The following is a 140009-nucleotide window of genomic DNA, read 5'->3' on the forward strand; positions in this document are numbered from 1 at the left end:
TGCGTATCGCTCCGTGCGCCGCACACTTGAGTAAACCCTGCGTAAAATATCTCTAATAGGTGTAGCTGAGTGCAACCGCAGCTCCCAGCTCATTAGACGTGAGCTGACACGGCGCGGCGTTCGCTTCCACCGACCGCGTTGCATGTTTTTCGTCGTCGTGTGCCAAAGCAGAGATCTTTACGGCGGTCCTCGTCGTTCTGCGTCGAGCGGGGCGGCGTTTTCGCGGGCCAACGTGCGCGACATTCCGGCGTGCGTGCTGCGACTGGGCCCGCAGCTTGTTTGCCGCACCACAGCTCTGCATCTCGACACCCAAAGAGAGAGTACTGATCAGCAGTCTGCAGGCCGTTTTTTTTACCCTCGTAATTTAAAAAGGGAGGAGCTGACAGACTCCTCAAACGGCCTCTTTGTCCCATTTGAGCCGTTTTCTCCTCTTTCTATCTCCTGAGCCGCCATCCAGGAAGAAATAAGGGCAGATTCGACTCCTTTGGTTCACTGTGCAGCTCAGATTTGAGTCTCTGCCTTCTGACTCGTTTGCTCTTTGGCTCTGTTCCCTCCCTCCCTCTCTGCCCACCCTGCAAGGTATTCGCATGAAGAACATATTGAAGCCGTTACCGGCCTCACGTTTTATTCCCACTTTTCGCTGGGTAAATAGAGGGATAGACCCTGTATTAAAACATATTTTTAAAGTTATATGATAATTAAACCAATTAGAAGTTGTTTATGGGCCCGCGCTCGGGTTATAGCCTCTCTGGGCGTGCGGCTGAACAATGTGGATCTTGTTTGGCTGATGTCTGAAGCGAGCTGTTGGCTGCTGGACGGCCCTCTTAGCCGAGAGCTTTGAGCAGCTGCGTCTTTTGAAGCCCTGTTGTGAGCTCTGCGCTCCGCCGGATCCCAAAGCTCCTGGAAACCCGAGGGACACATTATCAAATTATACATAAAAACACACATTCTGTTTTATATTCCGTCGACCATAACCTGCCCTGCGTATTAAGACACTGAACCCCTTTTTTTTTCCAACCAGCACCACCCTCTGTACCTCCATGCCCATTTTGCTAGTCTGTCCTATTAAAATTCCTGAAATTTCCTGCAAAGGTCAACTGTGTTATTTATGTTGATGAATCAAAATGACACGCTTTCTGAAAATATTATTATTCCAATGAGACTCCAGCATCAAAATAAGTTTTATATGCTCGTTTACTCAAGTTTAGCTGTTGCGATATGATGGAAAACTTGACTTGATTCCTAAGAATTTGATCAGACTGGCCGGCCTGAGTCGGGACTGACAAGAAACCATCCATCAACGCTGTTTCCCCCTGCCTATTGCAGAGAAGGCTTTCACAAACCACTGGTAAAAATGTTTGTCTCAAGTTAATGGTCCTTTCCTCACACTTGAGACCAAACAGAACAAACAAAAAGCACTTATGTCAAACAGCATCCTTCATTACATAGGAAAGAGAAGGTTTTAATAACTCTGAATAAGCCCCACACCTATCGTAAACACCTATATTACAGTAATGTTATCATTAAACGAGTGAGAGAAAGCCTCTCAGCCTGATAAACAGCAAACAGCTCTCCATTTGCCCGAGACTAAAGGGGCTTAATGGCCATATTGAATCAGGGAAATTAAGTTGTTGTCTCAGTCCCAATGTATAAGCAGGCCGAGCCAATGGGAACCAGCTCTGGCTGAATATGACTTCTGAGAATATTTGCAGCCGTTGCCGACATATTGGAGTGCAAAGTGCCCATAACTTAATTAAAACACGGATAAATAATGTACAACCCTTCAGTATGAAGTCAATTCACACCTTTTAAGAGAAAAGCGGAGATGCTTTGTGTCCTGCAGTGGCGTTCGCCCTCTGAATCACCACACCAGAGGCTTTGCGTCAAGGTCCTGCTGAGCTGTTCCTGCTCGCGGCTGGGTGGGATGTAAACACAAATACCCCCCCTGGCCCCACACACACACACACAAACACACACACACACTATTGCTGAGCTTTAACTTTCGCAAAACCCGGCCAGCGAGCTTCTCAACCAGTTACTTCCTTATAAGCGATATTAAAGTAACAAGGTCTGTGATTTATCCTGGACACAAGGCAGTGATTCATCCACGGAGGCATCCCATATGGGTTTATGAATGTACTTTTTTCATAACTTGGCAAGGCAGACAGAACGTTTCCTAAATCCTTTTAGATTTATCTCGCGAGGGGGCCCCCGTGGAAAGTCCGTCCGAGCAGCAGAGGCCGAACTCGCAGGCCGATTGGACAAACTGTTTTTATGTGACGTTCAAGCAGATGAAATACTGAGAGTCAAAACCGGCGTGATGCTTCCTGGTGACACGAGCAGTAAAAGTGAACATGTTTCACTGACTCTTGACAAGCACAAGTATAGTTACACTATTGTTGGTGTTTTTCTTTGAAGACAGACATATAATACTTTTACATTCAGTCAAAAGAATAGTTGTCCACCGAGTAAAACCATTAATTCTTATTTTTGTTAGTTTTTTAATTGCAAAAAATGTCCCCCATTCATAATTACACAGCGTCGTCCACAGTTTTTCACTGTGTTAGCTTGTAATGGGTTTGTCTCCTCTTGGTCTTGTGCTTCCCACCTCTGTTTTGTCGAAAGAATCTGATTGGTAATGGAATCCACTGCAAACTTTAAAAGCAATTGAAATGGCTTTTTCATTGGAGATGGACAAGATTCCAAAGTTCATATCTTTCCCACTCAGATGTCACGCCAGGTAAAAAGAAAAGTCAGACCACAAGTCGAGTGTCATTTACCTGAGCTCAGTCTTTTCAACATTTCTCCCTTCTTTACAAAATAAACAAGGCGTAGCAACTACAAATAAAACATGATTGGAGTTTACAGATGCATGAATCCATCCACTGCTTCTAATATTGCTGAGTGTAGACACAGAATGGCTGCAGCATCACGCTGGTGATGATGATATGGTCCTGTTTACTTTTGAGTGCCGAGCGACTTGTTTCATGGCCACAATGAAGCCGCGTCTCCTTGTGTGGGATGACTCCCAGGCCTGCACACATACCTCTGGTTAACCATCTTACATCAGGTTCGGCATGCACACCTACTTGCCTTTAGTGCAGAGGAGGTAGTGGCGAGGCAACATTTGTAGCTATATATAACAAGCGTTTAATTGTCAACTGATGACACCCTGGTCCATCCTCTTACAATCTGCTGAAAACTAAAACATGTTAAGAGATGCAAGTTTGTGACTCATATCTGTAGAATATCACCCCGCTGTGCACACTTCCACTCACGCAATATGCTGTGTGGAAATACAGTGCGTCAGTATAGAAAGATGGAGTGATTTCAAAGTTCTTTATCACTCTATCACAAAATTGCTGATTTTGATTGTATGAAACTGTTGCCACGTGTGACCAATAAACACCAATGGCAGCCTCACAAAACGGAAATGCTTCACGATAGAATTACAGCCAACCGTTTAATTTTACGAATTGCCAGAGTGTTTTGGAGTCCTTGCTTTCACTCGTAGCCTTAGAGTTTGGAGAAAGATAAAATGACATGCAGATAATCGTACCATCTTAATTAAATTGATAAAATGTTCATGGAGTGTAAACATTTACTATGTATTAGGGATGCACCGATACCGGAATCGGGTATCGGTGCCGATACCGGGGTCAATGCTCTGTTTGTACTCATAAAATACATGCCGATACCACAACACAGATACCAGTTGTATTTCAATGTATGTGACAATTTTGTCAAATTTGCTGTCACTATAATTCTATAATGTGTAATGGCCTTAATAAGTACTTGGTATCGGTGAGTGTGGAAATGCAAGTACTTGAACTCTCCTCGTGGTATCGGTGCATGCCTACTATACACCACGTCTCCCACCGAGAGTATCGATAAGCGGTATCGGCGTCGGCATCGGTCTCGATTTAAACACGGCCCAGTCGGAGGGCTCCGGCCAACTGGCTCATTCCGTCCTGGAGTATTTTTAACTGTCAGCACTAAATGCCTCATTCAGCTCCTCGCTGTCCGTCCCCCCACCCACCTCGTAACCTCAGCCAGAATACCTTCCTGGCTGTTTGCACAGCACCGCAGGCAGGCGGGCTCGCCAGCTGTTTACACGTGCGCACAAACACGCTCACATGCGCCCGGTGGGGCCCCGTACACGCGCACTCGCGGCGGCGTCGGTCGCTCTCGCGATACGCAGACGGCGCTAATGGACGCCTTGGCGGTAAACGCGCGCGACGCGCTGGGTCGGGGCCTGTCTCGCCTCGCTGCTCTTTTCTTTTTTGGAGTTGGGAGAACGGAATGCGTATGAAGCGGTGCCCGCACGTCAAAGCTGGCATCCTACGCCTTGGGGGAGGTGTGAGTGCACCGGGTGAATAGCTGAGCAGGAATGCAGACGAGAGAAGAACCCCCGCCCCGCCCCCTCCTCCCACGCCATGTCATGACTAAACAATACTCGCCGCAATTAAAACCCCGGCGCGTTCTCGTTTCTCACCTCCGAGTTCTGCCTCTGTAATCGAGGAGATGAAGGGTGGCACTGCAGACCGAGACGATGCTTATCTGGGAGAGCCCGCCGGAGGGGCCATCCATCACGCGGCGCCGACAGCTTTATGACTTTCTAATGAATTTCTCCCACGGCACCACCAACGCTGAATATTCAGACGCAGCCAAGAGAACTTCTAAGGCTGCGCTCCGAGAGCTGAAAAGGCGTTTCGTCTGCCTCCTTTCTGGGGACGACAGCCGTTGATTTCCCCACACCTATCGCCCGGAGGTGTTTCAAGCGTTGCATCACCACAAGTGTGCGGCTCCTGTGTTTTTTTTTGTTGCTGTTGTTGTTGTTTTCTTGACTCTTGTGCCAGCTCCAGGCTCTGGCCGGGGCTAATGAATGAACGTGGGGAGCAGCGGCTGAGCTCCTATGTATTTTTAGGGCTGTGCGCCTGTGGTCTATGCGGCCTGTCCCGTTCAGAGGAGCCATGTGGGGATATTTTTGGACGATGGGCTGACTTGAGTCGGGGCCCACACAGAATCGCTGACAGGCGCAGGCAATGAGGAAAGAGGGATGTTTTCCTATGGGGAGGAAACCAGGTCTGATTATGGAGGGAAGAGAAACCAAGAGAAAAGGCAGATGACTGTGCGTGTGTGTGTGTGTCCATCTCAATACTACACTTATTTTTAAAGAGGCTTAATATGCCAATTTTGCATTTAAAGTTATGACTAGAAAGGACTTTTGTCTCAATCTATCACTGTTTTCCTTCAATATTTCATCGAGTTACTATCAGCTGATGGGGTCCAAAAGGTCAAAACAACCAGAGTTTTAATGTGAACTGTCTCCTAGTTTGGTATTTTAGATTAGATTCCATTCCACTTTATTGTCATTGCACATGTCACAAGTACAATGAAATGCAGTTAGCATCCAAGCAGAAGTGCTATATACGGATACATATTGTACAAATCAATAGATAGCTGTTGCTATAAAGTGCAGGTATGAAATAAATACAATATATTGTTTCAGGTATATACAGAAATATAACAGGCTAAAAATATAAAGATGAGATTTATATGATTTACTCTGATTTTGATGATTGCGGTCTGTACGTGAGTGCAGGTAGGTATTGACAGTAGTGCAAACTAGTAGGTAAGTAGTCCAGTTCAAACCACTGGAGGTGAACTGGACCAGTGTTTTCCCCCCATATTCATAATATTTCATCTTCCCAGAGCCTTATTTATAAAGCTCTCCCGATGCTATTTCAGTTGGCTCGCTGATTGGAGCGATTTGCATGCGCCGTGTAATGTGGATACAGCTCTCAGGCTATGATTCCCCATATTAATATTTAATTGCCATCAAAGTGTGTTTTCAAAGTATTGGGTGTCGCTCCGGCCTCTCAGCCCGGTCACGACAGAGCCGATTCCGCAGCGGGGCGGGAAGCGGCGTGCGGTTCCAAGGAGACGACTCCTCGGTCATCTTATCCCTCCCCTCTCGCGCGGTACGCCACCTGTAGCGCCTCGCCGGCAACAGTAAATCACGTGACCGTTTCCTCGCCAAGAAATCCTAATCCGCTCACCAGAGATCCGCCCGGGCTGCCGCGGCACCGAGACACGTTGAAACCCGACGCGACGGCATTAAGAATTAAAAACGCTAGAAAGTGGTCCCCGCGCGCGCCTTGTTTTGTCATCACTGTTCCATTAGTGTCACTTTATTCCGCACCTCCCTCCTTCTCCTCTCGCCGCCTTCGAGTCAATATCGGGAAAAGGCCGGCCCGTTTCTGCCCAAATGGTTACAATATACCTTCTTCACGCCTGAGGAGCTGACAGAGGTTGTTTGGGCTGATCCGCGCGCTGAGGAACGGACGTGGCCGGGCGGAGAAGTCGGACCTTGTTTCAGATATGGAATGTCGAGGCCTTGGGAATTTTTGCCCGAGTGTGAGGTGACGTGGCCGTCGTTGGAGTCCCGTAAATCAGCGGTTCTCCACTGGTGGAGTCTCAGGACCCACGTTCTTTTCCTTAGAATGAAGTTGCCACCCCAAATTTATTCTACAAAAATAAAAACGCGAGCCCACGTTTGACTAATAATTATATATTTGACAGAAAATGAATCAGTTTATATGTATATAAACTGCAGTAACCTGCATAACCTTACGTAAGACAGACGTCAAGAAAGCACCGAGCGGCACCGTACCAACAACAAACAGGGAGGAGAAAGATTAGTGAGTTTTAGGACTGTAGTTGGACTGTAGTTATTATCTCAGACTGATGTGTTCTACTTTATTTGCCCAAAGGAGAGACGCTTGGGTTAATGTGGTAAATGTGTTATGTTATGTTTCATGCACTTGGCACTTGGAAGCGACATTGGCCCATTAAGGTTGTATTAGGAAGTCACAAAAATACCCAGTGATCAATCCCTTCCGATGCGCATTAGGGTGTTTATGAATGGGTTCCTTAATAAAAAGAGACAGAATTAAAAGAGAATTAAAAGTATACCCATTTCTCCAGGGACGACTACAACAGTGTTTTTCAACCACTGTGCCACTGAGTGAGTCTGTAAAAATCAAAAGACTATTTCATTTTTATAATATCTTTGGTTGTTGGTGTGGGATTATTTCAATGTCAAAAATCTGCTCTGGGTCAAAGAAGGTTAAAAAAAAGAAAGAAAATCACTGCAGTTTACCACTGGACACAAACCCTCCTGAGCTTCCACTCTCACACCCAAATGCAATCACTGGTGCACAGTTCCTCTCCACTGTAGTTACCTCTCACTTGTCTCGGTTTTGGGACTTCCTGGATAGTGGCCTCCGTGTCGGCCGGCCAGCAGGAAGTCTCGCGGACATAATACCGACGTGCGGCTCCGGCCGGCGGCCACTGTGGTGATGTTGATAACGAAGCGGAGCTGACGCGCAGCTGTTGTTTATGATGTGGCTTGCCCAGGTGGACGCGCCATGGCCACAAGTCAACCAAACCCCGAATCCACAGATCTATAGTCCCCAGTCGGCCCCAAGTCAGCTCTGTCTCAGCTGGTCTGCTATTCAAGCAGGTCCGACACCAGTACAATCAAACCACTGAAGTCTAAAGGAAATGGGGAACGTCAACTTTTTGGAGAAACGATTTAATGGTATTTTAATATTTTATACAATATTCCACAAAGATATATTTACATGTCTCCTCGCTTATATATACATGCTTGTATCAAATCATTATGCCTGTCTTGCAAAAATATTTAGTAAAATTTCCAGTTGATGTTTCCAAGCAATTAAAAGTTTATGCACTTACAACTAGTAATTACCACGCTTCCTGGAACAGGTTTTTTATTAAAACAAAGCGCTGTTGTTTCCTCCTAGTCAGTTTAATCTTCTTTGAAAACGCGGTAATTATATGACGCATATGAAAATAAAAGAAGTCCCTTTGATTGCACTGAAAAGAGACGCAATGTCTAAAAATATTTTCCTGGGGGAAAAAAAAACTGCCAGGATAGCGGGCGCATTCATGGAAAAAGTGAGGCAGAGATCTATGGTTTTATTGAGTAAAGTTTATTCAAAGGCTGTAACATCCTTCAAGAGCAAAACTTCACTTGTGAAGGTTTTTATTATAGCTCGGACTGCTGTGTAATTTTTTCAGCAAAAGCCTTTGCCTCAGCTAGCATATCGAAGCCACAAAGCAAAAGAGCGCTCGGGCTGCGTTTTGACCGTGAAACTGATAGAGAGTCGTTTCTGTGGAAGTATAATTTCTGAGAAACTTGCTTCATATTGTGACAAATATTCTCATTCACTTCCCGACTGAGAGTTGAGACAGTCTGTTCTCTAAATAGTGAAAGCATCTAGTTTTGCATGGAACGTGGAACTGACATTTTTCGTCTTGCAGAAACTGTCCTTGTGTGTACAGTACCAGTCAAAAGTGTGGAAACACCCTATGAACTGAATGCCTTTTCTTTCAATCTCATGACTATTGACGCTGCAATTTTCACAAAATAATGACTTCAAGATAAAATTAGAAATAAGAATGTACATGAGAAGGAAAGAGAATATCACCCATCGCGGTTACTGCACTGAAACAATCAATTTCAGTTATTATCAATTCAAAGCATAACCAAATTAGAAAAGAAAACTCCTTTCTTTCCTTTGATGCATGTGATGTTGGGCTGCACATGTGCACCGTCCCGGAGACACTGTTGAAACCTGATGGCTGCTCGTATGTTTGCTTGCATTGACTTGTACTGATATGCATCTACACACACACACACACCACACACACACACAGACACAAAGGCATTAACTGACCTCCCTGCTCTCTGGCCCTCCGAGTCATCTAGCTACATCAATAAATACAGCAAAATAGCATTAGCAATAACTTCAACTATATGACCAGCCTCTAATATGATAGAATTAGAATCCGTGCTTTAAGGTTTGGCCATTTAGGTGAAATTCAAAGCCGGGCAGGGAGTAATTTGGACACAGAGAGAATTGATTTTGACCATCAGCACTTTCTCATTTTCAAACAGCGCCTGCGGCTAAATGGGTTAGCCTGTTAAGCACATTACACAGGTAGCTTCTCCTTTCCTCCCCAATGATTATGTGTCCGCCTTGAGCAATTGATATTTCTTGCAAATAAGAAAATTATCATATTCCATGACTGGAAAGAGAAATTAGGGCCCTGCTTTTATGGAGTGGAGTATTAGGACTCCGAGGGGCACGTCGAGGAATATTTTTCTTCTCTTTTTTGGCTTTTGGAGGGTGGGGTGCGCGTATCAAATGTCTCAAGCTATATTGGAATTGGAGCGCTGTCATGCCTCATCAATAAAAGCGTACGCTGATAGACCGTGGAGTGGTGCAGGGTGGACCGCTGGGGCTGAAGGGACTCCGAAGGACGCCAGACTTTTCACTCTGTGCCGAGAGGCAGGAGGAGCAACTGGGGAACATACACATACAGTAGGGCGTGTCATAAAAAAACACTGTAATTTTTACTTCCAAACTGCGCAGCGCTCTCATAAATCATTGCGCCTGCCGAATTGCTTCAGGGAATTTTTTTTTTTTTTTTCGTATTTTGCTGCCGTGACTGATGAAGTCTCTTTCAATTGACGCGTTTCTCTTCGGAAGAAACGGCAACGGCTGAAATTCCACATTGCGCGACTGTCTTGTCACCTCTCAACATTTACTCAGAACTGGTTAAAAGCGGCCGTGGGGGAGTGCCCACGCTCACACTGAGGTGTGTGCCATGCTTGTCGGCCGTTCCTGGAGGCTCCCTCCCTCCCTCCCTCCCTCACCCCCACCCCCACCCCTCACACAGCCTCCTCACTGTGGCCTTCGAGGGCCGTCTGCAGACTGCATGTGGAGCCCCTGGCGGTCTAAGTGGAACCACATGGGGGAACCTGATAGTTGCCGCTTGGCCAGGAGGAGAAGTTAACCTGGAAACCCTGCAGCAGCCTGGGAGATGGATTGATGGACGGATGGATGGTCCACTCACTGCTGCAGAATACTTTCCGCCTTTGAACGGCCTTTTGAAACGCCGTTGCCTTCCCGCGCTCCCAGGCCGGACGTTTTGGCCTCGACCGCCCCACATCCACCCAACATCCTCTCCGAGGGTTTCCCGCGGTCGCAGCGGAACCGAGGAGCGGCTGACCGATGAGGAGCATTTACTGCAAAGGGGGGAGGGAGGAGAAGAGGGTGGCCGCCGTTGCAAGACAACAGCGAACACACTAATGGGAGGGGAAACAAAGCCACAGGCCACAGACATCCAGTAAACGGCGCGCCGCGGTTCCACTGCATCCTCCCCTCTGACCGCGCAGGTACACCGAGGCTCCACACCAAACTTCGGACTTCCTCAAGTCCTCTTTGTGTGTCGCCGCTCTCAGCCTGGTCGCTGGAGTGGCCCCGTACACACTTGACAAGTGCAGAGGTGGGAAGCCGCCAAGTACAAATACTTTGTTTTGGTACTAAAGTAGATTTTTCAAGTATCAGTACTTTACTTCAGTATTTTCTACTTTTTTGCACAAGTATCTGCGCTTCATCATGCTTCTTACACTGGACAAACACACTTGTACTTTTGTGTTTAAAAGATCAACTTAAAAGACAAACTCTCAATTCCTCAGCTTTGTGGTCACTCCAGTGGGCAAACCTTTTGACTCATGGGCCACCGTGGGTTCTACAATGTGACAGAGGGGCCGGAGCAGGAGCAGATGGATGGAGTGTTTTGGTGACCCACCTCATAAGAGAAAAAATATATCTGCATTTGGCCCCCCCGGCCATAGTTTGCCCATCCCTGCTGTAGTCTATTAATGCCACAAAAAAAACAATTTACTCGAGTGAAGGAGTTGCATCAGTATTTAGGTGTCCATGCTTTTACTTCAGTACAGAATGTGAATACTTTTGCCACCTCTGGACAGGTGCTGCTGTGCCATTAGGCCGGCTGGCATTTGCACCTCAACAAAGCCGGAGTATCTTAAACTGCGCCGTTCAGCCAACAGCAATAACCGCAAGCGACCTTCTGTCTCAGCGTCTCTCCGAGACTCAGCCATGTGCTTCCAGTTAGGCTGGCGCTCGGCCTCCGAGCAGAGGTTAAGTAAAACTACCTGCTCCTCTGTGTCTGGCGATTATTTGCTTTGTCCGCGGCGCTGCCAGATCATAAAACACTTGCATCCACTTTCCCTCTCCCCCGCCAACCCCCCACTACCTCCCCCCCCTCCAGCCCCCACTCCCGTGCCCTCAAAGTCCCCGAGGCTCATTATTGTTACGCCTGGACGTGTGGCGGTACAAGGCCACCTTTAGAATGTCACGCTGTGACAGCCCGTCTGGGGTGCAGGGTGGAGGGTGGAGGGGTTCCACCAGCAAACTGTCCCGCTCTTCAACCCAGCGACCCCTCCCCCTACCCCAACCCCTCCACCACCACCACCACCTCCTCCACTCCAGCACCCCCCTATCGTTGACACGATATTGATGATCGTCGGTCAGTGGGGGGGGGGGGCTGAATAATGAAAAATTAGGTTTCTGCAGGCAAATGGGACGAGACATGAAAGCCGACTGCAGTGGCGGCTCTGGTTTCATGTCTGAATAGCTGTTAATTAACGGAGCAGACGGAGGCCATCGTTCATTCTCCCGCTGACCCCCAGGACCGGGCAGCCCGCCGATCATTGGCTGTCCACGCGCAAGCTTGCACTGTTTTTGCTGTCGCATTTGTTTCACTCTAAAGATACACGCATCTATTACGGACCATTTACACAGGGACAGATTTTTTTGAAACCACTTATTTTTGAAAATGCTCTTGAAAACAAACGCGTTTACACAAAGCCGTCTTCAAAAATGTTCCCGTTTACACAGAGACGGTGGAAACGACTGATAACGATGTAGTACCTATGCCAGGCCTGGTGTGGCGCCACAAGTCTACTCCCTGAAGGCGGAAGAAGAAGAAGAACACCAAAGAAGCGCCACAGAGAACAGAAAGAAAGATCGCTGATGAAAAGACGCTGCGCGGCCGCTTCTTGCCGTGCAGCGGTTGTTTCGGCGTCTGGTCCATTTTGTGCCCCAGCAGCGGGCGAAACAGCCAGAGGACAATGAACAATTATCCAGCGCTGATGCAACGTGATCGAAAGCTTTTGCATCAGTGCTTGATATACACCGCGACTGGCGCGGTATTATGATTTAGCGCACGTTACGCTCAACGTCACCCCGTGCGGCAGGTAAAAAAAAGTGGTGTTGTCCCGGGTTTACAGATTCCACCGCATGCCGATTAGTGCGGAGCCGATCGGAGACGATTTTGACCCGGGTCGTTTGCCGGGTCGTTTGACCCGTTTTGTCGCGCGGCTCAGTGAGCAGATTCCACCGCCACCAAATGCTGATTATTTAAAAAAAAAAAACACACATTTATAGGGCAGTGGAATTGGGGCTAGAGTTGAACTTCTGCTTTGAGTTACTTTAGAACACAAAGCCTTAAAAGGTCCATGTTAAGGTTCACTGGGAGTCGTTCCAGTAAAAGTTTGCTAGTATTTTTTGTCATGTAGGTTTTCTGCCTCAACATCCCAGTCCTCTCTCTGACCCAAAAGAAAATAAAAGCCAACCCCCCTCCGCCCCCCTTCTGACAGGGAATCCGTAGCAGTGCTTCGAACGGAGATCAAACCCCTTTCGCCCCCTATCAGTTCAGCCGCTCCATCCTAAATGATTTCCAAAAACCGCGAGCAATTCGTCTCTGTCTCCTCCTCCTCGTCCTTCTCCTCCTCTCCTTCGTTCACAAGGGTCCGGCTACATCAAAAGGTTCACGCGGCTGCCTCCGAGATGAGCTCTAATCGCCCCAGAGTCCAGCACAGTTACCGAATACAGTGCGGCGGTGTGGATGTCTCTGCCACCGTGCCAGCCAAGGCAAGGAAGGGCCCACTCTTCTGGAGCTCTGCTTCCCCAGCAGCAGACGCCACTCATGTAGAAACGTTGGCGCCTCCCAGAGACTGTGATTAAAGTAAATGAAGGAAATAAGATACAAAGGGAAATTGAAATGATTAGTTTTATAGTAACCACGACGACTGGCGAGGCCCCTGCTGATTCAGAGCAGGGACGAGCGAGCCAATAAGGAGATTGCATTCAGCTGTAAACTGGGGGTTGGTGGTGGGCAAGAAGGCAGTGCAGTAAGGCAGAAATTACATTGATTATGTATTCCGACGCATGGATTTCGGTATGAAATATGGCCCATTTTCAAAGATGGTTGAATTTCAGAGGTACAGTCAGAAAGGCCCCTATACAATGTCTGGTTTTCATCAGCGGCTGACACCGATATTTCTGTCATGCATGTAACTTCCACCATAAGACTACTTTAAAAGTCAGTTGTGCTCCACTTTCTCCGGGCGGCCATGTTTCAGACACGCAACGCTTCACGTGTAGTTACCAGAGTGCAGGGGAAAATTGCACCGCTGGCTGCAAACCCATTTAAAGGTCCAGTGTGTAAAATTTGGCTGGATTTATGATTTTTATATTGGTAAAAGCTTAACATACTGCCCATAAATATATGAATAAAAGTGTATAGATGCAGGACAATAAAAGTCATTTGGTTTTCGTACCCTTGGAACGGTTCTCATATATAAGAATATACACAGAGCAATAAGGGTCTCGCTCCTAGTTAGCTGCCATCTTGCGCCGCTAGTTTTAAGGAAGCCTGCCTGACAGTGACCCAAATACGAAACATGCTTTCAGGCAGGCTTCCTTCAATACCTTTTTTTTCCACACATGGCAAATGAAACATTTTATGTACTTTCATACATTTGTTTCCAACAAATCCAGTTGTACCTTAGAAGCCAGCAGTACTCTGCCATGCCTAACCTTTTGAAAAATGCAACATAAACTTTGAGTCGATTTCTCTCCATGGTGATACACCCCAACGTTCCAGGAGCCTAATGTTTGTTTTCTGTTTAGGCTGAACCCCGGCAGGTTTTATTTAAGCTGTTTGAATCAGACGAGCAACTTAGTTTTTGCTCCGTCAGCCCCCACTTGGCCTTATTTCTTGCTTACTTTTTCCGTCGTCGCCCTCAGCCTTCCTTCAGGCGTGGGTGTCAGAGGGACTGCATTCCATGCGAGGACTTGCTAAGTCCCTCAAGAGGAAACGATCAGACCCAAAACCTCCAAATGACAAGTGTCGTCTTCCTCCCTCCTCGTCTGACCGGAGACTCTGAGCAGTTGTTGGTTTGTCCCATCGTCACCGCCGCCACGTCTGGCCCGGAGTTCCCTCCCGAGAAGAACCCGCGGCGAGGCTGCGGAGGGATGGGATAATGAGACGCTATGGGGACAACAAAGCGTTCTCTCCCCACTCTTAGTCATGTTGTTGAGCGTGTGTGTGAAATTCCCAACCAAAAATACTAACTTTGAACTGGGAATTTGGCACTGATGAGTCACGCAGTGCGTTTCCACAAAGCCTTTTAATGCTCATTAGGAGAGGATCACATGAATGAATGGAAACGGCAAAACTTCGTAATTTGTAGGATTGCTTGAGGCGATTTTAGCTGTTGTGCAAAACAAATTTCGGGAAACAGGTTTGTCGTCGTGAACACTCAGGAGCAGTTTCTGCCTTTTATCCAAAGAAGAAGAAGAAGAAGAAGAAGAAGAATTCCGACTTGCCCAATCGACAGTAATTCCCGAAATTTTCTCTGTTCTTCTCTTGCCTCACCACGTAGCGCCGTGCTGTGGTGCGACTGGTGCTTTACACAGCCCCATGAATTCACTTCCAATAACTGAAGTCATCTTTTGGTTTGAAAAACCATTTCATGGAAACGCACTAACAGATGAATTATCTTGAAAAGATGGCATATTTGATGGAGTACGTTCATACCACACGGACATAATTCAAATTTAGTGAGTCTCTAATAGGATAAACAGCCTGGATATATTTGTAGCTGTTGTGGTTGTGTCATACTGTGTTGTATCTGTAAAGGAAATGAAACACAATTACCAAATTTTAAGGAATGTGTGCCATAAATGGGCTGAGGGGCTGCTGCACCTTATGTAAACCATTTAATATAATCAGCCACTCATCAGAATCCCTTCCCCTCCCGCCGTTTGATCCCGAGCCTGCATCCACCCAGCCAACCGCCGCTGCCCTCTTTCATCCCTCACCATGTCCCACACATGAAAAGGGCTCGCCAGTGTAGCGCGATGCAGTGCGGGCCAGGCCAAATGGGCATGGTGCCACTCACTGCATACATTTCCATATTCTCTCATCGCCCGTTTCCTCTGCAGGAGCCATACATCAGCCACAACTGGGCCCGGGCCCTCACCCTGTCGAGCTGCTTTTCCGCCTGGAGGCAGGACTACAAAGCCACGGGTTAAACGTCAGGCACGGAGACACTGTGCAGCACGCTGCTAAATGAAGGGGGTGGGGGGGAGGGCGAGTAACATGGAGGTATTAAAGAGAGCGCAGAAATAAAGCCATTTTCAAAAGCCCTTTAGAGAATTAAAACGTTGAGCCACATCACTGTGGAGCCGAGGGAGGGAGGGAGACTGCGGCGGGGGAGGGGCGTCGTGGCCGCTTGCCAAGGTGGAAGCTTCGGGGCTTTTGAGTAGGGCACAAATTGTCACATGCGCCAGTGGCCAAACCCAAACCACCATGACCGAGGGTGGAAGTGACATCATTCGCTACGGTTTGGCAGGCAGGCACGATGGCATTATAATAGTGATGGCGTTGCACTTTGGTGGTGCGAGCCAAGAGTCGGTTAACCGCTGAGGAAAAGGCACGGGGGTGCAGTGAACGATGAGGAAGGAAAGAGTGGATGTGCCTGGCTTGACAGGTGAAGGTTAATTGATCGCGTTTGGTCCACATTTGAGGACTCGTCTACACTATCCTGAGTTTTGCAATTTATTGTGTTTGGTAGTAAGACTGAGGCCTTTGAGAATATCATCCCAGCAGTTTTGGCTGTGAAGCCTCTCCTCTGGGAATTAAATTTACATATGATGGATGACCCCCGAAATTACCAGTTTAAATGTTTCTCTTTTTTGGCTGTAGTACAAAACGATTAATTAACAAAGCGATTAATCTGAATTTCAAAGTTGTTTGCTGTCAAGAATGCTTGTTAAATTGTTCTCCTTGATTACTTGTAAGAAAAAAAATGTAAAAAAATTCTGCCTCCTCCTCTGGCCAATCATAACCCGTCATTTTCACTTGAAGTGAACTGGTCACGTGACCCCGTACGTCACGTCCGCTGACATGTAAATGCGAAAAAAGTGTTTCCATGACACTTTTGCGATATACTTCTATATCGATACGTCTGAAAACATTTTAGCCATATTGGAGAGCTTTTTCAAAGTTTAGGTGTTTTCGTCACCAGTTTTTTTATTACGATATTTAGGTTTTGCGCAATTCCAGGGGTGATGGAAACGCAGCTAGCGTGCTCCTCGCGGCAGTTTAGTCAGGAATTACTGTCGCGGTATGTCTTGGGGTTTTCCGTGTCACCTTCACTGCACAGCATTCTTCAGTACTGGAGGTGTGGACAGATTTATGGCTTCAGATTTAAATATTTGTATCACGCAAAAGCCAGCATTAGCCTTTGGCACTTCGGGTTCGTGCACAAAGGATAATGCACTATTTTGCTTCAACGCTGCCCTGTCGGGATGCATAGTAGTGCACCATGGTAGGTATACTAAATAAAAGTACTTTATAACAGAAGCTTGTGATTAAGAACACGCTTATTGTATGTATAGTATAAGTATGACAGCGTGCTGCTGACCTTAGCATTTAGCTCGATGTTCAGTGTCTAGCCATGCAAGTGTAAGCCTGTAAACCTTCTTAATTTATACATATTTTGACATTTTAAATGAAAAATATCTCAATACCTAAAAGAAACACTTAAAATTAGCATTCAATAGCCTTTCAACCCTGAAGACACCTCTTTTTTTCCTGGAAAACAAGACATCGGTGCCTTGGCTATCCTAACCGATGACACTCCTGAAGCATCCTGAACGTGTGTTTATAAACAAGTCTCAATATTATTGTGCCGTCTGAGCCGAATTCGATAGATTCCTCCTCTGCTAGCTGTGTTTCCGCTGCAACACGATCCAAAATTGCATTCAACGGCAACAGGAGACGATCACGGCTGTTTCTCTTTCCGTGCCACGCCACTCCCGCCGCCTCGCTAACTTCATCACGGGGGCTCGGCGGCACTCGGCAGGGGCCTCGAGAGTCTGAGAAACACCCTGGTCCATTACTCAGAGTGAAAGGCTAACCTGGAGTTAAAGTGTCTCGGCTACCTCCATCAGAGTCCCATGTCTGGCCTGCAGAGTTCCCTCAGAGACTTTTGGCTTTAATGGACTCTGCTAAACACATTCTGCCTGTATATTACCTTTAGGATTGGCCGTGTCTGGTTTCTGTGTGTTCTGTTTACACGCGGCTCCAACTCGTTCTGCCGCCGGCTCTCTTATTTCCATCCTTTTAATCTCTCCATTCGTCCAAATGATCTGTTTTACACTCATGTGCTTTTTTGTTTGCTGTGGGTCGACCGGATTTCTCTCTTTCTTTACACGTCCCCGACTACAAAAATACTCTCCCAGTCTGAAATTGTTGCTGAACATTTTCCACGTCACTCTCCCACCTCCTCCTCCTCCTCCTCCCCTCCCTCCGCCTTCTCCCCCGAGGCTCAGATTAGGGAAAACGCTTCACACACACACACACACACACACACACACACACACACACACACACACACACACACACACACACAATCAATCCTACATCGAGACGTCTCATCAACACTGAAATATTAAACTTGTTTTTTCTCTCTCTCACTCTCTCTCTCTTTTTCTCTTTCTCTCCCTCTGTTCTGGTCGCTGCTCCTACTTGTGTGTCTGGTTTTAATGATTGCGCGTCACCCACAGACACTTCGTAACCCGGTGGGCTGTGTCGCGCCGGTGCGACGCTGGAAAGTCTTAGACTGCGAAACTGCCTGCCTATTCAAACTCAGGCAATTGCTTTTGTCAATGATTGTGTTTGGGTATCATGGTTTGGTCTCGTGCCCACCGCTCTGTCCTCCCCGCTTTGCTCTCCTGCTTCTCTGGTTGTGATTTATCACGTTTGTGTACGCACGCTCCTGTCGCCTTACTTATACTTTCCATTTTTTTTTTCACACACGCTCGCCAAAAATTTTCTTCCATAAACTGAAAACATGAAGTCCAACTTCGCACGAGATGTCTCAGCGAATCTTCCAGTTAAGTGATCGGATGACAATAAGTACACAAAAAGACACCACCTGGTAGTTGAAGCGTAGAACAGAACTATTACCAGTGTCGTGCTTGTTGTCTCTACACTGTGGCAAAGTGTATAAGGCAGTGTAATGCCGCAAGAATAAAAAAAGAAGAATGAGGAAAAATCCATACGACAAGACACCGGCACTGTGTTCACAAGTGAAGAACACATATTGACTTTTGATTTAATTGGGCATTTCTTAATGAAGACTGATACAAGCTCAACTGAAAAGCCTCTTCAAGGTGCTTGCAATCAAGAATTTCTTGACGACATATTCAAAATACATGACCTCTTTGTTACAAAAGAGGTCAAATATACAAACGCGCACAACGTACACAACACAAGAGGATTTCTATTAACTTTGCTTTGAATACCCCCCCCCCCCTCAAAAAAACAAAAAAACAAAAAACAAAAAAACACTGATGTCACCAGAGTCATTTATTGTCCAGGTCCACATAAAATCTAATTGTGTGACAAAAAGACTCTCATGAAGAATTTGACATTTTAAGCCTTTTTGACTCCTCATCGTGCACAACTGCATGGATTCTCTCCAACCATTCCCAAGGGAAAACCCTCTGCACCTTGAAAATCACCAAATTGAAATTTTCCGCCTCCCAGAATAAACTGGAGAACATAAAAGGTTCTTTTAAAGCTCCCAGATAGCTCCCAACTGCAACAATCATGAAGGATAGGTTTGTTCTGACTTGGCACTCTGCAGCGGTGCGGTTGCCCAACACTAGTTTTGGATATTTCACACCAGTTCATCGTCCGAAGATTTGGAATCAGATCACCGGCGCCTTGAAGTGGAGATGAAAGGGGGCTGCTTCCTGTTCTCCCGCGCTAAGCAAATTGTTTGTTCTCGGCGCAGGGAATTAGGTGGGAATGGGTCTCACTCTCTATATATGTGTGTGCGTGTGCCTCGGGGGGGGGTTTGGGGGGGGCGTCGTCATTACATGTGAGGTTACTTTATCTGGCGTAACTGATTTTGCGTGTGAGGCGGAGGGCAGACGGGGAAGGTTGTCGGCGTTCGCAGCTGCATGTCCAGAGGCTGTTGAGCGGCCGCCTCTTATCGCAAGACCTCCACAACAGCATATTGTTTGCCCGAGTGAGAACTTCACTTTCTCATTGAGGTCACTGGGTAAAAACGCTGGGAACTCGGCAGTCGGAAATGTTTGGGCCCCGCTCGGGGGGTGAACACTTGGGTTGAACTTGCGCGTGTGGCCACTGCGGTGAGCAGACGCCCGGCAGCGGCAGAAGAACCAGGTGCTTTCTTTTCATCTGCGGCGGGAAGCTAAATCGGCTGGTTATCGTGTCTGTGGGAAAGAGAATCACAGCCACCGAAGGAAGAGCAAACATGTAAATGTGGCCTCCTGATTTAATTTCCCACCCTGACTCAACTGGCCTGGTCTTTTCTGCTGTAAACATCAGGGAAATGCTGCCCTCTTCTGGCATGTGGTCGGTAATCTCGGCTTCGCTTGGGCTCTTTTCCTTCCGAAGGATAAACATCACAGGGCTCTGTCTCTCCTGTGACTGGAGCCACTGCTGGAAGCGACTGCGAACTTTCATTCAGACTGACATCTTCTGCTCAAACCTTTCCTCAAAGGTTGTGCACAATGGAACAGTTTTCCACCTCCAATAAGGCAACGCTCGAGCTTGGCAGCCTTCAAATCCCTCTTGAAATCAAGATTCAAGGGAAAACCAGACTTGTGACCATCGGTACTGTGGGTCAGGGCTAATGGATCTACGTCTCCCATCAGCCAGCACCTAAACAAACCCTGTAGCACTTTCACTGCTTTACATCACATTCTGTATCTTCAACTGCAATCAGCACTTCAGCTCTTTGCCCTGACAAAGGTCACAATCCGCTCTTTGTGTTGCTGCAACCTCTCAGTCCACCTTTGTGTCACCCACAGTCTCCCATCTTGTACTGTGTTGTTGTACTGTTGTGTACTTCAGTTGGTGATGTTAGTTCTCGTTGTTTTTCCGTTTATCTTTTTTTTTTCTTTTTTTAAATCTATATTTTTAATTATCAAGAGACAGCGGATGTTGTCTGGTATCTATACGTTGTCTCATTAGTGAAGAACTGTTCATTAACATGCACTGTCCCTCCCATATACACTGAAAATTAAAAAAAAACAAAAACCTTCCCTCTGGTCCCACTGGGCCCCTTTTACCGGAATGGCTCCAACTTTTTTTTCTTCTCCCTTTTTATTGCATCATCTGAGTTTATATTGTTGTGGCACATTCATTTTGATCAGTAATTACGGTCCTCAGGTTTGCGGACCGGTCTGAGTTCCTTTAGATGACAACACAGGAGACATCTGCGCTGGCCACAATGTAGCTGCCCGTGGACCTGCTCTCCCTGTGGTTGCTGCTAGTGGAAAACCCATAATGGCCTTTAATTGGGACTTTAATTGTGTGCGGTGGAGCAAAAGCATTGAGTACAAGGCGAGGCGGTATTTGAGTGCATGCGCACGCCCGTTGTGTAAGTACACGCGTTGTCCCTCGCCCAGTCCTCTTCCTCTTCTCGGCCTTGCGAGCGGTTTTTACTGCCAGAGTCAAAGCAGGTCGACCCGTGTCGAATCCCGTATGTGTCATGCGATGCATGGTATCTGCATTTTGAAAGCCTACCAGCGGAAATTCGGCCCGTCAAGCTCGATAAGGGCACAAATACGCTGTCGTTTGTGCAGACACAAAGATGCTCTTGGTGTCTATACAAAAACTCCCGGCCAAATTGCTCCGTTTTCATACTATTCATATATGCCCTTTGGTTATGTCTTGGGTGGGGGGAGGATCTAATGTCAATAGGCAGCCTTTTGCACACTATGGATGGCTGTCAATGATAAGCTTTGGGCAACGTCTCAGCTGAACAATTGCTTGGTGACGTATGATCATGTGAGAGGCTGCGATTTTCCTCCAAGAGGCCACAGTGTGTGCTCGTAGGTCAGCGGCCGGCCGCGCATTTCACAATCTAGGCCTTCAATGGCGTCGCACTTGGTCCTACCTCAATCCATGCACCCCATAATAGCACCAAAACAAATAAAGTTTTCATTAGTCCAGCAAAAGAACGCTAGATGAGCTTAAAACAAACAAGTTTGTCCAAGTTTGCCAGTTTATATAAAACACTAAAGAGACGATAATGTAACAAACTATTCATTGAAAATAAAAGTAAAAAGACAATTTGCATTTGCCACATTATTTACGTTATAAATTGCAGATGATTCTGCAGTTTAACGTCTCCTCCTTCCACCGTCAGATCTCTGGGGTTAGTTAAGTTTGTCCAGCTCTCACGAGTGCTCATCTAATCACAGTTCCGCTTGAGGTGTAAGCCGGCCTTGGCATCGCAGACTCAAGATCTGATCGGCTATCGCATCTGACGGTGGTCCGATCACTAACTAGTGCACAGGAGCCTGCAGCGTCGATTCACAGGGCCTCGGGCAGATTTCATAGAACCTGATAACGCAAGCTAGCTGAAACATGATTGGATAAAAACTCTACCTTAATATACAATGGAATGAAATGGATGCAGCATAACCAAGTGGATAACAGAACATGAAGAAAACAGACTATGAAAAGTAACTTTATTGTCATATTTACGGTAATAGGGTAACTTTTCTGACTAGTTGTAGTCCGGCAGCGAAGGCCTTGCTGGCTGTGGCGAGCCGCCACTGTCCTCGGTGCACAGAGGTGTTTTGTGGGAGTCTTGTGCTCGCCCCATTGTATTTTATGCCCAATTGTGTGCCAGATGGCATCGAGCCCCGCTGTGCATGCACATGGGAGGGGAACACGGGATATTGGAAAACGGGCACGGAGGGAAAACAAAGAGGGAAAGCATGGCAGACAGGCGGTGAATCAGGATGAGGTTGATCTCGTCGCCGCTTCACAGCTGCTTCTGGGAACTTTTGGGTGAGACGGAAAACAAGGCGCCATTTTGCGATCCATTCTTGGCCTCTGTTCACCACACACACACACACACACACACACACACACACACCCACACACACGCGTGCTGGCAGGGTGAGGACGGATTTTGCGGTCGCAGTTCAGTGACAGCGGCCCGTAGCCCGGGTGGCGACACGTCGGGAGCAGCTCCTCGTGTTGGGCCGGCGTGTTTGCGTTGGCCCCGAATTAATAACTTTTCATTTGGTGCGGAAACGACAGGAATAGTAATTAAGGAAATGGAATGATTTTATTGGCCATGATGTTTATATTAAGATCCAGATGTGAACCAGCTGCTCGCTCAGCGAGGGCCCCACCCCCATCCGTCACTCCCACGTGCTACCTTGAGAGCCCTCCGCTAACGCAAAGATAACATTGTCAGCTGCGTGTGTGGCAATGCACACAAACAGTGCATGTTTTGTCCAGGATGCATCAAACAAACTCTATACTCTTTCAAACGGCCCATTTGAATGTCATACAACCCTATGTGCTCTGCCCTGTGTTTCTAAATGTGCCCCGAAAGTGCAGTTTTCCTCTGCAGGTATAATGTTACCCTGTTTCAGGCCCGATTCACCTGACTGGAAAAGTATATAAAGTACAAGTGAAATATTATTAAAGCATATTGAATCTCAACACACTCGAGATCCGCATACATCTGCAGTATAGCTTATAAAAGTCAGTGACAGCTTCGCTGAGACCCTTGCATTGCCGATTATGGATTGTGCTTTCTTGCACTTTGGTTTACAGCCTCGTCCAGGTCATCAAATATAAAGGTTTTTATTTATCTAGGAGGTATGGCATTTTACACATAAACCAAAAAATATGCACATCCATTTCCCTGAAGACATTATAAACATCCCGGTGTCAGATCACTGCGTCTTATTTCAGCAGTTTGAAGCAGAGAAAAATGAAAAATTTGATTTATCGTGGCCTGAGCACTTTTATTGTCAACAACATGTGGCACATGTGGGCTTATCCGCACTGTTTCAAGCTGCAACAAAGCAGAGCAACAATGTTCTGACAGCACCAAGGTTCATCATCGAGCAATTTAGCGACTGTTAGACTTTGCAAAAAGTTGCGCCGTGGTTGCAAATGTGATGGCACAAATCAGGTGTTGCAAAACCAGTAGAGAGGCGGAAAACAAAATAGGAATACTTGATGAAAACTCAAAGTCAGACTAGTTGCCAGGCTAATATACAAAACATTTTCAGCTGTAACCAGACATGCAGCATATCTGTTGCGCTGCCTCTATGGAAACATGATAAAAGAAACAAAAATATCCTTCCTCCCACTTCCATGATGAATCTTAACTACACCATGGTGTTGACAGACGCTGTTCTGTGAACAATTTTTTTTTGAAATGACAAGACATGAAACATCCTGTGGACCAATTAATGCCCACCGACATCTGGTCGGGGTGGCGTGCTCCTATTTCAATGGTTAATTGCTTCTCCTTTTTTTTTTTTTTTGCTCAAACAAAAGCTGCGACGCCACACTTTGGCTGCCTCAAAGCATGGCTTGGGTTGCGTCTGCGTGGCCATGGAGCACCGTCTGAGCATCTCGGCTGCACTCTGATCGCCGTCTGCGTTTGGGGAGTACTGACGAACAATTGAAAAGTAGTTGCATGTGACATCAAGAGAAAATTAGGCACCTATTAAAGAGCGAGCACAGCCTGAAGTCATGTCGTTAACTCTCACAGCCGTGTCACGATCCAATATTAGCTTGTTTTGCTGAGCGGCGCCCCAAAGGCTCCTTATGCAACTGCAGGGTCTGCACGCTGCCTTTATTCGTTTTACGGAAATAATAGGGAGGAGGGGGGACGGGGGTGGGGATTGGGGGGACTACTGAGCATCATTCTCTTTTCCACTTACTTTGCTGTTTCTCCCGAAGAGTCATTTATGATGTTTTCTTGTTTGCAGGGCACAGTAGAGCCCTGGCCATTACTGTGGCTGCTGATGTTTTGCTCTGTTGTGATGTGTTCCCATCTGGTTTCTGGTGAAAATGCATCACTCCATTAACATTGCCTGTGATCTAGAGGATGCTTTAATCTAAGACTATAAACTCCATTTAATTACTTCCTCTAAAAGAGTTCTATTAGAGTAATGCAATCAAACACGGGGAGCACATCCATTTTGGCAAGGACGGCATGTTGAAATGGCTCTTGAAAGTGTTGACTTTCATCCCCCTCATCAGATTGCCGAATCATATTTGGAGGTCTGGAACTATATTTCAATGTCCCGTTTGATACTTGTGTTTTTTGCGGGCAAATGTAAGATACATTGGTGGTAAATGTGAGATTTCATTTCCTTGCCGAATAAACAACCATAACATTTGAAATTAATGGAGTCTAAACAGTCTCTCTTTTTTTGGCACACTGCTGACTTTGTGTTTGACCTTTCATGCCTCTTGCTGTATAACCGGCCGTACTCATAATCACTGTCTGTATTCCTAGCTGCCAGTTTCCACTGATCTTGTACTTGAAGTTCTTTCCAATGAATTTAAACTACAAGGGGTTGTGAGAGGTCTTGGTTTGAAGAAATACAGCCATATAAGCGTAAAATAAACTTAATTTGCCATGAGGCCTGATTTTCCATGATGTCACAATGGAAAAACACATTAAGACAAATTTTCTATTGCTGTTGTTTGGATCTCTGGTGATGTATCTTTTTCTGCAGTAAGATTTGGTGACATCTACATTGTTGCAGCCAATCTTTTCCCAGCTCACAATTCTTTCCGTCTCTTCCTCGACATGTTGCACCACTGGCATCTTCGGTTTCATTTTTGTGCTCGCATATCGAGCCTAGGAAACAAAACAATAATTTCTTTACTTACAGAAATTCTCGGTATGAAATATCTTTAACTGCACTTTTTTGTGCGTCTGTGGAGTTTTTCCATTCTTTCCGTTTTCTTATGTATCTCCAGCTTGACACAACAATGGGTTCAGTGTAATATAGTGTTTGCCAGTTCTCCCAGCATTCCCAGCAAATTCCTCTCTTATATAAAACTGCTTTTTATCATTTTTGATTACTGCATTCACACACAATGAACATCAGCCTAAACACTACAAATAATTTTATTTTTCGTATTTTCTGTCATGTTACTGCTTACTTTTTGTTTGTTTTTGTTTTTTTATAGTCGAGTTTTTAAAATTTGAAAACGTAAAATAATGGCGTGTTTTGTTTTTTTTTTTCGCCAAAAAAAATCCCCCCAAATCGTCGTCAGTGAAGTTACTTCTTTATTAATTTATTTTTGTAATTTATTTTACCAAAAATCTTGTCGTCAGCGAAGTTACGTTAGTCGTTGTCGTCAGTTTTACGTAATATCCGGCATCGTGGCTAAACTTCCTGTTTATTCTCGGCGTTAGCACAGCGATGGCGTCGTGTAGTGAGGTTTGTATTTTCTTCATTTCAACGCCAAATTTTCTCTAATGTGTAATGTTTTTTCTGTCATTATTAATATAATCGTCTAGTCATAGTCTCGTTTATATATTTTGGCCGAGACTGCTTCGGTACAAGACGCTTTGGTTTTCATTGGTTGCTATGCTAAATTAGCGATTGCTAATATTTCGGTTGTTATTTCGTTTCGTATTGTGTGCGTTTTCCTCTTAGATATTTTAGTCTGTTTCGATGAAAGCACTTTACGCTGGGGTTTAAAAGCAGGCATTCACGTCTTAGCTTCATAACTATTGTTCAGTAATATACAATGTTTTTTTTCCCAGGATCTAGCTAACGAAGAAGTTGAAACTCCTGCATCGCAAAAAAGAGAAGACAGGCTTCGGAAGTTTAGGGAGTTGCATTTCAAACGGGTGAGTTGTTAAAATTGTTTCCTTCTGAATGTGTAAGATTAAACACTGTTAATGCAAGCTGTGGCAATATCTCTGTTTCAAACTGTCCACTCCATGGCAGTCTGTTTGTACATCAACTCAACACGTGTTGTTTCCTCTTCCAGAATGAAGCCCGGAAGCTGAACCATCAGGAGGTTGTGGAGGAGGACAAGAGGCTGAAGCTGCCTTCCAACTGGGAGGCCAAGAAGGCCAGACTGGAGTGGGAGCTGGCCGACAACGAAAAGAGAAAGGTAGGAGTGTTTCAAATAAAAAAGGTCCACTGTCTGTCTCGCATGCAGGGTTTTTGGTTTCGTTTGAACCTGCCCTTCTTTCGGTACATTACACTGCAGCATGAGTTGCATATTTGTTTATTATTTGTTGTTTATATTTATGTCCGATCTTGACCACGACTAAGAAAACTATAACCAAGTCCTGTCCATATATAACAGTCATTCTTTTCTATCATAATTTAGATTTATACCGGTCAGATGTCCACCCTCTGGAGTACATAGTTACTAAGAAGTTGTGTTACATTATGATGTAAGAATCTGTATGTCAATGTTCTTCGTTGTCCAGCAGCAGCCTTTGTAATGATTCTGCAGGCTAGACTGACGTTCCCCAAATGTTGTTGTAAACTTGATTTAAGGTGGTGCATCATATATTGCTTGTAACACTTAACTGTCCAAATGAACACACGCCTCAACAATGATTTGACGCAATGCGCAGGAGTGTGCGGCGAACGGTGAAGACTACGATCGAGTGAAAATGCTGGAAATCACTGCGGATGATGCTGAACGGTGGGAGAGGAAAAAGAAGAAGAAGAACCCAGATACTGGATTTGCAGGTTTGTGGATAGCTAACTAAAACAGCTGTTTCCGGATATAACAGATCATTGTTAGTGGGCTACATTCATCAATAATCAAGGGTTTGTTTGGTCTTAAAAAAAACCTCCTAGTTTGAGCTGTGCAGGACTTGCAAAACAAGCATTTTCCTCCCTGTCTCTCTTCCCTGCTCCCGGAGCTCTGCCAGCAGATGGCTATTGGCTCTCATTAGTGACACCATCACCCACAATAAATTGTACAGAGGCATTACTATGATAATCAGCACAATAACACTGAAAAAAAAAAAACAGCCCGAGTTGTCATTTTCTGTCAGAAAGCAGATTTGCATCCGTTCGCAACGATCACCAAGTAAATGAGGAGCTGCGGGGAAAGCACATGGTTGGGGGGGGGGGGGGGGGGCTGTGATGTGACTCAGTTGTGGCTGAATGAGCTGATTATCACATACAGCTCCTTTAATGGCTCTGTTCATCCTTAATTGCCGTAATGCTACAGGGACCTGATCCGTTTTAAGCAGGACGAAAAATCCCCTCTCACTCAACAGAACTTGGTTCTGTTGGTCTTCGCTGGGGACTTTTAATTTAATTCTTGGTTTGACGGAACAAGGCCCGCACTGTTATTCGGTTCCTTTTTTCTTCTGAGCGAAATGACAGCACGCACGGCAAAGAACAACATGGCTTGCGTCAAATCATCCCTGGGGGGGGGATTTTCTTAAAAACTGCGGCCAATTGAATGTGCTTGCTGTGGTTGATGCATTCGGCTGCTGTCTCTTGCATTTGTCAACCCTTCAGTTCAAGTTCTGAAGAACGGTGAACGTCCACCAGAGGTCCACCAGGAGGGGACGGGTGGCCGGGAGAGCTGCCCCCCCCCACCCCTGATGGCTGCACACGGTGTCGCTGAGTCCTGTGACTCTTTGGTGTTTGACCCTGTTTTTAGTGTCTGTAACGCCCCTCCGTCTCTCTCCCTGTTTTTCCCACCACACACGTGGACCGCAGGCTACGCGGAGGCCCAGTTCCGACAATACCAGAGGCTCACCAAGCAAATTAGACCAGACTTGGAATCCTATGAGAAGCAGAGGGAAGAATAGTAAGTCTGCAGCTCTGCTTCCCTTCACACGACTGTTTTCTTGTTATTTTAGTTTCTTTTATTTTTTTTGGACATTTTTTTGAGAGGGCATTCAAATGCACTGCTTGCTTTCAGATAATCTACAGTCTTGTTTTTCTGCCACTCACAATGTATTTTATTGACAACTTTGAACAAAATGTAAAAAGTCCAAGTCAAAATCTTAACACAATACGATACATAGATAAATGGATTAGATAAAAAAAAAAAAATGAAGTAAGGTGTACCAGGGTGTTATGAACAAAAATATGAATACTAAACAAACAACTTGTTAGGACCACGAGAACATTCAATAGTGGAGTATAAAAAGAAGGCGACGGGAGAAGGTAAATCCTTCCCATAAGGTGAAGGTCATTTACTATTGTGAAGGTCAGGGGGCTTCTTTACCAGCAGTTATCAAAGCACCAAGTAGACATTCATCACCTTGTCTCACCTGTTTATCCAGAAATCCTGAAGAAAAAATAATAATCATAATAATAATGTGAAACACTGTATAAGTAGATTTGCGTTAAATATAAATGGAAGTTCTGTCCAGAAGGATTTAACCACTGGATATTCCCAAAACACTTTTAAAGTTTTAATATTTTTTTTAAATCATCAGGTGCGGGAGGTTTGGGGGCGGGGGGGTCCTCTCGATCAAATCAGTGCAAATTCTTACTCGTCCGTCCACAGACGCCGGCACAAAGACGTCCCCGCCTTTTAAAACCGTAGCTGTGAAATTTCTCCTCGGCTGAAATGAATCTGGGCAGTCATCTGCCAACGTAGCCGTCACATGTTCACAAAGTATTTCCTGTAAGGAGGCGTGAGACACCCCAGTGCACACCCCCCCCCCCCCCCCCCCCCCATATCCGTTGGCCCTGGGGCCGCCTTTGACACGGCTGCACATTGAAGCATTTCTCAAGTGCGCTAAGCACGCTAAGGTCAGAGTGGCGGCTGAGCGCCCGCAGGTTTCACATCCACGAGGACCCCGACGCATTCGCAAGCGTGAAGGATGGACCGTCTCATTACGCCCCCGGTGGACGTTGTCCGCCTCATTAGGACGGCCATCATCACCACCGTGCTAATGGCGAAATGGAACAGTCGGTCCACACAGGTTTGGACACACGTGTTATCTGCGGTCGTGCATTTCTAATCCCGTTTCATATTCCCAATTCCTGCTACTCTATAGCGGCGAGGACTTCCACCCCACATCCAACACGCTGATCCACGGCACCCATGTGCCCACAAAGGAGGGCATTGACCGCATGGTGGAGGACGTGGAGAAACAGTAAGTCTGGAGAACGTCGTTACCGTCTCTGCTCGTCCCACTCGCTCTCAACCTCTGTCGTTGCCGTCAGGTGGTGCGCCACCGGCCTCAATTTTCATTGCTTTTTCTGCGGTGGAACCTGTAAGATAAGAACTGGAAATATCTGACCAAGCTAAATTAGAATAATCCAACAAAAAAAAACTGGAACGCAGCAAAACAAGGATTGGATAAGATGGGTCGTTGAGGCTCCTTGTTGGTGGATTTTCCCACTTTAACATTTCAAAATAAATGTATAAATTGCAGCGATCTCGTTCACACACAGTGCACTGGCTGTCAAAGGTTTGGACGCCTCATGCAACTTTTTTTTTTCATCTTTACGACTTTCTACACTGCAGCTAGATACTGAAGACATCAAATATATGAGCAAGATATATGGAATTATGCAGCAAAGAAAAACCCGCTAAATAACTCTAAAATATGCTTTTTATGAAAGGCGGCTATTTTTAGGGAATTTCAATGTAAAACGTGTTTGAGTTATTTGACACTTTTATCGTTTCCTACATAATTCCATGTGTGTTCATACGTAGTTTTGATGCCTTCAGTGAGACGGTGCACTGTCAACAGTCATGAGAATGAAAGAAAAGGCATTAAATTCATAGGGCGAGTCCAGACTATTGACTGCTAGTGTCTGTGTACTGGTACTGCATGTGCATCGCATCAAGGAAAACTTCAGGCTACTTTCCTCTGGTTCCTGCAGTGTAGCTTTGTAAAGCAGCGTTTCTCAACGGGTGGGTTGCAGTCCACTTTTGGTCGCGGAGCTCTTTTGATTGGTTTGTTTTTTTTTTGTTTTTTTTTTGTTTTTTAAAACATATTCATAGAGAAAACGTTGGGCTTTTTTTTTTTGCAGAAACACAATTCAATAGTTTATTTATTAGACTTGATAGAAAGTGCGCGAGTGTTTTTATTTATTTATTTATCTTTGGAACAAATGTGAGTGCTGTGGCATAGATGAGGACTTCATGATGAGGAAGAAAGAAAGGAACAGAGTAAGAATTTCATTGTATAACAGAACTCCCTGATCTAAGCCAGTGTACCGTGCATCTTCGGTCATCGGTGCAACATGACAGCATGCTAGTCAGCTGTCAACGTTGAGCTCCTGAAATTTGCCTGGCAAGCGCACGGTGGCGCAGACCACAAAATGGGCTGAATGTCCTTTAAAACCTACTTTCCAACCGGAGATGTCATCCGTGAAGAACACCCAGCACAGGCCTGCTGGCTGTGTGCATCAGGAGAAATGCCACGGCATTTGGCGAGGGCATCATTAACGTTTTTAGCATTTCGAAAAAAAGGAGAGGTGGGGTGAATGGTTCCATTGCTTTTATTTATTCCTATCCAGCAGGCGTCTCGCAAACTAGTCAGAGACACCATTTGACTCCGAGCCTGTGTCACAGTCAGCTGTTCAGCAGCGCCAGCAGCGTCAACAAGATGCCAGATTGCTCTCAGTCGGACACGCAGCATTCATCAGTTTCTATTTTGTATTCCTTTCATTCTTGTTTTTTGTTTTTTCAAATAACCAAACGCAATTTCAAGGGTTCTGACCAACATTTTTTTTCACATCGGCTCGACCGCAGATGTGATATTGTTACGGTGGGCACATATGAGGGTAATAAATTGGGCGCCACTCTTTATTTTAAGGAATGAGCAGGATTTGTAGAACCTGAAGTGTGGCACTTGTAGCCTTGTATAACAGAACATTTTACAAAAGAGGCATCTATTATCTGTCAACTATGGAGTTATTCATTTTTCAGTTTTATATACGAAGAAAACAGACAAGCAATGCAATACAAAACACCAAAGATACAACCGATATATATCGTACTAACAACCTCCATTATTTCCAGCTTTTGCATGCAATGCTTTTGCCAACTATGTCCCGGGGCATCTCTCTCACCTGTGCTCGGTCAGCGACAGCGCCACCTCCAGGCTGTCTTGTTTTTGTCCCCTCTCGAACGTGTGGGAAAACACAACCGAGCGTCGATTTTATCGTAAAGCCGAGTGTTTCTGCCATAATGGAGGGGGCTGAATGTGTTGTTACCCGGAAGGAAGTCTTGAGACTTCAGTGAAATCAGTTGTGCAGCTCTGCTGCGGTCGCAGTACACTGACGTTGGGAGAGATTTTGAAACAAATTATTCTCAGAGCCTGGAGACAAGCGGGCAGGAGACGATTTGTTCTTGAAGTCTTCCGAGAATAGCGGCACATTTATTTATACGCACAACCTCCGTCATAGTTCCACAATAGTCCTGGTCAGGAGCAGCGTCGGGTCGATGTGGCTTTGGTGATTTTGCAAAGCATCGTCACATTCCTTCAACTCTTTCCACCGACTCGTTCCATTCAATCGAGTTCTGCGTTAAAATGTGCTAATATTTGGTTGTTGTCGTCCCGCTAAGAGAAGTCACCTCCGAGCTCTGATTGGCCGGGGCTTTCCTCCGTACTTGACACAGTCGGAGGCTTGTGTTACAGATGTGACTGAGGCATTAGGCAAGGCCTCACTTTGCCAGCGTGTGACGCACAAAAATCTCTTTGACGACATCGGAGCGAACCAGACGGGGAACTTAGAAGTCGGCCGGTCGCTCCTTTCATAATGCTGCGTTTCCATTTGCCACCTTGCGTGACAAATCCAAATTCCCTTTCCCCCGAACCGCCCCGGTTTTTGTTTCATTTTTTTGGAACAAGCCGCGAGTGGCCGGGGCCGGCGCTTCTCCGACACCGCCGCTGACGCAACTCCCTTTTTGCGATTCGCAGGATAGATAAGCGGGCCAAGTACAGCCGACGCAGGGCCTACAACGACGACGCCGACATCGACTACATCAACGAGAGGAACGCCAAGTTCAACAAGAAGGCAGAGCGTTTCTACGGCAAATACACGGCCGAGATCAAACAAAACTTGGAGAGAGGCACAGCTGTGTAGTGGCTCCAGTGCCCTCGGTGGACATGGTGTGTGTCTAGTTTGGATTTATTATACACAATCCTGAAATGCATCCCTCCTGTTGCTCCAGAGGGCTTCTTCAAGCTTGTATCATGTGTGCTTATTTTTGCTCAGTTTATTTTAGGCCTTCTATTTCCTCAAATATGTGTAATTTGTCGTTTTTCTGTTTTCATTGTTGAAAGATACAACAAACTGTTTGAAGTTCTTCCCCTTATTTTTAATAAATCAAGTCAAATTCATCCACCTGGCTTCCTTTTTTCTGGTGTGTGTGTGTGTGTGTGTGTGTGTGTGTGTGTGTGTGTGTGTGTGTGTGTGTGTGTGTGTGTGTGTGTGTGTGTGTGTGTGTGTGTGTGTGTGTGTGTGTGTGTAAACTACCATCAAACCAATCAAGCAATCTCTTAGTGTCGGCACGCACGATAGTTTAGAGCCGACACACATATTTCAGTTTGACAAACTTGCCCCAAGTTAACGTGGAGACATGAACGCAGGCACCGTCCTGCCAACAAGGTGCTGTAGCTCCCCCTTCAGGCCGCACACGGACCTCTCAGTCTCTGGAGAAGTAGCAATTTTTTTTATTATTATTTTCAGTATATTGAAAATAGGTCAGTCAGGTTTATTAACCACAGAATAGATTCATGGGTCTGTATGAAGTAGTTAATAATTCTGTGATTGGAGTTCGGAGCATGTCTTTGATATCCGACTCTATTCTAAGCTCTTGGTGCGTGGGATAATTGTTCAGGTGTGTGATTCTTATCTGATCTGCCTCGGGACACCGACGGTTATCGCAAGCAAGGACACGTCATCACAAATTCACTGTTTTGTCAAGTGGTGTGTGACGCCTTTGAGGATGAACGTTCCCTTTGGTTTGTTGTTGAAGCAAAGTGAATGTGTGACAGATTAGACCGCTAACAGTGTGAAGTTCCCTAAAGACACCAAAGGCTTCCTATATCACCTGACGGTAATTCTTCGAGGAAAAACCCCACGAGGAGACAAAGAACGGTGTAACCGGTGACTTTACACGCTGTCAGTCAACTACGGAGTGCTAACCTTTCAAATGCGGGGCCTACTTCCAAAGATCATGTTCTTTAAATCCTATTATAAAAGTGATGTGTGTCAGCACTTCTTTTATAAAGTGAATACCCACAAATTATATACGTGATTCTGCACTCAAACCAGCAGAGGGCAGTCGTCTCAGGACCACTAACCGCAAGAAGAATTAAATTGAGTTGACGATCTTATCGACTGCTTTCTATAGATTCAGATTTGTTACATGGTGATATGTGTAGCATATTTGTGTCAGCTTGATTTTTTTTCCAAAAGGATTTGGAGAGACAAATGATTGATAAGTTTAGATTTGGTCCAAACTGACTCGGACGTTTTCTGCTGTTGAAACCTGAGACAATACTGACACCTTGTGGTCACCGAAGATATATTTTTTCTCTATCGACCTTCTCGATGCTCAAACTTGGCGGGTAGAGGAATTACAATATGTTCTGTTAAGGGTTATGCGAGTTATTTACTGGCAAGGATTCTTCTGGTCAACACATTTGATTTTTCTGAATGTCACTTATCTTCATTATCTTTATCAATAATTAAGAATTTAAACTTCTCCCTGGTCACACTTTCAACACCAACAGTCAGTGAGTGTCCGTCTTTATGAGGAGTGGTTGAAAAATAATGAATCAGAGTCAGGCTTTATTAAATAAATCTTTATTTTGAACTATCAACAGCAAAAAAAAGGGAGAAAAATCATCCCCACCTGAGTGAATCCTTCACTTCATCCTTATAAACTCTTTCATCTGAAAGAAAACATTTACCATGAAACAACTAAAAGAAAAAAAAATGTATATATACAAAACATTTACAGCGTCCATACTCGGCCACACTAACGTGACACAGCCAGTGTGTGTTTGCGTTTGCGGCCTGACTTGACTGGCACCCAGTGGCCGTAGGGTTTCCTGCTCTCATAGCTGTCTACCCTCGCAGTTACTCTTGCAGAGGACAGAGCAGCTGCTGTTGGTTTGGCCACAGAATTCTGAAAGGACAAGAAAGATGCGTTCAGGCTTGACAGGGAGTCAAAACGCGGCATGAGACGAGAGGGAAGAATAGAAAAAGATAGTGAGCACGTCGCTTACATTAATGCTGAAAGAGATGGTCTTCCTTTGTGCGGCAATCGTAGGGCTGGGCGTGTCTTCTGGGTCCGACTCATCACTCTGTTTGAAAGACAAGAAACGTGAACTCGTTAGCTTAAAAAAAAAATAATAATAAAAAACACAACTACATTGACTGACTGTTTAGTTTTCAGGCCGTATTCACCAAAGACTAATTTATAGTTTTAGCTTCCAACAACTGCAGCTCTCATGCACCCGCTTGTAATTCTCTCAACATGTCTGTCTCATTACATAAACTCGGCCATTTTGTGAATGTCTGAGAACAAAAGAGAATAAAAAATAATGAAAGATACAAACAAAGGATAAGGGATGTCTTCTCTCTGTCTACAGTGGCAATGATGGTGATGCAGGTTACCCCAACCCCTCGGCACACAGCTCGTTTACCAACTTATCTTTGGCACACGGCGGCAGCTCTTCATCTGTTTATAGTTCTCTTGACAGGAAAAGTCACTATAGTCCACACGCCTGTGCTCCAGCAGCGAGTGGTGGATTCTGCTAAATAACAACGACCCATTTCAACTGCAGGCACAAACACATTTTTGTATAGCATCTAAAAAATATATATGTATAGTCAATGAGGAATGTGTATTGCTTGTGGATTAACTGTAGTCAGTGTTATGCATTAGCAATATGAAGAATGTACATCATGCCTATGTGTAAGGTATGTAAAAAAAAAATTAAAATAAAAAAAAGAATCTCCAATGTTGCAAACCTCTGGTTGATAAACTTGAGCTGTGAACATTTCAAGAGTTATCAGTTTAACCTTTCCCGCAAACACATATTGACGTCACCCAAGTCACATGACAGCCCAGGTGGCGAAGAGTGACGAAGACCACTGTCATGTTATCTATGAAGACAGGAATAAATAGAGAGAATGTGCGTTTCCCCAGGGGTCCAAAGGTCAACAGCAGACAGGAAATGGCTCAATCAAGCACTTTTTTCTTCCAAATTAACTGATTCTTCTTCTTCTCGTCAGACCTACTGGTCGCCCGTTATAAGGAAATCAGACAGCATGTTTGTTTGTTTGTTTTTTTTTTTGGGGGGGGGGGCTGAATTATCACTCGCTAGATATGCGACACCGTCTGACCAGAAGGACAAGAATCAGTTCAGTACACAAACACTAATCTGTCAGGTGAATTTTGAGAGTGTAAACACTGCTTACCATTGTGACAATCTGCAACTCCAAACAGAAAAAGCCATTTGCTTAAAGTTTCATGGCACAAACGTGTTAAGCCTGAATTCTGTAACACCAACTTACAACTTAACAAGAATTTATTTCAATGAATTAAAAACTTTCATAACTCAATTTCATAACTACGTCTTTGGCCTTGTGTGAGTGAGATGTGTTTCAAGACAGTCACCGCATTTTGATGCCCACCTGTGAAGGAGTCTCCTTTGGGCCTTGTCTCACCCTTGTCTCTGGCTCCTCTACCAGCTCCCACGTGGACCTGGGCTGCTCTGGTGACAGTGGCTTCACGCTCTCTGGGAGGTTCAAGGTCTCCGAGCCCAGCATCTCCATAGCGTCGGCTTTATCGGCTTGGAGGAGTTCCTTTTTATCTGAAAAGACAGGTTTGCAGAAATTAACGCCTTGAACATAGAAAACATAGATATACTCAGAAAGTCAAGCTTTGAATCTCATCGACTTACCTTCCAAACTCGGACTGGCGGGACTTCCTGAAGACTGTGGAGACTGTGCGGGGCTTCCAGCTGTCCTTGATGGAGAAGGGGACACCTTGCGTTCTGTTGGCCTCTCTGCCCTCCTGTGTCTGCTCTCGCGTCTTGATGATCTGGAGCGGGATCTGTCATTTCTGTGGCGTGAGGACCTAGTCGGGGAAGGCGAGCAGCTGTCTGAATGAGAGCGAACCTTGTGGCGGCGCGACGGGGATCTTCTGTGGCGCCCGTTGCTTTTTCCGCTATGGGTTTCGCAGCGACAGCAGGAGAAACGTCTGTGGCAACGAGGGTGGGAGCGGGACCTGGAATTAGAGGACCTACTGCTCGACGAGGATGATCTGTACCGGCCCCTGTAGCAACCACGACCCCTGGTGGAGAGCGATGATGGGCTGCTCCCATTGCCGCTGCTGTTACTTCTGGAGCGGGAGCGGGTAGAAGCAGGGCTGCTCTGGTCAAAGATGACCTTGATGCCGTCACTCTTGCGAGCATGAGCCATTTCAGAGTGCAGGTCCTTCACCTTCGCCATATTTCTCAGAGACAAGCTGAAATGAAAACAAAGACATGCTTGTTACTACCGTGTAATTGACACTTTCTTTGCAGACCAAATACATCCATAAGTAGTTTGATGTAATCAGACAAGCTCTTTCGTACTTTCTACATTGTAGCTACATACTGAAGACATCAAAAAAATATGAGCAAGGTGTATGTACTTATGCAGCAGAGAAAAACACGTTAAATAACTCTAAATATGCTTTTATTATGAAGGTGGCCATTTTTGAGGAATTTAAACATAAAGCCGTGTTTGCGTTAAAAGACGCAGAAAATAATGTTTATTGATAAAAGGTCAAAAACATGGCAAGCTACAGACTTAAATGGAGCCTGTATGAGGTCCAAGGTCTCGCGTTGCGTAACTTGTTAGCTTAACACTGCCCCTAGCGAGAAAAACATTGCGTAACAGCAGCTGCCTGGAACAAACTGGAAATTTCCACTATGACGCATGCTAAAGCTAGCTCGCCCGGTTTACGGCCTTTTACGGGCCTGTCGAAGAACGGAGCCTTAAACTCGAGATATCGGTACGATAGAAAACCCCGAAATCAATATTTCAAACGTGAACTAAATGTTGAACTTGATAAATTTCTTTTTTTCTTTTTCTTTTTTTTACTGATTAAGGACACATTTCTTACCTCGTCGATCGCTGCTTGAAGGCCTTTGTTCCGATAGCGTCGAAATTAAGCGGAAGTTTAAAAACACAACCCCTAAAAGCTTTGGAACCCAAAGAAAACAAAGTATTAAGAACAATCTTCGAAAAGAGCAAACTGGTCAGAGATGTAAACAGCCAAAACACAGTAGCTCTTACGAGATCAACTGCCGTTCTGTTGTCACTTAAATGTAACCGTTGAAGGCGGAGCAACGGCTTTAATGTCGTTTCTATGTCACGTGGTCTTTCTTTTCTTCGAATGAAAACGCAGAACAATGCAAGACACAAAAGGGAGTAGTGCTGACCTCTAACGGTCATTTGTAGATCGCCATCAAATGATTTCAACTATCCCGTATCGTCACGAAACTATCACGTTATCTTGGGAAATTTTTCACGATATAACGGGATAGTTTTACGTTATAACGTGGTTCTGAGCACTATTTTTACATTCTAGAGCGGCTGCGATTCGGTACCGTACTAAAGCCTATTTTTTTCCTTTTCTTGTCCGATTTTTCGCGTTGTTTTGTTCTGTTGTGGTATTCACTCTTGGTTTCATCATGTTTTCAAGTTGTTTTAATTAAACAATCTTAGAAAATATGTGAAAGTCGTCTCATGTGGTTCAGTGAAACGTTCTGTAACTTTACATTTCAGACATTTCACAACACATTCTGGTATTGTTTCGATTAATCCATTGATTCACAGTTTGGGAATAATCCTTAAAGTGGGTCTGATGTTGTTCCACCCCATCAAACAAAAGGTGTTTTATGTTCATAAGGTGACACCCAACTCACAATGGGTTTCGCTGGACGGCGGGTCGTTCCTCCACCCTGCCGTCATGTGAGTCGTTAGGCTCACCTCAGCATGGGTCAATAGTGGGGCTATAACGTCTCAAGGTAGCTTTGGAGGTGACAGATAAATGATAATGTAGGCCTCTTCCTCTATTCAAAGAGGGTAGTTAAAGGTGGATATATGGCCTCTTCTGTAAACCTCTCAAACTGAAGAAGCCTTTCAGATGAGAGGCAAAACTCCTTCATTTGCAACAATCAAGTTCAGTTGTATTTCACTTGGGATGAGCTGTCATGACTGCCAATAAGCCTTTGTGACTGCAAGCTTTCACAGATATTTGTGGAAACAGTATGTCAAGGTATGCTTGTGGAACACAAAAGAAGTCTGTTTATAGTACTGTACATCATTTTTGATGCAGCAGCTGGTATTTTTATCTAAAGATGTAATTTAACCAATATATAGTAATTATATATAACCAATATGTATGTTTAATATCTATCAGAATCAGCTTTATTGATCCAGTTTGTAAATGCCAAACAAGGAATTTCGACTTGTTTTTTTTTTCTCTCTATTCTACTACTTAGGTTGAAAAAACAAACTACAGAATAAGTAAAAAGTAAGGGTAAACAAGTAATCAATGTGCAACCGGAAGTGTGTGTATATATATATATATAAAATTAGGATATACAATGTATATCTTAATTCATATAATGAAAATGTTTTTGATTAACAGATATATATAAATAGATGTTGTTTGTGGTGACGGTATTGTGTTCCGCAAAACACTTGTTGGTTTCCCTTGAAGATCATCGGGCTAAAATTGGTGCTAGGGCCCTTTAAAAATAAAGTTTCTCGTCGAGCGATCTAGATCTCGCGATATGTTACGATGTTTTATTTGTTTATCTTCTTCTTCCCGCCCCTCTGGTGGAGGAGTTTGCTGTCGAGAAATTGTACACATTCGCACACTGCAAAGTTGGTGAAAATCGTCAGCAGAAATGGCCGTTCTGAACGCGCTGCCGTCCGAATTCGGATACGTCATTTTGACGTACCTGTACAGCTGGATAATGCTGGCTTATCTTGCCACTAAAGTTGGGTCTGCGAGGAAGAAGTACAACGTGAAGGTAGCAGCGTTAAATAACGGCTAAACACTTTGCTGCGCCAAGCGTGTTTGTGGCACTTCCGGGTGATCTGTGCATTTTAACTTGTAAAAAAAAAATCATAAATAAACTTGTGTTGTCCTTCACAGTATCCCAACATGTACAGTGACAAGGAGCCGATTTACAACTGCATCCAGCGAGCTCACCAGAACACCCTGGAGATTTACCCCCAGTGGCTTGTTTTCCAGACCATTGCAGCTCTTGTCTACCCGGTTTGTGCATCTTGCTGTCATTTATTACCAAAATAATAATAATAATAATAATAAAATATATATATATATATATATATATATATATATATATATATATATATATATATATATATATATATATATATATCTTCTCACGTTTATAATTCATGCGGTAGTCTGGGCTGGAACAAGGCACGGGCAAACTACGGTCCGGCTTTTTAATCCGGTGCGCCATCCTTGAGGAAATGATATGAATAATTAATAGTCATATTTTGTTAGTGTTTTAAGAGCGATGTCAATAAAGCGCTAAATACAGTGGGACTTCAAAGACGGATATTTGACAATGAAGCTTGTGTGAACTTTGGCATAGATACTCCAGATAAGGCACTGTCACGATGATCAAGCATTTCCTCCTGACGTTGTTTTTAATGTGTTATTTCAGCTATCAGCATCTGTGCTGGGATGCATTTGGGTAACCAGCAGGTTCTCGTATGCTTGGGGCTACTACACTGGAGGTGAGTGAGCTGATATTTGAATATTCGTTCATATGTCCGATTTCCCCGCCTGCAGCGGTTGGGTCTAAGTTCAGAACGCACCTCAGGCAACTAATGAAATTAAGTCAGTGTCAAACTTTTTTTCTTCTTCTTTTTTTTTTTAAGATCTTTGGGACATTAAAACAATTAAAATATCTTTCGTTCTTGGGGCAAAAAACATCTGTGCAGAGACCAGCTTTTTGTAAAGAGGAGACTGTAAACGGTTAACCCATCTTGTTATCTATCTCTGCACTGATAGCAGTGATTTATTGTCAGTGGTGCAATCAAACATTGCACTTGACATTAGAAATGTATGTTCTTCCCAAAATCAATAACATTATTGCTTTGTATAAAGGTTGCAGTTAAGGCCACACCCAATATTTTTTTATTGTCTAATTATGTTACTGAGGCCTACATCTAAGGGATCTAACATGATAATCCAATCATGCCAATATAAAAAAAAAACTTTAAAAGAATATCTTAACTTTTTTCTAATTCATTTATTTTATCTAATTCACATTTTCTTGATCAATAATTCATTTGAAATTGTGTTATATTCCATTACAGACCCTGCCAAGAGGATGTACGGGGTTTATGGCTACATTGGATACTTGGGTGTAATCTTCCTGTCCATATCTGTGGCCTTGCAACAGCTTGGAGTCTATTGAGACAAACTGTCATCTTTTTCCATTAATGTAATGTTGTTTGTGCTGTAATTTATTTCAATCATTAAATTGCAGTGTCTGTAGTTTGCATGTATTTTTTTTACAATTAGAAAAAAAAGTAATACTGACCAATTCTTCATCTTCTGGATGCAGTTCTGTCATCTGCAGTTTCAGGCATTGCTGTTGTGAATAATGAAAGGATTAGCTCCAGGGCAAGAGGGCCTCATGTGACACACACATGATGTCTCAGTTCTCAGAGAAAATGGTTTCAAGACCCGTTTGTAATCCCAGAACATGTATTTTGTTGAATTTGTGATTAAAGCAGTTTCATCCAAAATGTCTCCTTGCCTCACCAAAAAAAAACATTTATTAAGCTTACAACATCTTATATTTTTGAGCTGAAATTGTGCATTTTTACAATTTCTCTATTGTCAATTATTTTAGTGGTATCAGAATTGAAGCATATACATAATTCCTTACAAATTGGCATTGACGAGTATTTTTTTTTTGTTTATCTTATTTAAAGATCAAGTCCATCACAATGTAGTTTCCTAGAATAAAACTTTGATAGGGACCAATTTGCCACTCTGCATTGAGACTACTGGTAAATATGTTCTAATGGTTTATCACAATTCCATGTGAAACAATCAATTGAAAGCCATAATAAGTATTTTTGTAATAGGAAAATAACTGTCCTTCTTATTTTGTTGTAAGTTTCATCATGTTAAGTAACAGTCTACCCGGGGGAAAAACGTATGCCTCAAGTCATGTTATAAAACATTGCAGACAACGTTGTAAAATCGTCCGTAGTTTCAAAGTCCCTATCCCACATTAAAGCAAGCCTATTTTAAGTAGGCCACGCACTTGAACCTTCGCGCATTCCTACTTTTCCCACGACACGTAAAGGCACCAACATCACTGGCTTCAACAGGCTCCCCCGTCAACTGGGCGTGAGGCGGACTGCGCATGTGCATCACTGAGCTCCTTTAGAAGCTAAAGTCGCTCGGAACCCAAAGGGGCCCATTTCAAACGGCAAAAAACTAAAGGTAAGAATGTCGTCGCCAGAAACATGACAGCGGGCCGATGCTTCTGGAGAGCGGTGTTTGTGTTTACGTAAGCGCCGGTGACATTCGAGTTTCGCTTTCCAACGAGTTCGTAGCCCGAGCCCTTCAAGGAAATGTTCGCTAGTGCCGACACGATGAACAAAAGAATCCGACGACACATGAACGCAAATAAAAGCGCACGTTAACCAAAAGTCGCACAGAACGGAGGGTCGAGGTTGCCGTTGTTGTTGTTGTTGTTGCTGCTGCTGCTGCGCACATGAGCTCGGGAGTTGGGGCATCATCCCAACGGCACTTGGTGTAAGATTCTCTTTGATCGGGTGTACATTTATGATACGTTGTGTTGGTGTTTGCACGTTCGACTCCAGAGTCATGTCAGGTTTCCTTGACGGGATCCGATGCGGGGACTGCGAGTGCAGTGTGGACTGGGGAGAGAGAAGGAACACCATCGCCTCCGTAGCTGCTGGTGTTTTGGTATGTCGCCGCTCTTGCCCACGTATTTTCAGACCGACGGTGACCAGACACCGGAAGTGAGAGCTGCTGCTTCCTCTGTGTGTGTGTGTGTGTGTGTGTGTGTGTGTGTGTGTGTGTGTGTGTGTGTGTGTGTGTGTGTGTGTGTGTCGCAGGAACGCTGTTTTTTTTTGTTGTTTATTTGTACTCCTCTGACGTGCATGTCTGTACTTATTGTTACAGTTCTTCACCGGCTGGTGGATCATAATAGACGCGGCAGTGAAGTATCCCGATCAGGGGGATTTCCATCACGCCTACCACACCTGTGGAGTCATCGCCACGGTGGCCTTCCTCATGTAAGACACACACACACACACACACACACACACACACACACACACACACACACACACACACACGTTGGAACAACAAAGCCCGCGTGTATCTGTCCAAATCCAGTGGCATTTCTTCAGTCGTTTGATTCGTGTAAGATAGTATTGAGCATGTGACCTAAACCCAGCCATGTGATAACAGATGTATCATGTGGTCGCCGACTTCTCATATATCTTAGGTGATGGAGTTCGCGCAGGGTTGCACTTACTGGTGAAGTGTCGTCCGAAATTTTCAATAGTCAAAACTATTCCAGACAAGAGACACTGATTGATTTCGCACACCACAATGCTAACGCCTGGCTAAAGTGTGCTGCGGTAGTTGGGGGCGCGTTAGCTAGTGTTGCCCATTGATATCTAAGGTGTTGCCAACTTCCATTCAGAAAAATAATAAAAGACGCCTCCCGCACTGGTCGGGGTCATGACCGTCACAGGCCAGTGGCTAGCCAGTAGTGGTAAATCATAACTTAAAATAGGGTTCCAAAAAAGTATGAATAGAATTAATAATAATGATGATGATGATAATAATAATAACGTCATTTGTTTTTTCGTTGTTTTGTTCCAATCAGGATAAATGCTGTTTCGAATGGCCAGGTGAGAGGTGACAGCTACAGCGAGGGCTGCATGGGACAGACGGGTATGTATCGCACACATCACATGATTGTTGATTAATCACAGTGCTCGTAGGTGCATTTTAGGATTTTTTTTTTTTTCCTTTATTGTGTCTGTCACGTTTTCCCCTGCTGCTGGGACTAAATTATGTTAATATCTAATATCTTGCCTTTAGATTTTGACTACTCTCAGTCTCTACTCTGAATTATTCCTTTCATGGTTTGTAGAACCAACTACAACGATTAACACCAAGCTAGCTTGCCAGTGAAGCAGACAAGTGGTGACCTTGGCCTGGTTTTTCAGCCAATGCCAAGTGGCGCCAAATGACTCCCGAGCTTGTGATAGCCTATGATGTGGTTACACTTCAAAATGAAAATATTTTGAATCTTTAAAAAAAAAAATCACAATCATTTAATACTGTACCAACATTTCAGATCTAGACTTTCAATCTGCACTTCTTTTTTTTCTTTTTTTTTTTTTAACAAGTTTTGACACTGTAGCGGATCCTTGTATTTATAAGTCTTTATAACGCTCGGATCCCTGCCTGCACTGACATATCGCCCTGCCCTTCATTATCTCTGTTTGCAGGCGCTCGAGTGTGGCTCTTCATCGGTTTCATGCTTGCGTTTGGCTCTCTCATTGCCTCCATGTGGATTCTGTTTGGAGGATTCGTAGTGCCTGGTAAGCCGACTTGAACTGGACTAACTGCCATTTATTAGTGTTGATTGTTCGGCATTTGTGGGGAAGCAAGCGTGAGTGTCCTACGAGACATAATAATGCCCCTTCACAAAGGCAGCCATCAAAATCCATGACATGCAAATGTGTCGTCTGTTTTCAGTGAAGCCAGTTGTGTATCCTGGGATTGCCGTTTTCTTCCAAAATGCATTCATTTTCTTTGGGTGAGTTAATAGCTGCACTGTGCTTGCGTTTATTAATCTTCCATTCGAGGGAAATTGTTTTTCTCACACCGGCTTCCTCTCTTTTCCTCAGGGGTTTGGTCTTCAAGTTTGGACGCACAGAAGATCTGTGGCAGTAACACACTCCCTGGTGTCCATCGTTTCTCCTCCCTGCTATCTATAATATGAGACCGTATGCGTTACTGACTATTCATTACAATTCTAAACACTCGTAGCCTTTCAGACTTACATACTTTAATTTATGTTTGCTGTAAAATTGCTAAATCCTAAATAAGCACAAATTCTAATAGTTAAGACTTGCTATTTTTCTCATGCGTGGCACATCTTTAAAAGTGTCTATTTGCACTCGGACTGTTGTAGCCATCCTTTTTTTTTTTTTTTGAAAGGTTTACCACATGTGTGTGAAAAGGTTTAATTTGGGAGCTTTACTTTTCTACTTTGTCCGTTTGTTTGTTTTCTTTCAGTATACTTCCACAATATTATTTTGGTTTCAACTCTCTCTGTAGAGTAAATTACATTAATCCTCACTGTTCTACTTTTCATCATTGGCCGTACTCCATAATATTCCAAACATACGTTTTACTGAATGTAACCACGTTTTCATTTTTTTTTTTAACAATAACGATGTAACTCTGAAAATTCAGGGTTGTTGTTTTGTTTTTTTTAATGATTGACATGGATGATGGTTTCTGTCCACCATGGCAGCATTAAACAGAAATGTACTGCACAGTGCGTCTAATTTGTATGAATTGTTTGACTCACACAAAACCTACAAAAATAAATCATACGCTTTAAATCTAAAAGCAGAAATAGATCCAGAGAACACAGTCCACATCTTCGTCGTCGTCCTTACTTTTTCACTGCAAGATGTGGAAACTGTGAAACATGGAAATATGCCCGTTTATGTAATGATATATTCTTAATATGGAGGAAGAGCAACAGTTACAGTACACTTGAATTGCTGTCAAGAGTTACTTTGCAAGGATCGCAGATGGCTCTCTGCGATGTGTTTAGTGAGCATGTTTGAGGAGTTGATGGCCTACCTCCCAGAAAGCCTGGTCATCAAAACACTTTCTGTCTTGGGGTGGTCTCCAGAAATTCCACTTGAGTAGGCGTCCTATGAAATGAAAATGATGTAAGGGAAGTGTACAAACTGTGGCCATGCAGTCATATACATGCAGTCATTGAATACGACCAAGCTGTGAACAATAGCATCCCTCATCTGTCCAGCCTACGTGGCTGTGAGTGAGTGCATGTATGCGATTAGAGAAAGGTTCACAGACCTGTGATTATTCCCATGGACAAACTCAGCATTGTTGTGATGAAGAGTGCACTAATGTGGAACACAGCAAATCGCGTTGCCCTTCAAAGTAAAGTTGCCATTAGGGAGAAGGCCACCACTCCTCTTTAACTCTCTCGTGACATTTGCCTGTTTTCTTACTTACGTCGCGTGATCATCAAAGGCTATAACCTGTAAGACGAGCTGCATCGCCCAGCCCACAAATCCAGACAGCCCGTGTGTGCTCAGGATGGCACAGGTGTCGTGGCACTGATATGCAAGCAGCATGTGAGCCTGGAACGTTTGAGTTGTGGGGAAAGCAATAAAGTATGTTTTAAAAAAAAAAAATCACTGGCATGAAGAGGAGTTGGAAATTGTCAGATCAATCCCCCAAAAATTACAATTTGACAGTTTAATTTGCAAATATTAAACATTTATATTTGTACATAGTGCAAGTTCATTGTAAGGAAACACACCACGGTGTATCTCCAATAGTCAAGAATGTTGAACTGCTCATGATACATTGATTTGACAAGGATGTGAGATCAAAAGACATCAGCAAAACAGTGACATACATTATTTGCCTTATCCCCTCTCACCAGTGTGTGAGAGAGTGTTTGCGCAGTGCGTTTATAGTACATTTGCAGATTGTAAACCTTGAGATGTCGGGCTCCAACAGTTGACAGGATAGCGGCGGTGAATCCGATTGTCATCGCTTCCCATGGCAGTTCGATGGCTGACATTGAAACTGCGACTGCAACGCCACCGGACAGGATGCTGGACTGCATCTGGATCTGATGGCATAAGGCAAGATGCATGCATGAATGCATGTGTGCATAACAACTGAAGTTGTTGCAGGGAGTGTTAAAAGTGCACTAAACTGTATTTATTGATCAATTGGAGAAAGCCACTTGCTTGGAACTCTTCCAGTGTCCAGAAAGGATTTTAATTGCTTAAAACAGTAAAGGTTTGTATTTATTTATTTTTTTTAAATGATATATACATACAGTGTAATGGTGATTCAATTCAATGTGCCTCCAACTGTACCAGGTTCAGTTTTCCCTTGGGACTGGAGAGCACGGACACAGCAGCTGCTGTTACGGCACTGGCAGCCAGAGCCAGGTAGGTGCTCAGCACGACTCCCAACTTCCTCCCGGGAGGGTTGTCGTCCACGAGGACGGAGTTAAAACTGGGCCAGAACATCCAGAGGAACACCGTCCCTGGAGAGCAGAGGCTTTCCTCGTTAACGCTATGCTGCGCTGTCTTAGATACATCAATTACTTATTAGCAGAACGAGGTGAACAGAAGCGACACTTGCCCAACATTGAGAACAGTCCCGTTTGTGAGTCTGCTTTCTCTTTCTCAAAGCCCTGCTCGCTTGCATCCCGATGCAGGATCCATGACAGAACCAGTCCAAAGACGGCCCCGAAGATATGAAGCAGCATGATGCTGCTGAAAGGACTGGTCTAAGAAATAAGGAAAAACACCATCGATCTGTATTATGGTGATCATTATTATAGAGAAGTTTGTAGTATGAGTGGTGTGGGTGTACATCTAGGTGTGTGGTTATACCCCGAGCAGAGTCTGAAGAAGCCATCCATTCAGGACAAACCCTGATACCTCCAGCAGGGCGATGAGGATGAGATGGACAGGGTTGGTCTTCCCCAGCACTGCTCCAATTGAAATGAGGGCAGAGGCTGCTTGCATCTCCGCAACAACCAAGCTATGATAAAAAAAAAAACATTAGTAATAAACACAGCGCATTTTGAATTAAGGAGGCTTTGGGGAAGTGGAGCGTGTGTGAAAAAAAAAAAAAATCTTGTCGAAATTCTTCCTACTTTGATTGATGACCCACCTTCTCAAGTTTATCCTGGCTGTCCCTCTGTAATAAATGGACTCGATGCCATTGAGCACAATGGCCCACTGTGTGGCCGTGACCGCCACAAGGAGATTGAATGCGGACGCGCTGAAACTGTAGCGCACCAGAAAGGTGCCCAGGAAGCCAAACCCTAGAATCACAATCACATTCACATCCTGGAACGCTGCAAGAAAGAAAAGAAAAGAAAAGAAAAGGATTTATTGCATTTATTCCACGCACCACAATGAGACACACAGGGCCACAGACATCAGCTTTAAAATAAATGCACACATGCCCCCCCCCCTTTTTTTTTTTTCAGTTGAGCTTATCAGCGTCCACCAGGAATAACTGCAGCCCCTCCCCAGAGCTCTTAATTCAAAAAATATCTTAAATGTAACATAACGCTTAAATTATAACTGTATTCGCAAACATAACAGAAATACCCACTTTTCAACTGCCTATTTCAACTGTATCTCCCCGACCCTCAGCACTCACCAGGGTAAAGGGTGTTGAAGGTAATCCCGCCTAAAGTGCCGTCTATCTCTATGTAGAAGGCATATATGATGATGAAGCCCAGCTGCAGGAATAACAGCAGAGGTGGCAGGCGGGAGCGCAGGCTCGGTGCGTACTGAGGAGCCATTTGTTGCGGCACTTGTCATCCAAGTGACTTGACTTTTCTTGGCGCAACGCGCTTCATCCCTCTTTATCAGATTGTGGGCATGAAAACGTCCGTTGAGGCAGCGCACTTCGAACGTAGAAGTACTTCTGTATGACTCGGTTGTGATTTTAAGACTATTGTCATTTGTCTGAAATGTCAGTTTTAATCCACCAATATTACATTTTTGGTTTTGTATTCAACATAGATAACACAGTGGTGCAGTGGTTCCTCAGGCTTAGGCCCTCACTGTGTGCAGTTTGCGTCTTCTCCCTGTGTCGGCGTGGGTTCTCGATCTTCCTTCCACACTCCAAAAAACATGCACGTGAGGTGAACTGGGAACTCTGAGTTGTGTGTAGGTGTGACTGCCGACTTGTCCAAGGTGTCACCCTGCCTTTGCCCTATGACAGCTGGACCCCCACAACACAACGTTCAGGAAGAAATTGAGGGTATTCAAGGTATTGACAGTGGATGGATGGGTGGTTTTGGCTAACACACACACACACACACACACACACACACACACACACACACACACACACACACACAGAGGCAGCTATGTGCGCCAAAAGCCGCGTATATTGTGGTCAAAAGCCATCCAAAGCAGGGTGCACGGGACAAGGATCTGGGGGCCTAGCCCCGCCCCCGCGCTGCCCCTATTGGTCAGTCGGCGGTGCCCAATTTGTCCACAAAAACGCAATTGGTTTATCGGCAGGGCTTCCACCGCGCAGCGACCTTTGCCTCCTCTCCGTTGCCCACCCCCGCTGTCTCTGGTGTCTTTGGAAAAGCAAGAGCGACCGGCCTCGGCGCGGCGCAAGTGGCTCCTGTCCGCATCTGTCAAAGACAAAAGGCCCGGGCGGACAGCTTGATTGGGCGCAGGAGCCATCTGTAGGACGTAACGACGCAGCAGCGCTCCGGAGCCCGACTGAGTCTGCGCCAACAAAAAAGAGGAGGTTCCCGAGTGGACCTCTTTTATTTATTTCTTTGTTTCCACTGGTTAAAAATAATAACAGCAAGACACACACACGCACGCACACACGCGCGCGCGCACACGCACTGGCTTCTTCATTTACTGTCTTTGTCCGTATACGCAAGAAAACTGGATAAGACTACAGTCGCTAGTCGAAGGCCAAAGCCAAGCGGAGGAGGATGAAGCGGCGCAATGCGGACTGCAGCAAGCTCCGACGGCCGTTAAAACGGAACCGAATCACTGAGGGTATATACAGCAGGTAAAGCCAGAACCAGCTACGGGTTCTCTTTCGTGACAGTCGTGGTGTTTGCGGGCGGGTCGGTGAATGAAAACTGGTTTGGAACGGGAAACTCAGTCCCACTGTTGCCACTGGTATGAGTGAAGCTGCTGCCCCCTCCGGCTAGCTCATTAGCTGCGCTAACGTAGCTATAGCGCTAGGCCCCAACGGCTGCCCGTTATTAAGCGTTTTTAAGGTCTGCCCTTTAGCGTTGTGTAGCTGTTTGACACGCGACATGCGGGACACGCATCGATATGAATGTGACAACGGGAACGTTGAAATTCAAACGTTGAACCACGTCAAGTTGTCACCTGTTTGTCTTGTCAAAATGAACGCTAGCCGCTTAGCCGCTAACTCAGGTAACTCGAATGAGCCAGCACCAAAGCAGCTTTGTACACTGTTATTGCCAAGTTTCGAACACACCCCCTTCGTAAATAGAAATATTTTCTGTTGACGTTAGTCATAGACACGCGAATGCAATAGCTGTCACGGTGACCAGTTACAAGCGTGTGTTGTTTCCCTCAACTTCAGCCTCGAATAGTTTACAACTCTCGTACCTGACAGGTCCCACTTTTATGTGGCTTTGATGTCATGTAATGTAGCAAAGCAAACGCTGCGGCGCCAGCTGCACAGATGTTGTGCAGTTCTCGATTTATTATGTTTAGATCTCAACATGATTAAACGGTACCTGGAACTTAAAATAAAGCAACGTAAAATGCATAATTGAATGGAATCTGTTGCCACAGACTCTCATGGGCCCCATGCATACATCATTTCAACCTGTCAATTAAGGATCTGCCATATACACACTGTTCAATTGTGCTAATACCAAGTTATAATGTGCATGACTTGTGTGTGTGTGTGTGTGTGTGTGTGTGTGTGTGTGTGTGTGTGTTTATCTTCAGTACCTTCCTGTACCTGAAGTTCCTGGTGGTGTGGGCACTGGTGCTGCTGGCAGACTTTGTATTGGATTTCAGGTTTGAGTACCTCTGGCCATTCTGGCTCTTCATCCGGAGCGTGTACGACTCCTTTCGATACCAGGGGCTGGTGAGTGGCCTTGTGTTGATATTTCAACTACTGTATAGAGACTCGGCAGCACTTTTGATAGTTCGCTGGGACAAAGATATGCAATGAAAAATGATAATGATACTGAAAGAAAAAGTTCTGGCAGCACAGTGATACAAAAAAAAAAGCTGTACACAAAGTGATTATAAAAACGTAATATCCAAAACATTTTTGACAATGAAAAATGTTTGGCAAGATGCACAATATGGCCATGCTTGCCAAGTTTCTGCTGTATTACTGCTTAATAGCGTTAAATTGACCAAAAATTAAGATGCGCTGTCTGGCATTTTCATGTCAATGGTGTAAAAAATAATTATCTTAAAGAAGAAAAGCTTCAACGCTGCACCATTTCCATTTCTATTTATACGGTTTCTTTAGCAGTGACTCAAGAAGTGTAAACATGTTCCTTGCTCATTGCGTGCCTTGTCTTTCATCTTCCCAAACAGGCCTTCTCAGTATTCTTTGTGTGTGTTGCGTTTACCTCGGACATCATTTGCCTCCTCTTCATCCCAGTGCAATGGCTATTCTTCGCTGCCAGTACCTATGTGTGGGTGCAGTACGTTTGGCACACAGGTAAAGCCAAAGAGTGCATTTGTGTCCTTAATTTACTTTCTGCGTGTGTCTTTGTTTTCGTAGATTCTGTGTGTGTAAACATGGCAAATGGCGAATACTTTGAGAATCCTCCTGTGACCTTTGTGACGGTTCTATGAACATTATCTTTGCATAGAATCTAGTGGTTTGTAGATACCGACAGTATGTTTTACACCATGGCTTCCTACACAAATGACAAGTTTATAGACTGCATTTGCGGGGTTGTAATGTCTCGGGCTTTTCTAAAAGTGTAACCCCCCCCACGCACATTTACCGATAAATGACTGCTTAGAATTGCACATAGCGTACGTAAGTGAGCTGCGCCATGTGGGTCGGATGTCACTGTGATTTAGTGGCGTTCCACCCATGTGGACCAAAGACCAGGTGTCAGATTGAAATCCCAGTGCCAGCTGGGAGAGGGCGAGATGCTTACTGGCTGTGTTCTGGGCCCTCTGCCGTTTCTTTCCCGTGACATTCACAACCATAGGATGCCACAGGAGTATTAATAGCGCTTACTGCTTCGTGGGCCGGTGGGCAAAAAGTGTCTGTGGTTTAACGTAGAAGATTGTTCATTTTGTTCAGAGATGTCAGGGAGCAGGGGGCCCTGTGAAGGGAAGGATCGGGTGTGATGATGCTCTCTCATAAAACCTTTCCCTGGCCTTTTCAGAGAGGGGCGTCTGCCTGCCCACCGTCTCCCTGTGGATACTCTTTGTGTACATAGAGGCAGCCATACGATTCAAAGACCTGAAGAACTTCCATGTGGACCTGTGTCGTCCCTTCGCAGCGCACTGGTGAGCCACGCGTCTGTTCCGACTCGAGGCTGCGCGGCTCTGTGCTTGGCAGACGCGCCTTGGCCGAGAGGCGCTTCTTGGTTTACAGCTGACTGTGATGGTGCTGAGGATTGATCTGAACTCAAGACGTGATTAAATAATTCACAATGTGGCTTCGTGCTAAAAAGAAATTTAAGTTCAGAAAGTTGCTGATAATGAGAACCCTCACCAATATGGGCTATTGTCATGAAAGGAAAAAAGATCATCTTAAATCGGCATATAGTCTTTGAGAATATAATCTATAGTCTGGTAGAGTATCTGACAAGAAGCTAAGTAAAAGTAGTCAATGAAAAAAAAGGTGCAGCGGCTTTACTGTGTTGTGTCCTCATTCCTTCATTCATTTATCGATTGACCAATTGACCCTTTTGTCTGTCTTTGCAGCATCGGCTACCCGGTGGTCACGCTGGGCTTCGGCTTCAAGAGCTATGTGAGCTATAAGATGCGCCTGCGGAAGCAAAAGGAGGTGCAGAAGGAGAACGAGTTCTACATGCAGCTGTTGCAGCAGGCTCTGCCTCCAGAGCAACAGATGCTTCAGAGGCAAGAGCGAGAGGCAGAAGAAGGTACGGTCCCGAAACCGGCATGCATACACACTGCATATGCATGCGCGCACTTAAACACACACACGCACGCTTCAGTAGGAACAGCAAATTTAAGGCGAATATAAATGATAATCTATGACCAATTAAATTCCTGTCATTTTTTTTTTTTCGATTGGTGATAGAAATTGAGAGAGATTGCAGCCATCTAAAGGCTCGCCTGGAACAGCATCTTGATGGGTGGAAGGTTAATGGGATTCTGTAGAGGCCGCAGACGAAGCAAAACTCCCGAAACAATAACACAAAGAACACAAACGAGTTTGCCTTGGTTTGTCAAACAGTCGGTGACCGTGCCGCTTCGGCCCCCCTCGCAGCACACGAGCCATTTCGCGCTCTCCAGTCAAAGTCTGTGGTTGCAGCTGCTGCAGGTTTAAACACTCCATGCAAAATAATGGCCATCAAAGTGTCACTTTGCATGCGCAACGTGTGATTTAAAGAAACGCACTGGGGTGCTGAAGATGAGTCACAACTCGGTACACGGGACGGAAACTTTGTCAGTCGCTGGTGTGATTTCTGAAAGTGTAGTCACTGCATCACACCTGACTGAGGGCTGAAAGTTGCCACCGTGAGAAGTAGTGACTCGCCAGGGTTCACGGTGGGGACAATATACAGTAAATATTCCATAAATGATTTTAGGTGAGGCCCCTTTGACAAACCACAGTTAAATATCAACAAAATATGCACAGTGGTTAACACTGTCGCCTCACAGCAAGAAGGTTGTGGGTTCGATCCTGGGCCTGTGGCCTTACTGTGTGGAGTTTGCATATCCTCCCTGTGTCTGTGCGGGTTCTCTCCGGGTTCTCCGGCTTCCCCCTGCATTGCAAAAACATGCATGTGTCGGAATGCTAAATTGTTCATAGGTGTGTGTGTGCGAGTGAGTGCGAACGGTTGTTTGTCTCTATGTGGACCTGCGATGAACTGGCGACTTGTCCAGGGTGTCACCCTGCCTTCGCCCTGTGGCAAACCTTAGTGCAGAGGGAAGCCGGTATTGCATAGGAATAGGAACAGTTAAAATGTTTACGTATTGAAGTGGCATTGGCTAATAGTTAGCGGTTGTGTCAAGAAGCGTTCTGGTTTCCGATGAAGAAAGTTCCGCAACATCTCGCATGGACGTGTCCCAGCAGTATCTGCATTGAACATGTGTTCACGTCACCTCCCTGGTTGTTTCCACAGCGGCGGCGGCGGCTAAAGGAATATCCGATGCGGACGCGCCGCCCGTGTCGCAGAACGGCGCCCCGGCCAACAAAAAGACGTCGGCGTCGCTGCCGGAGTTAGAATACAGAGAAAAAGGGAAGGACGGGAAGGGCGGCGGCGGCGACGCGAAAAAGCAGCACAACAGCAACAGCAGCATCCTGCCGTCACCAGTGGACTCTAAACTGCAGGAGATGGAATACATGGAGAACCATATAAACAGCAAGAGACTGACGGCGGAGCTGGGCAGCACGGAGAACCTGCTGCTCAAGGAGGACAACAACTCCTCCTCCTGCTCCTCGTCCTCCTCCTCCTGCTCCAAGAACTACAAGAACGCCAGCAGCAACGCGGCGGCGCTCAACTCCTCGCCCCGCGGCCACAGCGCCACCAACGGCAGCGTGCCCTCCTCGGCGCCACCGCCGTCGTCGGCCTCGTCCTCCTCCTCGTCCTCCGCGGGGAAGAGCGACAAGAAGCACAAGCTGGCGGTGGGGAAGGGGACGTCGGGCGGCTCCCACCGAGACCCCACAGACAACTGCATCCCCAACAACCAGCTGAGCAAGCCAGAAGCTCTCGTCAGGTAAGACGCTAACAAGGGCTGGGCCATTTGGGACCAAAATAAAATCTTTTTTCTCCCCTCTCTTTTTGGGTAAAACTACAAAAGACAATGGAATAAATGAGTTCATATAGTTTATCTTTATTTTTTTAACGAAAAATAGCCAACAAATTTCCCTGCAACTGAGAGATGCTGTAAATCCTCCTTGGCTTTAGTAAAATGACAACATTTGCAGTCTTCCTGACCAAACAAAGGTGAATGTCTTGGGATGAATAGAGTGAGAACCTGGAAATTTGTAAAAAATCAGGGAAGGTTTTGGAAAAGTCATGAAATATGATTGAAATTTGATTTTAGTCTAATTGAAATCAAATCAACAGATTTCAGCTGCAGTTACCTTTTATTGTAGAGTTTAAGAGTGTTTTTATAGGTTGCGGTGAGGTTGTGGGATTTTCACACAAGGTCATGGAGAGGTTTTGAGATTTTGCCAGTGAAAATGAGTGGGAACCCTGACATCACAGTTTGGCCCTGCAGTGCACTGGCCGCTTGTTCACATAGACTCAACGTACCCCTGCGACCCTGAATGCAGCTTGAATGATTGTTGAAAATGAATGAATGAATGGCTGAGTAATAAAACTGCGCTCTGCCTTCTGTTGCTGGGTAGGAACACGTACTGCAGTTTTTTTTTGCCATTATTTGCTTCTGTGGGCGGAAAAATGCTTTTGCACCTTGCATTGTTAAACTTCAGTACATATTAAGGTCATCCCTAACTTCTTAAAAACATCCACAGTATATTTTTGAAGTCCATTAGGAGGAGCTTCCTCCCTTTTCTGCTGCAATGCATAGAAACCCCAACCTCTCCATACAGTTTTATTGAGATGGAAATAAAAACCTATATAGCAGCAGGTAAATGTTACATTTGTCTGCATTGAGGCACATCAGTTGCTGCAAAGTATTCCACTGTCATTATAAACAGGTTGCAGTGCATTGTCATGGCTTGGCTGGACTTCAGACCTCGCATCATAACTTAATATCGGGTCAATACATAATAATACAAAAGAGGCCACTGTCTTTGTGCTGCTCTAGCAGGTCATCCCCGATGAGTAAATATTGCGTTATAAATGAGTCAGCGAGGGGCTTTTATGGCTGATCACCAGCATAGCCATGACACACAAAGCTTTACGAACCGCAGTTCAATTGGTGACAAATGTCATATTAACCGTGTTTGATCAGCAGCATACATATCGCACTGCTGATGTATTGCTAGAAAGCAGACAGAGGCCTTGTGGGAGCTTTTTCAATGCATCTGACCTGAGTGTCATTCAGTGGCTTGAGAAAGTTATTCCTCTGATTTGAGATGTGGGCGGTGGCATGAAACGTGTTGGCGTCGCTCACATCCTCAGCCTGTGCTGAACGGGAGCGTAGCAGCGTATTAGCAGCAACCTGTGCGTTTGGTGGATTTATTTCCTTTGGAACCAAATACTGAATACTGTGGGCTCTTTGAACAAATACACTGTGGCTGTTTCCATTGCATTTTATTGCTTTACTTTTACCCCACGGGCGCTCCGGGTCGCCTGCCAACACATGTCTTCCTCTTCTGAGCTTAGGTTGGAGCAGGATGTGAAGAAGTTAAAGGCAGACCTGCAGGCCAGCCGCCAGGTTGAACAGGATCTGCGCAGCCAGATCGGCTCGCTGGGCAGCGCCGAGCGCTCCATACGCACCGAGCTGGGCCAGCTCCGCCAGGAGAACGAGCTGCTGCAGAACAAGTGAGTGACGCTTCTCCCGCCGGTCGGTGCAACTGCAAGTATGCGTTTAATGAGAAGATGCACAGGACAGATTGATTTGAAGGGAGGCGCTGTTGGTTGTCGCGCGTCAACCTTCACCCCGGATCATTTCTGACTTCAGCGTGTTGAATCTTTGCTCTTTTCATTTGCCTTGAATTGAACATTTGAAATTGAAAATTGTTAAACACACTCACTGGCCACTTTCTCCGGTACGTGCAATGACACGGATTCAACGGGGGACTTTCCCTGATGGGAATCTCCCTTTCAACCACATCTCACAGGTGCTCTATCAGTAGAGCTGTGGTGACTGTGGGGGCCATTTGAGTGCAGTGGACTATGTCACATTGTTTAAGGAACCGGTTTGAGATGATATGAGCTTTTGTCACGTGGTCCTGCTGCTGAAAGTGGCCCTCAGTCTGGAAGTGAGCAGTTTGCCATGGTCAGATAACTTTAACTGCCACTAGCAACCTCTTTTTTTGATTACCTTGATTGTACGGCCTTGATTCACCTTTTGAAACTTCAGCAGTTTCTTTTTACTATGTGTGTGTATGTGTATATATATATATATATATTTACACTACCATATTTAGTTGTTTAATGCTCATATATTTGATGTCTTCAGTATCTGCAGTGTAGGAAGTTGTAAAGATAAAAAAACAAATTGCATGACAAGGTGTGTCCAAACCTTTGACTGGTAGTGTACATTCTATAACAAAGTAGTAGTAGTAGTTGCTGCCATGCCATTGACTGGCACAACAATTGCTGTGACATAAAACTGAACATGCGTACCAGAAACGATGCCTACTGAGTGTATTTTTGACATGCATGAATCTGATTGAGTAATATTTATAATCCAGCGATGGACTAAACATTTTTCTCTGTGTGTGTGTGTGTGTGTGTGTGTGTGTGTGTGTGTGTGTGTGTGTGTGTGTGTGTGTGTGTGTGTGTGTGTGTGTGTGTGTGTGTGTGTGTGTGTGTGTGTGTGTGTGTGTGTGCACGTTTAGGCTACACAATGCTGTGCAGGCAAAGCAGAAGGACAAGCAGGCTGTGGGCCAACTGGAGAAAAGACTGAAAGCCGAGCAGGAGGCTCGAACCACCGCAGAGAAACAACTCGCAGAGGAAAAGAAGAGAAAGAAGTTAGAGGAGGCCACAGCGGCCAGAGCGGTGGCACTGGCAGCAGCATCCAGGTAGTCGAGCACTCGGACAGGAACCAGGCACTGGATTCCACGCAGGTTGAAAGCGCTAAACTCACCACTTCTTTGCTTCATTGTCTGTGTGTTGTTGGGTTTTTTGTTGTCATTTTCCCAGAGGGGAGTGCACAGACACGCTGCGGCGGCGCATCACCGAGTTAGAAGCAGAGTGTAAGAAACTAACAATGGACATTAAACTCAAGGAGGAGCAGATCAGAGAGCTAGAGTTGAAAGTTCAGGTAAGAGCGTCCTCCTCCTCCAATTCCTCTAGTTGGTGTTTGTTGATTACTCTTGATAATGATCCAGCAGTGCCATACACATTTGAAGAGGTTTTGAGAACATGTGATATTTACTTTGTCCTCTTTGTCTGTCTACCTTCCCTTTCTGGCAGGAGCTTCATAAATATAAGGAAAATGAAAAAGACACAGAGGTGTTGATGTCAGCGCTGTCAGCCATGCAGGACAAGACGCAGCACCTCGAGAATAGCCTGAGTGCAGAGACCAGAATCAAGCTGGACCTCTTCTCTGCGCTGGGCGACGCCAAGAGGCAGCTGGAGATAGCACAAGGTCGGCCGGTCGTCTTCGACGCTTCTTGAAAATATTTGCCTGCTACCGTTCGCAAGTTTGGGCTCACTGACTCATTTCTGCATTGATCGCCGTTATGATTATCATCAGTGTTTATGAAATAATGATCTTAAATCCTCTGCAATGAGTGCGCGAGAATCAATCAAGACGTGCTGAAGAAGTACTAGAACGTTTTAGTGGTTTAGTGCAATGAAAATTGTTTCCAATGTCTTATTAAAATTAACTGAGGGAATTTCAAGTGTGAACACACTGAAAGTGGGCTGTTTTGAAGAGCCTGAAGTATAAACCATGGCACTTTGTTTGCTCTTTTTTGGTTAAGCACACACAACTAAGGGTAATTACAATACGAAGCTGTGTTTTAGAACCTTTTTTTTCCGCAATTTTAAAGCATCAAACTTGTGTGTTGATGGCCGTGTATTGCACACTTGATATTAATTTGCTGAAATCACATTCAGTCAGATATTCAAGCCATCCTACTGTATGTGTTCACCACTTCCTGACTGATTTCCGTGCACTAGTAATGTTCTTAGAGCATTCCAGGAGATTACCAATGCAGGAATGCTGGCCTGTCAAAATAAAAGTGTTGTGCATGGCCTGACTGCGTGGATTTCATGTTGTTGTGTTTGGTGTTTTTTTTTTTTTTTTTTTTAGGTCAGATCCTGCAGAAAGACCAGGAGATAAAGGACCTAAAGCAGAAGATAGCCGAGGTCATGGCCGTCATGCCCAGCATCTCCTACACAGCCGACACCAGCAGCATGACACCAGTGGCGCCACATTATTCCTCCAAGTTCATGGACACCAGTCCCTCCGGCCTCGACCCAAACGCCTCCGTTTACCAGCCACTCAAAAAGTGAACGCTTTGTCCTGCCCCCCCGCCTCCCTCCAACCTCCTCCTCCTCCTTCTCTTCCTCCGCCTCCCATCATCTCTCTCTCTCCCCGTCCCCCCCCACCCGCCCGGGTCCCTGCAGGCCCACCACCACTTTCCAACCTGCTCGGCATGTCTGCAGCTGAGAACGTTGTTTTTCTTTTTCTCTCTCTCGCTCTCTCTCCCTCTCCCTCTCTCTCTGGTTTTTATCCCTCCCCCGCCCCTCGACCCTCCCCGGCCAGGTCAGAAGGATGTTGTATCGTGTGACTGTATTTGTTGTAGTTAAAACAAAAGACAAAAAAAACTAAAAACTAAAAAATGGACATCACGTGTCAACTATAGGGAGTCCAATTTTGTTTTCTCTTTAAGTGTCTAGTGAAACCTCACAGAACCGGGTGTCGATCTTCATCTCCAGGGAGTCGCCCTCCCATTTCTGCTGCCACTCTTCACCATCGGTTGTCTGCTCTTCAGAGCTGGGGAATAGCTGCTTATCATTTAAGCTTGATTCCACCCCCCCCCCCCCGTGTTAAGATTTGCCCCCCAACCCAAAAAAAAACAAAGCGCACTTCTCATCCAGTCGAACAGCCTTACTTGTTTTGCATCGCAATCCAACATTTTGCGTTCTCCCACCACCACGGCGGCGGCGCGGCAACATGTGAACACCTGGAAGAATGTAGTGCATCGTTGGCACGGACCCCCCCTCCGCCCCCCCTCCCCTGCTGTTCTTGCGTTCAATTTGTTCGTTTGAAGCACCAGATGAACCCTCATTTGGCTGCTTGGTGGTTTGGTTTGTACACGGCTCTCTGAGTGTATCGTGTGGTTCCATGAGTTCACACTTGTTGTGTTTGACTTCAGCGGTCCAGAAGTTTAAATAAGATCTTGAGGTCCCATGTTTCTCCTAATTTATTGCTGTTGTTTTCGCTGACACAAAGAAAGAGGATAGCGATCAAGAGAGGAGGCGTCTGCGCAAGTTTGCCAGCTTCGATGCATATTAATCAGTTGTTGTGATCGCAGTGCCTTGAATTGAGCACATAAGATGAAATTCTGCACGACCCTCCTGGACCACTGGATTATTTGACAAAGTTGTTTTTTTTTTGTTTTTTTTTTAAATGATAATAGTAATAATTTCATTCCACCGACAGAAATCGGACACTTTCTTTTAGAACCCAGGTTTATAATTGGATTTGCTCCCAGCTGCACCAGTTTTGTCCCACACACTCACCACAATCAATCAAAGTATATTTGTCAAGCTAAAGTCCAAGACTTGTCATTCTGCCCCCCCCGCACACGCTCACTTGCTGCCAGTGCTTAGTCGGCCACGGGCGGGGTTGGGCAGGTCACATGTCCACTCACAGAGGCTCATCTCTCCAAGTGCTGTTAAATCCCAAATCCTGTGGTTTAGCTGCCAGACTGTTTTTTTTTTTTAATTTATTTATTTTTTTAATTTCTTCTCAATTCCCAAATTAAAAAAAAATCGTACCGCGGAAAAAGCACCCCTTGTTTTGTTTTTTTTGAAAGGAAGGCAGAAGGCCCACAATGTAAGAAAAGAGTTCAGAAAGCTTAATATAGCGGGTAAATAAACTTTTGGAAATGGCTCCTCCACCTCAGTTCTCGTGCCAAGCCTCAAATGCTCCTTTCTCTCACGGAAGAATGTATTGCGGACGCGTCAGCCGACATATTTTGTCGCATGTCCGCCGGCTAAAGTTTCAGTTTTCAGGTAGAGAAAGTTTGTCACCTGTTTGTTGTAGCCTGTGTAGTTTGAATTGAAAAAAAAATAAGAAAAAAAAAAAGGGCGAAGGACTCGAAGAGTCGCGTTTCTTTTTGTGAATGTTCCAGTATTTGAAAACTGTTGGGCAAGTTGGCGGTGAAAAGCTTCTTCTGTTTTGCTGTTCTGTTTCAATGTGGAGAGAAATTTGCTCAAGTCTGGTTATTAGGTTTCGCCATCGCCCCCAGTGGTTTTCATTGCGTGTGCGGTTTTCGCCCACCCTAGAGTGGAGAACCTTATTTTTGCCTCCGATCGCTGTCATCGGCTCCCACATGAAGAGATGTGAAAATGACGGTGCAGTCAAGTGTCGGCTCTGCCGCCTGTCGCAAGTAAACAGACGTGTTTTTGTTTTTTGTTTTCTATGCCCACAGTCACTGCTATGTTTTATCCCCAGGTCTGACCTTGGCTGTGCTCTCGCTCTGTGAGGTTTACAAGAAATAAACATTTTTTTCTTGCACATTGACTTTTTTTTTTTTTTAACCCCTGTTTTACAACCTTCCACGCCACACACACCTCTCTGAATTTGTTTTTACTAAGCTGTCAGAGAAACCTGACTAACCTGTTCAGTTTATAAGCTCTCCAATCTTTGTTATCGTTTCATAAACTGGACCTATGAATCACAAATATGTGCACCAGTCATACAGTAAATAGGTCAGTCTCTTGACCACTACTGTATTTTACACGTTCTTCAAGTTTAGTTTTTTTAATCTTTATGCAGGTGCATCATTAATGTGCGCGTTTTCAGTAGACGCGAAATTTTTTTGTTGGCGGAAAAAAAATGTAATCAGAAAACCTGTGAAATGTTTAAAGTTTCGTCATACTGGTGCACTACTCATGTTAGCCACTAGGGGGAAGCATCACCCTCAATTGTCAGCGTTACAGGTCTGGAGATTATCGTGCGACATTGACTCGAATTGTTCATTCTGGAAGCGCTAATTCTCATCATTTAACACCGTGACATCCTATTGAGTTCGGACAAAAGGAATTACTGAACACTTTCCCCTTTTAGTCCACCAGTGACTAATGGGTCGCCATATTCACACTATCAGTAAACTCAAAGACATATTATTGTGGGAAAATACTCGGTAAAGTAAATTTTGTACAATATAGGACCTTTTTAAAAGTCAAATCAGAAATGTCCGCAATGAAGTTCCCATGCCTGCTGGCCTGTTGGTGTTGTGGGTAAGACCGCAATGATAGAATTGTGATTTGTGACATCACACGTGTCTGGGACATGTATGAATTATCCCTCTGTCAAGGACAAGATGCTGAATAAACCTATGCAGGTAAAGTAAAGCTCCAACTTTTGTTAAGCTTGAATTATTTTTTTTCAGTATTTAATGCTCTTTTGCAATGCCCCTTTTCAGCTTGGCAAGCACAAGCATTTGGAATTAACAGATTATGATAGGTTCCAACTTGGCAGTGTGGATTTGGCGGAGCTTTAGGCCATTAGGACACAAATCAGTAGTACGGTAGATCCATCTGCTGGAGGAGAGGGAGTCAGAAATGAGAAACTGTGGTATTGATCTCCGCTTCCTTTGACTCGCCATGTCTTACATCTTAATATAACAAAAGAACGATGATTCATATTTTTTTTCCCAATTCACAAAAAAAAGATACATTATTGGTGGTTCCACTTTGAATAGCTCATATCACAGTGTCGTTCACCTGTGTTTTTCCTCAAATATTTTGCGACTTACAACATGATTACCGTGGAATAAAGGACACCGTGCCCACCACTACAGCCAAAACAACAACCCTTTGTGTGCGCTGAGCCCCCTTTGAATCTCTCCAAAAGAGTATCATTGATTTTTTTTTTGTTGTTGTTGCTACTTTGGTGGTGCTTAGCAAGTCAAGATGTGTCCTGCTTTAGTAAGTGGTGAATTAACAGAGGATCGTGCAGTGTTTTTGTTCTGGGCCCTTTCATTGGAGACTGGCAGTAAATGCCATGACTGAAACAGTGATTTTAAAGGAATGTACCTGAAGGAATTCAGATAGATGGTTTAGTCACAGCACTAATGAGGTGATATTTTCTCCTTGGAGTAAACAACAGAAAGAGCACTTGGTCTCTGCTGCCCCGTAGGGTTTAAATTGTGTTTGTTTTCTCATATTGCTGAGAAAAAAAATCAAGCCAAGTCAGAGGAACTTGTCAGGCTTGATCTGTTGATCTGAATTCTTAAATTCTATGACTAAAAAAACCCACAATTTGACAAACATTTTGGCACAGACAACCAAATGATTTGTACATCATTATAATATTTCAGTAGGAACTTTCAATCAGACTGTTTACAATAACACCAGTGTTGTTACAAAGCTGTACCTCTTTATAGGTGGTTCTTTGTGCATCTCTGTCGCTTCGCTGTGGATGTTTGGCATTGGCAAAAATTGTCCTCAATCCAAACCTCTTATTTTGCACCCTATAAAAAGTCCCATTCAGCTGACATGTTATCACAAACAATAGCAGTTTCAGAAGATCACATTTATTTGGTGACTTATTCTTGTTCCTTCATTTGTCATCATCATACTGTTCATACTGATCTTATGTGCACAGATGGTCAGATTGTGTCCTCAGACGTACAAAATGAGACATATTGTCTGTTTAAAAGCCTTGATCTAAACGATTCCCTTCTCTCTGTCAATTGTGAACAATGAGTCACTGTTATCGGATGCCTTTTCCAGGAAAAGCCTTCCAATATTCCCCAGAGCCTTCCGGCCCTTCAGCTGTTTACTTCAGAGCACCAAGGCCGAACGTGGGGACGGGGTTACATACAGTAAATTGAGATCATTGATTTAAACATAAATAATATGACTGGTAGTGGAATAAAACCCCAAAGGAGATTAAAATACATATCTTAAAGGTTTTGTTCCTAATTGGATCCTATTTATGAAAACTGGATTACACTTCGAATGTTTTTTGTCTGTGAGTGGACTTTCAACAAGCACCTCCAGCCAGTGTTAGTTCTGCTGTATCATAATAAAATCACTTTTAGAGGGAATCTAAAATGTGCAGTTCTTGGAGTAAGCCCTTTGTGACATCACTGACTCCAGGTTTAGGTTTTGCACGATCGTTGAAGCAGCACTACAATGGTCCGAAATGAAAAGGAAATATATGGAGATACTAAACCTTTGACATGTATTTAATACTCCAAAAGTGATTAAACTCCTCATTCCCACCCTTGGGATCGCTACCGTTTTTCCTGAGTAGATCACTTTTCTTTTTTTTCTACTATCATTTTCTACTGTCACAGTCAAGATTCTGGCTGCCTGGCTATTTCTTTTCTCGTCAGAAACGAGTGGGTTGGAGCTGCTGCTGACTGCACTGCGCGGTCAAAGGAGGAACAGACAAGACACGGCGGCACCGCCCGCACGGGCTGTCAAAGCTTTGCGGCTGCTACAAGCTCAGTCGATGTGATTCCACAACCCGGCGTCACGCACGTTATCCGGCTAATTTACATAACGCCGCCCAGGGGGACGAACATTATCTCTCATCGAGCAAAAGCAAAAACCGTGCGGAGGGGGAGGCGAAAGAAGGGTGAGAGAGAGCCGAAACAAAAGTTTGAACTGCAAGAGGACTGTTTTAGCCAGAGGAAGTGTTTTCGACGCAGAGACGGAGCGACGCTCGCCGGGCTCTTTGCCCCACTTTTTCTGCTGGAATACGATACTATGGACGCTTTGAAATCCGCCGGTAGGGCGATAATACGGAGCCCCAGCATGGCCAAGCAGTCGTGGGGCTCGGGCAGACACAAGAGTGAGTATCTGTTTCCCGAAATACCTGTTGTCGAAGGCGGTAGCTAGTCCTAGTTTAGCGTTAAAGCAAGAGCTAACTTAGCTTAGCCTTGACGAGGAGGGTGAACCTCACACAGCTGCTGGCTGCTGCTGCTGCTGCTGCTGTGTGTGTGTGTGTGTGTGTGTGTGTGTGTGTGTGTGTGTGTGTGTGTGTTTTCACACAAACGTCAGCTGCACTTCACAACTCGTCCAGTTTGGACGTCAGCGGCTGTCGTCGGTGGGGTCACAGCAGGGCATGGATGGTTAACCCGGTCACTTCATGCGGGGGGTAAAAATTGGCTTTCACGCCGGTGTTGGTGTTCGTATTCTCCTATCTTTTCAGTTGCGCTTGTTGAACTTGACACCACACCAGCGCACCGTAACCCGTCTCCTGTTGAGCGACTTGGTTCAAATCGACGGTGTCCAACAAGTCGCGTGTGTGTTTGTGTGTCGCCGGTTATTTGCCCTCCCCAGAAACCGAAGACGCTTCACGCAAAAAAATAAAAATAAGACAAAAGTTTGGAGCGCAGCGAAATGCCGTGTTGTTTTTTTCTGTGTGTGTACGTGCCACGTCACAGCACCGACTTGCACCGGTGGCAACGAAAATACAGCGAGCGATCCCCGGTCGTATTAAGACCGAAGAATCAGGATCGGTGAGGGACATATATATATATATAAAAAGAGGCGTGAATAAACGAGCGTCTGTCCTCCTGGCAAGTGTGTGATCGTCGCAACGCACTGTTGCTAGGCAATACGCTATTGCAAAGCGAGCGAGAAGCGGCGTAAGAAATTGTTACGCACGGTTGCCTCGTTCATCCGTGCTACAAGCTCGCATAGGACTGAAATCCTTGTCTCTCTCCCTCCCCCCCCCCCCCCCCCCCCCATTAAAAGTCTGAATTTCCACATTAACGCTGCTGCGAAGCCCCGCGTGACGTGAAGCAGACTGCTGGACGTGACAGTTGTTTATGCAGCCGGTACAAACAGCACGTCTTCCGTGTCAGCGAGCCAGCCTGTCCGCGATGGGCTTCTTTCCACATCGTGCTGTTCGTGTTCGTGCACCCCCCCCCCCCCCCCCCGTTTAATTCACACACAATGGGGCCAATTTGCAACACAATAATGACACGTGTCAGGACGTCCACGCTAGCAGCCTCTTTGTTTTGGTTCTCCGCTCGCGTGCACCCCCCACTACCCACCACCATCACCATCAGCCATCAGCCTCCATCAGCCTCCCCATTCCTGCACTTGTCAGGGAATGGAATGGAATGGAAGGGCGTGATGTCCAATCAGACTCTGTTGTTGACAAGTGGAGCACCGCCTGATACAGACCCCCCCCCCCTCCCCCCCATCTCTCTCTTGTTCATTGTTTTTTTTTGCCGTCATCTTTTGTGTCATTTCCTTCACCTCCTGTCTACCTTTTGCCACTTCCCCTCTCTCTCTCTCTTTCTCTCTCTCTCTCTCCCCCCCTCTCTCTCTCTCTCTGAGATCGCACAGGTCACAAGCAGTTCCCTCAACCCCCGTCCTCTAATTACGAGCTTAACTGTAATTCAGGAAGACAACGGTGACCTGCAGAGTCAGAAATAGCCAAGAGAGTGCGTTTGATCTCTTTTGGTGACATTCTAATGTGTCCAGACTGTTTCAATTAAGCATATGGACTTTAAAAAAAAAAAAAAATATATATATATATATATATATATATATATATAGTGCAATTTTCAACCATGTGCATTCTTCTGCATTTGGGACGGGGGAGTGGGGGGTGGCATTTAGTTTTAGTCACTCAGGTCAGTGATTCACGCACCATGTGTTTCTGCATTTTATTAAATGCAGAAACCAAGGCCAAGTTTATACATGCGTCTAAACTTGGCCTTGTTGTAGCTGCTCTTTCACTTCTCTGTCATTAATCAGCACAACACTACTTTTTCCCACAGTAATTGCTAGATTGCCAGATTGTCACAGGTTCTGAAATTGTTTTCACCAAACTGACTCATGTCTTGAAATAGCTTGAGAACATTTCTCTTTCGGGCTGACATTTGCCTTGCTTTGGCAGTCCTGGTCCCACCGCATCTGCAAGAATGCATGAGCCGTGTCGCTTCCTGTGCGACAGCCTGCTGAGTTGACTAAATATTTATCTGCTTCGTGGCCTCCCTGTTCTACCCAGTAGCTGCCGATTTTAAACCTCGCTCTTTATGCGAAGGACGGAGCGAGGTTTCTTTGAAAGCTGTGGAGGAGGAAGCAAATCTCAATCTGTATCTGAGCTAGTTGGCCCCTCTCGCGCATTCCTGGTCGAGAAGCCAGAAGACATCTGCGGGGTTGTCGGCACATACGCAGCTACATATGAACGTGCCAGGTTTAAACGAGGAATGCTCAAGATGATTTCCACCCTGTCGGATTACACAATCCAAACTTGAACGTGCAAAGTGTAGGAGTGGTCAGTGAAGCTTTTGTCAAGTTTGTGTTTGCAGGTCGCTTCACTAGCCGGTCATTTCTGGTGCTGAGCTGGCCAGTCAGCAGCGTCACCTGCGTGCAATAATCGCATCCTGTAGGGCTCCTTTATGAAGTCGTAAACCCCCCTGTGATTTATAAGTTACCCCTGTTATGTCATCAGCATCTGTAAGCTGTTGTTGTTGTTGTGTGCAGTCACATGTGATTGTTTGCGGACGGACTGTGCGCAGAATGGGATTACTTTGATTGTCAAAATTGTTATCTTTCCATCAGTAATTGGCACTGGTTAAAGCAGTAAATTGCAGTACGGCGGCAACACAATACTGTTATTAGGAAGTCCAACCGTGAAGCACTGCAGGCTCATCTTCCCAGTGAGAAATAATTAATGTAATCTCCTTCCGCCATATGTGTAGGCATATGGTCAGTGTGGTAGGTCTTTAGTCAAGTGTCCGTAGGACAACCTGGTTTTAAAAGGAGCTATCGAGGACTTAAACACACAGAGGGAAACCTGTTAGTTCCCGCCATGTGTATTCAAACATCTATCCTAACATCTATTCTAGCTGTGTTATTAAATCTCTATGAGTTGTGCAAACATTGCACTCCTTGCATTCCTTATTTTTATCATTTGATTGTTTTTCCGTTTTTGTTTTTTATTGGTCATTGTAAACCTGGCGACTAGAGATTGTTAACAACAGCGTTCATAACATAGCGGGTTGAGGGTCTACGGACGCCTTCTTCTCTTTTTTTTCAAACTGACACAAGTCCAACCAGTTCTTTATCTGTCTTCATTTACTCCAGCGTGTCTCGCAAGAAAGACTCGTTGTTCCTCACCTGGATTCTCCCCCTTTAGACCTGGAAATGGCTCTTTCAAAACACATATTTTTTTTCAAGGTCACACAACACCGTGAGACACATCGACAAGACCCTCTGCTTTACCACAATCACCTTGCAGACCATACGGATAAACGAGGGGAATTCTTCAATTACGATATTCCTTCACCTCTTCATTTATCTGTTTTACTGTGTGGCATTTAGAAACATATAAACCAACTGTTAGACCTCCAATAAATTATGGTCCAAAATGTCATCGACCTCGTAATGGGACATTCATCTTATTGGAAAATGTAATAAATAATGCAAAGCAGAAAGTTGTAAAAGGTGAAGTAGGTCATGTGCAGGTTTAAAGCTTGTTACTGCAGTTGGCTTTATGTGATTTTCACTGCACCAGGAAAATGGAATAGTATCAGCAAGACCAGAAAACCAGAAAAGAAGTTCTCACCAGTTCTGTCGTAACATTGTTTTGGTGGTGAGGAACAATTCATTACAAAATGTTTGGCTTCTAACCACTTAGCTTGTCGGAACTGAAGGAGGAACTGGAGCCGTGACTCAGTGGAACAGTGCACGCCCAGTTTCTTGATTATGTCACTGAAAATGCCTTAAGTGTCTGTGAAAATGGATTCTACTGACTTCACGCTTGCTGCTGAGGTTTGCTTTTGTTTGTTTACGTTTGTTAGCTGTCAAGAATGGTTGCTATATTTTTCTCTTTGATTACATGTAAAAGAAATATGCATGTAATATATATAAATATAAGTTGACCTCTACATCAATACATCTGAAAAAACACCTCATGAGAGTGTTAAAACCTTTTAGCCATATTTGTGAGGTTTTTTCAAAGTTTAGGTGTTTCTGTGACCAGTTTTTTATTGCTATATTTAGGTTTTGTGCAATTCTAGGGGTCATGGAAATGCAGCTTTTGACTTTGGAAGCAAAAAATGCCTTTTTAAGCTTTTAAATTTAAGAATGTGATGATACACCTTGTCCTCTTAATTAAAGAAAAAGCCCCATGAGGAAAAAATGGCGCCGGAGCGGCTGTGCACGCCGTGCTGTAAGAGTCACTTTCACAACCTTCTGTCTCGTTGAGAGTATATTCTGGCTTCAGCTGTAATTCTGCACTGTAATCCGCTGCTGGCATGACCACTCATTTCTCCTCCCAGTTCCTCGTCTCCCTTTCCTTCTTTGAGTGGATTTAGCCGACGCCGAGTGACGCGTGTCTCAATGTTACGACTTAAAGCAGCGGCGTAAGACTCTTATCTCCTGCAAATCCTTCCCTGCGCCCTGCTAAATTGTTTTTTGGATGCTCCCAAAATTAAACACAGAGAGCCACATGTACATCCCACCCAACTGTGTGGGTCATTGGATGCTACAGGCCTCTAACGGAGACGTTTAGGAACGATCTGAGCCCGTATGCCACGTCTGGTGACATTTAAATGCAAATAAATGACACTTTTGCTATATACCTCTATATGGATGTGTCTGAAAAACCACCTCATGAGAGCGTCAAGACCTTTTGGCCACATTTGAGAGTTTTTTTTTTCGAAGTTTGGGCGTTTCCATTACCGTTTTTTTTGTTGCCATATTCAGGTTTTTGCGCAATTCTAGGGGTAATGGAAACGCAGCTTCTGAGGTCATGTCAGTTCACTGCATGCAATCCGACCCGGAGACACGCTGAGATAGGTTTGTTAAAGATTTACTTTCCGTTTTTTCCGTCTGAACTGAAGAGAGTGGGTCACAAATAACGCTGGTCTCTTTGTACCAGGCAAGGACAAACGGTGACGAGCGCCCCGTGTGTATCAACACCATTTTTTTCCTCCTCCCCTCTGACTGACACTCAGCCTTTCTCCTCTTCACAATGCCCCGTCTCAGCCTTTTCTCCATAATGGCTGCGTCCCTGTTATCGACGCACACTCTGATGTGCTCCCGTGAGCGCCTGAGCGCCGCTGTGTGAACGCTGCAGCGGTTAGTGTGTGTGTGTGGGGGGGATTAGTTGGGATGATGGATTCATTGTTTGAGCAGAAAGTCATTTGCTGAGTCGCGCGTTTTAAATTTGAGGTATTGTCTTTGCGGTAAATGGTACTACATCCTATCGGTTTAACCAAGAAAACATCAGAAAATGAACTGCAGGGGAAGCCAATTTCTATTTGATCTCAGCTAATTGTTCTTGGCGGGCTCTTCAAAGCATAGATTGGTTGCATGCTAAAGTGGGAAGAATAATCTGAACCAAAACAAAAAGAAGTGGTTTGCTTGGGGACCTGTCTTTCGAAACAGTGTTGAAGGCTTTGTTGAAATGTTGTAAATATGATGAAGATATATATATTTTTTGACGGCTGTTTTCCTCTGGTTCTCTGCTTTTTCTGTGGGAGGAACCAATGCTTTTGTGCGGTGTCCTGTGATTCCCGTTGGACAAGACACTCGACAACATTAAATAGTGTCCTGACGAGATGTGCTGTAGAACTTTTATTTTTAGGCACCGACGGAGGTCCTCTAAGGCCTTTCCTCTCAGCGCGCTTTGTCTCTGTGTATCCCTGCAGGCATCTCTCCTCATCTGAGTCGGCACTTTCTAAATTAGACCGATGTGTCCCGATTGCAATCTAATAGAGCTGGAATAGGACTTTCCTGCACATGGCTTCACACGTGATAGAAAGCCATTGTTTCATCAAAGGTCACCTCGGGTCCTCGCAAGCTGAGGAAACATGAGTGATTTATACCTGATGATTGGTGATTGGATGCAGTTGAACTTTTTTTTTGGAGTGTGTATACACTGCCAGTCAAAAGTCTGGACGCACCTTCTCGTGCAAATTTTATTTTGTATCTTGACAACTTTCTACACTGCAGCTGGATACTGAATTCATCAAATACATGAGCAAGTTATATGTAATTATGCAGCAAAGAAAAACACGTTCAATAACTCTTAATTTGCTTTTTATGAAAGGTGACTAATTTGAAGAATTTGAATATAAAACATGGTTGAGTTATTTGACACTTTTATTGTTTCCTACATAATTCCATGTTTCATCATACATAGTTTTGATGCCTTCAGGGGGAAACTGCAATGTCAATAGTCATGAGAATGAAAGAAGACATTAAATTCACAGGGTGTGTCCAAACCTTTGACTGCTAGTGTATGACTGTACATTTTTTGTACGTTATTGTGAAACGCACATTCTCGTCTTGCTTAAGAAGTCGCAAATCCAATTAAACCAAAAAAAAATCAAAAAAAGCGCCACAGTAACCTAGGGTTGATACAGTGAGGTCCTCCCAGCTTCCACCAACTTGTTTGTGTTTTCGACTTCCACTGCGAGCCCTGCTAATTGGAGTCAAATCCCAGTTTCCCTCTTGTTTTTGCGGGAAGTACTCCCTCCCTTCCATCCAAATATAGCACCAGACCTAATATTTTTAACTCAAGATTTACACTAAACTTTTGACATCTGGAGGCTGCCCTGGGGGATTTCTCCCCCCCCCCCCCCCAATACTTATTTTCAGTATTTCCTGCCCCACCGTTTGCTCCAGAGCAAAAGCAGCTCTCGCAACTCCCTCTTTTACCCCGCCGAGGTGAATGTCAGCAGGTGGGCGGGCCGGTGTCCGCACAATCCAGACACAGTGAGTCATTCCCCGGTTGAAATGTGCTCAGAGGAATGCCACTCCGTCTCCCCCAGCCCTCCCCAACCCCTACGCGCCGTCGCCAATACCAGCCAGAGAGCTCCCGATGCTCAGAAGCTCCTTTCAAACCTCAACAAAGGGGAAACTGTTGCTGCAGCAGGCCGGACCTGTGCAACCTGCTGCAGAGCGTCCACTGTTGACCCCCCCCCCCCCCCCCTCCCGAACGTCCTCCACCACCCACCATCTCCATTTGGGTTTCCGTGTTTGACACTCGACGAGCGACATCCCTGCCAGATCCCCCCACCCCCACCACATCCCCCACGTTTACCCAGTTTCGCAACATGACAGACTCTGTTAATATGTTACTACAGTGACACTTCAAAGGGCCTGTCCACACGGGAACGTTTTTTGGTGGAAACGGTGAAATATTTAACCGTTACGGCGGTTCGTCCATATGGCAACGGCGTCTTGGGTCCCCCGAAAAACTGCGTGGGAAATCTGACAACGCCGTTTCGCCGTTGTCACATCGTTGCCGTCTGGACAGTGAACAGCTTTTCCTTGTAGAACGATGGCGTCATCGCACCCTCACGGTCATGTGACCGGAAAAAAACAACGCACGCAACGCGCCAGCAACGGCACCAACAACGATGGCGGAGAGCGGAGTTGTCTTTGTATTGCAGGCGCTTCAAGGTTTGTTGGCAACATTGCTACAAAACCTCATCGCCCTCTGTCACCTACCAGAGCATCGGCGACGCATGCTGCATTACAGATATTCGGTGTTTTTAAACCCACCACGAGCTCCAACTAGAAGAGCAACCAGAAGAAGATTTTGGGTGAGACCCGGAAGAACCAGTAGCTGGTGGGAGAGCTTTGTTCGTGGCGTTGTCGCGGACGATGAATGGAGCGCTAACTTTCGAATGTCGAGAGATTCTCTCGTGGCGCTGAGTGAAGAACTTCGTCCTCATATCGAAGGACGAACCACCAACATGCGCCAGCCAATCGACACGTTCAAGAAGGTTGCCTGTACACTGTACTATTTGAGCGGCGGGGGAAGGCTAAGGAAGACGGCTAACTCCTTCGGACTGTCGCGACAGGCTGTTTCCGTCGCCGTGCGGCAGACATGCAGAGCCATCGCTCTCCACCTCGGTCCAAAATACATTCGGCTGCCATTCACGGAACCAGAGGCAGAGGAGCTTGTTTCTGGATTTCGTCAGGCGCATGGCATGCCACAGTGTTTGGGAGCCGTCGACGGGACCCACATTGAAATCAAACAGCCATCCTCCAACTCTATGGACTACATCAACAGAAAGGGTAGCCACTCCATTTACGTCCAAGCTGTGTGTGACTACAAGTACCGCTTCATGGATGTGGCCGTCAAGTGGCCAGGTAGTACGCACGACGCCCGAGTGTTTGCTAATTCAAAGCTAATGTCATATTTCAAAAACGGACAGATTCCAGCGTTGAGGAAGCAGCTAGTGGAGGATGAGGAGCCTATACCCATATTTCTGTTGGGTGACCCGGCCTACCCATTGCTGCCTTTCTTGATGAAGGAATATTCAAATGGTGGCGCGACACCACAAGAACACCACTTTGGATCAGGTTTGTGTCGGTCCTGCATGGTCATTGAACGTTCTTTTGGTCGGTTAAAGGCCAGATTTGCAGCCCTGAAAAGACCTATGGATATCAATCTGAATGACCTACCTCATGTCATCTATGCATGCTTTGTTCTCCACAACTACTGTGAAGCAAGTAAGGAGAGGTTGGAAGAACAATCTGTGTTGAGCGCCATACAACACGACCAGGAACTACAGCCTCCCACACAAAGCAACAATTTTGTGACTGATGAGGCAGAGGGTAAGAGGATCAGAAAAGTGGTCACAAAGTTTCTGGACCCTTAAACGCACAACTTACTTTGTTGTTGAACATGTGTGGATGAGTGTTTTATGTATGTTTGAACATATGCTGTAAATAAACACAACTACCACCATTTATTTCCTTTTTTTTTTTATTGAAAAATGATTATACATACACAGACACAAAACAAAACAGAACCTACAATTGTTCAAAGTGAATCAAAATTGTCAGTCTGCATTAAAGATCATCTGTACGAGTAGCTGAAAGCATGCAGGGTGCCGTTTGATGTATGTGTATGCATGCATGTGATGCAGGGGTCTGCTGGCTGCTGTGGTGTGTGCAGGTAGGCTGGTGAAGACTGCTTCCCCCATCTTGTCCGTAAGGCTGGGGAGCAGGCGTTGGTGTTTGGGGTGCAGGCACTGGTGTTTGCTGCTGAATTAGCGTCCTCAGCAGGTCAAACCCATCTTTTATAGTATGTGTAATGGTTGCAATGTTACTGTTCACCATTTGCATGCTTTCGGCGAAAATTCTCTGGTCCTCCCGCATGAGCTCCAGCATGCTCTGTTTTATTTGCGGGTCCTCCTGAGCTGCTGCCTCCGCCGGCGCCCTCCTCTTTAGTCTTTCCCCTCTGTAGCCATCGAGCTTTGTTAATTAACAGTTTTTACAATACACAATCACCTCATGGCGCACACGATGCAAATAACATGCGTCTTTCTGACGGTTGTAACCGAATTAACGTGCTCGCCATCTGTAACATAGATAACTCGTAGCATAACAAATAGCTCTCTCAAAACGGACACCGTGGTTAAACCTACCTGAAGCAAATTTCTCCGACGGCGTGCGACCCCAGCGGGAAGACTATCGCTGCTTTGAGCGGAGTCGAGGCAGGCATCTGGCGAGGTAGGCCGACTGGGAGACGAAGGCTCCTTCTTCACGTCTACGGTCTCTATCCCCGATGGGAGGGCAGTGGTTTCTGGCGATCCACCCCAGATTTCTTCGCAAAGTTCAAAGAAAATTAGGACCACACGTCCATGGCCGCTCCGACGGCCGGAGTCCACAGCGTGTCTGTATTTATTCCGGACTCCTTTGAGTTTCGCGGACAGTTGTGTGAGGGAGATGTTTTTAGGGTCGTGAGGGAAATCCTTTCCCACAGCCATGTCTCCAGAGGGATACTGCTGGCGAAAAGCCAACGCAATGTCAGCATATTTGCTGTGGCAGGATTCCCAGTCGACATTCTCCTGGTATTTAGCAGATTTGTAGTCCAGTGTGACTCGTAGTAGTAATTTTACCTCGTCGTCGGTCCACACGAGAGACTCGCCTTTTTTGCCGCTATTCGCCATCTTTGTTTTCTGTGTGGCGGAAATGCCCTCTCTCTAAATCTTGGGTCCGGTGGCTGTGTCAGCGTCTGTTAACAGCGCCACGTTTCGGTGTGGCATACGCATTACATGGTTTTCACCCACCGTTCCGTTTCCATCTGCCAGCGTGTGGACGCAACCTTTTTCGACCCGGGGGGGATGTGGGGGGGGGGGGGGTGAAACAACAAAAAACCTCGATAAAGTTCCCGTGTGGACAGGGCCGACAGTCGTCGCTCTTGGAAGAGCGAAGTCGGCAAAGGAGCATTTTGAAAGAAGATCTGCATAGCAGGGCTAAGAAATCGACCTCTGCTGTTAGATGTCATCCTGAATAATAGAATTAATAGCGGTTTCTCAGGCTTTTCTGTGCCCGCAGCACAGCCTCAAAAGGGCTTGTTTATTATTTACGCACGCCTCCCGCGGCCCTGCCCGCCTCTGCCTGTCATCCTTGTCAAGTCAGACGGCGAGCCAAAAAGAGCGCGTCCCCTCTGATTACCGTCGCCGTCCCTGGCTGTCGTCAAGGAAGAAGATACTGATCGACTTGGACCTTCCCAGCGCAAATGGATTCCTCCTCCGTTTCTCTTTTCGACTTTGCAATCGATATTCGACGACAGCGCAGGATGAAAAAGGCTCTCGTCTTGTTGTTTCAACCAAGTGGCACACAATACAGTGTGGACCACAGCTGATGTAACTCCACGTCCGCTGACACCCACCACATCTTGTTTCGCGAGTGTTTCTCCAGACCCTTTACGTAATCTTGCAACCACAGACCTTGCTTGTTGCATCAAAATGGCTCAACCGCCTCAGTCACTGTTGCTTCATTAAAACTTTATGGGAAATCCCCCGTTTGCATCAAAAGACAAAGTTGAGAAAATTATGGGATTTTAAAAGAGGCAGATTGGACTGCTACTGGAGCACCATTGGATACATTTGTTGGACAAAAAAATGATCGCAGCTGGCCTCGGAATGTGGCAGCCATTTTCAAATCGGATAAAGGAAAATCTTGACAAACTAAATATGTATGATTGGTGGTGGCTGAGCAGCTTGAGTCAACTGGCAAATTAATAATTTATTCATGCTTTGTTACAAACCGTTAAAAGGCCAAAATGTTGACAACAACAACAACAACAACATAAGAAAACAGAACAGTTTAGTTTCAGTGGTTTCAGAAAATACACTGCTGTGAAATGTCTTGATTCCTTAAACTATTAAAAACGTAACCAAAACCTGGATGCAAACACTCTCCACACAGTGCTGCATGCTGAGCCTTCTGATGGGATTTTGTCCAACTCAGTGAGTGTGCTGGGGTACAGTCGGCTCCAGGCCTGACCCTGAGTGCAGGAGGAGCTATTTTTTTTTTTTCAATCTTTGTCTCTGAGCCCAACCCTGGCTGTGAAATGTTGAGACTTGTCTCTCTGGCAGGACCGAATGGAGCAGAAACTGTAAGATTTGCGTATGATTCACAGACGTATCCCATTTCAGTGGGAGGGTTTTTTTTTCTCCACGGCATTGTTATTAGAGAAAAATACTTGTTGAGAAATCTTGTCGTTTAGTGGCAGGATTTTCTGCAATTGCTGAGTCCGACATCGAATCTGGCGTCAGTTGTCATTTTCCTTGCTTGCTGAGATTTCTCCCATAATCCTCCCTGCCTGGACGCCGAGGTCACGTTGAGTTCGACTCGCTGCGGCAAAGTGAGGGCTGATTTGCAAAGATCCAGTCAAACCCGTCAGGATTTCAGTGTCAGTGTGGCGTCGGAGTGTTAACTGCTTGCAGCTGCCACTGGACCGCTAGAGTTACTTTCCAAAACTTGAGTCATGTACAGTATTCTCATGAGTATTTATCATTTTCTGTAGTGTTAAAGCAATACTAAGTAGGTTTTTACGCTCTCATGAGGTGGTCATGTCAAGTGTCATGGAAACACTTTTTTCGCCAATGTAAATCCTGCGGGACAGGACTTTACGAGAATTACGACTTATGCACTTCCCACCATTCAATGGAAACGCCTTCAAATTGCAATTGTACTTTGTTGAAATCTGAGCAATATCGCTTTTATTTTTGTGGAAAACTGTAATGGAGACACAGCTACTGTTGTTTATCAGTTGTAGTGGACACAGCGCACCCTGCTGGCCTGCTGTAGGACTATCTTGCTTCCATTGTTACTGGGTGTTTTTCCGTGGACGCAGTGAGCGTGTGAACCTCCGTCAGCCATCGGGAAATTCAAGATGCCTGAGACAATTTGCGTCCATGTTTGCGGGCTTTTTCCTAAATTCTCACACGCTGTTGGCGGAGCCGCCTTCCACGCCTTGAGAAGCAGCTGGAGATGGAAGACGGGGAAGAAAAGGACGGCAGTGGCTTTGCTTTCTGCTCCGATAACCACAAGACCTGAGAGGGCGGTTAATGCAAAATTACATGATCCATCCAGCGCCAATTAATTAGTTTGACTCAGGGTAGTTTGCTCAATAGAATCCTAAATGGAAACAGGCACTAAAATGAAACGGTTTATTGGCTGTGGCTGCCACTTTTTTTATGACCTATTTGCACTGCAATAATATACATCAGTAAATACTATGATTTTAAAAGTGCATTCGGGTGTCGTGTGTCTTGAGCCTTGGGAATTCGTGTCACTTTGGACCAATATGAAAACTAGATGAGAACAGGGACAAATACATTGCAGAGGCACTAAAAGCTGCCAGTGGTGTCCTTGTTGTTATTATTTCCATGGAAAATCCAGCGACGCGGCACCGTGGGCTTCACGGTCACTCACAGGAAACCAGGCACATTCTTGCCTGTTCCGCTGTCGGCAGACCTCGCCAACAACAGGTGGTTAAACCAAAGGAGCGACCCTGACTCCGAATCGCTTGCCCTCTGTGTTGACAAAAGTGTTGAAGACGGAGACGAAAATCATTGTCCGTGACATGTTTTCTGGCTTCCACCATTTCTCATGTCTGGGAGTCTCATTCCAGGGAGTGTCCTGTAGCAGTTAATCTAATGTTGACAGAGTCTGGGAATTCTCTTTTTTCAAGCCGCCTTTATATGGTTGCCAACCAGAACATGTTTGCCCTTCCTCCCAGGTAACGCGCACGTCGCTGGTTCTGGACGTGAGCCGCGCGACTGCAGAGTGATATTTACGACTTGTTTGTTTCGTCCGGTGCTGAGCAAAGGCAGCTGTTGTTCCTCCTGTAAGGATTTGCAGGCAGGCGCCTTGGCACCAACGAGGGCCGGAACCGACAACGTCACTCTTTGAAGTTCGATTGCTCGAGCGAATCCCTCACGGCCATTCTACCTGTCCGATTCCCCTCCTTCCCTTCTTCTCTCAGCCAACAACCTGCCTCCGCTGCGCGCTACAACCCCCGCCCCCGGCTCACACGCCCGGTGGCAGCATCAGCCGGGCGAGCTCGCTCGCTGACCTGCCAGAGCTCCAGCGGAGCCGATCGGGCCTTTGAAGTTGGCTGTGATCAGCGCTGCAGCTGCAGAGAGCCGCCACAGAGAGGGGGAGAGGGGGAGGGGTTGGTCATGGAAATGCTAATGTGGCCAACATTAAAAAATGGTTTATATTCCCCATACAAGAAGCACTCTCTGTACTGTACGGACGTGCGGTACTCCAAAAATAGCCACAAAGCAATTTCCAGAGCTGTTTTGAATATTTCAGAAACTGTTTGGGCCGTGTTTTGTTTTTTGTTTTTTTCAAATCACCTTTATTGTTTTATACTTACGGAGAATTTCCGGGCGTCCACCCATTCTGCTACCTCTGCGGGCCTGTTGCCGCTTTATTTGTTTGTTTGTGAAGGAAAATCAAATGCACCAAATCGGACTATCAGAGATCCAGTTTAACATGTTTGTGACGCAACCTTGAAAACCGTTCTTTTGAACGTTTATTTCAGACCGTTTTGACCTGATATTCAAATACGTAATTTCCGGTACAAAATGCTAAAAACTAAACATTTCCAACTCAAACATTCAGGAATGTGTCAAAGCTTGTCTGAACATCCTTTGCCAGTAATGGTTGAACAAGTAGGGTGTTGTAACAGTTGTCTGGGTTAAGAAGGACTTATTTATTGATTCTACAAATAAATAGATGAACAAATTATTGGTTTTTCCACTACCTACTTTATTTCTCATAGTTGCTTTCACGGCTTCTGCTAGTCTTGAAAGTGGAAGTGTTCCTTAGAATTTGCATGTGAACCGCTTGCTTCCCCAGTGACTCGCCTCCTCTAAACGCTGCCACCGGCTGCTGTGTTGGCTGTTGCACTTGAGTGGCTCCCATCCAAACCCTTAAATCACTCGGGGAATCTCCGGAGCACATCTTGACACGTTGTTGAAATTCAACAAAACGGGCCTGTCTGCACCGTGTCTACACCGATACCCACAACCCCCCTTTCATTTGTGAGCGCTGAAGCTGTATGGACTCGGCTTCACACGGCGGAGCCCAGACGGTATTAATGAACGTCTCGTGCGCCCGCTGAGGTGAAGCCCTCGTCGCCTCCACTTCCTTTGTGAAAACCGTCTGCGGTGGCCGCCGCGTAATGGACGTCCATCGTGCGCTCGCTAACTTGATTTAGGTTGTGAGTAGGAGCTAATGAATCCTCACCGCAGGTTGTGTTACGGCCGGGGTGGACACTCGTCTGGGCACTAATGTAACTACAGGATCAGCAGACTGTCCCCCACAGCTGTCCTTGACCTTCCACTGTGTTTTCTCTGTCTGACTCGCCCATTATTTAAGTCTGGGTTTAGGGAGGAGCTGCATTTAGGCCGTAATAAACACTCCCCCCATAACTGCTCGCAGATGGCTCTGTTGGTTTGGAGAGGGGAGGAGAAAAAGGAATATTATAGGTTAACCTCTGCCGCCTCTTCCAAGTGGGTTGTGTCCCTTATGTGATAATGGCTTCGAATGTTAAGTGATCACCAAGCATCCGGTTTTGAGCAGTGTCAAGCTTTAACAAGACTTGGATGCTGTTTTTATTCTTAAGAAAGAATCCATGAATATTCAATTTCCCAGGCTAACTTATTTGAATTTATTATTTTGAATTTAATAACAACTCACTAAAAATTCAGAATTTTACGATGAAGGCCAACCAGGGAATATTCAGATTCCGGATGAAGAGCTCTTTTGCAGCTTGACTAATTGAATTATTGATAAAAAACAAAAAACAAAAAACATTTGCTTTCTGTCAATCTGTGTCTGTAGCCTGCGATTAGAACCCCCAGAACTGAGACGGCACAAAATGAATGTGTTTTCTTTTCTCTTTTCAGAGAGTCTGTGCAAAAAAAAAAAAACATAGTTCAGGAAATCAACACTTTGTGATGTCACAAAGGGTACTGATACATTTCCAAAATGAGTGACAGCACCCCTAGCCAGGTGTTTGATTGCCTCATGGCTGCCTTGTTTTCATCCTCTTCCAAATGTATGGACAGTCCAACACAGCATGAATTTCATCATGAAGCTTAAATTGAGTGTTTTTTGAGGGACGTGTTAGGGCTAAACATGCAACTTTCTGGGGATGTTTATAATTTCTTTGCTTTTTTAGATGCAATAATGCGGAGTAGCTTTTCAGGGTGATGAAAAATCGATGGGATATTTGAACGCCACAATTCTTGATAAGTACATACAGACAAAGCGTTGGGCAGAAAATTTTCTTACGTGTCTGCTCGATGTCTTCGGAAAACATTTTTTGGGGTTAACCCCAGCATTTCAGAGCCATCACAGTCTCATGAAAAATGTAGGCTGAGGCCAGTTCCTCTTTGTAGCTGGCAGAAAATCTCCGGTGTCGGTGACCACATGGTTCTATTTGGAGCCAAGCGAAGACTCTGAGAGCCATGGAGCCACTCACCAGAATGTGTTTTTATGATGTTTTCTCATGGACCTTTTCAAAGAGAGACAAATGGACCTGCCTGGCTGGCTACACTTCTCCATCTCGCATCACACAAGTCAATAAACATTTATGAGCGTCACAGAGAAGTTGCCGTGTTTATTATCGAAGCTAATGGCTGAGCACAGATGGAGCGCCTTTTGGTGTTTACTGGAAAGAACTTCAACCTTTAAAATGTTTTCACTTTGGCTGCGCTTCTGAAGCCGATAGATTTTAAATAGCCCCTGCTGACTCTCAACGCTCTCCTGCATCGATTTGGCGCCGTTTGAGACGGGACAGTTCACAGGAGCCGTTCTTCTCTGCCTCGTGCCTCCCTCTGTGGGTGGAGCCCCGCAGCCAGACACCGCAGGCTGTGTTCACACTCATGTAATATTGAGAAGTGGCCTGGAAAAGTGTGCTATTTATCCTTTTGATGGAGGAGGAGGAGAAGGTTTTGATTTCATAGATGCAAGAACTTGAGCAATGCAATTATCCAACAAGTGTTTTAGTTCTTAGTATTCTGGAGAAAATATGAGTTAGTAATTAGTAAGTAAGATTATAAAAGGGTTATAAAAAAAAAAAGGCTCCAGCACATTGGTAATTTCTGGAACATGTATCCAATATCTGGTGTAAAACCCAGAAAAACGTTTTTCAGAGGTCTCATGTTGTATCCATCCTCGGGTATGTATTTTTCATTCCTTCATAACTGATTAATTACCAAAACGATCACACATTTTCTCACAGAGTTAAAGATCCTTCCACACCGGCAGCGAATTTGCACGGAGCGAAAAAGCAGCTCTTATTTTTTCACTCCTGTGTTGAATTTTGCGGAGGCGAAAAGGCGAACGGCTGAACCTCTGACCAATCAAAATGATGTTGGTGTGTCGATGACCTCACATAAACACTTTCCTGTTTTCCTGGAAACTTTGTTTCTCCTTCGGCGTGAAAGAAAGGGCACCAAACATTTATTCACTTTGCGAATTTTATGTTTGCCTTGCGCTAGGTGTACACAGGAAAAATTCGCCGGCAAATAATTTGCATTTTCGCACCGTTTGTCGTCGTGTTGGAAGGGTCTACTGGAATGGGTTACATTTCTTTAAATGTCTTTCCTCCTCATCTTCTAGAGCTCCCGGAGAACTGGACGGACACCAGGGAGACCCTCCTGGAGGGCATGGTGTTCCAGCTCAAATACCTGGGGGTCACCATGGTGGAGCAGCCCAAAGGAGAGGAGCTGTCTGCGGCCGCCGTCAAGAGAATAGTGGCCACGGTAAGGAAGGGACGACGGGCCGCCCATCATATTCAGAGATATTTTCAGCGTCATCACAGACAGTTTTCCGGTTATTTTCTTGTTGTCCCTCGGGTGTAAAAGCGAGTGCTTGGATGCCCACTTTGTCCCTGGTGAGGTGGGTCGGGGGCCCAGGCGTGGGCTGACATTCAGAGGATGCAATTAGTTTGGATACTGTTGCAGAGTTTATTGCTTGGCCGGCTCTATCACCGTGGAAGAGTCTTAATGTTATTGGGCCTGCCAGCGCGCTGGATAATGAAGTTAGTGGCAGCAGAACGGTGAGACACCAAGGAGGCAGCCGAAGCTGCGATCAGGCCTAATCTGATCCGAGAGTGCTGCCCTCCGTGTCTCCACGAGAAGGATGCCAGGAGGTCGCTAACAGGATCGTTTCATACCTGCCCACCAGCTCCAGGTGTTGTCATTTTGGGATCCCTGTTCGTGATTCTGTCTGTCGCACTAATGGGCCCATAGACCACGCGCAGTAGCATCACACAATTGCTCTTTCCTGCCACTGCACTGTTACAATGACATTAACTACCCGTGTAAAAACAAAATGTTCAGTCGATTGCGACTAATTTAATTTTAACGAATTAAATTCTTAATTGACAGTGAATCGATGATTGATTAATAGTTAACATCTCTTAAGTATGACCAAGCCACGGGTTTATTTTTCAAGCCTAACTTTCCAGTTTCTTTCTCCTCTGCAGGCCAAAGCCAGCGGAAAAAAACTGCAGAAAGTCACACTGAAGATCTCCCCCCGAGGAATCATCCTTTACGACAGTGCCTCCAACCAGCTCATAGAAAACATCTCCATATACAGGTGAGCCATCCACCTGCACTCTTTGACTTTTTGACCCTCAACTCTTTTCCAGGACGTTTTTCCTCCGTGAGTCAGCCATCAGGCTTCCCATTTTGAAACGCTTCACTTTTCCCGTCCTCAAAATCTTCACTGAAACGGTGAAGGTAAAGTGGATATTGGCCCCGCCGGTCGCATCCATCACAGAGGGAAGAGGCAGTGACAACCCGGGGGTCTGCTCGCAGAGTGACTCACCACAATGGTTGCACACCTGAACTTGGCGAACACACACACACACACCTACACTTTGTCCCCCCACCCCCACCCCATCACACATTAAATACCTAAAGCCTGCCACAGCATGCGCACTTGAAGCTGTCTGAACTCCGCCGGCCTTGAGCTTATGAGCCAGACTTGAAGGCTTGAAAATCTTTTCTAGAATTTCATATGTATGAGTCCAAGAGAGATGGGGCTCTCCGTCATTTTCCCAGGCTTCAGTAGGCTTGTGTGCTGAATAATTCGCTCCACGAGCTGACAGATTGAGGACAAAATATTAAGTATCGACAGACTATTGAAGACTGGAAAAGTTTTAGGTAAGTTTTAAGTTCCGTAAGAGAGTCTTTGACTCATTTTGTAAAGTTTATCAGCATTTATTGGTCTAACATGGAGTAAAAATACTCTTGTAATTAATTCCTAGTGGCTCTACTGGTCTACTGGTCTATATATCTTAAGTTGTCCTGAATGTAGATCAGCTCAAGGATCATCATTCATATCATCAAGCTCATCATTTTCACCATAATATCTCGCATAAGGCAGTTGTGAGATAAAATGAGTCATCAGAAAGCAGGGGAAACACTTACCTTGGTTTGGTTGGTTGCTGGCTATGAAATTTAATATACTGCTCCTTTAATCTCCTCTTTTGTCTGACCGAAAACTCTTTAGCAAATCCACATATAAGCCAAAAGCGTGCTTTTTGATTTAGTACCAAGTGGTTTATCAATATTGCATAAAATGTACTTAATCTAGGCTCAACCTTTCTCATGTTTTTGCTATACAGCTGCTGTTACAACAGAAGATAGACCAAATAATATAATTTCAGTTTCTTTATTTTTATTGGACCACTATTGTGTACTCGTCAAGCACTTTGAGCACAAGCTTGAGCAACCTCAGCCTGGGTTTCAAGCTAAAAATAGTTAGTTTATTGTGAGATGGTGCGGATTCATGAATGTTTGTTTATATTTTGATGCCAAGAAGTTTTCAAGAAGAATAATTGGCTCTTTGGCTTAAAATAGTGCATTTTATTGCACCATTATGTCCTGACCTGACTGAGTTATGGCTGAGGGGCAGGCTGAGTAAATTAATTACCTCCGTAAGCCGTATATCAGAGCTTCTGGTGGGTCTCGGCGGATGAGTCGAATGAGTCGGTTGTTATTTAGAACCAGCATGAAACTCTCTCATGCAAAATATGCAAAATAAAAACAAACAAAAAAACAAACAAACACCTTAACCTGCAACCAGTAAAACGCCCCACTGATTATGGCTTATGGCCTCCTCCCATTCGGGCAGCACGATGAGGAAGAGGAAGGTAAATAAAGCAATTAATACGCTGGGACATTTTGATCATGCGAAAACATAAAGCAGCTGCTCGCGGGAACTGTGATCACCGCACATCTGCTCAGGGGACAAAAGGGCGTTGAATGAATTGGATTTGCCGGGGCGCCGGAATTTCCCCACAGCTCGTCCCGTTAATCTTGGTTACGTGTCACCGTGCTGCAGATGTGATCTTGTTTTTTTTTGCATATTTAACCATCCAGCCACCATTGGTGGGTAAATACCTAACGCATGGGTGTCCAAATCAGTGCGCCACCATATTGCCAGTCCAGTATTCAGTTCTTATAGCGCATCCATGTGCCAGACTCATGCCAGTGTTTAAAAAAAAAAAAAAAAGTCTTTCCTGCGCACGGTTTGACGGCAGCAGCCACTCCCGTCTCTGCCTCTGCCTTCACGAGCCTCGCAGTCGTCGGGTCGAGACCGTAAAGCTGTAATTTAAAGCTCGGCGTGAGTGAAAGCCGTTAAACATGGGAACGCAGCGGGAGTGCGACGTTATGACTTGTAAAAAAAACAAACATAAAAAAACAAAACAAAAAAAGGGGGCGCAGTCCGGTGTCAGTGGCTCATGTTGTCAGTGTGGTACCTGCGCACAGCAGGGTTTGTGTGTGAGCACGTGCAGAGCGGTGGCACGGCGAGCTGGTGTCAAGAACCCCTGCAAGCTTTCTTCTTTTCTTCTCCTTTCTTTTCTTTTCTTTTCTTTTCTTTTCTTTTTTTTGAAGAGATCCTGGAGTGAAGCATTTGGAATCTGATTGCCGCAGTAGCTTAAGGGCTTAGTGCGGATAAAGTTCCACGGATCCACTTAATCTGCCCATGACTTTATGAAGCGCGTGTCCAACCGTGTGTGCGTGTGTGTGTTGTTTCCCTCCTCAGAATATCGTATTGCACGGCGGACAAGATGCACGACAAGGTGTTTGCCTACATTGTCCAGAGCCAACACAACGAAACTCTGGAGTGTCACGCCTTCCTCTGCACCAAGAAGAAAATGGTGAGAGACGCTGAGAGACTCTTGGTTTATGATTTATTGGCATTATGAGCCACGTAAGAGCAAGCGCACCTCCCTTGTTAAACGTTTGCACACGTCCTCCCGTGCAGTAGTTTGAACCTTTGCACCATTCAGTGGAAACCCCTGCAAATCGCAATTGTACTTTGGCGAAATCTTTAGAAATGTCGCTTTTATTTTGTGAACAACTGTCATGGAAACGAGAGGACAAATCATCAAGTGTCGTTCCAGCTAAAGTTTGAGAAACACTCCCAGCGTTTCTGAAGTTTAGTCAGCAATGAAGCAACATATTCCAGCGGTTGCCTGGCAACTGCTTCCAGCCCAGACTCTGACCAGCGCATAGCCATCCATTTGTTATTAACTAAGCCAGCATGTTGCTTGCTAGTAATGGAGTTTTGAAGTTGCGGATTTATTCATTTTATCAATCCATGGCATTTTATCGCATCATTTAATTCTGTGAGAGACAATTTTATTCTATTAGTGCTTTAGTTTGTTCAAAAATGTTCGCGATAACAACAGATTATCTCGGTCCCCAGCTGCTTAAATGCACTGGTGGTTTCTTCTAGCCCTCTGGCTAGTGGGAACCAATTCGCACACGTGCGGTTGCGTTAGTAGAAACATCCACATTTATTCCTCACTGGGAGCCACACGTCCAAGTATGAGGTCACAGCGAGGACAGCCGTCCCCCTCTGCTTCTCTCTCCGTCCCTGGAGCTTTGCAGAAGGGAGCGGGCCGCTCCTTCCTCTTCCTTCCCCTGGCTCAGTTAGTTCTGACCCAAAGGCCACGTTTCCTCCTGCTTATATAAACACACTTGACACTGAGCCTGCAGGTCTCTCCTCCTCCTCCTCCACCTCCTCTTACTTCTCCTCTTACTCCCCCTCTTTCTCCTCCTTTTTCTCCTCCCCCTACTCCTCCTCCTCCTCTTCTTCTACCACCCCCTCATTCTTCCCCTCCTGCTCCACCTCTTCACCCCCCCTCCTTATCTTCCTCCTCCTCACTTCCTGTTTGTTCCCCTTAAGGTCATGACACACGCACACAAATGTGGTTTATTTTCATGTTATTCTCTTTCTCTGTTTATCCATCTCATTCTTTAACCCCTCCCTCCTCTGCTCTATCTGTCTGTCCATCCCACAGGCCCAGGCGGTGACCCTGACGGTGGCCCAGGCTTTCCGAGTGGCATTTGAATTCTGGCAGGCCGCAAAGGAAGGTACGATCGCGGTGGGACGTTGCGAGTCAGACGTGCGCTGGCATTGTTCTCCGCCGCCGCGGCTTCCTGCTCCTCAAACGGCCGTCCTTCCTCTCATCCCACGCAAAGATGTTAAAAAAGAGACAAAGCAGGAAGTCTCTCTCACGGTTTCCCGTTCTCGGCCTTGGCACACTGGTCGCTGGGTCGTCCGCCCCCGACGCTCGCTATTGATCCTTGAGTGCAGGAATGCCGAGCCGCTCCCACTGGTTAAATAGTCCCCCAGGAGGTTCCAAGAGACGTGGTCTCTTTTTGAGAGGCCAACAAAGTTGTATTCAAAGATTTTCCCGTTTACACAGAGACGCTAGAAACGACTGAACACGATGTAGTACCTATGCCAGGCCTGGTGTGGTGCCGCAAGTTTACTCCCTGAAGGCGGAAGAAGGGAAGAACACCTGCAGCACGCCGTGTTTAAAGAGGCAGTAGCTGGCTAACAACATTAGCACCACAGAGAACGGAAAGAAAGATCACTGATGAAAAGACAGTGCGGATAAACGACAGAGTTGAACTGCTGCTTTGAGTTCCTTTAGAACACAAAGCCTTAAAAGGTCCATGACTGGGAGAAAAAGTTGGCAAATATTTTTTGTCATGTAGGTGTCCTGCTTCAATATCCCAGTCCGCCGAGCCAAAAGAAAATCAGTAAAGGTTTGCATTTCGCTTTCGTTGTGTATATTTTTCACCATTTAGTTCCTCTTTTTATCACGAGCCGCTCGGTCATGGTTAAAGACTCGTCCGGGTATCGACGTGTTGAACTGAGGTCAGAGGTTGCGCTGACTGGTGGGGACATTTTTCCTGCTGAGAACTTGAACACAGATTTTTCTCCCTGAGACACGTTTCCAGAAACACACGGCGTCCCCTCGCCTTTCCTTCTTCTGCCTTCGCACAGATGGCGCAAATTCCGTCGACCTACTAATTTCGGAGCGGCGAGGGCGCACGTCGTGCAATTTGCACCGCGCGTGGCTCCGAGGGCCAACGAGCAGGTCTCGCCACATAATACCAGCTTCACATCTCCACCCAAATCACGTGGGCGTCGCCTCCTCGGGCTCGGGATTCCGTGATTACCTCTTGTTCCTGGCCGTTTTGTCTGGCACCTGCCCTTGTCTCCGCCTCCACCCCCTCCCCCACCACCACCACCCTCTCTCCCTTTCCCTCGTCCTTCCCCCACAAGGCAGCGCTCGCTGGGGTTTTATTATTGGGAAGTAGAAGGAGAAGGGGGATGGGGATGAATGTGGAGGGCAGGAGAGCATGAAAGGCAAAGGGGAAGAGAGAGAGAGGGGCGTCGGCGGTGGGAGTAACGGGAGAATGGAAAATTATTGTGTGTGTGCGTCGGTGGGAACTCAGCCCCCCCCCCCCCCCCGACAGATCCAATGTCGGTGCCATTGATCCCGTCTCGGGCGAAAGGCGTGCTTATTTTCTCGCTCCTTTGGAGATGCGTTGCACCGCATGAGAATTCCAGCAGCAGCCTCGTTTATTTAGCCCACGTCTCCCCCTGCACACCTCGTCCTCGACTTCTCCTCCACCGTTCAGGAATGCTTTCCTCCTTTGTGTGTGTGTGTGTGTGTGTGTGTGTGTGTGTGTGTGTGTGTGTGTGTGTGTGTGTGTGTGTGTGTGTGTGTGTGTGTGTGTGTGTGTGTGTGTGTGTGTGTGTGTGTGTGTGTGTGGGCATTTTGAGGAGCAATTATTTTTCTTCAAGTTCAAGGCCACTCACTCATTTTTAAGTAGGGAAACAAAAATGTGCTGCTTTTATCTTTATCATTATTATTATTATTATTCGTATGCTGTGGCACCAATCACCTCCGTCAATATCCAGACAGACAAAGTAACCCCTTTAATTTGACCTGAGTGCTTTCTACTGTAATGCGGCTCCACTGATGAAGAGAATTCATCTAGTCGGAGAGGGTTGCAGGGGGAAAAAAAAAGTTGTCTTTTTAAATAAAATAATAGCAGTTGTGCTCTCCTGTGGCGGAGGAGAAGGAAGTGAGAGAAGGGAGGGAGGGGAGGAAATTCTTATGAGGCTGTTTCATTAAAGCTTACAAGACCCGGGGGGGACCAGGGCAGGAAGAGCGTGTATCAGCAACACGTCTGCTCGAGCTGTTTCTGTTTCTGACAAGCGCTCGACTGCGCCACCCGCAGAGGTTCTCGGCGGCCCACCGCATGTTCCTGACCCACATTTCGCTACTCACCCCAGTTCCTATTTGTATTCATCAAATATTCACCGCTGATATGTGAGCCGGCTTCAAATCGACATGCGTTTAAGGCTGCTTCCACGTCCCGCGTCAAGAGATCTGCTTGATTGTCAGGTCAGGGTATAAACAACACAGCAATAAAGGCCAAGGGAGATGGGAAAAAAAAGCTGTTGCCCGGGGGGAGATTTTGTCCAACAGCCTCTCACCAAGTAACCTGGACTCATGGGAAACGGCGTGTTTGCAGAGGCAGAGCACGACTGTGGTGACGGCGAAACAAAAGCGGCCGATTGATGTCATGAGATGAGCCACTAACGTGTCGCCTATAGAAGCAAAGAGCGACATCTCATCAACTTGAAACCAACCATCAGTTTCCTGTGTGAATCTGCTGAAGGGTTTTATTTGTGACAGGAAATGTTGCTTAAAGCTACAATCAGCAGACCAAGTTTGTAATATTTTGAGATTTTGAAGAAGAAATTGCGACATCAAGTGGTCCCGTTTTTAGATTGCAGCGTCTTTCACTTTCCCTCCCCCGCCTGAGCTTGCCAGTGAGTTACGGTGGCCTGCGCACACTAACCTGGATACCTCGTCCACCTTCTTCTTTGTTGGTTTATTTGAAGAAGCGGGGAGTCGCCCTAATTATTAAATGCGCTGTCAGGCAGCTGGATTGTCCTCACAGGCTTCCTTAGAAATATGGCGGTGCTAGATGCCAAGACCCTTGTTACTCTATGTACTACATTCTTACATGTACAGAATATGAGAACCGTTCTAAGGGTAGGAAAGCCAAATGGCTTTTATTGTGCTGCAATTATACACTTTTATTAATATATTTATGGCCAGTGTATTAAGCTTTTACCAATATGAAAATCATAAATTAAGCCAAATATTACGCACTGGATCTCTAGAAGTGGATCACACAGCGTCAAGTCCGAAGTCTCTCTTAACCAGGATCCAACTTTGATCAAACTTCAGCGACATTTGAGATAAATAATGTATTGCAATTAGCGTGCGTCCTTTGAGTGCATGTACAGCCTATTTTTATGTTCGACACGACGCAGCGCTGCGCGAGCCAATCGCGTCACAGTGTGGCGCTTTTCAGATGAAGGTCCTTACGTAACGGCTGAGGGTGTGAGGACTGCATGGCAGGGACATCACAGGAGCGCAGCCGTTACATGAAGGGTATTGAGGGAGTCGGAACATCGTATGACGTGTTAGAAAAGTGTTTTCTTTCAGCTTTCTCAAGTCAAGGTTGAGGAGATTCTCTGCTGTGTGTGTGTGTGTGTGTGTGTGTGTGTGTGTGTGTGTGTGTGTGTGTGTGTGTGTGTGTGTGTGTGTGTGTGTGTGTGTGTGTGTGTGTGTGTGTGTGTGTGTGTGTGTAAAACTGTCTTCCCTACTGTTCAGTCCTCAGACGTGATTCTGAGAAAATTTTCCTTCTCTCAGGTGAGAAAGACGCACATAATCTACTTGTTGGAATTAAAGGACCCATATATAACAAAATGCACTTTGCCAATTTTTTCCAACAATGGTGGGCGTCTCCCAATTGTGGATGAAATGAGCGAAGTCCATCCAAAAAGAAAAAATCTATCTTGAGCACACGTTCAGCTCACCAAATCAACCCCTTTGTGATGTCACAAAGTGCGGTGGTACCTCCCACCTGCCCGCGGGCACCACGTTGGTGACCCCTGCCTTAGTGTGTAGAACAGAAGCTACTTTGAAGAGCAGCGGCCCTCCATCCGCTCCAGCCAGCCGCTGGCTCCAGCGCTGCTCATTTGTTTACCCACGTTTCACACTTGGCTGACGAACGCACGAGACGGCCAGGAAGGTGCAGACCTTTTTAGCTTTGGTTCACCAGTTTCCTTTATTTTTCCCACAAACCCTACTCCCACCCCAACCCCACCCCCACCCCCGGCCGTCTGGCCTCTGCTTCCGCAGAGAAAGAGAAACGAGTGAAGTCGGGTTCAGACGGCGAGGGGGCCAGCAGCTCTCAGTCGGACAGCTCGGCCAGCCTGGGCAGCCTTAAAGGAGGAGGTGAGTCACGTCGCCCATCATCATCATCATCATCATTATCATCATCATTGCGTAGCCCCAGGGTCCAATTTCTAGGTTAGTCTTTCTCAGTAAACATGGGATGACATTTTGAGGCGATCATGTGCGATCACAGGCTTGCATGTCCGAGTGACCCCATTGTTTACTGGAACTATAGAGGCAGGGTTCAGCATTGTTACCGTGTAGCAAATCAGGCAACCATAAGGCATTATTAGCTCAGCATAGAGATCACAGTCAGTGCTTTCCTTATTGCCTGTGGCACAGTGGCCATATATGGACTTCCCTGGTTTTCTTGCGCACGCCCTGTGTGTGGGCATCTTGAGAAGCAGTTATTTTTCTTCAAGTTCAAGGCCACTCACTTCTTTTCAAGTAGGGAATAAAAATGTGCTGTTTAATCGTTATCATTCTTATCATTCTTATTATTTTTAGTATGCTGTGGCACCAGTCACCCCTGCTCGATGTCAGTATCCAGGCAGACGGAGTAACCCCTTTAATTTGACCTGAGTGCTTTCTACTGTAATTCAGCTCCACTGATGAGGAGAATTAAAAAAAATATATATTTTTTTTAAATAAAATAGTAGCAGTTGTGCTGCCCATGTGGTGGAGGAAAGGGAAGTGAGAGACGGGAGGGAGAGGAGGAAATTCCCCTGGTTTTAAAGGTCACAGGGTCAAAGGGTTTTCATTTGTCATAACTTGCAACAGTACAACAAATAAAATGGTGTGCCCCCGTTGCAAGCAGCGCGTCATTCAAGTCACTCGGTAGGATAGAAACAAGTACATATAAAACATCTTAAGCCAGTAAATAATCTGCGAGCTCCGGCTGTGCCGCCATATTCTTGTACATGCCTTTTTTTCATACAAACCTGCAAAAGGAGCCACTTTTTTCCCAGGCAAAACCTCTGAAAACATCTGCTTTGTGCAGAGCTCCCCCCCCCCCCTCTGCCAGGCCAAGTGGCTCCGAGCCAGAGGGGAAATCTCTCGCTAAATCGGATCTGAGAATAAACCGTCCTCTGGCCCTGAAAGTGTGCCGTCCTGGCCGGCCGGCCGGCCGGCGCAGGTTTCTGAACGAACGAAAGGAGTCCGTAAAGTAGGACTTGGAAGCAAATCCTGGCGATGGGAGAGGTTTGGCATGTGTTTTTTTTTTTTTAGCGCCCAGATTATCTCTCTGGGACATCTGATCGGATATCTGGCTGTGGTGAGATGACAGCCTCCATCCAGTAAATTGATCTGAAAAGGAGCCTTAGTGCAAAGTCCCCCCTACAGTCTTTGCATCAGGCGTTTCGGCGCTGATCAACCCATAGTGTTGTAGTCAAGACCGCAACAACTGCGACAAAGACAGTATAACAGTAGAGAGTATGCAGATTGAGATAAGACCAAGACAAGGCCAAGACTTCATACTTAAAAGAAAAATAACAACAAAACAGATAAAAATGACCAGTGTCTTTTTTAAATTCAAGTTTGCTACTAAATGGAACAGCAACATCTTTTTTCAGCAACGGAGCGTCTAATAATTTTCTTTCACATTTTTCTGCTTTGCCAACTATTCTGAACCATTTTCAAAAAAAACAACTCTGCTTCTTAAAATAAAAAAAATAAATGAACTAGGAATAAGGGGGCAGGGTGTCATTCTGGTGTAAAATGGCAGCAGCTGGATTCTTTTCCGTTATTATCGTGTCATTACAGTGTTGCTGAGTCTTGACTGGTCTTGATCAAAACATTCAGACAGAGACAAGACCCAGTACAAATGAGTCCGAGATGAGACTGAGGCCCTTAAAAGGTGGTCTGGATACCAATACTAAGCTCTAGTACTACAACACTATCAACCCCAAGGCCACCCCTGTAGCGGTAACATTTGACCTGTCAGCAGTTTACAAGTATATACCCTTCACTCGCCGGAGCTGTCTGCCACTGAGTCAGACGTTCCTTCAGGATCCGCGGTGCCGTCAGAGATGAGTCAGCTCCATTCACGAGACATGAGAGCCTCTCCACCTCCCCTGGCGCCAGGCCTCTCGCAAGCCCTTGCAAAACACAACGGCCACCTCTTCCTGTGTTGCCATCTGATAGCTGCAGGACTGTTTTTTTCTTTCTTTTTTCTTTTTTTCTTTCAGCGATCGTCCTTTGCTGTCTCTTCATCCTCAAAGGGCTGCGAACAGAAGGTTATGTTATTTATTGATCAAACTGCTGTTTAACCCCACAAGTACTGGAGCTGTCGATAGGCCTGCGTTAATGTTTTAAAAGCCTCACAGGTTTATGGAGCAGATAAAGATCCTGCATTGCTTTAGTGAAAATACAATTGATTTACTCACAAAAAAAAACAACACATTGTCGCAAGTAGCCATACTCACGCTTGTTTTCTTTGAATTTCTTTTTACAGCATTCTTTATTAAGAGATGGCATTAAAATACAGTGTTTGCTTTAAAACATTATACAGTCAATTTTTGCCACTCACAGTATTTTTTTTCTTTCTCCAAAACTGAACAAAATACAAAGAAATTAACAATTATTTTTGAAAGTTTTCTTTTAATTTTATTGATCGATACCTGCAGGCCCAGTTCAGGGAATTTGCTGCTCCAACTTCAACAAAATTCTGTGAATGAAAATGATGAACCTGACCCCCTCGTGCCCCATCACCACCATCTCCCTGCGAATGACAGGCCTGCTCCCACCCCACCGCCTACTTCTAATAACAGCCGAATACTCGGAATGCCTCTGAGACGGAGCTGTGGCGCGAGGACAAAGCCAGAGAGGAGGTGGAAACCCAGCACAGAGTGTAGCGCGTAGCCCAGTCACGTTTTGTCACAGTGTGTAAATGAGATGGAGTCGATGAGTTTTCACTGTTCCCTGCGGACGCCGCAGATGAGTGCGGGCACTTGACATTGACGCACATTAATCATCGGGCAAAGCCATTAGGATCCGGGGCCAATCGCAGATCAGGGGGTGTCACGGTGTAAAAACGTGCCGTGCCAGGAGGTCACACCACGCTCACTCATCACAGCGTGGCACTCCGCAGATGGCCGCGTCCACCAAAGACACCAGAGGCCCGAGAGGAACAGCCGATGCATGCGGTGCCCGCGCTCAGTTCTACTCTCGCATTGCTTGCAAATGTGAATTACGTGTAAATTTGTAGAGTCGCACGCAGATTTATTCACTCACATGTGCATTTCTGTGTTGTTGTTGTTTGTTTTTGTTTGAACATTTCTTTATTTCTGTCGGTAGAAGGGTTGAATGAGGGCAACTGGACTTGTGCTTGTGATCTTCCTCAGTTCTGAAAGTGGTTGGAGTCCCAGGTATTTAACCAGCAGGAGGTGTGGGTGGGGCTAGGTAGGGGCTGAGGTACCTCCTATTATGGTGTTGATTCTGCCAGCAGAGTGAACCTCGTGAGCGTTGTTAATCTGACGGCCCACTCAGTGTGCCTCCTCCTGCTGCCCTGCCATCATGTGAGTGGTCAGGCTCCCTTGAGGAAAGGTGTGAAGAGTGGTCGATTCTTCTGGCGAGAGTCCTCAAGGCTGCGTGAACATGAATGTCTTCTTTCACTCCTCTCTCAAACTCATCTGTCTCCTCTGTCCAGCATCTGTACACCTGAGTCTTTGAAGGAGTGTCCTTCCTCCTGTAAATGCAATTTATCTCTGTCTCGTAGAAGTCGCCACAGGAAACCTTCTGGATTTGGCAGGGGGAGCCAACACGGCACTGGTCCACTCAGGAAAACTGCAGTCCGAAACGGATCCGTTCATGGTCCACAATCGCTCGACGGAGAACAACAATACTGTATGGGTAAGGCGAGAGGCAGAGGGGGCTGGCCGCAGAGTTTCAGCTCTGCTTGGCCTTGATAAGATCCGGAGACAAGGAGGAGGCCCGGAGAGAAACGTTGGCGTAGTATATATTTAAATTGCTGCATTGTTAAGTCAGGACAATCGCCCATTGAAGAGCGCAGTAGTGGTAATCACGTCAGACGGTCGCATAGCTGAAGAGGGCGTGGAGCTGAGGCGGCCTCTGTGTTTTTCTGACTCTTGTGAAGCAGCACTTGTCACTTTTGTTGTCCGAGAAACCGCACATTTTTGTCATTAACCCATGTGTGCACGTTGTTGTGTCTGGCAGGAGATGGAGGACGGTCTAGACGAGGCTTTCTCAAGGTGAGAACCACTGGAGATTTTTGATCCCCCCCCCCCCCCCCCCCCACTCCCTCTCCCTCCTAACAAACAGCCTCTGTTAAACATCCACACAAGCTGCGGGTTTGGAAATGAGTACCTGTGGTTTCTTTAAAATAAACGCTGCCTGCCTCTGGGCTCTGCTCACTCCCTGCACTCCATTTACAGGTCTGGGAGCAGCCGACACCCACCGAGTCACGCTGCTTTAGTGGGCTCAGTTTACCATTATCGCAGGCTTTCTTACTGTTTTAGTGAGGGTGCAGAAAGTCAAGGCGACTGCCTTTTGAGGTAACCTCGCACGGCAGCTGGGTCGCTCTTATTCAGCTGGGGATCTTGGATAATTGGTGCTCATCCATCTTGCCGTCCTATAAGAAAGAGTTTTTTTTTTTTTTGTATTATTTGACTTGAAATTGCAATTGCATCCCCAACCAGTCAGATTTTCTTGTGAAGAAAGAGGAATTGACTGCTATAGTCTACTCTTAAAAACTCCCCAAATAGATCAGCATGACGCAAATATGATTCTCGCTGATGCTTAAAAAATAAATAAATAGAGGAACTAGGCAACTGTATCAAAGATGAGTGACTTTTAGACAGTAAAAGGAGAACAAGAGGTGAATTTGAGGTTATTCTTGGGGGACGATGTGTTTGTCATTTTCCTCCCGACTGGTCTCTCAAGAACGCACTCAAAAAACTGCACAGTAAAGCGGCTCACCAGGTGGCGATCGCCCTTTGCAGCGATGGGAATTTGAAGGGCTTTTTGAAGAACAGCGACATCAAGTGGTTACATTCTAGATTGCAGTGTCTTTCACCCACCTTACTTCTCCCGAACTTGCCAGTGAGCTACGGTGGCCTGCACACCCAAACCTGGATACCTCGTCCACCTTCTTCTTCATTGGTTTAAAAAATATATAAAATCACAAGCCAAATTTTACACACTGGACCTTAAATGGTTATAAAACATCTTCATCTGAAGCAAAAAAAAAAAAGAAAAAAGAAGATCAAATCTGATAATCGTTGCTTGCAGAGTGACAGGAAAGTTGAGTAGCTGCGCTGATTGGAATCCAATGAACTCCATGGGGACAGTGGACAAAGCAATCAGAGTGTAGCAGGGGGGGTCCTCAGTGATGAATGTTTTAATTAGGTGTGTATCAGCGGCACGCGCTGATAAGCTGAGGCGTCCTCCTGTTTACATCTGTTTGCCTCAGACGGCCTCTCAACACCCAGGGAGTGTGTTCCTTTTCTTCCGGCTCTGCTTTTCATTACCTCCACTCGGATCTGCGTCGAGCTCATTACTCATTTAGCGGAGGGGCAAACGCATCTCGCTGCTGTAATCAAGAGCTAAGAGGCCATTTTTAGCTCCGTTATCAGCCCATTATTTGTCCGCACACAATGTAATTGCTCCCTAATGTCGTGTCCAGCAGTGTGAATAATGCCGGTTGCTACCATCCTAAGCTGAGATTCATCTGTAAATAATAATAATAATGACAACAATGTGTATGGAATGAAGGGAGTTGCGGGGCATGATGACTAAGTTAAAGTGCATTTTTCCACATGGGATGATCAATATTTATGACTGGAAAAAGATTCATTGTTGTTTTCAGTGTAACTCCTGGCTGATGTGTGGTGCAGAAAGTTTATTTAGGGGGGGGATTACTTAAAATTAGTAAAGTCTGCCAACCCTTTTAAGAAAAAGTCTCCACCAAAAAAAAAACACCATCAAAAAAACTCTCTGATTTTTTCCAATAATGGCTCGTTTGTTCTAATAATGGCTCATTCGAGCTACTATAATAGTTTTTACAATAGCATAATAATATAGTCATCCTCATTCATCTTCCATTTGACGTGCAGCGATAACAACCCAGCGTTGAAATGTTCGTCTGTGGGAAAATGCTGCCATCTGGCGTCAGTTGTATGTCTTGCAATTGCGCGGGACAAAAAGATTGCCGTGTGTGATAGAGCGAAGTCACACTTCCTTTTTCATCCTAATTGCAGTTTAAGATCAACAAACAGTGTTATTTATTATTTTGATATCAAACACGACCTAACTTGTAGTGCTTCCTCAGGTCTCCGTCTGTTTAGTAGAGAATTGCTGGGAGTTTTTTTTTTTTTTTCTTAATGTTGCCTGACTTGTGATGTTTCCTTTGCGCTCCCTACCCCCCACTAGCCGCAGTCTGGATAGCTTTGAATCCTACTCAGGTAACAAAGTCATTCACCGGATCTGTTGACTTCCACCTCATTCTCCTCCAGTCAACCTACCTTTCAAACCTTCTCATCTGTTTGAGTGTCCGCCATTTATTTATTTGTTTTCTTTTCTGGAAGCCCTTTACCATTCAGAAGATTTGTCTGCACTCAGTTGCAAAAAAAAAAAAAGAAAAAGCATCCCGAGAGTCATTACAGCAGTTTGATCACCTCAGTGGAGCTTCTCCAGGGGTGCAGAAGTGTTTAATCTTTGTCACTCACATTCTTTGTGTCAGTAGTCAGTAGCTGCGTATCCATTCCAGTTTTTTTTGCAAAATGAAAGCGATGTTTCTAAAGTTTAGACAAAGTACAATTGCGACTTGCAGGTGTTTCCATTGAATGGTGTGAAGCGCGTACGCTGTAATTCTCGTCAAATCTCGTCCCGCGAGACCCCACTTTGAGGAGGATGGAGGTAGAAAACATTTTGCGATAAATCTGCATTTCGATGTTGTTTGCTGTCAAGAGTGGTCGCGATATTTCTGTCTTTGATAACTTGTAAAAAATATATATATATTATGACTCCTCCTCCGTCCAAACAAAACCCGCCATTTTCACTTCAAGTGAACTGGTCACATGACCTCGTATGTCACGTCCACTGACGTGTAAATGCGAAAAGTGTTTCCATGCCACCTTTGCGATATTCCTCTATATCGATACGGCTAAAAAAAAAAAAAAAAAAAAAAACACCTCAAGAGAGCGTCAAAACCTTTTAGCCATGTCTGAGAGTCTTTTTTTTCGAAGTTTCAGCGTTTTCATGACCAGTTTTTTTTTTTTTTTTTTATTGCGATATTTAGGTTTTGCACACTTCTAGGGGTGATGGAAACGCAGCTTTTGTTTCACATCCATCTGATTGGCTCCGAGCCAGTGACTCTGGGATGAGAGATGCCTCATTGGACACACACAAAATAAATCTTGTGTGCTCACATGCAAATCTAACACTTTCTGTGTTCGACTGACCTTCGTTGCGACCCCATTTTCAAGTTCATTACAAGGATTGTGTCATTGCCACATTCACCAGCATGACGTTTTTCACGAGGGCCGTGTAGAACTCATGTTCATGCATCTCATGTAAGTGTCAGTGTATTTGTCACCCGTTGAAATGTCCTCACCGGCGTCTCTCCTTTGCCTCTGTCCCTCCAGACTCGCTGAGTCTCGCACTAACCCCCAGGTCCTGGACATTGGGGTGAACCCTCAGGACTTAAACACTGAAGAGTGCCTGTCCCCAGGCAAATGGGACCAAGAGGACACAGACTTCACTGCACAAAAAAACACTTGTGGGTTCTAACGTTGGCCTGTCCCACAAAGGAGATCCAGGGAAAGAAATACCAAGACTGGGAAGTGGAGAAGTATCAAAAGACGAAGAGACGTTTCCCGCTTTCTGTCTGCTGCCAAGTCCTCCCTGCGCAGCGGCCCAGTCGCTCGACAGGAGACGGACAACGTGAGCAGGCTGCTCGCAAAACAGGCCAAAGCAATAAAAACTCTGCTATCCCCTTTTCTACAACATGCAGTCACTCACTGTTTGTTCCAGTATGTGTATTAGCTCCTGTGTTTTGCGTCTGTTCACCCATCCCCACGTTTGTGTCGTGTTCGTGCTATGTTGTTGTGCGCTGTGTGAGAAAGGCCCAGAGTGTAACATTCAAAAGGATTTGAATTTAGGAAAGAAAAAAAAACAAAACAATTTTTTTAGATGATTTCCTAAAATTTAAAAGCTGTTTTGTTATGATTTGTGTTTACAATAAAAAGCAAGTCCGCTTGTAAGGAGGTGACCGCCACTGGGCGTCTACAGTAGGTCTAAACTTGGATCTGCTGAGGTTTGGTGAATTTTAGTCTTGCATCACAGCTGGTATAGGAAAAGTGTGAGATGCAGTGGGACGTGGGCTACCGTTAAACATTGTTTGCAATTTGCTCTCTTCCAATTGGCTGGTAGTAAATCTTACGCACTGGGCTTTTTTTTTAAGATGTGAGTGAATGTCATAAAGTCAAGGTCAACAACAAGGTGCTCTCACGTTTGTGTCACTTTTGTAATGGAGGACTGAACCTGGATCAGAGGGGAACATCATATTCTGGAGCCACGGTGGTTATAGTCTCAGTATTACGGCAGAGCAAAGTCTCTGGCTTTGTGCTTTGAGGGTTAAGACTTGTGTTGGGCAGCAGTGGCTGGATGCATGTGTCAGGTGGTTTGAGTGTTTGTGTTGAAAAGCGGATAGAAGATGAGAACGAAATGACAATCTTATTTTCCTTATAATGCAAAATCTATTTTTGCACTCAGAATTCAGCCTTTTTTTTTCTTTTTTCTTTTTTTTTTTTTAAAAAAAGCAGATTTTATCTGAGGGAAACTGATGTCAGTAAGTATTCAAGTCATTATTTACACTTTTATACAGTGCCTCTACTCACCCAAACCTCAATGTTATACCACTTTGTTGTGTCATAGAGTTGAATCACATTGAACTACCAGAATTGTACTGGGAAACTGAAACTCCCACCGAGAACACAGGTCAATCCTCATTCTGACTCTTAGATATCGTGAACCTTGCAGATATTTTCTTCTGGAAACTTTTATCATTCGCTTCACTGTGATTCATGTTTTTAAAAGGCAAACAAACCATACCTTTAAGAGGCTAACATTTTCTATTGCCACCATTGTATGTTAAATTATATAGTTTACCTTTTTCCCCCCGGGGTGTTTCCCAAAGTTTTTTCTTTCTTTCTTTTGTTTTTATTGCATTTGTGTATGTAAAAATAAATAAATTAATTTACAGAAATTTTAATCACATTACAACGTCATGGCGTATGTTTCATTTCAAAATGAATGTAGAGTGTGGTTTGTCAATTGAATGTACCAACCCTTCTAAAAGCGTCTGGTTCAGATCTTCCTTTTTTGGTCCTAGTGTGTGACGAACAGAGCTGTTTACATGGTATCTAGAGGTTCAATCACAGTTAATATAATAGTCTAATAAATACTTTCTAAGTTAGTATCTATTAATATCTAATAGACACTAACTGCAACCAGATGTGGACCTGATTATTATGACTGGTCAAGAGAAAGTTTAACATTTAGTTGTCTTAAGTGTTTTTGCTCTTGACGAAAGAGGGATTTTCCACGGCTCTGCTAAATCATTTGCATACCGATATGATTTGCTGAAAACGCTCAGCCCCCAGAAAAGTGCCTGCCTACATTGTGTCGTGACTGTCGCGTCAGTCGCAGGAGAAAGAGAAAAGGGGGTGGGTGTTACGATCCAAGCAGTCTGCTGAAGCACACGGGAAAGACAAGAGGAAGGAGCGAGAGTTCCACACATCACGCCACTCTTCCAGCTGACGCAATGACCTGCGTACTTTCCATCCTGGCAGTTTGTAAGTATTGATCCCCTGCGATCCGTTGTCATCAGACAGCGCGTTGTCATCTATCAACTGTCATACCGTGCTTCAAACTCGCAGTCAGTTCGAGTTGTGACGCTAGCGTTTCAAAAAACGCTAACGCGTTGTAACGCGAAATGATAACACATTCACACACGCCACGTGCCGGGCATCGTTTACACGGTGTGAGCTCTACCGTGAATTGTCGCCGCTCCTTCGGGACGATACACGTCCATGGCCGACGCGCTGGGGAGTTTCCTGCGGGGTAGCGCTGTTGCGCAATACCCGCTGCCTGCTCGAAGTCACGGAGAAGTTGCAGCGCGCGAAGTCCCGAAATCTGGTCAAGTGCCATCGAGTAGCACGAAGACCGGATAATAACAATATTATTATCAATTATTAATATTAATAATGATAGTAATAATATGGCGATTTGCCAGGGATATAATTAGAATCGTTTGCTTCCCATTTTCGTACGTCACAGTCGGCGGCGCCCCTCCCCCCCCTTTTTTTTCTCCCCCCTTTTTTTTTCTTCCCCTCAATGAACTTGCCAAACAGGAAACGCGCCCTCAGTCAGGTGTCATCGCGCCAGGGCTTATCTCCTCCCCGTGTGTAAGGGACTTTAATGTTTAAACTGCATTGAAATATTTTAACTGACCATATTTTTTACCCAACAATCAATGCAGTGCAGGATGAATGGCTTTTACAAATCAATTAAATAAATAAAGCAAATGAAAATAACAAGTACAATTGAGGATAGTGATGCTCCTTGTGCCACCAGACGACTTCAGGTCAATTTTTTAAAGTGTCCTGTTTGTTCATAAAAGTAAAATCCTAAACTTCTGGGTGTACAAATAATTCAAATTTAACTGTAAAACATTTCGAACTGGCGACTTGTCCAGGGTGTTACCCTGCCTTTGCACTATGACAGCTGGTAGAGGCTCCAGTAGACCCCCGCAACCCTGGGTGCAGGATGAAGCGGGGATTGAAAATGGATGGATGGATGAAGGAATGAACCATATTTCAGCAAGATGACGTCGTCATTCAAACGCAGGCATGTGATGTACCTGTTTCTTGTCGTGCTTTGTCCGCAGGCAGCTGCATGACTGTCGCAGCAAGTCGGATGCTTACTTGCAATGTCACCCAGAGTGATGGCCGTTGGACATACAACATCGAAGGCATACCCGAGTCCACAGACAAAGGCTGTGAATTCTCCTGGAGCAACAAAACTGTAAGTTTAATCTTCATTTGATTTACTGCTGCACCATATTCTAATTTCCAGAGTTCCCTGACAGATGTTTCAACGTAACATCTTTGTACAATATTATGTTTAACAAATACCATTGTTAAAGATCCTATTGGCACTGATGCGCTATTCCCCTTCACTTTGTATGTTGATTTTAGGAATGTGTCATTGCCAATCAGGACGAACATTATCCATTCATCGATGAGTCTTCTGGCACACACCTCGTCAGTCAACACTGCTTAGTTGAGGTCCTGTACGTAGGGAGCTGTGGGCCAAAGGTAAATAGATAGATGGATAGATGGATATTTTAACTGGTGACAAATTACTTGCTAATTCCTAATATGCTAATAAACCTGCTAGCTACTAATGGTTATATAATGTATTATATATAATATAATACATTGTTGGATGTCAAAATCAAAATTACTAATGTCATCCTTTCTTTCTTTATTTACTCCATGTAGTGGGAAAAGCTAGAGGGTCTCTGCAAAGGTGAGTTTCTTTAGCCTTCAACACCAATTGGTAAAACTGACATTCTAAAGGGAACAAAAAAAATATGTTGGCTGGTGTTGTCCTAGACTTGTGTTAATGATGATTGATTTTTTATTAACTCGATTACCCTCTAGTTAACCCACTCTGGTGCTGTTTAAACTGGGCCAATACAGATGCTATGAAATTCAGAGGCTCAGCTGCTGACTGCTCCCCCCCAAGGCTTTCTTATTTAATTAGAGATTAAAGTAAATACGTTTTTAAAAACAAATCTGACGGCTTAAAATCTGAGCCTGGCCAGGCAGTGGTTGTCCCGAGAGGACATGACTGAATCAAATTCCAAAGAGATTGCTGTCATTATTGCATCATAGCGTTTGCCATTCACAGCTGATGATATGATACTCATCTTCACAATAACCCATTTTAATTGTGTGCTTAATATAAATATTCTTCTTTTACAGTCCCCTGTGATGAGAGTGCTGAGAAGCTTGTGGTACCACCTGGAGGTAGGCATACACATATAGTAATAAATTTCATGACAGGTACTGTAATTTTAGATAAAGTTACTCTTTATCTACAGACAAAAATCTGTGATTTGAGTTTTCATGACACATTGTGTGATGATGTTGCATCATCTAGTCTGCTTCCTGTCTTTGGCTTGGTTTTTGGTATTACTTAAGACAGGAAGGGTTTATTTATTCTTCCTTTATTAACAATGTCATTTCTCTGAATGCAAATACAAAGTAAATATGTGATGTTATAACTTGAATTATTAAGGATTTGAGCTGTTTTACAATTTTTTTTTCATCCCACAAGTTGATCCCTGTCACCTTACGCCTTCTTTGCATAGTGTGACAATGTTTTTCTGAATCACGACATTAACTATAATGAGGCGGCTCATACCTACACTGAAATTACTGAAATTACTTTCACTGAATAGTGAAAGGAGATACAAGCTCTTCCTCATGCAATTTTGTGAACAGACTCTTGTTTTATTGAAACAAGAAATGTGTTTGGTAGATTAACGGTCATATTTTTTTTTTCTCTCAAAAGTAACACCTCCACCAAAGCACATCATCGTTGGTGTTGATGTTGCTGTTGCTGTTAGTGCATCTGCATTTGTTGCTGTCTTGCTCCTTGCTGTGCTTGGGCTTGGATGGATTTTCAAATCACGCTTGTAAGTATTAATCTGTTTGTCCGACCGCCTACATCCTGAACTGCTGTTAAAACTAATACTAATAATTGGATTTGACTTTCAGCTCTAAATGTTGCCCAGCGTTGACAAACAAGAAGCTGAGAGATGACACCGCCACAGCGATGAATGCTCAGCAAGTTCCACTGAAGGAAATCCCAGTGTAGTATTATGATACTCCCATCCCACAGTTGCTCAAATGCTCCATGTATTTTCCTCTACTCGCAGAGCAACATTTGAGCTTTAAAGTTCTTTCTTCTTTCTTTCACTGTGCCTGCCGAGCGGCGTTGTTATTGGCCAGTTATATAAAGACAGACTGGTGCGCAAATGATTCTCTTTGGAGGCTGTGGAAGTCGACAGACTCTTTGCTGCGCCAGAGAGTGCACTTTGAGGACCATGTCCAAGAAGACACACTGTATCCTCCTCAGGTCTGCTCAGTATCCATGTACTGTATTAATGTTACATTCAGTCAAAGCTGTGGACGCTCTCAGACTTGCAATGCAGCACCAGCGTGTGCCCCTTCAGTCGCTGAGAGCATCACAGCTACTGCCCCTAAAGTCACCTTAAGCCTTAATAATAACTGACTAATGATAAAGTAGAAAAAAGATTGATAGAAATATATATTTATATGCATGTATTTATTAGTGGTGTAAAGATAAACCGATTTGAATCGGTTATCGGTCTGTGACGTATGAGATCCGAGTGCATCGGTTGATGGAGCCCTGGATTGGTAAAGATGGGTAAAGTAAAAATAAGCACTTGGGGTTAAATTGTCCATTTGTATTGAATCGCACTGAACCGAATCGGATCGAATCATACCAAATTATTAACTATTTTTTATGAATCATCCCTGAATCGGATCGTAGCTTGTGAATCGAGATTTGAATTGGATCGTTTTGTGAGTGAAAGATTCACACCCCTAGTGTTTATTTATATTTTATCCGTCTCTTTATATTTTAATATGATATGTATATACGTATATGTATTTTACCAATCTTTTATATGTAATAATTTAATGTATGGTCTATTTTTATTATCCATTGTGCCTTATGGAGAAATGCACATATTTCTATTAAACATATGCATATCTTTATACAGAGATAGAAGGCACTATTTATAATAATTTATAATAATTTATAGCCCTTCGATGAACTGGCGACTTGTCCACGGTGTCACCCTGCCTTCGCCCTAAGACAGCTGGGATAGGCTCCAGCTGACCCCGTGGCCCTGAATAGGAATAAGCGGGTATAGAAGATGAATTTATGAATGAATGATTTATAATTGCCGGGTGCAAACAATATGGGGAAATACACTTTCTTTGCTTTGCTTATGAATTATGCATTATTAACGCTCTCCTTCATGAAATCTGTACTCCATTTATGTATCCTAAATAAAAAATAAAAAATATTCTGTCTGAAATGTTGAACGTTTTCTTCAAGAGTTCAGTGGGCCTGTGGGGTTACTATCTGTCAAGGGGCATGTGTCTAAAATAATCAGGCCATGCATTTGTAGCCAATGACAGTATTGTCATGTTATCTGGTGAGGTGTAGGAAGTGATGCAACTGCTGCGTTTGTGCAGCAGCAGCAGCAGCACCAGTCGAGTTCAGTAAACCAACCACAATCGTGATGTGAAGATTTACCACTGCAGTGACCTCACTTGAACCACTGAGGAATGTGTTGGCAGCAAGTGAATAAGACACTTATCTATTTTACTATTATAAGTTATCAGTCATCAGAAGTGGTTACACAGCGCTTCAAATCAAAGTGCTGTACAAATTCACAAAACACAAAAATGGACACATTAAAAACAAACACAAAACCTCACACTCTCAACCAGATGGATCAAAAATAAAAAGCAAGCAACTCAGGAATCATACACCACAGCAAATAAATAGGTATTAGGTTTTGCTTTGAAAAGCTGTAGACCATTAAAACTGCTATTTAACAGCCAGAAATAAACAACAACAAAAAAACAAATGACCACAACATCGCTGATCCTGTCTACTCACATTATTTGTATGATTGTCAGGCCGGGACTTGGGGCAGGACTCAGACGCAGAGGATTAATGGGAAACAAGTAAATTTATTTCACACAAGCAATTGTCCGCAGATCAGAGAGATCAAATAAAACAGGCTATAAGAATCCTATTCTCACTGATAACAAAATCAAAATCACTCGCATGGAGGAAAAAGGACTGACTAACAAAAGTACTATTCTAATGACAAAACAAAAAAATCACTCACAAGGAGGAAAAAGACTGACGAATTAACAAAAGGTCTACTCTAATGAGGAAAAAGACTAACTAGTAAACAAAATCCTATTCTAATAACAAAACTTAGCATTAACAAAAAAATCACTCGATCTCGAGGAACAACCGTCTTACTGTGGACTCTTAAGGCAAAGGCTGTGGCTGTGGCTGTGGCCAGGTTCAGGACTAGACGTGACAGACGAAGACACTCTGGCACAAGACAAGGGGAACGCAGACTATTTGAACACACAAGGGAACAAGGCACAGCTGGAAACAATGGGTAATTGGGTCAGACGAACAGGTGGAACATGAGGAGGGGTTGTGATCTGAAACGAGATGAAGTTGTCAAAATAAAACAGGAAATGACGAGACAAAACCCCAAGACAAGACAAAACCTCACCACGGTGTGACAATGATATAATGGCTTTTATACATAGCCTAACTCTCTAATGATTATAATAAGAAGTTGCACTGAGATGGCAGCATTGGCTGTGTATATAAAAAAATCATGTAAATCAACCTTATATCCATTAGGAATTTCAGATTTTCATGTCAAAACTGCTATTGAACTGCAATAACCAGTACGTGTGTAAGTACATGTACGTACAAGATCAGAACACTGCGCTCTGTCAGGAATAACTTTAATTCTGAGGCCTCACTCTGGGTTTCCAATGAAGGAAAACGATGTGACAGAGGCCTTTGTAAACAAATATTATCCAACTTAATGCACCAAGTAACATACCTGTCATCTCCTAACAAGAACAAACGAGACTTTGAAAGTCTCCAGGGATTTCCTTGTTGTTTCTAAGAACTCTTGGGTCTTCCCTGCATCTGGTTTGATAACCGGTTGGTTGGAATTTTCGACATCAATAATATACTTGTCTACTATTTCATATATTGTTGTTTTTTCATTCTGACACGAATCTTTGGGCACTTAGCCGTACTTACGCTTAAACTACGCGCGTGACTCAGAGAGATATTAGAGCTATAAATAGTGCGCTACACCAGAGCGTGACGTCACTGGAAATTACGTCATAATCGCAGGGACACGCTTGGTCCTAGAGAGTCGACTTCCGAACATTGCGGAAAGTACACTTCCGAGTGAGGAAGTGTACTTTAGTTAGTGGATTACCCGCGTGGGACAGCATTAGCGACTGAGTGGCAACTAAACGACGAAATTCAAAAAATGTTCTGCCGAATCTTGACGATAATCATTCTTCTGAGTAAGTACTTCTAAACAGCACAGAATTTATAAGCCGACTTTGGGTATGCAATGAAGCAGCGGTCCAGTAACTTCTTTCCCAGCCGACTAAATCGTTAAAATCAAATCCAGCGGTTTTGACTTCTCGGTAAACTACCATCACAGACTTTGACGGGCAGCGAGGGTGGTGAATAAAACAACCGCTGATAAGTTTGGCGCGAATAATAATAATACATTAATTACAAGAACACAGCTTTTAGCCACGGCGGAGAAGAAGCTGTTTAGAAGACGCGATTGGAGGTATATAAATAAATATATATTCGCGTAACATTGTTTGTTTCACGTCTATTTTTTTGTGAAGAGGAAATAATTGTATTTATTTATCTATTCATTCCTTCACTCATTCGTATATTTAAACTTCCGGTTGCTTGCTCCTAACACTCGCTCTTTCTCTCCAGACATCTGCCAGAGCAGAGCAGAGAACTCTGCCACAGCAGCTGTGGTGCTTCATTGTAATGTCAGCCAGAGTGATGGCTTGACAACATTCACCATCCAGTACGAACCTGATTTCAGAGATGAAGACTGCATATATTCATGGTGCAAAAATGTAAGTTGATTATTTATTTATTTATTTATTTATTTGTTTGTTGCTGTGGTACATATTTTCCCCTTAGTTTCCTCACTGATCTTCACCCGGCATTTAAAAACAAATAAATCCATGTCAGTAAGTAATAAACGGTGCTACACAATTGGTAAAGATCAACTTTCTTGTTCATATTTTTCCCCCCCAAGGATGTGTCCAAAAATATAGTGATGGCTCAGCAGCCAATGAAAGTAGGGGAAATTACTTTGCGAAGGATGAAGTGACTGTGAGGAAGTTACACATTATAAACAGGAAAGAATAGTGAGGCATTTACTCTTTAACAGACATTAAACTTGAGTTGATTGGCTGTAGTTAATGGTCTTAAGTGAATTTGCTACTGTATAAAGTATGTGGAAAAATGAAGAATGGTGGATGTGCTTTCACAGTGTACTCTTTTATGGCAGCCACGGATAATTAAAAAAAAAAAAACATATTTTACCTACCTCAGCGCATACTGACCACATACTTGATCAGAAGTACCTAAAATGTTGCACATTAAACAAAGCATCTACCGACAATGACTAAACGGCATTGATGATTAAAAACAAGAAGTACACGACTAAAAGTGTGTCATTCAAGTGCACAGGATGTGCAATATTGGCCAAAAAGTGGAAGGTGGCAATCAAGACTTCCTGATTGAGTAATTTTCCATGTATGCTATGATTAAAATGTTACTGTAATCCTCATGTTTGCACTGGTGCTCTAATTTACCCCACTCTGTATGTTGATTCTAGGGCTCTGTCTTTGCACATCAGGAGGAAAGTTCTCCAGGGCTTGTTGTCAATCGTACTGCCAGAGACCTCACCACTTCACAGTGCTTATACGAGGTCCAGTATCTCGGAAGATGTGCCCCAATGGTATAACTCTTCTAAATACTGTCACACTTCACACTGTAATTCTTCTTACAAATGGTATTTAAATTTGGCACGGTGGCGCAGTGGTTAGCGCTGCCGCCTCACAGCAAGAAGGTCGTGGGTTCGGTTCCGGGGCCCGGACCTGGGACCTTTCTGTGTGGAGTTTGCATGTTCTCCCTGTGTCTGCGTGGGTTCTCTCTGGGTTCTCCGGCTTCCTCCCTCACTCCAAAAACATGCATGTGAGGTCAATCGAACACTCTAAATTGTCCGTAGGTGTGCATGTGAGAGTGAATGGTTGTCTGTGTCTATGTGGCCCTGCGATGAACTGGCGACTTGTCCAGGGTGTCCCCTGCCTTCGCCCTAAGACAGCTGGGATAGGCTCCAGCAGACCCCCGTGACCCTGAATAGGAATAAGCGGGTATAGAAGATGAATGAATGAATGATTGCTGGTGTATTATTGAATGCCAACCTTGAGATATTAATATTGTCACCCCCCCTCTCCCTCCTTATAGTGGGTGAAGCACATTTCTCAGTGTACAGGTGAGTATTTCTCTGTTTTGCTGTCTTTGATGTGTGCTAAAAGAAAACCTGGGCATATGGTCTCATGCTAGTAAGCTATTATGTTATAGCTATTCTGTCAGTAAATATGCTTGGAAATTCTGTGACTATTTTCCTGCACATGGACACATTTACACATGAATTTTATGAAGCTGATAGTGATAGAAAAAAATTGGGTCCTTGACTTGGATCAGAGTTTGCAAAAAAACACTGCTCCATTCATACACAGTTTTTGCTGTCTCCCCCTGAAGTGTATTGCAAGGTTTCTATTTACATAAGAAAATTCTAAAAGCTTAATCTGGACATGACCAGGAAGTGTTTGATGTTGGTCAAACTATCAGGGGGATGTGAGCGTGGTATGACACAACAGGATGCCACTTCACAAATGCAATACCCAACATATATACTGTAAAATTATATATTCAGTGGCAGAATACATAAAATATATACTCATGTCACTCTTTAGATAGAAGTTAACTTTGCTTAATAAACCTGATACCAAATTTAACTTCCCTGTTTTGTGTTAGTGGTTGTGTGTGAGATTTTTTTTTCATACAGCCTGTGTTCTTTGAAAAGGGGATATACATACCAAGACTTTGATGTTGCATTGTGGGTATTACTGAGCCAAGTCTTTTTGTTGTCAAATATTTATTCAAAGACTCCATCATTATCGCTGTAGCCGAACAGTTCTTCTTTGAGTTTGCTGGCTACTGGACTTATTTATAGTACGACACAAGTGGCTGAAATTGTTTTTATTATTGTTATTATTATTTTTAGTTAAGACATACACTCTGTTTAGTTGATTAAATATTATTATTTTTTCTTAACAGACCAATCCGGTGTAAACAAAACTGCTATTATTGCTGATGTTCCTGTTGCTGCTATTTTGGTCGGGGTCGTGGTCGTGGTCATAGTCATGGTGCTGGTGATTTGTTGCATCTGTAAGTCCCGCATGTAAGTATTCATCTGTCTTCCTGTCAACCTACTGTTCCTCCTCTCTTGTTCAAAACTAATGCTTTTCTGCCCTGGATTTGACTCACAGCATTGAACGTTGCCCAATGTGGTTAAAAAGGGTGCTGAGACATGAAACTGCGAATGAGACGAAGAACAATCAGGACGTTAATGTGGCACTGACCTTGCTTGGCCCAGTGAAGGAAGACCACCCCTAAGACAAGACAGAAGGTGAGGGCAGCGTCTAGGAAAGCCCCTGTGAGGGGGTGGTTAGAAATGTGAAGGGGCATTTTTAACACTCTTAGTGTTTTCTTCTATGCATGAGTTGTTAACTGTTTGTGCAGCACTCAATCTGGAACAGTGCATTGCACTCTGTCAGGCCTCCACCCTTAGACCTGTCCAGCTTGGGTGTCCCAAGTGTGAGCTTGTTCAGACAGCAGTACAAGCCTTTATGAATGTTTACACGTTTACGTGGGTATTTATTATTTTATTTATTTTTCATTATCTGCATTGTTTTACTGTATGTGAAATATCATCATATCATATTTATTTATATGTGTTTGTTTGTTTCTCTTTTTCCATGTTTGAAATAAAGATGTAATTTATTCATTCATTCATTCATTTGTCCATTCATTCACACAACACGCTAACAGGTGTGATCACAGTTAGTGTTAGAAATTATTTTGTAACCTTAGGAATGACGCATTGCTGCAAGCCTTTTATTTTCCAAAGACATTTTTCTGAAAACGGTGATCAAAGATCAGGCCACGTTCGGTGGCAGCAATGCGTTTCGGTTGTTTAAAGTCAGCTGCACTTTCGTAAATTTTGCAAGAGTCTGCCTAAAAAACCACCGAAAGAGGAAGAAATGAGTAATGCCTGCTTAAAAAGGTGCAGAGCGAGCTCAGCTCAATAATGCCCGAGCTGATGCGGTATCTTGTAGACACTTCTGGTATGAAAGGCTTCCTCTGTGAAAGGAGTGAAAGAACCAGTCCAGTTGCCTTAATTTAACCGCCAAAGTTCTTGTTCTTCAAACTCTTCGAGTTGTGTGGCATCCATCCAGGCATTTTGCATCCCCGTTTCCTCCTGAACTCAGGGTTGTGGTCTTGTGTGTGGCAGATGCAACAAAAAGTAGCAAGAAAAAGCCGGAAATCCCCGGTGATGTGAGGTTTGTCCAACTCTGTTTGTCTACAGGGCGGTGCTGCTGTACGGACATTGTATTCAAGGACATCACATTTCTCCCATCTTGTGAAAAAGTTGTGTTTTATTCTGCGCTTATTTGTATTCAACAGGGTTTCAAATCGAACATTGGACAAAACGCCACATCAAAAAATGCAACAATTAAACAACAGCGTGGACGGTGTCAGAAATCATTGTCCAACCTTGTGAACCTTGTGAATGGTGGGAAAAGCAACGCCGGTTCAGATTTCATGTGTCTTGGAGGAAGCGCAGTCAGTCTGGTGGTTTCCTGTGCGAGCAATGAGATGAGGGGGTGTTGTGACGCTTCAAAAATAAAGATGTCAACAAATGAATGACGGTCGGAGGTTAGGGTTAGGAATGTGACGCAGTGTGTGGCGCACTGTGCGTGTGCAACTTTTTGACTTCTGAATATTGTGGGTGCTGCAGTGTTCAAACTTTTTTTTTCATAAAAAACTTGCACATTCTGTTAAGGTCTCCATTTCAGCCAGCTGTGTATGAACAAGGTGTTGACTGTAATTGCTTAATCGTGCGGAGGCGGGGGTGCTGTTCATGGGGGAAACGTGTTGGGGCATGTTGTGGTTGAGTGTGTGTGTGTGTGTGTGTGTGTGTGTGTGTGTGTGTTAGTGCGTAAATGGAGTTTTTCTTGTACGTTACGTGCCATGCCATGGCTGTTTAGACCCGTGAGTCATTGTGAGCACAATGCAGCCGACCCTGATCGTCAGCGTCAGAGACCTTGAACACCCAATGAAAAACATCAACGCTGTTCGTTGTGAGCTTTGATCCCTCATGCAACTGTTAGTCTTCAAATCTGAAATGGATCGCAGAATTACAAGTGTAAGATTGTAGAGTTATGTAGAAATAAACTATAATGAGTCTGAAAACGACAAATAAGCCAACTATAAACAGTAGTTAAAATAAATTACAGTTAACAGTTATCAATGGGTGAATACACTGTACTTTAAAGTGCTGCATCCGAAAATTCCTGGAACTGAGGTCTCCTAAGGTATGGCAATGCCACGCTAAAGTGCAATCATGCATAACTTGGAGTTTTCCCAGAGTGCTTTTCTTTTTTTTTTCTCCTTTTTTTTAACTCCCAAAATAATTTGAGTTCCATCAATAGTTCAGACGTACTGAACAAAAGAAATGAATTACTCATGCGAAGGCTAAGCGTTTATCTCTGCCTGAGGCTGGCTGGGTGGGGGAATTACTCAGCAGATTGCAGAAATTAGGAAGTGTGCTGACTTCAGCGTCATTTAGCAACGGCAGTGTCGTTCCCGCTGCTCCAGAGCACCGCGATGGCTCGCCTTCTGTGGATTCTAACAATTTGTGAGTATTTACCGTAGTCCTAGAACCCACACGGTCTGTTTTTCTTCTCTGTCTTTTGAACGATGTAGTCGTGGTTTCATTTTGCGGCTTACACAAGAAACTTTTTTAGTCAGCCATTTGGCAACATAGCTACAAACGTCAAGCCGAAAAACTCCGCTGCATGTGGTCGATGTTGCTTCTCGAACTTCTCTATGCGTCCGTCTGTCCGTCCATCCACCTCCAGCTTGTCATCCGATTCAAACGCTGCCCTCCAAACGGTCATTCGCGCTGTGTTTACTTGAGTGGCTGCGCTTTCCTTTTCGTTCATTTCACTTGTTCCTTGTGGTCTTTCTCTCTTTGTCTCCAGACGGTTGCCTGATTGTCACCACAGCTGTTCCCCCTCCTCTGGACCTCGCCTGTAATGTCAGTCACAGTAATGGCCAGACGACATTTTCCATCCAAGACAGGCCCGGATTTACAGATAATGGCTGCGAATATTCCTGGTGCAACAAATCTGTAAGTTAATTTTCTGCAGAGTCACATGTTCTTTTCTTCTTCTTCTAAGCTTCCTGACAGATTTTTCGCTTGAATGATTTTTGAAGCTGTGGTAGCAGCTGCGATGACATCAGTGATACTCTAATCCTCCTCCCTCTGTGTGTTGATTTCAGGGCAATGTCATCGCAAATCAGCACGCGGGTATTCCAGGGCTCGTCCTCAGTCATAACGTCAGGTCCCTCGTCACCTCAGGGTGCCAAGATATGGCCCATTATGAAGGAAGATGTGGGCCAAATGTACAGTTATTTTTTAACAGTGACAAACCTTGCACTCACACAATTTATAAACAATTTCTTCTTTATTAAATGCCAGTGCCATCTTTGAGAAATTGACATTGATGTCCTTTATTTCCCCTAATGCAGTGGGAGAAGCTCATCGCTCAGTGTACATGTGAGTATCTCCCACATTTTAGACGGGGAAAAAAAACTGCTTGTTAGATTTTGAGCTATGCTGGAAGTAAACTCTGGCATATGATTTCCATTGAGTGGATTTTGTGGTGTCAGTGTGTGTGTGTCAGTGAAGACGATAAAGAGTTCCCTGTTCGTGGACATGTAGCATTAGAATTTGCATAGAAGAATAATATTCCCATTCCTATACACCGTTGTTGCAGTGTCTCCTTGTGGAGTGTATGGCAATGTTTTTTTTTTTTATGTGGACAAAAACAAAGAAACAAAAAACAAACATCTGCCGAGCCAGGTTACTCAGTACAAACACCAATACTGTAAAAATATACCTATATGTACTTGCAAAAAAGAAAATCATGCACATTCAAAAATATCATCACTAAGCCTGCTCACTAATTAAGAGCCATCCTACATTTTCAGTCCATCATCAATCCTCATTGTTGTGCCTTTGTTATACGCCAGTGCTATGATTTGTTTGATCTCATCATCTTGTTGATGGTGAATTTTGATAATGTGCTTATATAAAAATGATTCCTTTACAGTCACCTGTGCTAAGACACCTGCGAGGCCTGAAGGTAGGGACGAACCTCAGTTCACACATTTCCATTACAGCTATATTACATTTATAATGTATCACCATCCAGTCTACTTAGTTTTGACAGAGAAACCTGATTCATCGCAAGATGACTGTAATTGTAAAGCAACGTAATACTGAGTGGCATGTTCATTAAAAAAAAAAAAAATCCCTTTTCAATAAGGTCAACGGTCCCTTGTGACTTGTTTGCATAATGTTTCACAACCCTTATTTAAATTACCGCATCAGTAATATGAGTCAGTTTACATATAAATGAACGTTAAACTGGAGTAGTTAAAGAACTAACGCCATCCTTTGGTCGTAGATACAATTTTCAACAAAAATTGACTTTGCTGAGGAGGTGTGTTCATTTTTTAAATTTAAATTTTTTTTTTTTTTTTTTTTTTTTTTTTACAAATCACAGCGAGATTAACGACCACTGACAATCGAATTACCATTAGAGTTTTATTCTTGCAAGAAGGAGCAACTGATGCAGAATATTTAATCAATTTTTCCAGAGAAGCTTTTCCAGAGGGCTTAATCATTTACCTCTAATGGAATTATTATTATTATTGTTTAATTTATCTATTACTTTTTGTTTAAGTAAGTATTGTGTTTGATAGGTTAAAACTGTCAAACATTGTTGTCTGCCGACAGAGATACCAGGACAGGAGAATGTTGCAGTTGTTATTACCGTCCCCCATTGTTTGGTGCTTTGGTGTTTCTTGGTGCTGCTTTTGAGCTTTTAAGCCCTGGAATGTGAGTATCATCTGGCTGCCACACGACCTACCTCCCTACCTCCCTGCATCCCAACCTCCACCTCCCCCTGCCCCCACCTACCTACCTACTTACATACTAATCCTCTTCTGTCTTGGATTTTACTTTCAGCAGTCAATGTTGAAAGGTGCTGATAGAAGAATGCTATGGAAGCAAAGAACAATCACCAGGTTGTTCTTCCACTGACATTCACTTCAAATATAGTATCACTCACATTTGCATATATATATATATACTCACACACTCGCTCAAGCCTTCAATGTATTTTCTTCTACCACTTATTCAAACTCACAGGGCAACATTACAGCTTCAGAGGTAAATTAGTTGTTTTTTTTTTTTTACTAAAAGTCACCTTAAGGGTCCAGTGTGTAAAATTTGCCTTGATTTATGATTTTTAAATTGGTTAAAGCTTAACATACAGCCCATAAATATAATAATTAAATTAAACTGTGTACACGAAGTACAATAAAAGTAATTTGGGGTTCCTTACTATTAGAATATAAATATATATAAATATATATATATATATATATATATATATATATATATATATATATATATATATATATATATATATGTATATATATATATATATATATATATATATGTATATATATATATATATATATGCAAATGCATATATATATATACAATGCATATATATATATATATATATATATATATATATGTATATATATAAGAATATACTGTACATATACATAGAGCAAGGGTTTTGCTCCTAGTTGCCGTCTTGCCATTTTTTAAGCAAGCGCAGTTTTTTAGGTATTTCCCTAAATACTGGACTTCCTTAAAAATTGTACGCAATGAAAGCCTAAATAGCTAACTAATGATAAAGTGTTTTGTATAGTCTACATTATATGTATCTGTATATATTAAATATACACTAAAAATATATGATTTACAATAACATAGACAAAGTCATATCTAAAATAAACATACTCTTCTCCAGAGCAAAAAGTAATCACTGACTACACAGATTTATATCTTATATATTTATAAATGTCTAAGTGTCGTGTAAAAACAGGCACAGGACAAAGGAAAAGAAAGTTGAGGTTTGACGCTATGTGGTCTACATGTTTCTTGCTTTTTCTTCTTCTTTTTTTCTTCTTTTTTCTTCTTTCTTAAGCAAATAAACTGTTATACAGTGTCATATCTATTTCGAATAAACAGACCAATTGAAACCGAGTAAAAGATTTAACACTGCAGTCAAATGGTGACAATAACCACGGATTTTAACAGCCTTAACATCAGTGGTTAAGCCACGAAGAGATGGGGCATGACCAAAGTTGGCACACATGGCGTGATCTAACTTGAACCAAACAGAGGAAGGTTGACAGGAAGTGACTAAAGTGATTGACCTTGTTTGGGAATGTAAACGCACATGTTCACGTGATCATTTTTTTTTTCATGCTCTCTGTTTTTTTATGACTGTATTTGCTTTGCATGACCCTTTTACTGTATGTTTATGTTCTTTTACTTATTCAGAATTAAATTCAATACAGGGTGTTGCCAATTTACTGAATACAATCATTCCTCGGTTCTTGTCAAACCAAATGAATTAACTGAGCTAGCTGTGTAACTGTAAACACATGTGTAACACTGTGACTGGTAAAAGCCACATCTCTAGACCACGGGGTTAATCAAACATTCCTCCGACATGCGTCATCACTTATACTCTCGCTATGGCTGGGGTTACTTCTGGTCATTCAGGTGAGGTAATCGTCATAGCTCTAAGGCAAAACAAACAAAGCCATTTATGACAACGTTTGTCTTGTAACATAACCATGCAGAAATGCCAGATTGGCTATTCCACGTTTGAATGATAAGAAAAATATTCACAAAAAATATATATTAATCTCACCCACGCGATCCGTTTTTTTCTCTGTCTTTTGAACGATGCGGTCGTGGTTTCATTTTGCTGCCTACGCAAAAAACTTCTTTTAGTCAGCCATTTGGCTGACTTAAAAAAGTTTGTTTTAGTCAAACGTTTTATTTGAAATTTCGCCAAAGGGGGTAAACGTAATAGTGAGAGCGCTAAATTGGTGTCACGCCCCCCCCGAATTTAACTTCCGTTTGCCAGCCAGCACTTCGCCCCAACAACGGCAAGCATCTACGACGTCGGCCATTTTCTAATAACGGTGAGTTTGCCTTCTCGCTGCGCGTGGCTGACAGTTTATCGTTGTGTGTGTCAGAAGACACTCAGGAGTTGTACATGAACGAGTTTGTTAGCACTGTGCGCAAGCTTCAACTAAGTGGCGTCGCTGCTAGCTAACGTCTGCGCCAACTCTCGGAGAGACTTAATTAGTGGTAAATTCAAAGTTTAGCTGAAGTGTCGGTGCTGCTATCAGGCCACCAACTGCGTTAAATCCATTATAGCCGCTGACCGCGAATGGCAGCAGTTGGTGACAAGTAGAACGTGAGCGAAATATGTGAACCTCACATTAACAAGCACGAGTGGGCCAGCTGGATTCGGCGTTGCAACTTTCACAGCACGTACCAGTGAAAGACAGATGTCACCGTGAAGGCCAGCAAATCCAAGTTTGATTCCAACCACAACTCACCCCTCAGTCTTATTGTTATTGCAGTGACCTGTTTCACGTTGCTTCAATTCAATGCATAGCTGGTCGCAACAGGTTTAGGAAAATAACGAGACCAAAGAATGAATCTTTTTTTAAAATGTTTATTGCTATGCTGTAATATGCAGGGTAACCAAATACACTCGGCTCTTAAAAGTGATCTCATTTATTGTTGTTTAAGACATTTTTTTTTTTGTCTGTGATCACAATAATCACACAAAGGAAATACACATGTGCTTTTCCATTATTTTATTTTTTTGAATTTAACAAATGACCTTCATTTATTATTCTTACAGTGGTTTGGGAGACGGCAATTGTTGGGAATTAAGTTCGTATCGATGATGTTCAAGCACAAGAGACAAAAACACCTGACACCGCTCTCCAAGTATGCCCGAAAGCTTTGCGATGACCTTGTGACCCACACTAGCATTTGTCGTTTTTTAAAACCTTCCAATAATTTCAAGAACGACACGACGAAGACGAGAGCGGTTGATTGTGGTCAAAATGCCGCCTCGTCAAAAAAGCCCTCGCGTCCGCAAACCCTCTCCCCAGACGTGGGATGTTTTGTAGACAGCCCCTCGCCGAGGAAGGACGCTGTCGCATGTGAAGCAAGACAATACGAGGGCAGTCTGCTTGATGACATTGGCTCTCCTCCCAGTTCCAAGTGCGAGGAGACCCGAAGTATTGCTCCGTCGTTTGATTTGGATGTTGACGACATGCTTAACCTCAGTCCATGTGGCGACGGTTGCAAAAGAGTGCCCGACTGTGATAAGAGGTGCCAGCCCGACGTCAGCAGCCCCTCTCCGGCTCTTCCTCTCGAGCAGAGTCAAAGAAAAGGCGGGCGGCGCTCGCCCACAGCGGCGAATGCAACAGGAAGTTGCCTAATTGCGAGAACGACCGAAGAAGATGGAGGTTATTGCTCATATCGCGCAGAAGACCAAACGGAGTCCAAGGATCTCTCTGTATCGGCCCACCGGCAGCCTCGTCAGGCTTCCAGTAGCCAGTTACACCTCGACGTTGTCAAGGAAAAAAACCTGCCAGAAAGTTTTCAGGTCCAAGGGCCTTCATCCAGACAGCACTTGTCTTTTCTCGTCAGCGATTTAGAAACCATGTCGGGTGGGCCGCGCTCCGAGCTGGCGAGATCTCCCCGCAAGGTTTTAGAGAGTCCTGTCGAGGAATTATGGACCGTCGGTCTCCCGATGCTCCAGTCGTCCTTGTGTCACAGCCCCAGTGTGAATTTATTTGGAGAAGAATCAGAAACCAGCTGTGGCACAGAGTCACCTCTGCAAGTCAAAGTAAGCGAATCACAAGAAGACGAGCGGCTTTGTGCTTTTTGTAGCGCATGCTCACACACAGCTTGTGTGATTTATTTATTGTATTTATTACCCAGAAGGTGAAATCCGTTGTAGTCACTATTGGCCAGCAGACATGCAGAAGTGAAAGAACTGTAAGCCAACCTTCTAGCAAAAGGTAATGTAAAGACCTGTTTTTACCACTAGGGGGAGTGATCCACCAACGTAAGCCGTTTATTTATTTATCTCTCCTGCTTCCTATTTCTGCCTTTGATGGAATGTGTGCACCTGCAACCTGTCAGCACCGCTGTGCAGTGTCTGTCCCTGACTCTCGCTAACTCTCTCTCTCTCTTCTTTATGTGATTGCATCTGGCTCGGTTTGCCTGCTTAGAGGGTCTGTGTCTTTTCCAGGAGGGTGGTGTTTCACAGGGATAGTTTGGACGCCTACCTCTCCTCAGTCACCCAGCACATAAAGGCACCCGAGGCAAATGGAGGTACAGTATGGCCCCACATGTGGCGCTCTCTCAAGTGCTCAGATTTTCCTTCTGTTTGTAATGGCGCAGAAATACACACAAGTTGGCAAACGCGTTGAAATTGGATGCTCGTATGGATCTTTGTATGTAGCCTAAATTTCATGTCGAGGTCATTGATTTGAATGTCATATAATCATTATTGCTGGCTTTGAAAAAAAATCCCCAGTCTGGTTGTGTCTCTGTGTGTAGGTGTAATGGTGGAGTTGTCCAACCTGATGTCCCGGGTGGCTGACCAGCCATCAGGCTCCAGTACCTCGCAGTGGCAGCATCCCTCCGACCTGACCTGCAGGTACGCCGTCCCCGTCCTTCACACACAAATCACCAGACAGTTCAGCCACAGGATCCGCTTCAACCAGCGTACAAACGTGTGGCTGCGCGCTGTCTGCTTGCCGTTAGGAATTTTCGGAGCCGGTTCAGGAACCTGACGCCGTCGTTGTCTCTCTGTGAGTGGCGCGCCAAAAACAGCAAGGCCGGGAAGCGATTTGCAGAGCTCCCGGCCTTCAAGAGAAGTCGATGTTGATTAATGTGCTTCTTGCTGCGCGTTTGTTTATGTTCGCTGTTCGCCCACATTGCACAATGTGAGGAAAAACTCGCTTGCATTGTCTTTTTCCTTTTAATGCTTGCAAAGTAGTTCATTTTTGATGTTTCAAAGCATGGTCAGCAACCTGCACTGTAATTGGTCTCTGTTTGTGGTGTTTGTTTCTCTGTGTGTGTGTGTGTGTGTGTGTGTGTGTGTGTGTGTGTGTGTGTGTGTGTGTATATGTGTTTGTATTTGGACTGAATTCTTGTTGCAGCACCGTATTGCTCAGTTTGTGAGTTGTAGAATTTTCCTGTATTTTTTTCCCCTGTCCTGTAAATACTGTATGATTTCGAGACAACTCGGTTGCTTTTGTTGAAAAGTTGTTTGTGTTCGTTGCTGAAAGCGACAGTGCTATTGAATAAGTGCTCATAATAATAAAAAAAAATTGTTCAACTTGATTCATACTTGCCTTTGTCTGGTTTTTTGGAGAACAGAATATTTATGATTGCTTCATTCCGAGTCCAGTGGCCTCCAGTGGCCAGTTTCTGAGTGCTGTGCGCAGGTATGCGGCCCGAACACAAGAACCTTCCCAGCATGTGTCTGGTTTGATGAATAATGTAGGCTCCTAAAGTAATCCTGCCTGCACACACAGCCGCTCAGCCCCTCCTTGTGCAGCCATGCAGAAGGCAGAGGTGTGCGGGTGAAAGCCTCGTGACGCGCCGCGCCGCACAGCCTGCAGGCCACGTGCTGTGCTCGGCTCGGCTCGGCTCGGCGGACGCGGCACCTCCACAACCCTACCAATTCTTTTGCCCTTCACATTCCTCCGTGGTGGAGAGAGCGTCGGTCCTCGCCGTGTTTTCCCCAGCACAGAGTGTCGCCTCGTGCTGATGTCTGCAGGGATGACGCGAGACATTTGCAGGCTTGTGCTCTTTGAGATGCATTGGTTTGTAGCGTGCTGGCAAAAACAAAAAAATGTGAGTGGATGCAGAAATAAATATTCCGAATAACCTCGGAGGTTCTGTCCTTATCAAGAAATTGTGAGTTGAAGGCATCAAGTGGTGCCAAAATCAAATTAAAATGCGCGCGCGTATATCTTAAACATTTTATCTTGCGAAGTGGACACAAAACGGATTACGTCTGTTCTCGTTCTCTTGTTCAGCACATTGTTTCAGAAATGGAAACGGGAACTTTTTTTTTATTTTGGAAAACAATATTTTTTATTGGTAAGCATACACAAGTAAGCATACACCATAACTTTTGGAGTTGAAGTCGTGGAACCTTGTGCATAATAGTTAAACCATGCTAGCCCTCTTTAAGCAATGACCGCTGCACGCTTGAGACGACCAACAAAAACATGGAGGCTTGAATGACATTTTTCTTAACCATGCTGCTTTGTTGATCACATTCCTATATTCCAAGAATACACAATGAAGAATGACTTGAGTTTCACATCATAGTTCCAGACGGGTATAAAACACTTGGAATGCAAGTTTTTAATTATTGAATGAATTCTGCTTTTCTCCCTCCTTTTCACCAAAACATGGTCTTTAGATTTGCTTTTTCCTCCAGCTGTACAGTAACACGGAAAACATGAGGCCTCACTGTAAAAACTGCAGTGTATTTTTACTCTTTGCTGTTGCTACCATGCATAAAAGGAATGTTTATGCGGATATGCAAAGCTGTTGCCATTGGTCAAATGTAATGAATAAAAAAAGGCCTTCAAGGTACGACAATGGCCGATTAACAGCATTTCACCACCACCAAACAAACAAAACATGAATTTGAATTTAACCCCTCCGCCCACACCCGCCCCAATGTTCCTCACCATTAACTAAACTGAGATTCCTCCGTGTAATGTAGATCATCTGAAGAGCTTCCATACATCACTGGAACTTTACAGAAGTCTGTCTGCTCACTGTTTCAGGAACAATGTTCTCAGAGTTCGTGTGAGTGACTTCCACACCATCTGGGATTAATTGACTACCAACCGCCAGTAGCTGCTGAGCACACCGGCTTTGTGTTTTACAAAGTGCAACAGGACGACCACAGGCATCCTTTTACCGAGGGTTTAAGGAGTCGCTAGTAAAACACTGGATCAACATTTGACTTTAATTTGTCCATAATAGCAAAAGGTGAAAGATGATAGACAAAAGGTTTGATTATTTAAAAAAATCTTGTCTTGTGTCCATTTGGGCATCCTGTATTCTGTAGTTCAGTTTTTTAATGTCTTTACGGTAAGGATCACTTGAATTAGTCTAATACTCCTTCAGTTACAGTCGCACATAAATAAAGAGCAACTGAATACAGCAACCTAAAAAAAAAAAAACTGGTTTGGACAAATGGAGCAGCTGACCTGAACAATGTCGTAATCCTAAAATGGCGAATAGAATATTTTCCACCCAGACGACTTTCCTCAGAACAGACATTGGCTACGTCTGGATGCTATTCATTATTGAATAGCGTCACCAAATTTGTAATATTGAATGTGCACATAGACGACAAAGAAGGCGGCACTTCGGACACCTTGTGATACACAAGCTTGGAATCAAAATCTGTAGAGTTAAAATGTTCTGCTATACGTATGGAGAAATAAAAAGACCAATCTGTGCGAAAAACAGATTCAACCTTTAGCATTAAGTCCGTCGATCGCTTTGTGGAGCTGCAGAAAATTGTCCTTAATGCCTTTGCTGTTTTTCGTGCTTGAATGTGCTCACTGGAGGGGCACAAGACTTGGAGGAGGAGTGAGGTAGGGATTGGCCGTGCCTGCTGTCACGTCGGCTCGCATTTAGTAACTCGGCTCAGCTGAAATCTTTGCATCCTCTCCTTTCCTCCATGCAGGGGGAACATTTGCCCTACTGGACAATAAATGAGAAGGCAGTGATGTTCACGGAGTCGGAACAATTTATATGCCTTCTGCACTGGAATGGCTCCCAAGCTTAATGTTAGGCTGACTAAAATATCCTTCTTGTATTTCCTGCCCCTCCCGTCACAGAAACACCTTCTCTTCTTTCACATGAAAGGGCACAGAATCTAACAGAAATACACAGTAGCGCAGCAGTGCATATGATAAAATGCAGTGTTTCAACATAATAACCTGCCTTAATACAACAGTATTCTGTACATTTTCCACATTCAGTGTTCCCCCTCCCTCCGTCTTCGTATTTCATAAAACTGAAGTGACTTCACCAAACAAATATATTTACACATTAAACGCCACCGGCTCGCTTTGCTTGTCGTGTTTCCTATAAGTATGCACGCACATTTAAAGATTAAATGAGAGCTAATGATTCAAAAGAGACACAGGGCCTCGCCTCCTATCAGCGGAAACAAGTTATATTTCATTTTAAGGCAGCACATCTGAGTTTAAATCAGCCCTAACATACACTGTTTTGCTGTAATTAAAGTTTACTTGCAGTATGCGGTGCACGGTACCGCATGTTCTTCCCTTTTCATTGTTTTCCCCTCTCCATTCTGGTGCCAAGCATCAACAAAAATGTTGATTTCGATTTTTATGAAAACAAAAACAAGCCCTTCTTATTAATTTGACGCAAGGTTTAAACTTTGGGCCCGTACAAAGCTTCCCTTCTTGTTTTTTATGCTGTCTTTCTGAATAGTACATTTTTACAACGGCGCTGAAACGCATTTTCCTCTGACAGTTGAGGACTTGCCTGCATTGACGCTCGAGACCAGTCGCAGTTTGTTTGTCATTCTGAACATGGCATGCCGAAAGTTTGAACTCTGAAGTTTTCAGAGTCCTTGCTTCTGTGTGTCTCCAAAGGCTGTTATTGCTGTTGCACACCTCCCCTTGGAGATGCATGGTGTCCAACCCCGCTTTTGAATCCACTTCTTGATGATGCACTATCGCCCGCTGAAATGCATCACCGCCAGAGTGATGGATGCAAAGTAGCACTCAGTGGCTGATCGTGGGTCTGTGTCTGCTCACATCCGAGTGGTCCGTCAATAAGAGGGAAATGAGACAAGATGATTGTGATGTCACAGCACAGCATGACTAAGACAGGTCCCTGGAATAAGCCAGTCTAGACTCCCTGAGGGGGTGGGGGTGGGGAGTACCTTCACCACAGAATGGCCAAGAGTTGCTGCTCATGGTGGGAGGTCTAAAAAAATGGAACTATGGGAATATGGGACGCCAGGAAAATAGACAGCGCCGTCCTGTTGGCGTCATGTTAAAAGTCCAAAAAAATCTACAACTACAGTGACACAGTTAGAATATTGGCTGCAATCCAAAGTGCAAAGAAAAGAACAATACAAGGAGAGGCTGATGTAGGCTTGGACCAAACGGACCTTGCGTCTCCGTTGAAAGCAAGGAACAGGAAACGTTGTCAGTGTTCAAAGAACAGGTGACCAGGAGGACAAAAAACTGAAAAATCTCTCTGGCTTTGCTCACCGTGTTCAGTCCCTGGAGTTGCTCTGTCTTCACGTCTTGCAAGCTGGAGCACCAATCCGCCACTGCGTGATACAACAACCACAGATCATGTTACTGGACTTTTGCCACAGCCGCCCCGCTGCAGGCTGCAGGCTCAAACTGGCTGAGCTGTGACAGGCCCCCTCCTCCCTGAGTCCTGCGGCCCCATTTCAGTGCCATGCCCCAGTGCTGGAGGAGAGAGCGCTCCAGCGAGTGGCCCAGAGCCCCGGCTTCATTCTGATAAGCAGATGGGCTTAAAAGCTGGGCCCGCTTGTTCATTAGAGCGTAAAATCTTGAAGTAGAGAGAGTGAAGAGGACCCGGCAATCACACTTCAATGATGTTGACAGACGGCATCCGACTGTTGTTCTTGGGGAACTGTGGTGGTGGGGTGAGGGGAGGAAAAAAAGAGAAAGGTAAATGAAAATGCTGAATCATTTAGGAGTTCAACATCATACTCACACGTTACGACAATAGCTTGGCAACAAATCCATGGTATGATATGTATTGCGATTAAAACAAAAACAAAAAAAAAAGACCAAGGCCACTTCCCTTAAAGCAAACACGGACCACACCTGGATGCTAATCGCTGCCTTTCCACTTTCTAATATTGATGGTTGAACACGGTGTGCACGCTGTCCACTGAGAAGGCAGCCCTTCGGACACCTTTTGATGCCTAAGGTTGGAATAGATTCTAAACAGCTTAACTTGTCAGACTTAAGTTTAAGAGAAATAAAAAGACTAATTCTAGTCACGGTCAACGGTCAAATGAACCGTCTGTTCGCGGGTCGACCGGATATCTTCTAGAAAAAGTCATACTTCAGCATTGAAGACTTTGAAAAACTGAATTTGGTGTTAATTTTCTTTTCTTCCTATCTTCTCTTTTGTCATTCCCTGGATATAGAGCACAAAGGATGATGGACACCCTTGGGCTACCAGGACTAGTTGCATCTTCGCTCATCTGTACCCACTGGGTGCACACGTCTTTATATGAAACTATGTTCATGACAAGGCTGCTTTACCACCTCAAAATCGTGCAATTGACAACATTCAAACGTCCGGAGAGAAAAAATGAGCATGAAGATGCTTCTTTGCGCTCGCTTGAAAACAGGCCGTGAGTATGGCATGGGGGCTCCGCACGCAATCCCAAAAAAACAAAGAAAACAAAGGTGAAAAGCGATTGGATGCTGTGACTTTTGTCACGCTCTCTAGATGTCATACAAATCATGTTGAAGCAGCGTTTGGCTGAACCCTGCAGCTGAAGGTTTGATGACACCATGGGTCTGCATGAAGCGTCGGTGGGGGGAAAAGAACAAAGTCCAGGAGTGGCCGGGACCATTCACCTGCCCGACGCCGCTGAGGGGTTGGGGGGAGTCACCCAGGGGGAGGAGAAGGGGGTTGGATGGGTTATACCTTACTGCGCAACAGCCCCCCCGTCGGATGCTCAGGAGTGCTGCACTCGGAGGAGTTTTTGGCTTTGTCCTTGTTGTTATTGGGCTCGTTGTCTTTGATGATGTCGTACTGGCGGCAGAAGAGAGCGATCACACCTGGGCGGGCCGGAGGAAGGAGTGACAGGTTACGAACGGCTGGTGGTGGTTGGTGGTTGAGATCAGCTGTCTGGAAACGCTGGTTGAGTGCAACTCACCTGCCCACATGATGAGCACCACCACGATGATGATGAGCTCGCCCGCCCTCAGCTGGGTGGTCTGGCCCACTTCCTCCATCGTCACTTCGTCTAAAGGAGCCAATGGAGAGCAGTCGTCAGGCTTTGGGTGAAAAGTGGATTGACTGTAGTAGCTGCGTTTCCATTACACGTTTTTCGCTGAATAAAAGTGATATTTCTACATTTTTGTCAAAGTACAATTGCCATTTGCAGGTGTTTCAAGAGGGGACATGGAACAAAATCCTATCCTGGCAACAGTTTGCACAAAGACACCAAAACATGAACAAGACTCGTATTTCCCAGTGATCACACATATTGAGGATCGATCATCTGTTGTGCTTACTGTCTTGGCTCTTTTCCCATTGCAAACAAATGCGGAATGTATTTAAGGTGATCGCAGCCTTGTTGTTTAGTTTCACATTAGTGTGAGTGTGACTACAGTGTTCACATATGTCCAGTTGGGTTGTGGTAAAGTAGGAGAAATAGCAGCTTTGTCTGCAAGTTTGTTGAAAACGCCCTTGTTCCTTGCAATGAGCAGTTGTTATGTCTTTGGATCATCACAGCCTGTTTTTCAGGTCATGTACGTGTAGTTCAAAGACTTGCAGCCTGCTGCGCCGAGGACAGAGAGCTGCTGACAAACTTTTCCCGGAAAAATAAGAGCGAAATCGTTTCTTTTAATATCAGCACTTCAAAAAAAACAACAACAACCATACACTTCAAGTGCCGAGCTTGCAGGCAAAGGAGTCAGCATCTCTGCTGATGCAAAACGATGCTCTTGCACTCCATCCGCTCGCGCGCAATTAAGCTTTGGACCACAGGTCGAGAATGCGTCAGTCACGGGGAAGAAGGCTTGCTTTTTGTGCAAACTGAAGTTGTTTTATTTGAGGGTGTGAGCGTTCACCCTGAATATGAAACATGCTGTCAGACGGGCTGGATTTCTGCCTTAGATGTATGAGAATCGAAAACCATTTGACTTTTATTTTTCTGTATTGTAAAGAAAAAGCAAAAGGAAGGCAGGCTGAGGATTTGGATGACACTTTCTCATTGTAGAAGAACAAAAGATGGCAGTGAATACTTTTCTCCATGGGTGTGTTTTCAACTTCCCACTGGCTTTGGTAAGAGTTTCAGCACTTTAGCACATTGTAGTTGGCTATGAGTTATAACTTGATAGTTATTAAGCTGTGAGTGCCTTGCGTAACCGGTTGTTTAAAAATATGATGTGTTTGAATGATGGCAAGAAGGTTTGTTGGATCACTGGTGTTGGTTTCAGGGGGATTTGCGAAAAGCTCCATTTAAGTCATACAATTTAGTGGCCCATTCAAGAGGATTAAGTGATTCATCCTGGCACATTCTGTGTTTGTCCAATCACTGCACAGGTTCCAGCTCCTTTTAAAGCATTAGCTTTGTTTGGGCTCTTTAACAAATATGAGAAATACATCCAGGAGGTCTTGGAAACGTCCCATTTGATGGGCAAGATTATCCATTCCCCAAAAATGGAAACTGATATTAATGATGAAGTAGTAGTTTGATTAATAGTGTATATCATGAAGTATTGAAAGGTGGGCTTTTTTTCCCCCCCATCATCAATAACAAAAAGTGTTATTATTGCAGAGTGGACTACTGCTACAGTACAGCAGTGCCCTTTAATTGCCAACACTGTTTTCCTGCACTTGCTGCGACGATCCAATTCTCCCTTGTTCTGCTTCCATCGTCCTAGGACTTGGCTGTTGTGAAGCGCCTGCAGATCTGACTGAACTCTTATGGCTGTGCCACCTTTGGCAGCAATTTTGACATGCTCTCTCTCTTTTTTTTTTTTTTTTGTTACAGTCGACTCGTGCAGCTCGACTTCTTTATTCCTGTTCCTTAGATCTTGAAGTGCCTTGTTCAGCGTCAGCGACGTATTCCCTGAATGCTTGGTGAGCTTTTGTGCGTTCAGATCTCAGTCTATATTTAGGATACCTCCCAGTGATCCTCCAACCTGTGAGACAGCCGTCTCTACTGCTGCCGAAGTCACGGTGACGTCTGGCTACGGGCTATGTAAAGACAGTCATGAAAGGCTACAGATCATTGGAGATCTGTCGTTTCAACGTGCAGATACTACACTCAGACATGTTTGTGTGATCTCCAGTAGATGCGACCTCTGCGACTTCCCACTGGAGTAGATGGCACAAAGAGGCAGGGCAGGGAAAGACTACTTCAGGCTTCATCCAGGACTCGGGGGAATCCCGGCAACCCGAGTGAGTTGAGGAGATAAAAGTTAATCACGGTAGTCGGAATCGCCTTGCGTCTGCCAACAATAGAACTCTATCAGCTTTTTGAAGTTGTCAGCTGTTGGCAGAAATATCAAAGCCAGAATTGAACTTTTTCCCCCTACGTTGTTTGGCCGTGCAGCCGTCCCTCCGCTCAGACACCTGCGGGGGTTTTGTCGAACAAAGCAGGAACGGCTGATAACTTTCCTTTTGGAACTACAGAGCGCTGGAGAAGTCGGCTTCGGCTTGATGGAAAGTTCACCGCGGCGTGGAGAGCATTTCTATCCTCTTATTAGATGCACTTCGTGACATTTGAAGGGCCAAGAGTGGCAAGACGCCCCGCGCTCCAGTGGATTTTAGCAACAAGCAATTCTGTTGATCGATTGGCCTCCGTTGGCCAGTATTAAATGATCAGAGCAGAGCAGCCCGGGGAGCCTGACACTGTTGTCAGCTGCTCTCACTGGCGTTCACTGGTCAGCTGAGACGTCTCTCCCACTGGCTCTCGGCACGAGCGAGGCTGTGTCTTACAGATCCCAGCTCTTCAGCCTGCCTTTAGTCACAAACGCAAAAAACGTCTGTATTTTGTTGGAGTTGCATTAATATTTTGTGCTTAACCTCCATTAGGTGGTAAGTGCAACAAATGAAGTGGGATCTCATGTCGGTGCACATTCCCAAGTTTGGTGGCAATTAAAAACACATGTATTTAAGATCAGGGATGATAAAAAAAATTAACATTTCTTCAAACAAAAACAATGAAATTATCCTTAAAATACTCATTCCTGACAAGAACAATTTCTTTTTTAAACCCATTAGGGCTCACATTTTAATATTGTCAAGTCAAATGTGAAAGCAATGCAAAGTAATATTTTGATTTAGGGACTTGCTCAGAGTGGTTTGAGTAAGCTGACCCAATTAAAGCATTGAAATATTTCTACCACTGATAATAAAACCATCACCTCTGTCATCAGTAACACAGATGAACAGTTTCTGGTCTTCATGCCAAACTCTGGAGGAATCTTCCCTCGCTTCTCATTTTCACTTCTACACTTTACCCACTGGGACTCAACAGCGGATGCATCTTGGTGACTTCGCCTCTCCACTTTCTCTCCTATTCAGAGTCGCTCCTTCTTTTTATGTGCTCAGGTTGCGCTTTCGGTTTCATTGCTCTCGTGTTTTCTCTGATCTGCCGGAACCTGAACCCCTGGTGTAAAAAGGAAGTGGAAGGAAGTTGTAATCCAGCATTCAGTTCATTGCTTTTCCACTGAGATCATCATGATGGGAATGACAGGAAGGCTGAGCAGTTGAGGGAGGGTGGTAAAATCTCCCTGTCATATGGAGACAGTGGACAAACTCCTGGGAGGCTCTCAGCGTCACTCACTACCAGTGGAAGCTTTTTCTTCTGTTAAGTACACATGCTATCCACATGGTACGCTAGTGCTGGTCCAGTGTAGCATCTGCTTGGGGAGTATGTGCAAAAATGATTGGTCTCCCAACCAAATCATCTAGGTTAGATGGTCTGGATTTAATAATTTTCATTTAATAAGACCTTCTGTGCGATTATTAAAGTAATGTCTTTCTCATGAGTTCCCCGTTCATTTCAAAACTTGTGATTCCTTATTTGGATCTGTGGCTGGTAGTGGAGGTGGGCTATGAAACCAAAAAAAGTTTGATCATTGATTGTTTGATTGTTAAAGTTTGAATTTTTTTTTGGGGGGGGGGGTCCCTGTTGATCATATGATAGAATGCAAATTTTATGGTGGCTTCCTTTTTGAAACTGGATTCTCCGCCCCCCTTCTTCACAACCTCCTAATTACACCCTGATTTTTATCCTCTTGAAGTGAAGCCTTCAAGGACACAAGCTCAGCTGTTGAGAAAAGGGTTTCGCTGTTGATCTATTTAACCGAACGTGTCTGAGTGATCCGTACAAATGAGAGTGGGAACGACGTGTTTGCCTAATGAGAAGTGAGCGTGGTGGTGGGCACGCCGAGCCAAAGCGAGCAAATCTTGTCTCTTCACTCAACAGGGACCATTATTATTTGCTGTGCGTGGGATCGTGCCTCAGTGTGTGTACTCTCAGTCATTCCATATTGTAGGTTTTTTACAATGTGCGGTAAGAAGCTGCGGTTGAGTAAGCTTCTTTTGCAGTTTCATAGACTGACATTTTAAAGCTGATATTAGATTAGATTGGATTAGATAGAACTTTATTGATCCTTTCAGACAGTGTCCTCATGGAAATTCAAAACTCTAGTAGCAACAACAAAAAAGTCAAGTGAAGAACACAGAAGCAGAGGAGAAAGACATAGAATGCTTGAGACATAAACAACATCAATATTCTGTCACATAACAATTGCACTGCCATTATAATTGCACTTGATGAATGGAATATTAAGAATAGTAGGCTTTGTCTAGCTTGTCAACCTCCAATACAGTGGTGTCAGTGACACATTGAAAGCAGAAAGGGACTTTTCCAGCCGACTCTAAAAACCTCAGAGGAAGGCGGTGAAATACAGGAAGCAGCATTAAGCCTCACTGATATGAAGGAAACACGGGGTTGTGGTTTCCTCAGCAACGGCGAGGCTTACTGTTGCTTCTTTGTCTCGTAGTCTATAAGTGAGTACATAAAAACTTCATGTGGTAATGTGGTTGCCTGAATCTGAGTTTGACTGACCTGAATTACATTTCCACATTAACCTTTAAAACGCCACTCAAAGCGCTTTTGGCGCAAAAGCAGCCACTTCTGTAGTGGCGATGTTAGCCAATCCGCACTACATGTGTCTCTATGCTGGGCCGCTGGACCAGTGAGATCACAATTTATCTATCTACAAGTAATAAAACATAACCTAAGAAGCTAATCAATTCATTTTTATTTGCAACATTTGACAACCAGGAAGTAAAACCTCTTGTACTGGAATATGGAGTTCTGGACCGGCTTGTACTCGATAGCACACCCTTGAGGAATGTTTTTTTCAATATATTGCCTCTCCATTGACAAAACAAAATGTGTTTTCACTGGCCAAAGATGGAAAGCAGAAGAATCCCAGCACATGAGTGCGGTGGGAGTAAAGGAAATGAAAGATTTTTAGCTTCCGGGTGTGTATAAAAGTTTTACTGGCACTCTCAACATAGCTTTACCTGCCCCTCTTTTTTCCCCAGTCATAAAACACATTTGGTTGCACTGCTTTGTGCATTGTGCATGAGCATTGGAGCCGCTGCGCTTTTAGGAAAACCGGAGAGGAAACGCGCTGCCAAAAGAAATTGCGCTTCCAAACAAACGGCTCCAACCTGAGAAAAAAAAAACCCAAACAAACTGTGTTTTTGTGGTCTGGACACACACACACACACACACACACACACACACACACACACACATATATGTATATATATATATACATATAATTTTTTTTAAACTTTATATTCTCGGCTTGCAGAGACAACAGAAACACAGCAGTCTCCGTGCTAATGAGGCCCTTGGTGGTGAAGAGGAGCGCCCTGCCCGCTCCTTTGTAGTTGTTTGTGTTCCAGCCAGCTTGCCGCCGTCACAGAAGTTGAGAAACCGTCTGTTTTCACAATCTGGCCAGTGTTTCGAGTGTCACCGGCGTCGCTCGCATGAGAGATGAGAGCCAAAAATGAGGCAGACGAGACGGATGAGCGGAACCCTCGGTCAGAATCTCATTGATTTGCCGCCCCTCACGGCCCCCTGATGCCTCCTATCTGTGCCTGTTTAAATGTCTCTTCGTATTTCGGCTTGCCGCACGGGCGGCGCGGGGTGCACGGCGGGTGCACGGCGGGTGAAGCTCGACCAAGCACGTCAATACACGGTGGAGGGTGCGGCCCTTCTGCCTTCCCCCCGGGACGTTTTATTCCCAAGTGCTGGTCAGCAGGGGCGAGGCTGAGAAGCACTCTCTTGTGAAATTTCATTTCACGCTTTGTGTGTCTATTGATTTTTATGAGGTCTTTAGACAAAAATCAGTCAAGACGCTGCCAAAAGGCCAGGCCCTGCTCCTGCCGCACTCTCCCTCTTGAAAAGAGCAGAGCCAGAGGAAAGAGTGAGACCCTGCGCACTGTCTTGTGTTAAAGGTCCAGTGTGTAAAACTTGACTTCATTTATCATTTTTATATTGGTAAAAGCTTAACATTCAGCCCATAGATACTTAATAAAAGTGTGTACTCACAGTACAATAAAAGTAGTTTGGTTTGCCTACGCTTAGAAAGATCCTTATTTATATATAATAATATACATAGAGCAAGGTTCTTGCTCAGTTAGGTGCCATTTTGCATTGTGATATTCCTAAGGAAAGAAACGAAGAAGAAGGTGAACGAGGTCTCCAGGTTTGTGTTTGCAGTTCCCTGGCAAGCTTGGGAGAGGGACAGTACAGAGTCCCTACAGGGAAAGAGCACTGCAATCTAAAATGCAACCACTTGATGTCGCTGTTTCTTCTTAAAAATATCCAAATATCATACTTAATCTTTAACGAACAGGTCGTGTTTATTCCTTCGTGTAGTTTTTATTTTTATTTCTATGAAACAATTATTATTATTTTTTTTTACCTTTACTCTTAGAGGCCTGAGTCTCGGCCTCCTTCAGCGTGCGGAAGTGCAGGGGCTCGCTCAGAGGACTCGTCCCAAACATGCTGATGGACTGGACGTGCACGATGTACTCCGTCTCTTCCTCCAAGTCCCATAGTGCACAGGAGCGTGTGGTGGTGTTGACTTCCTGGATGAATCGAAGCATGCGCACATTCTGTGGGAGCACCACACGGGAGAAAAACGGGGAAGTTTAGCATCGCTAACATGGTGACACAGTTTTGTCAGTGTGTTCAGCAGCAGCACGTCAGGATAGTTTATGATGAAAAAAATGCAACTGCTGTAAATCTTTTTTTTTTCATGTTAGCAGATAAAGAATTTAGGGGTGTTTCATTTGCGACTTGTCAGATTTTTGTATTTTGAGAGAAGTCTTATTTTTCCAACTCTTTCGGTTATTTTTTCTTTCTTACACCTATGGCACCAATGTGGAGAGGGTTTCATTTAATAGCTGTGAGAATTCTACATGAGCAGTTGGAGCTGCAAGAACGTTTTGTACATTTTAAAAGACTTAGAAAAAGCTCTAAATTATTAGTGTGCAGTTGTAGAATGGTATATTTATATATTTCCTCGATACCTGAAAGCATTTGTAAAAAAAGAAAAGAAAAAAACAGTTACTTGCTGCATATCATGATTAAAACGCATGCACACGCACACACACACACACACACACACACACACACACACACACAAAAAATGCACACACACACACACACACACACACACACACACACACACAAGTGGTGGGTGAGCAACACATCAAGATTCAGAGATATTTGCAATGCAGGGCAAGATTCCCTTTCATTCTACTTGCTACGCTGCTCTTTTGCAGAATTCCAGCTCCTTCTGAACACACACACACACACACACACACACAAACGCACACACACACACACACACTGCACTGCACTGAGCTTGTAAATATTTGATTTCTCCGTGTGTGTGTGTGTGTGTGAGCACAGCTGATAGTGCCCCCCCACCCAGAGCTGCTGGTGTGAGCTAAGGTCCCAGACGAGACGGTCTGTCCCAGCAGGTGCCGGCACTGGGGTGGTGGTGGTGGGGGGGGTTGGATGATTCCCATAATGCACTCTGTCTGCCGGTGATGGAAGAGCACCGTGCGGCTCCCAACTGCTACTTAACTGCATATTAAAGGTGTTGCTTTGTCCTACCTGCTGCGTGATGGCGAAGCCGATGACGGGGTCTCCCTCAGGGATGTCCCATGTCACCACGGCAGAGTTGGCTTTCACCGCCTTGATGGTCACATTGACGGGAGGCGACAAGCTGTCTGCGAACACCAGAGAAACAAAACGCCTCTTTTATCACCTGCGCTGCCGGGACGGGCGGGAAGTTTCCCACCGCTGAATCTAAAACAGGGTTGAGGTGTGAGGAAAACAAGCGTCCCCTCAGAGTGGCAGGCGGCACCAAAACCCCAAACACTTGGCAATAAACAAAGTGTTATTGTAGCCTGTGAAGTGAAATCGCACTGTTTTTTTTGGGGGTAGAATTCAAAATGCTGAGTCGAGACAAAACATGGTAAATTATTGAAGTCTGGTTCTTTTCAAGGATGTTTTGAGAGGCTAAAAAATAATGCTAAAAAAAAAAAAAGAACTGCAAAGCCGTGGTGTGGGTTGAACTCTGAGCTTGCTTTGTTATTGATATCACATTCAGTTCTGTGCGGGGGAAAAAAAAAAAATCCCTGTGAGGGTTCCACAGTGGCACTTTAAGTTTACTGGCTTCAGTGAATTTCTTTACCTCACTGAAAGTCGGTGAACTTTTGATTTTTACAGCAGTTGAATGACTCTTTCAAGTCCAAACTATTACACCCATTATCAGCAGTGCGTTTCTGTCTATCAGCGTCTCTAAACCGCATAGACAACAAACAGAATATCACAGTGCTGCAGGGTTCTTATAGAAATGGAGATTTTGCAGTTATTTTTTACTTATTCTCTTTTTTGATTCACACACTGGTTGATGCTCCCTCCTTCATCTTGTGGAGCTCAACCAGTCCAATAATAGCCAAGGCCTGTTTTTTTTTTTTTTTTTTGGTTTGAGTGACACTCTCAATGTGATCAATGAACAGGGTCAATGCTTCTTTAAAGCAAGATAAATCGAAATCAGCGCAGTAATCAGTGGGTCTGTCAATCAGTAAGCGGACAGATCAGCGCCCACTTGCCCTTCCACGCACCGTACAGTCCACACAGCTGCTCGATGGGCTGCTGCTGCTGCTGCTTCTGCTGCTGCTGCTGCTGCTGCTGCTGCACACTGTCAAGGCAGCGCACCGTGTCGCCGCCCCGGCCTACCGTGTTAGGTTTTTGCGAGCTGACAGCTTGACGAATGACCCGGCTAACAGCGGATGGCAGCATGGAGACCTGTGGCGTCGCTTCATCAAGCTTCAGGACTCCGATGTTCCAAATCGCCCGCTTTTGCTTACCGTGCACCGTTTGCTTGTTGTTTCCCTGAGCGGCCTCACCTGCATCGCCGTCGTGCGGCTTTAACGCGGCAACACGCTGCCTTTTTTTTATTTATTTTTTTTTACGCAATATGAATTTGCAGATGATTTTTTTTAAAAGAAAAATTTTGAATGCAGATTTTTGTATTCCTAAGACAAAAAAATAAAGCTAAAAAGACAAGCAAACTACAACATTACAACAATCAGTTTGCTTTCACATCTTTTTTTCCAACTTAATTCTGCTAGAACAGTATATACAGTATATACTGTATAAACCCTGACATATTTAGGTCACACTTTTATGAATACATACATCCGTGAGCCCAGGGAGGGTGCGCACGCGTACATGTGTTTAATGCAAAGGCAGACTGAGTGACTCACTGAAGTCTTCATTAATCATTGACTCTACAGTACTAAAATATCTTCACTTCCTGCGACACGGGCCGCTACATGAAGCTTTAGACGGCAATGTTATAGGCGCATCTCCGGCAAATGTTAGCTTGAAGAGATTAGCAGGTTTCCATGTTGTTGAGAGAGTGGATGGAAGGATTGAATCGCCTCTTCAGGTTCCTTCTCTTTGGCTCTTTGCTGAACAAAGTTCAGCCTGCTTGTCCTCATGCGGTCCCTGCTGCTCGTCTCCTTTCCCCCCCCCCCACCCCCTGCGTGATTCTGCCGCCCTGGGGGGACGTGAGGTGACGTCAAGCCCCGGCCGCCGGCCTTAAATATCCAGATGACACCGGAGTCGGCTCTAATGAAACACCAGACAGATGCCTTCATAAACCGGCTGCCATCTCAGCGGAGCACGGTCGGCTTCACTCGGAAAGATGGGGGTGACTTTGAGTCGTGATGTGCGTCCCACCCTGTGAGAGTGGCAGCCGGTTGGGTTTGAGCTTTGAGCACCGCCAGGGAGGGAAGTGAGCGAGGGCACCTTAACGTCTGCGTTCATCACGGGGCAGACACTGGCTGCGGTCGCGGAGAGGAGAGGGAGAGGGAGAGCGACTGTGCGACACGTTAATCAGTGCGCGACCTTCTCGCCTCTCCGGCGACCTCGCAGACACTTTATTAACTCCTCCCACACGACCTCCCTACCTGCTGCTGTCCCTCCTTCTGGCTGAGCTCGGCTCAGCCCTGGGGGGCTCCTGCAGCCCTGAGGGGATGACCAGATGGCTGTTTCAATCAGGTGATCAGGTTTGTTTCTTCTTTTTGTCCCTCCAGAGTTTTAACTCACATTTTAATTGCTAAAGTTTCTCAAAACCATTTTTTTCTGCCCTGAAGTTTTTTTCCTTGAAATGTATGCAAGAAAAACAGCTTTGTTCCAGCGACAGAGTGCTGACACTCGGCGGGTCAGTCGGACCACATCTGCATTTGACTCTGAGACGTCTGTAATTCCAGAGCTAATGTCACAAAGTGCTCGGTGTGGCTGTGTCTTGTCCGTCGTTATTCAGATACAGGAATTAAAGAGGTCGGGGCAGTAGTGTGGAGAAGGGTCGAGCCGTGGCCACTTTCATCTCGTCTGCAGCACTTTCATCGCGACTACACTGCAAGTGTATTTAGAGTCGGAATAGTAACTCTGTGGATGTGGAGAGTTTCTTACTGGCAGAAAATACTTCAGCGTCTCCTTTCTCATAAAACACGGCAGAACCGTCAGTGCGGCAACAAGAAGCAACCTGTCAGTGAAGGTTCTCAGTCTTCCAGGTCATCTTAAGGTTGACAGGGTTGAATTGGGGCGACTGGACTTGTTCTCTTTCACCTGTTAACAATGGCCTGACACAGTTGTCATTTACTGAAGTCTCGGCGATGCAGTCGAGGAACAACTCAACAACTCAACAGTGCCCTGATATAATAGCCTCAAAAATCCAGTCTGACTGACAGTCAGACTGTTGCTGCAGAGCTGAGATTCTCTCCCCTCGTTGTCGATACGTAAGGCCACATTGGCTCATGATTTAAAATGTTTTACAGATCTTTTTCACAGAAAAACATTCGCTCGCTGAAGACGCCCGTGGACATGATAAAAAATTAAAATACCGCTTCAGTTTCGCAGCTCTGACAAGTTTGGCAGTGAAAGCAGCGTGTTGTTGTGTTTTTATATCTCCGGGTTAAGGGTTCTGCTTGCAGCCTGTTCAGGTGCTGATGCTGGTGGCATCGATCACCCGAGACTGGACAGACGCACAGTGCGACACCTGAGCTTTATTCTGAAGGAGAATGAAAACTACAGTAATGAGAGTATTTTCTGGCCTCCACCCAGCTGCAAAGACAAACTTGTGCTGCTGTATCAAAACTCCCCAGTTTTTCCAAACACAGCTGGTCACACTTGGTCCCCTGGATCAATTCTGTGTCCTGGGATGCTAAGGAGTTAGCTTGTGGGCTTTCCATTGAAAAAACCAACAAACAAAACCTACAATAATTCTCTTGGAATTTCTTTTTCTGCACTCGCCTGTTAGGAACCAGTGCTCCGTTTACACCTAAAGGTGAGCGAGCAGCCTGTTTGCATGGAGAGTGTATTGACTGGGACTGAAAATCAAAGTGGCGTGCGTTTAAAGGAACAGTTGCGAGGGGCAAGAAATAAAAGGCAGTGCTGCAGCGCTAACTGCTAAGAAAAGAAAAGACAAAGCCCATAAGGCCATGAGGGAATTACTGGCTGTAAATTAGCGCTTTGATTAACACGGTAATGTCTCGGGCTGCAGCTATAACAGCAGCAGCGGGGGAATTCTCAACGCTTCACACTTCCGCTGTGTTTTTTTTTTTTTTTTTTGTGTGTGTGTGTGTGTGTGTGTGTCCTAGCTAAATGAGCAGCGGTGCTGGTGCTCTCTGAGGTCGGAACGCAGCATATGCAGCTGGCGGACACTCCAGCTTCCTTTCATTTCATAGTTAATGTGCCATAATGGAGCCATCAGGAGTTTTACGCTGATCTGGAGTTTTGCCCTGGCACGTGTCTGAGGAGGAGACCTTGACGTGCGCAGTAGCCTTTCAAACACACGCAAGCACTCGCACGCCGCGTTGTGCCAGGTGAATTATTCAAGCGTCGCTATTAGGCCGCTTTTATAACGTGTCGCGCTTGAAAATTGAGACTTTTTTCTTTCATTCTGACGAGTTTTGTTCTGCACTCGGCTGCTCTCTTAGCACCTGATTTCAACAGTGAAATCTTGCGTAGCCATCTTGGCAAGCTCACACAGAAAACATTTTCACACAGCTACTTCTAAAAGCTCACGTGGCAATAATGGAAGTGTAGTTTCCTTGGCAGAGCTGGATGGTGTTTTCACACTTCCAGAGCCACTAAGCCACATGAGCTTTTTGCTTTGGCCAAAGAGTTTGTGCATCGCGCCGACAGTATAAATGTTCCTACAATAACTGTAATAATTGATATGATATCATAGCTGATTGACTGGCCTGAATTTGACCAAACCCTTTGAATTTTGTCTCCCGTTTTCCAAAAATTAGGAAAGTTTATTCATAGGATAAAGCACCTGAGTTGTCACAACTTCTTTTTAAAGGGGGGGGGTTCAACACACATCTCTTTCAAAACGAACAAACAAACAAACAAACAAAAAAAATAAAAAATAACAAACACACAACCCAATAAAGCACAATACATAGAATAAGAAACAATACAATACATTAAAATACAGTACACACAATGAAATGAAAAACAAAATAATAAGACAGGACCAACAAACAGTCGCTCAAACACGTTACAACCTCAGTTTGGACAAAATGTCAACGACAATTGGTGAGGGTTGATTTTTGTATTTGTTTTTTGTAAAGTAAATGCATCTAAATAATTGCAGACGATGCATCTGTTGTCCTGTATGTACAGATGGAAATTGAAGACGGCCTCCGGGCCAGATTGCTTTCTGAGATAAATCGAAAGGATTCCGTCATCGTCAGCTCAGCTCCATCTCCTCCCCAACCAAGATCTCAAAGACAAGGCAGCTTTCTGTGAATCGCTCTCTATTTTGCCTCTTTCCTCTCCGTCCTTGCTCCCCAAACACTTTTGCTGTACTGCCCGGCCGTTAATGAACTGTGGGTGCGCGACACTTCTTTGCCTGTAAGTGACACTCCAGTGGACAAACAGCAGGTGCTGGGCAGAGCTGCCAGGTACGAAGGAGACACAGTCTCCTCGCTGTGACTCAGTCACAATCTGTCCCGCCAGCGATGAGCGCCGCGCCGCTCAGAAGAGACTGGCGAATGCGGCCGCCGACCAGCTGTGCCAGGACTGTACGTCGGCGGGTGTGCCGCTGGTGAAAGTCGCTCAACACGTTTCGGAGGCGGCGGCGCTTCTGTGGATTCAGTGCGGAATAAATTGAGGACGTTTCTCTCATCTGACATCTGCAGAGCGTGCGCACGTGTGTCCCAGGGAGGCGCGTGTTGATTAGCACACGGGGGCTGCGCTCACCGCTCTGTGCTCTGTGCTCTGTGCTGTCCCAGGCCTGCTGAAGAATCACACCTAGGGCTCTTCTGGTCCTGTTGTAGAGAAATTACTTATTTACTCATAGGAAATGAAGGTTTCAGCCCTGCTGGCTACGAGAATGCTGAGGTCTTTTATCACGCGCGCGCACACAAATACGCGCGAGCACACGCACGCACGCACGCACGCACGCACGCACGCACACGCTCCACTAATTGAATGTCAAAATACTGGGTACGCGAATCAATTTAAGGCTGTGTACACAGCGAGGCCGCTAATTCAAAGAGGCAACAGAGGAGCGCGGCGGCGTTTAATATTTGACGACGCCACGTGCCAACGGTTGATGAAATCTGCAGCGCCTACCAACTGTAAGCAGAAGCCAGCGGAGAGGCCGGGCGAGCGCGCAGGCTCGGAGACGCCGTTCCTCGACTCCGCGTCTTTCATCTCAGGCCGCGGAGAAGTCGGGGACGGCAGGCAGGCAGGCAGGCAGGCAGGCAGGCACATGAATGATGTTGTTTGTCCTTCCCTCTGATTCCTCTATTACTCACTCTGCCTCCGTTCTCGTCGGCTCTTTGTGTTGCTTTACTGTTCCGCGGGCGCTCTTTTGCATTTGTTTGGCTTCTCCTCGAAAAAACCACATGTGATGAAGTGCAGCCCCTGACTGAGCGCTCAGGAAAGCGCCAGCGCTGTTCTTCATATTCAGCCAAACGGCGTATTTAGCCCTCTGTTTGCAGTCTTGCAGCCCCCTTTGGTTTTCGGTTTCTACCCAAGAGTGACGATTTGGAAGGAGGAAGTGTCACATTGGCATTAACCAGCTGGTTGGACGCCTCTGGTTGATGTCGGCGTCCACCAGGAGGGACGGAAATATATGGAGGCGGGCGACTTGGAACACAGCTACTGTGTCAGGAAGCGACAGGCGGCTCATCGGTCGATTGGCGTTCTCATCTCTCAGCAGCACCTGCCAGGAGATTGAACTGATCTGTTCTCCTCATCCTGTTCTCTGAGAGGAAGATCCTGCCAGACAAATGCAAACCTGGTGCAAGAAAAGCTTCAGGCAGCAGCAGCAGCAGCAGCAGCATTCAATTACTCAAGACACAGGATTAATATCTAAATCTTTTTCTCTTAAAGGGAAAGTTCAACATTTTTTGTAAGTGTGCGTATTGCCTCCATAGTCTGGAGCAGCTCCCTTTAATCGTCAGGGGCTGTTGTCTTGAGTTTCATTAGGCAGAGAGGCGAGCTGCTCGCTGCTCAGTGAGCAAAATGAAGGCGGAGTGTTCACCTCCTCAACACTCATCAAATACACAATCCAACAACTCATTACAAATGACAAATGGCAAATGGCTCATACTCAAAACTGCTCCTCTTGAGTCCTGTAAAATCAGCAGCGTGTTGTGATGTTACATTATTAATTCCCAGCGTGGTGTGTGTGATTGTGTATTTGATGAGTTTTGAGGACGTGTCCTCCTCACCACCGTTTAGTTGGCTGAGCTGAAAAACAACAAGCACTTCCACTAAA

The 140009-nt window shown here is 44.7% G+C and overlaps 9 protein-coding genes and 1 long non-coding RNA gene across 28 annotated transcripts in view; 7 read left to right on the forward strand and 3 right to left on the reverse strand.

The window, feature by feature from the left end:
• Positions 1–25385: 25385 nt before the first annotated feature.
• On the forward strand, positions 25386–32383 carry syf2 (SYF2 pre-mRNA-splicing factor). The gene is made up of 7 exons (XM_076027557.1): positions 25386–25517; positions 25847–25933; positions 26077–26202; positions 26678–26795; positions 27786–27876; positions 29081–29179; positions 31961–32383. The coding sequence occupies exons 1-7, from the start codon at positions 25500–25502 to the stop codon at positions 32124–32126; spliced, it is 705 nt and encodes a 234-aa protein (XP_075883672.1). The 5' UTR covers positions 25386–25499; the 3' UTR covers positions 32127–32383.
• A 1455-nt stretch (positions 32384–33838) lies between these two features.
• rsrp1 (arginine/serine-rich protein 1) lies at positions 33839–37441 on the reverse strand. 13 transcript variants are annotated; one of them, XR_012926782.1, is made up of 7 exons: positions 37171–37381; positions 35963–36528; positions 35694–35872; positions 35028–35162; positions 34700–34807; positions 34280–34357; positions 34124–34179 (listed from the first exon to the last, which is right to left on the reverse strand). XR_012926782.1 is itself a non-coding variant. In XM_076027565.1 (6 exons), the coding sequence occupies exons 3-6, from the start codon at positions 36510–36512 to the stop codon at positions 34030–34032; spliced, it is 957 nt and encodes a 318-aa protein (XP_075883680.1). In that variant the 5' UTR covers positions 36513–36528; positions 37171–37249; positions 37344–37441; the 3' UTR covers positions 33839–34029. The 13 variants fall into 13 exon arrangements, 7 of the variants coding, with proteins under 7 accessions (XP_075883680.1, XP_075883678.1, XP_075883674.1 ...); XR_012926783.1 differs by having other exon boundaries at positions 34700–34810; XM_076027565.1 differs by lacking the exons at positions 34700–34807; positions 35028–35162 and having other exon boundaries at positions 33839–34179; positions 37171–37249; positions 37344–37441.
• A 1455-nt stretch (positions 37442–38896) lies between these two features.
• mgst3b (microsomal glutathione S-transferase 3b) lies at positions 38897–40853 on the forward strand. Its single transcript, XM_076027566.1, has 4 exons — positions 38897–39091; positions 39217–39339; positions 39761–39833; positions 40419–40853. Exons 1-4 carry the CDS (start codon positions 38966–38968, stop codon positions 40517–40519), a joined length of 423 nt encoding a protein of 140 aa, XP_075883681.1. The 5' UTR covers positions 38897–38965; the 3' UTR covers positions 40520–40853.
• A 551-nt stretch (positions 40854–41404) lies between these two features.
• On the forward strand, positions 41405–44672 carry tmem50a (transmembrane protein 50A). Of its 2 annotated transcripts, XM_076027570.1 has the most exons (7): positions 41405–41562; positions 41946–42051; positions 42271–42383; positions 42986–43053; positions 43617–43709; positions 43867–43927; positions 44019–44672. In XM_076027570.1, exons 2-7 carry the CDS (start codon positions 41950–41952, stop codon positions 44062–44064), a joined length of 483 nt encoding a protein of 160 aa, XP_075883685.1. In that variant the 5' UTR covers positions 41405–41562; positions 41946–41949; the 3' UTR covers positions 44065–44672. The 2 variants fall into 2 exon arrangements, with proteins under 2 accessions (XP_075883685.1, XP_075883683.1); XM_076027568.1 differs by lacking the exon at positions 41405–41562 and having other exon boundaries at positions 41619–42051.
• Positions 44391–47753, reverse strand: rhd (Rh blood group, D antigen). The gene is made up of 10 exons (XM_076027567.1): positions 47578–47753; positions 47080–47266; positions 46797–46947; positions 46543–46690; positions 46272–46444; positions 45881–46018; positions 45391–45518; positions 45229–45308; positions 44989–45062; positions 44391–44821 (listed from the first exon to the last, which is right to left on the reverse strand). Exons 1-10 carry the CDS (start codon positions 47720–47722, stop codon positions 44795–44797), a joined length of 1251 nt encoding a protein of 416 aa, XP_075883682.1. The 5' UTR covers positions 47723–47753; the 3' UTR covers positions 44391–44794.
• A 727-nt stretch (positions 47754–48480) lies between these two features.
• maco1b (macoilin 1b) lies at positions 48481–60452 on the forward strand. 2 transcript variants are annotated; one of them, XM_076027578.1, is made up of 11 exons: positions 48481–48966; positions 49890–50031; positions 50496–50622; positions 51308–51431; positions 51852–52030; positions 53240–53834; positions 55415–55573; positions 56596–56778; positions 56900–57020; positions 57173–57347; positions 58017–60452. In XM_076027578.1, the coding sequence occupies exons 1-11, from the start codon at positions 48887–48889 to the stop codon at positions 58217–58219; spliced, it is 2088 nt and encodes a 695-aa protein (XP_075883693.1). In that variant the 5' UTR covers positions 48481–48886; the 3' UTR covers positions 58220–60452. The 2 variants fall into 2 exon arrangements, with proteins under 2 accessions (XP_075883693.1, XP_075883692.1); XM_076027577.1 differs by lacking the exon at positions 48481–48966 and adding an exon at positions 49643–49668.
• Positions 60453–63361: 2909 nt separating this feature from the next.
• ldlrap1b (low density lipoprotein receptor adaptor protein 1b) lies at positions 63362–98538 on the forward strand. 3 transcript variants are annotated; one of them, XM_076027583.1, is made up of 9 exons: positions 63362–63743; positions 80816–80958; positions 81684–81796; positions 84254–84368; positions 85518–85590; positions 89742–89837; positions 93493–93620; positions 93951–93985; positions 97379–98538. In XM_076027583.1, the coding sequence occupies exons 1-9, from the start codon at positions 63659–63661 to the stop codon at positions 97521–97523; spliced, it is 933 nt and encodes a 310-aa protein (XP_075883698.1). In that variant the 5' UTR covers positions 63362–63658; the 3' UTR covers positions 97524–98538. The 3 variants fall into 3 exon arrangements, with proteins under 3 accessions (XP_075883698.1, XP_075883699.1, XP_075883697.1); XM_076027582.1 differs by having other exon boundaries at positions 63364–63743; positions 93493–93626; XM_076027584.1 differs by lacking the exon at positions 93951–93985 and having other exon boundaries at positions 93493–93626; positions 97379–97520.
• A 7358-nt stretch (positions 98539–105896) lies between these two features.
• LOC142888949 (uncharacterized) lies at positions 105897–108478 on the forward strand. The gene is made up of 4 exons (XR_012926756.1): positions 105897–105988; positions 106425–106573; positions 107344–107466; positions 107976–108478. It is a non-coding gene; the product is annotated as an uncharacterized LOC142888949 (long non-coding RNA).
• A 7618-nt stretch (positions 108479–116096) lies between these two features.
• Positions 116097–119184, forward strand: kop (askopos). Its single transcript, XM_076027571.1, has 5 exons — positions 116097–117676; positions 117775–117851; positions 118085–118167; positions 118396–118495; positions 118603–119184. The coding sequence occupies exons 1-5, from the start codon at positions 116720–116722 to the stop codon at positions 118724–118726; spliced, it is 1341 nt and encodes a 446-aa protein (XP_075883686.1). The 5' UTR covers positions 116097–116719; the 3' UTR covers positions 118727–119184.
• A 3871-nt stretch (positions 119185–123055) lies between these two features.
• Positions 123056–140009, reverse strand: part of fndc5a (fibronectin type III domain containing 5a) — a 22152-nt gene continuing 5198 nt past the window's right edge. The window contains exons 2-6 of one of the 3 annotated variants that reach the window (XR_012926757.1): positions 132809–132924; positions 131607–131799; positions 124793–124882; positions 124491–124694; positions 123056–123525 (exon numbers count right to left, since the gene is read on the reverse strand). Coding sequence is in view for 2 of the 3 variants with exons in the window: in XM_076027457.1 (XP_075883572.1) it covers positions 123475–123525; positions 124561–124694; positions 124793–124882; positions 131607–131799; positions 132809–132924 (584 nt within the window). In the remaining variant the exon portion in view is untranslated. Of the gene's footprint in view, positions 124695–124792; positions 124883–131606; positions 131800–132808; positions 132925–140009 lie in introns of all 3 variants that reach the window. The other 2 variants (XM_076027457.1, XM_076027458.1) reach the window with 2 other exon arrangements.

Source organism: Nelusetta ayraudi, unplaced genomic scaffold, assembly GCF_046127955.1.
Source record: "Nelusetta ayraudi isolate G7.1 ecotype Tasmania unplaced genomic scaffold, CSIRO-AGI_Nayr_v1 ptg000021l, whole genome shotgun sequence".
Taxonomy (NCBI): domain Eukaryota; kingdom Metazoa; phylum Chordata; class Actinopteri; order Tetraodontiformes; family Monacanthidae; genus Nelusetta; species Nelusetta ayraudi.

Bases quoted from the DNA above. Each gene is read 5' to 3' on its own strand.
- syf2 (XM_076027557.1), top strand. The intron at 25,934-26,076 runs GTGAGTTGTTAA...TTCCTCTTCCAG, and splicing joins GGGAGTTGCATTTCAAACGG to AATGAAGCCCGGAAGCTGAA. The intron at 26,796-27,785 runs GTTTGTGGATAG...CGTGGACCGCAG, and splicing joins CCCAGATACTGGATTTGCAG to GCTACGCGGAGGCCCAGTTC.
- rsrp1 (XM_076027565.1), bottom strand. From the start codon at position 36,512: ATGGCGAAGGTGAAGGACCTGCACTCTGAAATGGCTCATGCTCGCAAG. The intron at 35,873-35,962 runs GTAAGTCGATGA...CTGTCTTTTCAG, and splicing joins CGCCAGTCCGAGTTTGGAAG to ATAAAAAGGAACTCCTCCAA. The intron at 34,180-34,279 runs GTAAGCGACGTG...TTGTCCTTTCAG, and splicing joins CCATCTCTTTCAGCATTAAT to AATTCTGTGGCCAAACCAAC.
- mgst3b (XM_076027566.1), top strand. From the start codon at position 38,966: ATGGCCGTTCTGAACGCGCTGCCGTCCGAATTCGGATACGTCATTTTG. The intron at 39,092-39,216 runs GTAGCAGCGTTA...TGTCCTTCACAG, and splicing joins GGAAGAAGTACAACGTGAAG to TATCCCAACATGTACAGTGA. The intron at 39,834-40,418 runs GTGAGTGAGCTG...ATTCCATTACAG, and splicing joins TTGGGGCTACTACACTGGAG to ACCCTGCCAAGAGGATGTAC.
- tmem50a (XM_076027568.1), top strand. From the start codon at position 41,908: ATGATACGTTGTGTTGGTGTTTGCACGTTCGACTCCAGAGTCATGTCA. The intron at 42,052-42,270 runs GTATGTCGCCGC...TTATTGTTACAG, and splicing joins CCGTAGCTGCTGGTGTTTTG to TTCTTCACCGGCTGGTGGAT. The intron at 43,054-43,616 runs GTATGTATCGCA...CTCTGTTTGCAG, and splicing joins GGGCTGCATGGGACAGACGG to GCGCTCGAGTGTGGCTCTTC.
- rhd (XM_076027567.1), bottom strand. From the start codon at position 47,722: ATGGCTCCTCAGTACGCACCGAGCCTGCGCTCCCGCCTGCCACCTCTG. The intron at 46,445-46,542 runs GCAAGTGTCGCT...TCTGCTCTCCAG, and splicing joins GGGACTGTTCTCAATGTTGG to GGACGGTGTTCCTCTGGATG. The intron at 45,309-45,390 runs GTAAGTAAGAAA...TTTACTTTGAAG, and splicing joins GCCTTTGATGATCACGCGAC to GGCAACGCGATTTGCTGTGT.
- maco1b (XM_076027578.1), top strand. From the start codon at position 48,887: ATGAAGCGGCGCAATGCGGACTGCAGCAAGCTCCGACGGCCGTTAAAA. The intron at 51,432-51,851 runs GTGAGCCACGCG...CTGTCTTTGCAG, and splicing joins CGTCCCTTCGCAGCGCACTG to CATCGGCTACCCGGTGGTCA. The intron at 52,031-53,239 runs GTACGGTCCCGA...TTGTTTCCACAG, and splicing joins AGAGCGAGAGGCAGAAGAAG to CGGCGGCGGCGGCTAAAGGA.
- ldlrap1b (XM_076027582.1), top strand. From the start codon at position 63,659: ATGGACGCTTTGAAATCCGCCGGTAGGGCGATAATACGGAGCCCCAGC. The intron at 63,744-80,815 runs GTGAGTATCTGT...CTCATCTTCTAG, and splicing joins GGGCTCGGGCAGACACAAGA to AGCTCCCGGAGAACTGGACG. The intron at 85,591-89,741 runs GTACGATCGCGG...CTGCTTCCGCAG, and splicing joins CTGGCAGGCCGCAAAGGAAG to AGAAAGAGAAACGAGTGAAG.
- kop (XM_076027571.1), top strand. From the start codon at position 116,720: ATGATGTTCAAGCACAAGAGACAAAAACACCTGACACCGCTCTCCAAG. The intron at 117,677-117,774 runs GTAAGCGAATCA...ATTACCCAGAAG, and splicing joins AGTCACCTCTGCAAGTCAAA to GTGAAATCCGTTGTAGTCAC. The intron at 117,852-118,084 runs GTAATGTAAAGA...TGTCTTTTCCAG, and splicing joins AGCCAACCTTCTAGCAAAAG to GAGGGTGGTGTTTCACAGGG.